Source organism: Abramis brama (assembly GCF_963993115.1).
Source record: "Abramis brama genome assembly, chromosome: 13".
Taxonomy (NCBI): domain Eukaryota; kingdom Metazoa; phylum Chordata; class Actinopteri; order Cypriniformes; family Leuciscidae; genus Abramis; species Abramis brama.
Window position 1 is genome coordinate 21,246,047 of NC_139975.1, and position 144,179 is coordinate 21,390,225.

General features: G+C 37.9%; 1 protein-coding gene across 4 annotated transcripts; it reads right to left on the reverse strand.

The window, feature by feature from the left end:
• Positions 1-5,886: 5,886 nt before the first annotated feature.
• mid2 (midline 2) lies at positions 5,887-117,286 on the reverse strand. 4 transcript variants are annotated; one of them, XM_084134119.1, is made up of 11 exons: positions 117,266-117,286; positions 65,247-65,955; positions 41,258-41,323; positions 39,656-39,751; positions 30,944-31,051; positions 24,923-25,071; positions 22,668-22,795; positions 22,373-22,516; positions 16,903-17,064; positions 9,293-9,500; positions 5,887-6,548 (listed from the first exon to the last, which is right to left on the reverse strand). In XM_084134119.1, exons 2-11 carry the CDS (start codon positions 65,937-65,939, stop codon positions 6,146-6,148), a joined length of 2,157 nt encoding a protein of 718 aa, XP_083990245.1. In that variant the 5' UTR covers positions 65,940-65,955; positions 117,266-117,286; the 3' UTR covers positions 5,887-6,145. The 4 variants fall into 4 exon arrangements, with proteins under 4 accessions (XP_083990245.1, XP_083990243.1, XP_083990244.1 ...); XM_084134117.1 differs by lacking the exon at positions 117,266-117,286 and adding an exon at positions 91,495-91,701; XM_084134118.1 differs by lacking the exon at positions 117,266-117,286 and adding an exon at positions 91,495-91,654 and having other exon boundaries at positions 65,247-65,995.
• Positions 117,287-144,179: the final 26,893 nt, after the last annotated feature.

Consider the following 144,179-nt stretch of genomic DNA (forward strand, 5'->3'; position numbering starts at 1 on the left):
AGACCAAGACATGTGACAGCGGCTGCTGCATTGACAGTGTCAACAGAACTGACAACAGTGTGACTGAATGAACTGAGAGCGACTCAGAGGGAGGGACAGTGCAGTAGTGGACATCTCAGGTTTGTGCTCATACAGGGAACACACTGACAATGATTTGACGTCGCTGTCACACATCTCTCATACTGTTTGCACTTTTAGCAGTGTAGAACTCCATCAGTCTAAAAAGTGTCTCATTATGCTGTCTGTCTATTTATTTATTGCCCGATACCAAGACAAAGTGGATTTAAGAACAAAATGGTCAAGTAGAAATGGGTTTGAGATCTAGAGCCTCATTTATAAAATGTTGCGTAGAAACCGTCATTTGATCTTACGATAATTCCCCCAATGTGTGTACGTGTGATTCAGAGAACGAATGTACGTACAAAAAAACGTGTGTAGGGGAGACTGGGGACAGTTGCAACAAGTCTTATTCCTCCAATCAGAAACATGCTAGAGTGATGACACATGCACAGTTAGACCCTCCCCCCACCAAGAAGACGGAAGACATATTCAACATCTGCTGCTGCATTTATTGTATGAAAGTACATTTTTTCATGAGCTGTATTTTTGTCATACTGTCCTGACCTTTTGTATGAATTAATCAAAATTTACCTAGTTTGAATTATTGTTTTGTCTACTTCTAAGTGACATGGTTAGTATGTGTTAAGGTCAGTGTGTCTAGCTAGCACATAATGTTCTGTCATGGCTGATAGGGTTGGGGACTGTCTCCAAGCTAAGCAGCCATATCAAAACAGACCACACAACAGTATTTTTCAACAAACAAGTCATTGTGGGGTACATAAAAGGATAGTAAGAAGGATAGTTTTATTCTGTTTGTTTTCAGTATGCCAAGAGTGAGGAAGAGGGTTACTGAAAGAGGGGTTCCCCTCAATATTTTGTAACGAGCATCAGATGTAATCAGGGATGAGGGCAGGACAGTCTGGGCAGTGGCCAAGGACTTCGCCATCTGTCACACCACCTTATTCCGATTCAATAAAAAAAGAGAGAAACTTACAGGCGAGGGATCGGATAAGTTACCGAGAGCAGGGTACTGGACCAGCAGAAAAGTGTTCTCAGAGGAGCCTCAGAGAGTATTTAAAAAGGGCAGCTGACTTATACTTTGGGTTAAATCCCAAAGAGGTAAATATGCGAGTAAAACAAATTTTAACAAGAGAATTATGTAGCCTATATAAGAGAGAGAGAGAAAGAGGGAGGAAGAGAGAGAGATAGACAATATTTACTATTTACGTTTTATTTCAGGTTCGGAAGTTTGCCTTTAAACTAGCCTCTTACTACAACTGCAACTTTCCCCCAAAGTGGAATGAAACCAGTATGGCTGGTGTTGACTGATTCACTGGCTTTCTAAAGAGGCACCCCACTCTCTCGATAAGGCGTCCCCAAGCCACGAGCCTTTCGAGGGCAACCTGCCTTAATCGAACGAATGTTAAAAACTTCTTCGACAATTTGAGCAAGGTTTTGGACAAACACAAGTTTGAACCACAAACCACGTGTGGAACAAGGACGAAACAGGGATAAAGACGGTCCAAAATCCCGAAAGGGTTGTGGCAAGACGTGGCGAAAGGCAAGTTGGTGCAGCCACCTCGGCAGAAAGAGGCACACTTGTCACACTAGCCTGTGGAATCAATGCACTTGGGAACATAATACCACTGATGTTCATTTTCCCACGAGTGCACTTTAAACCTCATTTCATCCGGGATGGCCCACCTGGCTGCATTGGGACAGCCAACGCATCAGGGTGGATGCAAGAGGCTGATTTCCTGGTATACTTGAAGCATTTCCAGTTTCATACGAAGAGCTCCTCAGAGTCCAAAGTTCTTTTAATTCTTGACAACCACCCCTCGCACCTGTCTGTGGAAGGCATCAACTTCTACTGCAGCCGTGGCATTGTCCTGCTATCCATTTGGCCACTTAATAGGGAGATATTCCAGGAATGTGAATTTGCACCGTCCCTGGTCACTGACCGTCCTCTTCCCCCTTCCGCTGTGCCTCCTCCGACAGGGCCTCCTCCTGCTGTGCCTATGCCAACAGGGCTACCTCCTAGGTAGGAGGAAGAATTAGAAATAGAAAAAAACAAAACTCTGCAGCAGAAGGCAAAGAAAAGAATCGGAGAAAAGAAAACCACAAAGAAAAGTGTAAAGAAAATCAATACGTAGCCAAAAAAAGAGAGAGAAGATTCTGACTCTGAAGAGGAAGAAAACATCTACATCCTGTGCCTGGAAAGCTACTCGAAATCCAGTGAAGTATGGCTGCAGTGCTGGATGTGCAAGTCCTGGGCACATAAAGATTGCACAGGTGGAGGAGATTTTTACACATGCCACAACTGTGACTTCTGTGATTTCTGAATGACTGAGAGTTGATGGAATGGCTTTCCGGGAGCTGGCAGAATTGTTGGGGGGAGGGGGGTGTTGTTCGTTTACTTACGAATCTTTTAAATCAGTTTTTAAAACAGTTGCAGTTTTGTACAATTAATACATGTTTAATAAAAGTTTGTTGCATTGCAAATTGTTCAATTCTTCTTGTCCGACAATGAAATATGGAGAGATTGAATAGCATCTGTAACACCTGCACACTGAATCTATGTATGTTCTACACATGAACAAACAAAACTCAATAACTGTTATTTGATAAATATGACTAAATAAATAAATAATACAATAATATTATTGTATAAATAAATAATACTATAATATTAAAGTAAAATAGTTCATATTTTCAGAATTCTATGCTCATTGAGACAAAAAGCTAAAAAGTTAATTAGTGAAATTTAAGGTATTTTTAACATGTTGCAACCGTCCCTAATTGTGTTGCAACTGTCCCCTGGGTTGGGGTCAGTTGCAACATCTGGCTTCTTCCATTCAAATAAATTCTGTGAACGATGTCATATGTAATCATCTTTAAATGGTATGGGTAATTAGCACACAGATGCAAGTTTAATACACATTTGGTTGGTCTAGTCCAATAGTAACTGAGAGAAATGCAAAAAGTGTTGCAACCGTCCCCAGTCTCCCCTACGCCTCTCTACCAGAAGTTAAATTCATAAATCGCAAATGATCTTGAAATTGTGCGCAACTGAATGGTTTCCGATCTCCGCTTTGTAAACGGCACCTAATTAATGTCATTAACATATAAAAGAGAACCAGTCAATGTCCAAATCCTTTACTTGAGAACCGCGAGCGACAAGTGCTTAGATTTCCAAATACCTGCAGTTCTCCGACTCTCTGCCACAAGGAAAAGTGTGTACGTCAAAGCACTTTTCCACGTCAAACGTTGGCATGGATTTTAGTGTTCACATAAGTTCAAATCTTAGATATGAGGCCCCTAAAGGCGGGCATACACTGTGCGATGTCTGTGCGATTTCAGCAAGGTTACCTACTCACACTGAACGAGTAGATCGCATGCGATGTAAAGCCAAAGCTCGCGTTTCATGTGCTCACACTATACGGTCCGATCATCGAGCTGCGACTTGATTGCTCACACTATACGCTACGTGTGAAAAATGAGCGATAGGCTACACCCCTGTGCCGTACTTGCATTCAATGTATGTATTAAATTATTATTAGTATTATTGTTTTATTATTAGGGAAGGCCTACTTTTATTATTAAATTTATAGGCTATTATAATTCATTTGCCACGCATTTATAGCGCATCCCCGCAAAACCGACATGCTGTGAAGATTAGATAAAAGCTTAATCCTCCTCATTGAAAATTGTCTAAAAACATTTAGGTTGATTACAATGAATTACAGGCCTATAATTAAAATTCTTAATAATCTATAATATGTCCGAACACTGCAATAATCAGTCATCAATGAAAATTAAAAACAGCTTTATTTCAAAAACAGTTTGTTTAACATGAGCATTGTTTAACAAATTAATAAAAGAGGCACGGTATAGGATACATCGCAGGTGGCTTTGGAAGACGTGGGTAATATGGTTTATCCATTTTGCAACACGAACTGGAGGTATGCAACAGTAATTTGTAGCTAGTTTGATAGTTATAGAACTAAAGATCTCCATCTTTTCGTTTTCTTTCTTGCTGCATTAAAGATGAAATGGTTAAATTCTGTTTTCGCGCAGGCGCAGCCAGGGAAAAACACTGAGTTTAGGGCAATCGGTTCGTAGCTTTGCTTCAACTGTAGTCACGAGGAGCGACCAAAATTTCTGACATGCCAGAAATTCATCCGACCATCCGATTGCAGGTCGGGAGAGGTTAATCGCCTCTCGTTTCCCCCTGTACACTGCTCAAACACTGCACAAAAACGACGCACGACAAAGCTGAAAATTGGCCCGACCCGAAAAAGAGTCGCACAAGTCAGAATCGGACGAAAATCGCACAGTGTATGCCCTATCTCAAGAACTTAATGCAATTGGCCAGAAATCATAATAAATGCTAACAAAAGCCATGCCTGTTCTTTATTGCTCAACTACACCATTAATGCACGATTCAGCCACAGATTAAACTTTGTCTAGTGACTTTACAGATCGATGCTGAGAAGGATGATGCTGGAAAAACATGACGTAAATGCGACCCGATCTCATGAGAAAATGATTTTACAAGGTGGTGATTTCGTTTGAATTCGTACAATGCGATCTGTACGGAAACGTATGATTTTTTTGAAAAAAATAACATAAAATAAAAAATATCACGAAGGTCCACCCCTAACCCCACCTCGAAACATAACCTGCAGTGAGGCGAAAATACGAAAACACGAAATTATACGAATTAGCCACCAATATAGCCAAAATATAAAATAGTTAGGAACTGCTATGAGATTGTTTTGAATAAACATCTGTTTTGTGACCTTATCCAACACAAATAACGATGCTATCAGTGCACGCAACTTGTTCTTAGTGAATCCCCTCTCTATTTTTGTAGAGGATGTTAAGCTCTCAAGATGTACCAGGAGGACCCACATACTTCATGTGCTTTCAAAGTGGATCTGATGGTAATGCTCTGTGCTTTCAATCAGAAAGATAAAAAGAATCAAAGCAATCATGTACATTCAGCAGAGAAAAGAGGAAAACCCTACTGACAAAAAGCAAAACCTGCAGTAGGACAGTAGCGTCAGTAGTACGAATCTGGATATTTACAATGGCCCAAATGCATACAAACCACTTTTTCAGGGAAGTATCTCAAGTTTAGCATGCTATTGCAAAGATCTCTTGCTACACACTTGGATTTTTTTTTCTCCGTTTTTTTGCCTGCACTTGCTCAAGTGATTGTCTTTATCTGAACCCAGAACCGGGTGTCCTTATAAGAGCCCTGAACATGTGGATGATCATGTAAGATTCATCACAGCTATTGAGAAAATAAATCCACTAAACTGTATTTGCTTTGGACGATCATTTGAATCATTACAAATCTTAAACTGATGAAACAAAATGATCTTTCAAATATTTCTGAATGAATGGATGTGTGATATACTATATATGCACTATAGTCATCAGTTCCTGATGGCGTCTGAATGCGTGTCAATGGACAAACACCTCCACGGATGGGATTTTGTGGTACATCATATATCAATTATTAAAGATACATGTTAAAAACACCTGGGGAAACTTGTGCCTCATGCTTTTCACAAAAAAAACAAAACAAAACCCAGAAACTGAGATAGTGAGAACAAATCACAGAGGAAATACATATCATGCCATTATCATCTTTTCTCCCTGAATATGAAAAGAGTGTTATAGACCCATCAGATAATAAATGCAACCCTTAGTAGAAACACCAATCTGTCATCCTAATATAATCCATTATATTCCTGTCCAAAAGGAAGTCCAACCCTGTCGCAAGTTAGTAAGTCTTTTTATACACGGGGCAACAAATTCAACTCTAAAAAGTGCTTTTAGGTATACATTAAAACTGACAAAAAGCAAACTGACGTTTCCTCATCAATAATTTACAATTTAATTTCCCCCATTTCAGCTCTTTAAATCTGAGAGCTCATAATTCACTCACTAGCCGCTCATTTATGTGACTAGAACTATCAGGAACAACTAAAGGTCCAACTTCAACCCAGCTGTGAAAACCAGGAAAAGAAGAGGGGCAAGGAAACCTTCTGGAATAATCAGCTCCCATGATGCCTCAGTGGCAGCTCTTCATTCCAGACACATAGGGCGAATCCTGTTGGCGACAGATGCCCTCCTGCTGCTCGCTGCAGTCCACGAAGTCGGGCACGGGCAGCCCTGACATGATCATCAACGATTTGTTCCAGATCATGAAGGTTGGTGCCACCGGAAGCAGGAAGGAAATGTCAAAGGTGTAAATGTGCTGGGAGTTCATGGCATCGTAGAAGGACAGGGCGTTGTTGTCGTAGTCCAGCAGCACTCCCACCCTGCGAAGCTGTAGCGAAGCCTCCACGATGGACTCCTTGTTGTTGTACCGCACCAGGAAGTTGTTGTTGCAGCGTGAGAAAACCCATGACGATGAGTTTTTACCGCTCCATTCGTTTTTGGGTGCTGACTTGTAGGCCACACCAAGCGCATACCTGAAGGGGAAATAGATGTAGAATGCAGTCATTTGATATACTTTTTTTTAGGGTGATTTGTCCTGGCTCACTTGGTGCCTTAGGAATAAAGAAACAGTTTTTAACAACTGAAGGGGTTTTCACACTGTTTAGGGCGTTTACACACCTAGATCATTTGTTTTGTTCCCGAAACAGGGACTTAATTTGTTACAATGTTGCATTTTCTTCTTGGTTCGGTTCGCTTTCAAAGCGTATCAAAATGTTGTTATGCAAGTCACATGCGAGTACAACTGTCCTCTTATTGGTCAAAGTTTCCTCTGCGTCATCCATCAAGATGATTGACAAGTTCGCTCCATGAGCTCATTGTGGCTTTATTTGTTACGGTCGAGACATGTAGCCGTCATTCCAGGTGTTAAATTATATACTATATTCGTATTATATTCGAATACACTTTTTATTCGTTTTTATTCGAAACAGAGCACAGTTCTCATGGAAAAATTGGTAATATGAAAGCCGTCATTGCGGATGCGGAAGCGCACCGGGGTACAGAACCCGACACTACCTGTAGGAAGTGGTCTGAGTTTTCTTTCTCAACTGTTTACCTTCACTTTAAACATAACTGACTGTGTTTACGTGAATACTCACCAAGACAGGCATTTTGACATTATTTTGTGTGTATTTGACTGTTTTAGCGCAATAAGCAGCAAAAAATAACTCAATTTAGTACTGACATGCGGCTTTATGTGCGCACACTTTGGGTGTGAGCACAAAATCTACAGGAATGAGTAAAATTATGGAAATTCAAGCATTGTAATCAACAATATTCATCGGAGCGAATGAAAGGAGTGAGTGAGGGGAGGCAGGTTTGTGTCAACTCAATGAGAGAGCGAGAAATTGTATTGTGTATCTATTCTGTAAACAATTAGTATTGGAAGCATTTCAAATATTTTAGTATCGATCTGTATCAACAAATCTGTATTTTTAACAACACTACGGTGGACTTAGATTATTATTTCAGATGCCTTTTTAAAAGACTACAATTAAAAAAAATGATATAATACATAAAATTCAAGCCACCGCCAAAGTGGCTAGTAGGAGTGACTATGTTACACGCCACTGCTGAAATCCACCTGCATTTGGCGGGTGTTAATGTCAAGCCCTGACGGCATTAGTTCAAGAAAACCCCTTGGATATGAGCGAGAGTAAGCGTGTAGTGTAATCGTGCAGAGTGAGTTAAGAGGGGCAAATGAATGGCTTGCAATCAGCCTTCTCCTGAAAAGAGTTTGCTTGCAAGAAGCAGAAATCTGCCTTCATGTGCCGCACATACAGTGGATCCAAGTGTCGTTCACTCTGCTGTGCATAACAGCACCAAATAATACAAATAAAAAAACACAAAATGTTTGGACTGCAGCAAACATGTACCCTGGAAATCCAGAATTCTCATGTGAGCACAGTTTGAATTTGCTCAGCGAGTCACTCTGGCATTGAGTAATGATGCTCATTAACTATGCCCTTGTAGCCGAGCTGCACCAATCACATCGGGTTATCTGATATGAGGCGAGCTAAACAGATGATAACAGCGTTGCGACGTCGAAGTCATCAGTAAACATTGCAAGATGGCTATGGATGAACACCAGTTGCTTGAAATGGCTTTGGCTGCTACAATGAACGAGTTAGACTTGTTTTTTTTATCTAAAAGAGGAACAGATGATGGCGCTCGAATCGTTCCTTTGCAAGAAGGATGTTTTTGCTGTTTTGCCGACCGGATACGGCAAGAGTCTGATCTACCAGTTAGCTCCAATGGTAGCTAAGCGTATGGGGCTTAGCGAAAACCCACTGGTGACTCTGGATACGTCACCCCGTGTATTGTTGTGATTGGTCGTAGTGTTATCCAACTGCGTGCAGTGAGATTTTCAAATGCATGCTTGGTGCCGCCCCTCGAGTTGGGCGATTTTCATTACTCAATGCCAGACCCTTAATCTTTCGGATTTGTGTCTGGATTTCCAGGCTAGCAAACATGCACAGTGTGAAAGCTTTCTTAGTAGTACACTTTATATGTGTAAGACTTTTTATTCTATTAATATGTTTTTTTATTTACTTTTGTATAGGGGACAACTTCTGTGTAGGGGACCCAGGTTCCCATATCTTAACTTAATATTTAATTGTTTTTAATACACCAAGTGAAAATTTCACTGAAACTGACAGTCAGTGATTGGTAGGGATGTCTCAAAGACAAATACCTTATTTAGAATACAAAAACAATAATACAAATAATGTTACTGAATGTTCTAACAGAAAAATTATTTGTAAGAACGATTGTAAAACGCAAATCAATTATAACAATTCTTGTGTCAAAATTATAACGCAATGGTGAGTCTGTGAAGTCAGTCTGATTAAAGTGTGAACTTTATGAATAAAAATTAGCTAGGCGTGATTTTTAAGTTCAAATTGGATGGGCACAATGTACTCTTTTTACTGTGCATGTCTCGGTAATCTGAACTTGCCAAGAGGAACATTAAATTAAGATATTATACATATTCCACTTCCCGGTTAATTTTTTTAATGCCTTATATAGTGTGTTTAAGGAGAGGACAGAGTAAGTTTCAGGCTAATAAAACAAAACAAAAAGGTTATATTTTTTATTTGTTTATAGGAAATGATCTATGGAAAGTGTTAATCGACTGGCGGGATACAAGTACAACATAAACTTCCTATAAGTTAATAGTTACATGTGTTACAAGCCTGTAAAATCTGAAATCACTTACCATGTGGAGGCTCCCAGTAAAACCTCCCAGTAATGGCAGCCACTGTCGATGAAGACGTTGCCAGCGGCACCGTAGGATCCGGTTCCACTGAACCGTTCCGGAGTGTGACTCTTCTTTAGGGAGCTTTCATCCTTCTCCATGGTCAGACAGTCATTGGAGAGGCGCAGCTTCTTATGGGCCGTTTTGGGGTCCAGTTTGAAAGGCTGACCTGTGGAGCAGAGAGGATAGAGATGGGTGAGGAGAAACTCTCACTGGTCTGCTGGAATTTCCCAATTCATGAAATTTGTTAAATGTCAGTTTTAGCTCTTCTGGTTAATTAAGAGATGAGCGGTTGTGATAAAAGGCACAGTGTGCGAGAGTGAAAGACAGACTGAATCAAGTATATGATTTGAGTTTTATATTTCTTGAAAAGAAGAGGTGACCCCGCAGACTCGACATTTAACTTTGGCACGTCTAAATCTTCCCATCCCCAGCGTAATGACTTACAATGCTGGAAAACAATCAGCTGCACTGTGTCCCTGCCCACAAACCAATCATTTCAACCCAGAGTGAGGTTTACTGCACCCAGATATGAAATGTTCTGGCAACATGCTGCTGGAAGCCAATTACATTAACACGCTCTTGTCTTTGAACTGCTTATCGCTGTGAGCGCAGCCATTCTCAACACTCATGCAGTCATGCCATTTTACAGCATGTGTTTGAGGGCACTAGGATGCAGATGTGCGCACGCACACACACACACACACACACACACACACACACACACACACACACACACACACACACACACACACACACACACACACACACACACACAGGCTACAAGTGAGAATCCCATGAAATGCTTATTGCCTTCTATATAAAACTGATTACTCTTTTAAGACAAAAAGGAGTAAAATGGCATAATTGTGCAGTGCAGGTGTCTGAACGGGTGTCTTTATTGTATCATTTTTATTTAAAAACGAGTACTAAATCTTAAACTACTAGAAATTATACTGAACTTTGGATTTTGTTTTTGGAATATTCCATGTTCTTTGCAAACCTAAGCCGTGCTGCCATGTTCATTTTTAGAGAGAAGAGAGAAGCAGTGCTGCCTTTTTTTTTCTTCCTGGCAACCCTTCCAAAAAAGCCATACTAGTCCCCTCTGTTTCTTATTTTTTAACGTTAACTGAGGCCTGTAGAGTCTGAGGTGTAGCTCTTGGGTGTTTTGCGATTTCTCTGAGCATTGCACGATCTGACCTTGTGGTGAATTTGCTGGGACGTCCACTCCTAGAAAGATTGGCAACTGTCTTGAATGTTTTACACTTGTGAAAACTTACTGTAGAATAATGTACTTCAAATGGTTTGGAAATGGCCTTGTAACCCTTGCTAGATTGATGGGCAGCAACAATTGCTTCTCTAAGATCATTGCTGATGTCTTTCCTCCTTGGCATTGTGTTAACACACCTGAATGCTCTAGACCAGCAAACTGCCAAAAATTCTGCTTTTATAAAGTTGGTCACCCTCACTGATGACCATATAATCAAAGACATTGACTGCTACTTACCCTCTCAATTCCTATGGAAGCAGTAGATGGTGAACTTAAGTTTATCACACATGGCTTTTCCATTTTAGCCTAGTTTTTGTTAAATAAATAATGACATGGTGTAATATGTTATGTGTTGTTGTTTATCTAAGATTGTATTTACCTAATTTTAAGACCTGCCAAGAACGATGATTTCTTATTATGTCCTTATACGTAAAACCATAGAATTCAAAAGGTGTACTTTCTTTTTCACGACGGTATATATATATATATATATATATATATATATATATGAGCAAAAAGTCTAGTTGAGTGAGAACAACTAGATTTATGACAGCTGCCACCTGTCACATATATTCAAAGGTTTATTTGTAATGTACTAAATGTGACAACAACATAATTTGCAGTGTCAGCTGGGGCCATGACATTAAAGAGTGTACTGCAGCATTTTTCAGAATCTTATAACCATATATATACATACACATTACACACAGTGTGACCTCACTTTTGGCTGTGCTCCTGCTCTTGGGATGTGCTTTCTGCAGGGGAGGGCTGACTGCTGACAGCTTGAGTGATGTCTACGCTGTGCAGGATGAGTAAATATTATTCCGAGATCTTTTAACAACAAATAAACATGGCTGCCCTTGGGGCTGCTTGTCATGTGATATTTCTCATATTGGCTTTATGTACGGTCACCAGCCATGGCAGTTGGCAGAAGAGGCCTCCTATAGGAAAACAGCTGGAGACCCTACACACACATACACGCGCACACACACACAAACACACACACACACACACACACACACACACACACACACACACACACACACACACACACACACACACACACACACACACACACACACGCACACACACACGCACACACACACGCACACACACACACACGCTTATTTAGTGTTTCTGTCATTCAAAATTCTTCCTAAGTGTAAACATGACATTAAAGCTAGTCTTCCGGAAAAATTGAAAAAACTTGAGCTGCCACTTGTTATTTTGCATAATGAAGTTAAAAAAAAAGAAAAAGAAGGGAATGACCAAAATGTTACGTTATGTTTGAAATATCCTGCCTTCCTCAAAGGTTTACTTGTGAGCTACAACTCCTACAATTCCTGTTCGCATGGATTCCAACTGAAATAACTTGATTTCTCCTACGGAAATTCACCAAATAAATAGCAAATGTGGCCACATGTTACATTTCAGTCTTTTATGGATAGAAAGTCACAGTACGTTTGAACACTACATGGAATGGCCATCGAAATGGACCATGATCTGGAATAATGATGTCATTAAGAAAGCAGAAGAGAGACCACAAGAAGAAAGAGGGTCCATTTGAGGAATAAAAAATAGATCAGTGGGAATGTAGAGTGAAAGACCGAGTGTCCAGACTCGAGTTTGTATGCAGACCCCTGCTGCTGCCTGTATCTCAGCAATCCCTTTTGAACATATTATCTCATCCAAAGTTCGGCTGGAAAAAAACTAACTTTTATTTCAACACAACTTGCAAAGAGCCATTTGATGTCTTCCCATTGTTGCTCTGTAAGCCTGCATGGCTGCGCTTCAGGAACAGTCACGTAGACCCTGGTGATGGACTGGGGGATGGAGAAGCAGGAGCAGGGATGGTAAATAAGAGGAAGGATGACCGCAGTGGATGGATTCTATACTATTTATTTCACATGATTTTTCAGGGTTTCTTTTGGTGTACGTCCAAATTCCAAATATTCAAGTAAATAAAATTATATATATATATACACATGCAAAAGTCTTAGCATGTTAGTATTTTTGGAGATCTGATCGCACCATCATCGAGTCCATCTGGGATTACATGAAGAATCAGAGACAGACTAAATCGAGAAGAACTGCAGCAACTTTATTTATCAATTAACTTCAATTAACTAAATCAAATCAATATTTGCCGTGACCACCCTTTGCGTTTAGAACAGCTTTTTCCCCAGGTACACTTGCACATAGTTTTTGAGGTAGCTTTGCAGGAAGCTTTCTTCAAGCGTCTTGGAGACGTTGCCGCATTTCTTCTGGATTTAGTCTGTCTCAGTTTTTTCATGTAATCACAGAAAGACTCGAATGATGGTGAGATCAATTTTGCTTCTATACTTTTTGTAATGTCTATTTGATGCTTTTCTCTTTTAACACAGCCACAATTGATGTGCAATTAATTCGATTAATCGGCAATTCATGTAATTAATCTGATAAAAATTTCAAATGATTGACAGCCCTAATATATAAAAATATATAAAAAATATGTATGATATTTTCATTTATTTAATTTAATGTAGTTACTGGATTATCAGAAATAAACATTACATGGTTTAACATATAAAACATTTTAGATTGCATTTCCAGCTAAATATACTGTATATGTACTGTTACTGTGATAGCCTCTATATTATATAGCAAATCTCAACTTGATTTTTTTTATTTTGTCACAAATTTTAACTATATTATCGGCAAGCTCTTTATATAAAGTTGGATATATAACTATGTCCAAATTTATCAGCATACAATATACACATGTAGGGTGACAAACTATATACAGTATCTCAACTGCATGATTGCTTGTATCATTGCAAAAACTATATTGTTGCCTAGCTCTAATCTGCTAATTGTGAATATAGGGCAAGAAGATATTAAGATATTATAAACATTGTGATTTTCTGTAAAGCTGAAACAATGTGTATTGTGAAAAGCACTATACAAATAAATTTGAACTGACATAACATTACTTATACAAGATATAACCACACAGTCCATTAGCCTAATTAATAAATAATTACATTAAAAATTAAGAATGCTGCATTTTAAGCTAAAGCGATCCTGATTTTTGGCCTTTGTACATATCAGAATCGAGTGGCCCTGTGATACGATCAATTCTACATCATCTCTGCCTTTGCAAATTACAGTCGCCACTTAAAGGCTTCTGAGAAATTAATTGTAGATGATCAAGCTTGAGCAATCTAGGATTCAACTGGGGGTTGAGCACGCTCTCACTCTGAATTCCTGAATCAAACAGGAAGTGATTATGTAAATGTCTTTAAATAGCATTTCTCTTGAGACGGGGGAGGTGTCTGGACTTTCACGGTCGAGTAGGCATGGCAAGCATGCGTGTGCCAGAGAAAACGTGAAACATAGAATTGGCCCAAATACAGTTTCCTTCTTTATATAGGCAGATGGGCAGAAGGCACAGCTGTGGAAAACGACTTTCTTTGATGATGCAAGGGTTAAAATGTCTTCTATGCTGAATACAATAAACAGCAAGCCTTAAATTTCCTACTTTGAATTTGAATGCTACTGTACTACAAAGAGAGAAAGTTATACTTTGGCTAGGCTTCCCAAAGCATTTAGTAGAAAAATAGTGCTTAGTCTCAAACGGCACATTTCCCAATTGCAGCATTATCTAAGAAGCACATACTGTTCAAACGTTTGGGATCAGTAAGACTTTTTAAAGGAATAATAATTTTATTCCACAAGGATGCATTCAAATAAATGCCATTCTTTGAAACTTTCTATTCATCAAAGAAAACTGAAAAAAAGGGATCAAGGTTTCCACAAAAATAATAAGTAGAACTGTTTTCTTGTTTCTTGAGCACCAAATTAGAATATCAGAATGATTTCTGAAGGATCATGGGACACTGAAGACTGGAGTAATGATGCTGAAAATTCAGCTTTGATATCTGATAAATAAAATACATTTTAAAAAGGTATTAAAATAGAAATGTTAAAGCTACACTGTGTAATTTTTTAAGTTGATTCTTAGCAAAAAACACTTTGTTCTTTCAAAATGATATGTGCTCATTAATGTGTAATTACTTCTACCAACTAATCAAGTATTCTCGTAAGCGTAGAATCTGACATTTAGAATACATACGAGCGAGTTGCTCGAATGGCGGCAGCCATGTTGCGCCTCCATCTTGAAAATACATTAGCCAAAGAGGGACATACCTGGAAATTCAAGCTTCGCCTTTCGCGTTTTTACACTCAGTGGCGCCGTGACGAATGCGAGGGGGAGATTACTCGCGACTGCCGGCAGATTTGAAATAATACGGCCACCGTAGGAGTTAAAACACCCTCGGAATGGGAGGGGCTAGAAAGCAATATTCAGTTGGTAGTCATAAACAATTTCACTGCTAGATGGGAGAAAATCCTACACAGTGTAGCTTTAAAATTGTAAGAATATTTCACAATATTACTGTTTCACTGTATTTTTGATCAAATAAAGGCCATCTTGGTCAGCACAAGACACATTCAAAAATATTATCCACACAAAATATTTAATGGTAGTTAAGTTCTACTTAATAATGAGCAATTAATGTGCCAAGTTAGGAAACAGATGATCATAAAATAACACATCTTTAGTTTAGATGATCCTACGATCCTATGCATTATGGGAAAAAGCCTTTCTCTCTTGGAAACTCAAAAACAACACACAAATATTTGAACGGGCTTAGACTTTGAGTCTCAATACCAGTGAACTGTAGAGCAACATATATACTGTCACTTTCCTACATTTTCATAGGACAGGCTTTCACAGCACAATACACTACAGACACTGGAGCATTGTATGTGTCTGGGGGAAAATTACATTTAATGGCACCACTGTCTAAAATAGCATTATTACAGTAACAAAAAAGACTGTTCGTTGGTGAGTGATAGGGGAGAGAGAGAGAGAGAGAGAGAGAGAGAGAGAGAGAGAGAGATACACTGCTGCAGTATTCTCACAGAAGCTTTAAGAACCATGAGAAAGGAGCGGATCAAGAGGTAGAAACAGACAATGAAAATGAGCGAGAGAGGAATGTTTGCTGTTTCCTCTAGACATTCCTGTATTTCTCTCTCAAACTCTTCCACAAGGCTGCTGAGAGTCTCTGATGCAATAACCCATCTGAATGCTGTCACCTGGTGCCCTGTCTCTTGATTGAGTTCTTTGCTGTGAGAAGGCTGGGTGACAGCTTAGGTGAGGGACCTGGGCTTTCCCAGATCTCTCTATCTCTCACACACAGCGGTTCGACACCAAACCAACTGATGGTTCCCATTATTTGCATGCTCGGGTGCTAGTCGCAGATAGAACACCGATAAAGGTATTTAGCGGTTGAGTATGACAGAGCTGCTGCATTTACACTGATGTACCACCACCATATCTACTAGGACTCTGGATATAAGACCTAAGAGGTGTTGAAGGGGTGTGTTAGGCCTGATTTATAGCTCAAATTATCAATAATTTGAGATTATTTGTGTCAGTTCATAACTCTCCCCTACAAATATCCTGTAATAATTGGGGTTCAGAGGGAATATTTCCATTTGCAAATATTTTTTAGCAAATCTTGAGTACATGTGTATAATAATTGTAAATTTTATGTTTGCGTTTTTTTTTTTTAATCGTTTTTTGGTTAAATGCCTGAAATAAGGTCTGTGGTTAAAACAAGCTCATGATGTTTTATTTCATGTTTTATTCTACAACATAAAATACATAAGTAATACCTCACTCATGATTTTTTAAAAGCTTTTATGTAGATTGTACTCAACTCATCTATTCACTAGTCCACTTTTACAGCCTGTTGTGTTTATATTTTTGCTCTTGCAAACTATTCTAACTCAAACTTTCCAACTTGTAGATTTTAAATAAAGACTGAAAGAGTTATCAGAAGCTTGATGGTGGGGATGCTGAAGTCATGTGATAGTGGTGTAGTCTGTTTACAGCCAAACTTTATCTTTTTATTTCTGCTGATTGTATTTAGGCTTCAAAATTCATAGAAGTTGTGTTCATTTTTGCACATTATCATACGTGTAAGAATCATAAACTTCTGTCAGTGACAGAGCTCATTTTCTGCAATAATCCAAAAAAGAATTTGAACAAGGGTGATGATAACTTCCGGGTTGCCTACAAAAATACATCATCCCTGCAGTGCTATATATTTCTGAGTTAATGTTGACTCAATGTTGTGTAAAATAAATGTTAATTTTGTGGATATATAATTCATAATACTTTCTAGATATTGACTGCCATATCGACTGACCACTAGCATGAGGTTTATTGATCCTTGCATCGCACTGGACTTACTGTTGGTTTTGAGACGAGCAGGTTCACTGTTTCTGCTGCCTGCCTGGTTGATAGCCTTGACGAAAAAGATGTAACGGGTGCCACTCTGCAGGCCATGGACTGTGTAGTGATTCTGCTTGATATTGGGCACAATCATCCAGCTATCTACAGAGTTATACAGACCTGCAAGACAAGAGAGAGAGCACAATATTAATGACAGATGCCAGTGCAATAATCACCACGTGCAAATAAATATTTGAACACATTGTGATTCTAAAAAGGGAATGGTACATATGAAGTTCATTATTCGAGGCATGTCTATTTCTGTTTGATGAGAAACAGAAACAGATCCTTCGGATGAGACGTTAAACCGAGGTCCTGACTATCTGAGGTCATTAAAAATCCCAAATTTGCCCTTTGGCCTCTGTCCATCATGGCCTCCTAATCATCCCTATATATACTGATTGGCTTCATCCTTTTCACCAATAAGATGGTGTATGGTGGGCGTTCTGGGGCAATATGGCTGCCGTCGCATCATCCAGGTGGATGCTGCACATTGGTGGTGGTTGAGGAGATTCCTCCTTCCATATGTAAAAGCGCTTTGAGTACCTAGAAAAGCGCTATATAAATGTAATGCATTATTATTATAAAACACATATAGCACACGTTCGGAGAGAGACTCAGGATGTTTGCCTCAGGCAAATAGAGATGCCCCCCAGCCAGTCTCTCATGGTGATCCATTTGCCCAGAATGCCTTTAGGAAACATCAACACTTCCATTAAAACCACTGGCATTGCCACTCAAGGTATGCCAAAGTTATTTTCTTTATGAAATAATTATAATAGTAACAATATTAATACAAAATTATAATGATGATAATCCATCTATCTTATTAATAATAATTATAAAATATATTTAAATCATTAAAATATATTTATATAACTTATAATAACAACAACAATATATTTAGCCACTGGCCAGCCTGCTTTCTAGATCAGTATTAGCAATTTATAAAAATCCATATCGTTCAACCATTAAAGAAAACAGCTTTCAGCCGGTAAAAATATCCCTTTCGCAAAGACATTTACTGCATCATTCAGCTGAATGTAAACCACATGTTGCCTGCTTATAAATGTAATTGCACATTATATCTGTAAGTATGCAAGTAAATGATCACTGGATAAAAAAGAAAACAAAGCTTGTAAAGTATTAACCATTTTCTTCCAGCATCTGCATGTCGCTAATATTTTTTCATGAGCAAAAAAGTCATTTGATCCATGTCCATAACAAAAAGGCGTTTGATGTTGTTTGATGAATCGAATTAGAATAACAGAGTACAATATGCTGCTTACATTGTAAATTCTCTGCTGTTGCTTGACATTCAGAGGGAGAGAGACTTCAAAAGAGGTTCAGATGAAGGTATGTGTCACTGGCTAAAAAAAAGCAGTGTGAATAGGGATCCTAGATTGTACAAGTGAGTGAGTGTGTGTGTGTGTTGGCAGATGAAAGGGAGCCAAAACACAAGACTGGAACGGGGCTGCTCCCAATACTGTCGTCAAATCTAAACTAGACTTTTATGTTTCTATTGTGTGCGTGCATGTGTGTGTTTCCATGACCGTGCATGTGTTTAGATGTCACCAATGCCAATAGGACACATAGATAAGAATTAATCCTAGTGCATTACGAGTATGTATGAGCATGTGATATGATTCCACAAGAACACATTTTCCTGCACCCAGAAAAAACATACGGTCACATTCACTTCAACAATGTCCCACTTCTCATCGGTGGCCACTGTGGACTGTGTCTTCATTTCAAATTCACATTCTTGGGCAGCTCTCCAAAGCCCAGCTTATGAATATCTTAAGGTACAAAGACCTAGGCTTTGGCAGTAACCGCTGTCAAATAATAACTCCCCAAAAAGCAACCGAAACCTTGCAGCAAGATCCACTGTCTTACAATGGCCGACGGCATCAAGCAAACATAATATGACAACTAATCAATGGCTGGCTGACCAGTCCTGTGATTATCTGTGCTTTGAAATTCACTTCAGATATAAGATGAGCAATATCCACCACCAGGGATAAATCATAGAAGTAGGACAGGAATATTGGGAATATTGTGAGAATGTCAGAGAGGTGTGCATCAACCAGAAAGCTGTGTTCAGCTTGAAGCATGATATTTAAGCAACAAGGTAAGATACATCTTCAAGAGTAGATTTACATCCTTTCTAAATCATAAACATTGTGAAAACAGCTGAACGTCATTCCAAAATCTGACAGGGAAGATTTAGTGATGTATAAAACCCTTGCACAAATGGTCTAACTTTTCCTGGACCAACACATTGTGAGGAAGCTAAAACTTGATTCTGTCTACCTTCTATACTCATGCTGGCCTTCTAAACACATTAGTTTGACCTCAAATAAGCAAACAATATTATTACATACAAATTAGAATATATTTTATAGGTCTTTTTCTTGCATGTCAGAGCTGATTGCAGTTTCTTCATCAAAACCAATTCATATGAGCTCCACAATCAACAATACTTACCTCTGAGAATGAATAAGCATATATTTGACAGCTAAAGGTCACAATCTGTCTGCAGCGGCACTAAACCCATTACCAGACCAGAATACAATATAATGAAATATGAAATATGTGCAATCTAGAAATGCAGATAACAGATCAGGACTGGACAAAACCGTTTTGGTGATTATTGACATCCACTGTATATAGACAATATAATATATACATTATTATTGTATATATTAGTGCGGCCAAGCTGATTAATCACATCTAACAAAAAGTGTGTATTTATATAATATATGTTTGTGTTTATATATATGTACTGTATATACTTAAATCTCAAAATATATTCTTTTGTGCTGCACAGAAGTATGCATCCCTTTAATTTCTGATGAACTGATATTACATGCATGCTGTAAAAAATTTAAAATACTATTTCAGTCCTACTTTAAAATGTCATGTTTATTTCAATGTTACTTGCCATAACTTAGTAATTACTTGCTGTTTCTTTTGTGAAATGAGTGAAAACTGTTTCAAAGTAAATCCTACCCATTTTTTTTTCTTCAGTGTAGTAGCTGACTGTTAATACAAGCTCTCTTACGGTCAACACACTCGGACTGCTCTCTGCGTGGGTTTGTCTATACACGTGGGTTTTTCAAGGTTGCAGAGCACATTGAGCATATGCTTTGTGAGGACATGCATAATCAAATGAATGAGTTTTGCAGGAAAACAGACAGAATCAGATGACCGTAAGTCATTTGTTAGACTGGTTTGACCTCATTGCTGTTTGCAACAACTGTCAGCTTTACAGTTGTTCGACCACATGTTTTCTGGCCCTCGTAACATCCACGTCTCTTCCGTTTTCTATAATCTACCCATGAGTCACGGCACGCATCCCTGAGCTAGAGGTGCACATGTCAGATTAGGTGATGTGGCCCGTTTCCTCAGCCAGGACAGCGGCATTTGCATACTGTTTGCCGCAGGTTAGCATGCCAGTCCAGTGGCTTGTCTCACTATCAATCAATGTCACAATGAGAGCGGAGCAAAGAGCATTAGCTCGTGTCAGATCTCATCAGGGCTGATGCCAGGCCAGTGCCCTCACTTTCCCAGGCTTGACGATAAACCTGAGCCACTCTTTCAACAGCACCTTGAACGACTCTCTTCCCAAATGAAAGAGCAAAGAAGTGTTCCTGCTTTTAAATCTATTTTACAGCTAGTTTTGGCAGATGCATATGAATTCTAGGCATGTTTAATTGATCACGAAAAGTTGGCTTTCCAGTCATGGCAGCTGTGCAATTACACATATTGGACTCATGTGCATTGCAGGGGAAAAGTATTGATTTTTACATAGCACATGACTGTTATTTTGTATGTCAAAAGAACGCTGCTGGCATGCATACTGACGGATCACAATAAATGATTGTTATGAAAAAGATCCTCCGTGTTATCCAGCCTGAGCCCTTGAATTTGATGCTTTTACTGAAGGCTTGCGAAATGTAATACACTTTTGCTAAAGGGAACATAAAAGAAGCCATCAATTTCACTGGCCTGCAAACATGAAAAACAATAACAAAACAATATATGATTCCATTAAAAATGCCTTGAAACTACACATGATTGAAGCTCCCCACAGAAGGAAATCCATCTAAAGCTGATAAATCTTGAATGGGGGCCACTTTTTACCACTTTTCCTGATTTGGCCAATGGCTGAGAAAATGCGTGAGCAAAGGCTCACATTTCTTCTCATGGGAGTGAAGAGTACGCATCTAAGAATTGGAGCATTTAGGCATCTGCATTCAAAGACGCAATGCTGTAAAAAGGTCTGGGAAGAAAGCATTGCTCTCCATTTCTGCGTCTGTTTGTCTGTATCCTCTAAGGAGCCTGCGGTAGCACTGTGGATGTTCCTGGGCTTCTAAACTATCAGCGGTTGAAATGAATATACTGTTATTTACCAAAGCGGGCTGAATGGGAACTGAGGAGCAGGTTTGCGAGTGAGAGAGCGAGAGAGGAAAATGCTGTCTCTTTACTTTACTCTTTATGCCTGTCAGAGTGCTTCACTGGCCCTTCAAGCAATTAAACAACTCTTTCACTCCACATATATGTAAAATCTAGACTTCATACTTTTATTTACAAGAGCATAAAAAGATATGGGGGAACATGTATGTGTTAAAAAAATGCTATGATTCCTTTGGAATTTTATGGGTGCATAGCAGTAGTTTTGGCGCTTCAAAATAATGCAAAATGTGGAATAAAATGCTAAATGTAACTAATAATATAAAAATACAATTATAAACACTACTGTTGAAAAGTCTGTAAGATTTTTTTATTTTTTTTTAATTAAAACTTTTATTCAGAAAGAACATTAAATTGATCAAAAGTGACAATCGATTTCAAATAAAATTGTTTTTATTCATCAAAGAATCCTGATATAATTATTATCACGCTTTCCACAAAAATATGTTTTAACATTAATAATAATAAATGTTTCTTGAGCATCAAATCCGCATATTAGAATGATTTTTAAGTAATGTCATTACAGGAATAAATTGTTAAAATACATTTAAATAGAAAAAAAGAAAAGAAAAAGAAATGGTATCTTTTATTGTAATTTTGATCAATGAATGATTGAATAATTTAATAAATGTAGCCTTGGTGAGCATACAGGAATTCTTTAAAAAAAACTAAAAATTCTTACAGAAATCACACTTCTGAAAGGTAATGTATATGTATAAATAAAATAAATTGAAATTAAATAAATAAAATCTATAATATTTAGGCTATAATGTTTTTTCTTTACAAAAGTTGCAAAATGTTCCTATTCAGCCTTTGTAAAGTCACTTGATGATACTAGAAGCTCTAATGTAACGGTTGTGTATAGAAGCAAAAGCAGTTGAAAAGTATAAATGAGGGATTGATGGTAAAAGAGTGAGATCCTGTGCTGAGTAAGGCATGTATTTAGACTCACTGATGAAGTTGGTCTGGCCAGTGTAGATGGTGTACTGAAGCTCATAGGAGGTGACGCTGAATTCATCTTCAGAAGTCCAGTGCACTGTAATGGTGTCATGAGAGGCTGTGCAGAGCTCTTCACGTATAGAGGGAGGGTTGGGTGCTGGAAAAGGAGGCAAGCGTCAAGACAGGACGTATTGATTTGGTTCCGCCAAGGATGGCTGATTTAATTCTGGCCATGTATTCATTAACTTTGCACTAGATACAAGGAAAACACTCGTTGAAGGTGGTTTCAGATTTCTCACTGATTTTACCTGTCAAGTAATCCAGTCCTTCCAGGATTTTCTTTTCTCTGGAGAAATCAAGGGCAAAATTGTCAAAAGCCTGGTTCAGATTGACATCTGGGATGAGGACCTGGGAGGAGGCGGTGGCCATGGCAACTCTGGGTGGAAAGAGGCACTGGCAATTAATTTATAAATGTTTCTATTTACAACAGTCTATTTACAGACAGTATGGCTGGATGTGATTTCACCCAAAGTGACCGAATTATAAACAGCATCTGGCAGCACTCAAATGCAGAGAAATGTGTGCGGCAAATTCAAACCACTGAAATTTTAAGGTTCTTGATTTAAAAAAAAAAAGGATTCTACAGCAAACTGAAAATGCTATACATATATATATATATATATATATATATAAACAGTATATTTAAAGTAAACAGTCAGACAACAACAAAAACATTAAGAGAAGTAAGCTGTTTTTTTTTCTAATTTTTTTTGTCAAAATTGTTGTTTTATTAATATTATTATACGCCCAGCATCAGGTCTATTATGCTGCATTTACACTGTCTAATGCACAGATACACTCACCTAAAGGATTATTAGGAACACCTGTTCAATTTCTCATTAATGCAATTATCTAATCAACCAATCACATGGCAGTTGCTTCAATGCATTTAGGAGTGTGGTCCTGGTCAAGACAATCTCCTGAACTCCAAACTGAATGTCAGAATGGGAAAGAAAGGTGATTTAAGCAATTTTGAGCGTGGCATGGTTGTTGGTGCCAGACGGCCGGTCTGAGTATTTCACAATCTGCTCAGTTACTGGGATTTTCACGCACAACCATTTCTAGGGTTTACAAAGAATGGTGTGAAAAGGGAAAAACATCCAGTATGCGGCAGTCATGTGGGCGAAAATGCCTTGTTGATGCTAATGGTCAGAGGAGAATGGGCCGACTGATTCAAGCTGATAGAAGAGCAACTTTGACTGAAATAACCACTCGTTACAAAAGAGGTATGCAGCAAAGCATTTGTGAAGCCACAACACGCACAACCTTGAGGCGGATGGGCTACAACAGCAGAAGACCACACTGGGTACCACTCATCTCCACTACAAATAGGAAAAAGCTACAATTTGCACGAGCTCACCAAAATTGGACAGTTGAAGACTGGAAAAATGTTGCCTGGTCTGATGAGTCTCAATTTCTGTTGAGACATGTCAGATGGTAGAGTCAGAATTTGGCGTAAACAGAATGAGAACATGGATCCATCATGCCTTGTTACCACTGTGCAGGCTGGTGGTGGTGGTGTAATGGTGTGGGGGATGTTTTCTTGGCACACTTTAGGCCCCTTAGTGCCAATTGGGCATCGTTTAAATGCCACGGCCTACCTGAGCATTGTTTCTGACCATGTCCATCCCTTTATGACCACCAAGTACCCATCCTCTGATGGCTACTTCCAGCAGGATAATGCACCATGTCACAAAGCTCGAATCATTTCAAATTGGTTTCTTGAACATGACAATGAGTTCACTGTACTAAAATGGCCCCCACAGTCACCAGATCTCAACCCAATAGAGCATCTTTGGGATGTGGTGGAACGGGAGCTTCGTGCCCTGGATGTGCATCCCACAAATCTCCATCAACTGCAAGATGCTATCCTATCAATATGGGCCAACATTTCTAAAGAATGCTTTCAGCACCTTGTTGAATCAGTGCCACGTAGAATTAAGGCAGTTCTGAAGGTGAAAGGGGGTCAAACACAGTATTAGTATGGTGTTCCTAATAATCCTTTAGGTGAGTGTATGTCAAACTGTTTACATGCATTGCTCACCAAGACGGTTATTTTTACCAAGAAGTGCATTTGACTGTTCTCACACACTGTTGTATCACCGTAAGGCATGTGCGCTTGAACGCGTGCAAGCATTTGAAAGCTGTCAGTTGAGACTCAATATCCTAACAGTCAGTATTGCAAAAAGCCAGAAAGGCATTTGGAGAGGTGATGATCAGGCTTATAATAGCAAAGGTTTGATAGATGGCAATCAGACAGCACCAAAAAACATTTTTGTAAAAAGCATGACACCACAAAGTCTTTCTCCACACCTGATGCTGCACAAATGTTGTTAAATATTGAGTCCTGAAGGCATATTTTGTATTATTGTGAATATAAGCCACAAGCAACAGAGCTGAAAGGAGGGGGCGGCACCAGGAAATGTGCAGAGTAGCTGAAAGTTGCCTTCACGCTGACAGCGGTAAGAAGTGCTGGTGTGTGTGTGTGTGTGTGCAGTCTCACCTCTCAGCCACATTCCTGGCCGTCTGGAGGAAGCGGGCGTGGTCATTCTCCTTCAGGCTGTGCTCAGCCTGTGTGATGAGGGCACTCGAGCGCTCCAGGCACTGTCTGCAGTTCGCAATCTGCTGAGCCAACTTCCTCAACTTCATCACCTAAACCCAACACACAAGCCTATTACAATCTATTCACAGTGTTATATGAGAGATAAATGTATGGGGCTGTTATCGCAACTTGCTAAGCTATTAATATTACATACGTTTACGTTCTCCAAGATGTTTGAAAAATAATAGACCCTAATGGAGCTTTTTTTTTTTTTAAATCAAAAACTCATTATCACCCCTTGGCTCATCATCAGAGCTAAATGAGCACTTTGCTTTGTTTGCTTTTTTGTGTAATTACAGCAGAGAAACAATAAAGTGATGGAGTCTAATCCTCTAATTCTTAAAAAAACATAGAACACTCTTTAAAGACTGAATTAGCACTGTTAAAAAACGTCTGAAAGGAAAATCTAATGCATATTTCAGGATGTATTGGATGTCTATAAAAATTTGTGAGCCAAATCAATTAGACAAAGTCTCAGAGATGTTATCAAGAAAAGAGTATGGCCAAATTCAGACCGCTGTACAAAGAATCTAATTTAATGTTGAAATAGCTTTAAATGTTTAATATTTCTAGTGTCTAGCTGGATAGCTTTTCAGATTTTCCCTGTCCTTGTATAAAATTCATCTCTCTGCATTAATATAGAATTGAACTAATGTGTGGTCACAGGTCAGCTTATTTCGGCTACTTTACAAGGACTTCAAATGTGGCTTATCCAATTGACCCTTCGCTAAGCCACGCCCAAAAACCGCCACAGGCCAATCGTGGCTTAGCAACCGCAACTAGGCGCGGGAGGTCTGGCAAGCTTTCGAGCGAGGGAAACATGCCGAAGCGTTGTGCGTATGGATTGTGCAAATCTGATACCCGGTATCCTAAAAGTTTGGACGGGGTGGTGGATTTTGTTCCCTTCCCGAAACCTAAAACCCAAGGGGAGAAATGCCAGGCGTCATCTCATATATATAGTGTTTTTAACAATGTAGATTGTTCCAAAGCAGCTTTACATTGATAATAGGAAATTAAAAGTAAAGTGTTTTGGCTTTATAGCAGCTCTAGAATAAAGTTATTGTCCAGCTCGTGGATCAAGCAGTGTGATTAAAGGCAAGACGGAGGCTCACTGACATAACTTAACGTGGTCAGGCTAATGTCTTGCGTTTATTCCACAATACATATGGATAAGCTGTTTGTTTTATAAATATTAGAATATTTTCAAATTTCACTTACCCTGCTGGGCATGCACATAGCTGTTCCTCAAATTTGTGTGTTTCCCATTTGAATGGTCAGCATATGAGGCGGTTGCTGCTTGCGCTGGGACCTAACGTTATGCTTTAACTTCAATTTTGATGAAATTATTCTCTAATCGTTTGCATATTATGTCGTGGATATAGCCCTCGAATGCATACTGCAGTATTGCACTCTCATATTTTCACCTGTTTGCCAAAAATGACTAATTATCTCCTTAGGAATGTCTGAAACCAGTGCATACATACTGTAATAGACGTGCCAGGCGCAAAAGCTTGACAGGCGTAGCAACAGTAACTAAGGAGGGCGGGGCTTAGCGAAGGGTCAATTAGAATTGACTAATATTAGATTCACTGTGTTTCTGAATGTGCTTAGTTTGCACTGATCCAGGCCTACTGTATCATACAGTTTACTACCGTTAACAAATTTGGGGTTGGTAAGATTTTTTTTTAATGTTTCTGAAAATGTCTTGAATATGAAATCATTGCTGGTTTGGTGCTTAAGAAACATTTCTATTATTATCAGTGTTAAAAAAGCAGTTGTGCTACTTAATATTTTTGTGGAAACTGTAATACTTTTTTTCAGGATTCTTTGACGAATATTGTAAGTTGATTATTATTTTTTTTTTTTTTACAAGATTAATGTCTTTACTGTTAATCAATTTAATGCATCTTTACTGTTAATCAATTTAATGCATCCTTGCTGACAAAAAGTATTATTATATATATATATATATATATATATATATATATATATATATATATATATATTTTTTTTTTTAAATGACTGGGCCCAAACTTTTTAATAGTAGTGTATAATTTTGGGTTGTGTCCATCAAGATTAATTATAAAAATAAATTAATCAAATGTAATGTTGTGCATTTGATCTGCAAAGCATTTATAATTCTCTAGATTTTCCGAAAATAGGCATTACTACATCCCATGCTTCATTATGAAACATACTGAGTTGAATTAACAGAAAAAATAAAAGAATTTCCAGCTATATAAAGCAAACGTATATATACCACTGCCATAATATAATATATTCAATAGCATGAAATAAGATTTTGCTCATACCGCCCACATTACCTGACCACAGATTCACTATGAATCAGCTTTTATTCATATAACCGCATGTTTCATGTACGTATACATAATATTTTCTTTTGCGAGAGAATGAGAGACATTAGCTCTGCTTCCTCAATAAGCCAGTTAAATCGGTTAAGCAGGATCTAGCCTATGTCACAGTGTAATTCAATAGAGGAATGAGATGCTTGACAGGAAGGAATCACTGGAAGCATTCAGATAAATCAAGAAATTAGGAGAGAAGAAAACGTTGCTCTGTGCCGCAGTGGATTGCATTAGATCAAATCCGAATCTGACCGCATTTCTTAAAGACAGCTTCAAATGATTCGCTTTGATCAGATGGTTTACTGCCAAAAAGTTTTGGAATTTCAGGACGGCATTAAAGAAATTGGACTGCATCAGAAAAATAAATAGAAAATCATTCAAAAACAAACCAGTAACAAACCAGGCTGAACAGCTAAAGCCTTAGATCAAATCTTAATCTTTGCATCTGGGTTTATGATTCCAAAAGCTCCTTAATACTAGAGTTACAGGCACTTTGTGCTGGAGCTGCATTACTGATGTTTGCAAAAGGCCAGACATAATCTCATGTTGCAGGCTGTGCATGTCAACTGCCGCGCGAGAGTACATCACTGAAGGCCTTACGTAGACACTTCTGATGGAGATTACTGCATTTGTCTGGGACTCTCACATCACACTACCCTAAAACAGAGAAACACAGGCCTGTCTCGTAGCTCAAATCCCTACTTGATAAGAGTGTGAATTCAGGCTGTCAAGATAAAGTGCCTGTGTGCTGCATGCTCACTGTCAAACACAAAACACTACACACAAATGAACTGGAGCACAAAATCAGTATTTTCCTACTGTAAAGTAATATGCTTATGAAATATTTGTTCAAATTTAAGGAAAATAAGTATTTGAACACCCTGCTATTTTGCAAGTTCTCCCACTTGGAAATCATGGAGGGGTCTGAAATTGTCATCGTAGGTGCATGTCCACTGTGAGAGACATAATCTAAAAAAAAAAATCCAGAAATCACAATATATGATTTTTTAACTATTTATTTGTATGATACAGCTGCAAATAAGTATTTGAACACCTGTCTATCAGCTAGAATTCTGACCTTCAAAGACCTGTTAGTCTGCCTTTAAAATGTCCATCTCCACTCCATTTATTATCCTAAATTAGATGCACCTGTTTGAGGTCGTTAGCTGCATAAAGACACCTGTCCACCCCATACAATCAGTAAGAATCCAACTACTAACATGGCCAAGACCAAAGAGCTGTCCAAAGACACTAGAGACAAAATTGTACACCTCCACAAGGCTGGAAAGGGCTACGGGGAAATTGCCAAGCAGCTTGGTGAAAAAAGGTCCACTGTTGGAGCAATCATTAGAAAATGGAAAAAGCTAAACATGACTGTCAATCTCCCTCGGACTGGGGCTCCATGCAAGATCTCACCTCGTGGGGTCTCAATGATCCTAAGAAAGGTGAGAAATCAGCCCAGAACTACACGAGAGGAGCTGGTCAATGACCTGAAAAGAGCTGGGACCACCGTTTCCAAGGTTACTGTTGGTAATACACTAAGACGTCATGGTTTGAAATCATGCATGGCACGGAAGGTTCCCCTGCTTAAACCAATGATGAGTACCATCCCAAGAACACCATCCCTACTGTGAAGCATGGGGGTGGTAGCATCATGTTTTGGGGGTGTTTTTCTGCACATGGGACAGGGCGACTGCACTGTATTAAGGAGAGGATGACCGGGGCCATGTATTGCGAGATTTTGGGGAACAACCTCCTTCCCTCAGTTAGAGCATTGAAGATGGGTCAGGCTGGGTCTTCCAACATGACAATGACCCGAAGCACACAGCCAGGATAACCAAGGAGTGGCTCTGTAAGAAGCATATCAAGGTTCTGGCGTGGCCTAGTCAGTCTCCAGACCTAAACCCAATAGAGAATCTTTGGAGGGAGCTCAAACTCCGTGTTTCTCAGCGACAGCCCAGAAACCTGACTGATCTAGAGAAGATCTGTGTGGAGGAGTGGGCCAAAATCCCTCCTGCAGTGTGTGCAAACCTGGTGAAAAACTACAGGAAACGTTTGACCTCTGTAATTGCAAACAAAGGCTACTGTACCAAATATTAACATTGATTTTCTCAGGTGTTCAAATACTTATTTGCAGCTGTATCATACAAATAAATAGTTAAAAAATCATATATTGTGATTTCTGGATTTTTTTTTTTTGATTATGTCTCTCACAGTGGACATGCACCTACGATGACAATTTCAGACCTCTCCATGATTTCTAAGTGGGAGAACTTGCAAAATAGCATATATATATACACAGTACACAGTAAAACTGTAAAAAATCCCCCTTTCTTCATATACTTAATGCAAATTAACATTCCATTGTTTACATTTATTTTTATTTTGGCCCTTGTAAAGAAAAAAAATCTTTAGTTTAGCATTAGTTATATTCGTAAGTGTCGATTTTTTAGTGTCCTGGAGGAGAACAGTGCTGTCCAGTGTACTGGCCTGCTGTTTATGTTTTTGCTGGTGAAGATTATCGAGGCCCGGTTTCTGTTACACAAGGGAAGCTTCTTAAGTGATGCCACATGGCCAGGGTCCGCTTCAACCGGCCAGGGTCCGCTTCAACCAGCCAAGCTTCCTGTCATAACTTCAACAGTCCTGTTCAAGTAGCATCTTTACATTTCACTGCAACCTCACTCGACGGCCACCTCACTTTGGCCTGTGGACTTTCTGAAAAGATCTCTACAGCCACAACTGATGTCCTCACAACCATATTATTACTCATCTGCACCAGCTTAACCTTCACACACGTTTAAAAAGGGGAGTTTTTAATTCACACAGGGAAAATATGCTGTGATTTCCTCAGCTTTTTCTCCATCTTGTCATCAGACACATCACCAATCTCTCCACACAGCGTAGGGTCCAACAGAGCCTGACAGTCTCTCTCTTGCTATAACAGGGGTAGTGACATGTTCTGGAAGATGTGTTAGAAATGTCAACTCTGTATTTGTGCGCCGTGTGACATACTGTCGAGAATCGAATTCAAATAGGTTTCTCTAAGTGAGTGAAGGCTTGAGCTCTGAAAATCTGTTTCTCTGCCATGTGTGTTTTAAAGGAAACATTCACCAAAAAATGAAGTCTGTCATCATTATTTATCCACTCTCAAGTCATTCCAAACCTGTATGACTTTAGTTCTTCTGTAGAAGATATTTGGAGGAATGTTTCAACTGTTTTTGTCCATACAATGAAAGTCAAAAGGGTACAAAAAAACACTGGGCTCCCACTGACATTCATTATTTGGACAACAAACAAACAAATACAAAATAAAAATAAAAACACAAACATTTTTTAAAATATCTTCTTGAATGAGTGTAATTAAATTATGAAATGTCCATTTTTAGGTGAAAATGAAATAAGCTAAAAAGTTTTAGCTTCCACCTCGATATTTATAAATTGAAAAGCAAATCGAAAACCTTAAATATGACCCAAGTGCGAGATACAAGTCTGACTTAAAATTACAATTCTGGCCGCCCTAATCTGTCTCGGTGGTGCAAATAGAGAGAAACTGTACCTTGGATTCTTTGATCTTGACAGCAATGACCTGTTTCCTCTGGCGAATTATCTCCACCAATTCATCACACTCCTCCACCAGCTTGGCTTCATGCATGGCTGTGTTCACCTGCAGATAAGAGCAAAGAGTTGCATAAAGAAATACAATGGCACTTAATCAGTCCACTGGAATAATTAAGTTTCCCCAGCGTCTCTGCTTCAGTTTATGCAAAATGTCCTGTCTGGAGTGATGTGGACCATGTCATTACGGAAAGGAGACATTTCAGACATTCCTTCCTCAGATCATCCCTGTAAGTAATTACACAAGGTAGTGATATCCCATCAAATCCATCACAGTACTACCCAATCCATACACAAAGATTATTATTCTAGATTGATCCACTTCATTTGTGTTTCACACACACACACACACTTAAATAAACAGATAATAAAACAATTAATTCACACCATTCTTTATTACTGTCATGGCTTCGATCCCATATAAAATGATAATTTTCACAGGACAGCCCATGTGCAGTCAATAAATGCATCAAACATAGTAGGGATGAACCAATATGAACACGGCCAATACCGATAACCGATAATTTCTTTATGTTTGAAAGCCGATAACCGATATATATCGGCCGATAAATCTAAATCCAAATTTTTATGTAATTTCTGAGAGCCTGATTACAAAAACAAAAGTCTCACCATTAAAAGCCATGTCCCAAACACAGAATTATAATGATGGTCTCTAATTTTATGTAGTCTATATGACAGACTTGCTGCACAACTGTATTTTCCTTTTTTGAAGTGATTTCCATCATATTTCAAGCAATTCAAAACCATCATGGTGAACAGTGTGCATCTGAATTGTCTCAGCTGAAGGAAATAATCCATTATTTATCAGCTTTGATATGTTCTTATTAGGCCGATAACAATAACATTAAAAATTAACTGATATCGTCCGATACCGATATGGTGGCTGATATATCGATATATCCCTAAAACATATGCATCATTATAGTCAGAAAAATGCTAACTTTAAGTCAAAATGCCCAATTTAACACCCAGTCAGTCTATCCACAATGAAAGATTGGTATTTTGTACAAAGCTGAGCATTTATTATCTTTTAGATGATTCGCTGTCATCGATCCCACAAAGCCTGGTACAATTCTATCGCTCAGCTGATCTAGAGAATAGAATAGAATAAAAAAAAGCCAGAGGACACATATAGTTAGTCTGAAGCACAGCAACCTTCCCTTCCTATCCACCACTATCTCTGCGCGTTCTGGCTCAGTGGACGAGCACAGTGATGGATGTCTCCTGCTGTTGATGTGTTCCTTATCAGACCTCTTAGCACGCTGTCCTTCCACTGGGGATTAAATACATCCCCATAGCTTTTCTAGGGACTATAAAGGACTCTTCTGAGGTTGGTCGGGAAGTGATGTGTGACCCCACTTTACCGTGGCGCCCTCACCCTACTGGCCTGTTGTAAGTCAGCAAAGACCCTGAAGGCTGACTCGACTCAGACACATGCTGACACCTATAAAGTGTGGTGCTGTGCAGAGACACTTTGTCTACACATTTAGACTGGCCTGGACTGGATTAATGTTTATTGGACACTCAGGAAAGACTGTATCATTGTGGATTGGGGTCTAGTACCAAAAAAAAAAGAGAGTCTGCAATCCCTTACAAACACTTATGCTGAGTCTTAAAGGGAGTTTAACATGGATTTTATTTAAAAACCTAATATGTTGAAAATGTTGTTAAGTTGCAAAATGGTCCCGCTGAAGCAAGCTAGGGTATTCAAAACTACATTAGATTACTACATAAAAGTAAATGCAATGTAATTGTAGTTTCGAATACCCTAGCTTGCTCCATCGGGACCATTTTGCCAACTTAACATAGTGCCTTTGTGACATTGTGCAACATAATAAACTAGACTTGCATATCCTGAAGGAATTTCAGTGCTTGAAATGCTGAAAAAGTTTATGGTGATGAGATTAAAGGTGGTGAGATGTAAAGTAAAACACAATATTGAGGGATAAATAAATGTGAGAAAGAAGACAAATAACAATTCAGTATACAAATATTATCATGATGTAATCTTTTTTGGATAAATTATAAATATGTATCAAGCAGTGTCAATTCAATGTTCAATGCAACAAAAAATGTAGATAAAAAATACATTAAATATCTACAATTATATATATATATATAATGTCAGTGTCAAGCGGAAACCTCGTATCTCCATATTTCGTCCTTTTTTTATTTTTTATAAATGTGACCCTGGATTACAAAACCAGTCACAAGGGAAATTGAGATTTATACATCACCTGACAGCTGAATAAATAAGATTCCATTGATTTATGGTTTGTTAGGATATGACAATATTTGGTCGAGATATGACTATTTGAAAATCTGGAATCTGAGGGCGCAAAAAATCGAAACATTGAAAAAATTGCCTTTAAAGTTGTCCATTTATGTTCGCGATTGTGCTGCATTCACTCACAAAAATAAATGTTTTATGTATTTACGGTAGGAAATTTACAAAATATCTTCATGGAACATGATCTTTAACTTAATATATCATAATGATTTTTGGCATAAAAGAAAAATCGATAATTTTGCCCCATACAATGTTTTGTTGGCTATTGCCACAAAAATACCCGTGCGACATGTGACTGGTCTTGTGATCCAGGGTCACAAATCATTAAAAGTAGTCACCCTTTACGTCTGTCTGTGGGTTTTGCAAATATTTAACCAATAAAATAAAAAGAGCTTGTGACTAAACCTTGTAACCCTATTGGATCCTCATACTGTCATACATACATACAAAAATAAATAATATAAAAAAGTTTTTAAACTATATTGCAGGTATTTGCAGACTTAATCCAGAATATTGTCGCTATTTTAGCAATATCAATATCCTTGCTATACAAAAAAACAAAAACTACTTCATCACTACTTTTAATCTTGTTATCCAGGATTCTTAAACCAAGATACATTTACCTGAGAAGCAAAACTGAGTTATACAATAATAAAACAAGACTTGTCTACTGAGTAAGAAAACTATTTTTGCAGTATTTAACTGCACAGGCTGTGGGTTTTTTTTTTTTTTTGTGCACATTTAACCGTAAAAAGATTCAAGAATGCCTGCACATATTTACTTAAGTTATTTTTGGATTAAGCCCAGATGATAATGTGCACTGCATGTAATGACTGCCGCAAGACTCATTATTGACGAAGCTCATCAATTCCTGACCTTTATCTCTTCATATTGCCACATCCTTAATCTGCTAATCCACAGCGCGGGAAAGACACTGGCTGCTATAAAAAGGTTGTTAATGAGCTCCAGCGGTTCAGTTTGGGTACATAAACAATCTAAAGTGCTGTTGAACAGATGCCACTGAGCAGAGGTCTGTTTTTTGTGGCAGCTCTGATTACTGTGTATCTTTCCCATATGCTGACAGATGGGGCAGGTCTGAGTGCTCTAAGTGCACGGCTGTACAAGGCGCTCCTATGGGGCCTGTCTCATCACCGGAGAGTCCAAGTGGCCCTGTTAAAAATGGATGAGGGAGAGGCATATGCATCACAGCGTGGCGGCCCTCACCACATTGCTGCACACATGTACACTCGGTGGAACAGCAACAAAACAAAGTGTCCCTTTGCACCACAGGGCTAATAACCCACAGTGGCCCAGAGAGAGCACCTGAAATGTCAAGCAAGGGACTGATGGAGTCCAGGCTTCAAATCACCAAAGCTAAAATGGAAATTCCCAATTGAAAGTGCAAAGTTCCCCAGACACCTTCAGTCCCCTGACAGCATCCCTCATGAGTTATTTATACAGGGACTCTCTTAGGACATTTCCTAAAACACTTTGTCTAATGGAATCCATAGAAAACTTTGCCATATATGCTATGTTTCATATAACGCTTACAAAGACGTCACTGCAGATGTTCCTCTCATACAACACAAATGCCGAAGGGTCTATTTGATGTGTGTTTCATCTGGATAACATAATTTGTAGAGAGTTTGCATCTGCAATACATTGCATTCATTCACTGTTTAATGCTACTCAAGCAGACGTTTTTGTGTGAATCTGCTTTGAGATTTTCTGATGTTAGCTAGGGGTGTGACGAGATCTCGTGTTACGAGATCTCGCGAGATTAAAACGCGACGAGATTTCTCGTCGAGGTGAAACTTTGTCTCGTGAGTAAAAAAAAAAAAAAAAAAAAAAAAAACTTTGTCTCGTGAGTTGTTGTGATGTCAGCGTGATGGAGCGTGAGGGTGAAATTTGTATTGAAGATGCCCCTGCCACTTTTAAATCATTTGTGTGCCGGGCCAATCACACACACACTCCGCACACACACACACTCACTGTCCCTCGCTCACTCACTCACTCGCGCGCACACACACACACGCACACTCACTGTAACCGCACTCTCACTCACTCTCGCTCACACTCAACCCGTCGTGGAGGACCGTTAAAATTAAACATGCTAGTCTTTCTGTCGTGAAGCATCACAGACGCGTTGTCGCCCACTATGACACACTATACGAAATGAAACGATCGAATCTTGCGTCCCGACGCCCGTTGTACTTTACGAGTCTCCACGAAACGGATCGTGCCAAAATCGCGCTAAAATAGTGTAATCTGAACCAGGCAGGTAATAAACATTTGACCTATCACGCAAAGAACCTATTAAAGCACTAAGACATGGGAACAGTATAGCTAACATTCACATATCACAAGTCATATCGACATCGCAATATTAAACAATGTTATCGCACATCGCAGCTTTTCCTCATATCGTGCAGCCCTAGTTACTGCCCAAAGGTCTCAACTGCTGCCAGAAATCGTCGACATGCTTATATTCTTGAAAAAGAACATGACCATATCTTAGGCTTATCTTAGTTAATTTATCTCTTTTTCATGCAAAAAAAATGTTTCTGTTTGAACTTGTAGTTTTGAGAGAGCAGTACTTTGATTATGGATACACACTTACTGTTTGCATTTAAAGTGTTATTTCAGTTATTTATATTTATTTTATTTATACTGTTTTATTTTTTTATGTTCGATTTGTGGAAAGGAGTTAGATTTCTCATGTGAAATCGTACAGGGAGAAGTAGAGTTTATAGCAAATCATTTTGCAGTGTTTGCATGTCCTTTACTGCATAGAATTCATTAAAATAGAAGTAAAATAACATTCATTACAAGTTGATTTCAAAATGCACATAAATTGTTTTGCATTTTGTGATTTTCAGTTGAATAAAAGACTATTTTCCATTCATATATTTCATCATTGAGGATTTCTTAAAAATTGTGTAAAAATCTCGTCTTGTCTCGTTCTCGTGAACCCAATCTCGTGTCTCGTCTCGTCTCGTGGAGTAAGCGTCTCGTCACACCCCTAATGTTAGCAGATGTTACCCTTAAAATAGAAAGTGATGCATTCCAGATGATGCCCTTATTGACAGACATCTTAGGGCCATACCCAGCTATATACTCTAGGGGAAAGTTACAGTATTCAAAGTAATGATGTGTGTTCAATACACATTGACTCAAGTAAAAATTTTCTACAAGTTTAAACTAACAACTGAAAACTGCTTATGAGGCTGAATATGCTGCTTAACCTGAATGATCCACAGCAAAAACCAGACAGCTTCCTGCGTCTCTCATATGGGCTGTCCTGTGAAAATGATTGACAGGCAGAAAGCATCTTAAAGTCTTTTGGTTGGCTAAATTGGGGCATATTTTATTATTATTACATAAATAATCTATAGCACATTCACATTACATTAGCAGCATATGTGGCAAAATGTTAATTACCATGGAAGATAATTCTGATTTGTATGCTTTTTGGGTCTCAGTTTGGCCACAGTAATGCGCTTACAATTGAAACTCAACTATAGCAGCATTACAAGGGATTTAAAGAAATAAACAGAAATAAATGGAAATTTTGTCATAATTTGACATTCTTTCTTCTGTGGAACACAAAAGAAGATATTTTGAAGGATGTTTCAAATGTCTTTGTACATTTGATGAAAGTCAATGGGATAAAAAAACAACAACAACAAAAATACAAATTTACCTTACTGATCTCCATTGTAAGGACATAAAACAACATTGAGTTCTCATAATAGTTTCTTTTGAGTTCCACTGAAGAAAAAAAGTCAAAGGTTTGGAGCGACGGTGAGTAAATGATGACAGAATTTTTATTCTAATCAGAAATGTGAAACTTATTTAAAGCAGTTACATAAATCATTTAATAAAAATATTCATAACTTGAGAAGTAAAGGTGTTTAAATGGTCCCTTTTAAGGTATGGATAGAACTGAACTGCATACTATGTACTTTATCATGACTACAAGAGTAAAGAGCAAAATAGCATAATTTAACTGGCTGCTTGAAAAGTAAAATTCTAGATGTTGCATTTTGATGCACATTTTCTGTTCATGCCAGTTCATATATAAATTCAAAGGAAGAACGAAGTTCACAGCTGAGGAATTTTGGGTCAAACCTTCAGCATTTAATCTCCAAGACATTTAATTTGCAGTGCTCCTGAAATCTGCTTTAACATTATCACACCTCATTCAATCCTCAATAATTTACTGTGCCTTTCAAATAAACATGACACAGCAGGCCTGGCCGAATTCTGAAGATTGACAAGATCTAGACTTTAATAATTACGTAGAAAAATCACACGGAAGGCAGTTAAACCTTTTTTTGGATTGGTTTAACGGTTTTAAATCACCTTACATGTAGCTGGGGATTTACTGCAGAAAGCTGTTTTTAAACGCTTCAAACTGTACGCCCTCTTCCATGCTAACTCACTCAGCTGAGTTGTGATCTACATTGTTTGTGTGCTCAAAGCAGCCGGTGCTATGCACAGATTTTTTTATGTGCGGTTCAGCTGAGGTCAGAGACGTGATACGCATGCAGTCCCCCTGGGGCTCAACAAGACGGATTCAGCTAATGAAGTAACAATGCCTTGTCACCTGCTTTCTTTTCTCAAACGGCAAGGACAACCATCCAGACAGAGTCATTAAAAAGGATGCTCACATTTGAATTTCCCTTGTGCCTGATGTCTTAGTGCTGATCTTGAGTCATATTTGGAGTAAGAACAACTTCCTCAGCCGATGTTCAAGGTGACATCAAGCAAAGGCCTAAATATATCCCTGGTGCCTTGTTTGTCTTGCATTTAATAAGCTTTGATTCAAAGATAAATACTAATTGACTTTCAAAAGAACCGTTTATCATGTGTGCTGATGTGTATGCATAAATATGCCACATCACTACCAAACAGCAGCTGCAAATATAGACTTTATGCACCAGAGAACAAGTGCGCAGCCTTTTTGTTGTGTTTGAACTTCCATTTTTGCTGTAGCTCTATATATTTCTATGACATCGCTGTCAAAGAGTAATTAGCTGGTGATGTGTATTTACTTATTGTAGAGTTAACGAAAGTTATCATGAGCATTGTAATGTTTGAAGCGGATGTCATAAGAAATGTCAGTAGACTGAGAAGATTTTAAAACGAGAGGTTGATTCAAAGATATAACCTTCATGCTGTGGAAATGCAAACCGGAAGACAGAACACAACGAGCGCAGTGCTGAAAAGGGGCGGGGCTATATAAAGAGTATAGAGGGAATGCATTGACGTCACTTTCCCGCCGGAACACCCCCCTCAGCTGGACTGATTGGCAAAAGAGCCTGCAGCGTGACTGGATTTAAAAGGGGAAACTGCGAAAACTTGAGTAAAACAAACAATTATCAGTTTAAACTAAAGATTGGGCTCAATATAGTGTTCCTTACAACTTACCAAAGGTCCAGTCTGCCGTGCAAAGGCAAAAGACCGTAACTTAGTTTTTGGTCGAAAATGAGTTATTGATATTTTTGGCACATTCAAGACCTCCTTTATCATGTGGATAAGTATCTTGAGTCAATTCCGTAGTTTTTTTTGAGAAAATAATGGGTTGTCTTAACAGTAACTTCCAAAAGCCCATGATAAACCAAGGCAGAACACCGCAACGCCAGTTACCGCTCTTTGGCTTCGTTTTGAAACGCACAGATTGTTTTACTGTTTGTTTTAATGTTCATTAAAATTGAAATCACGGTGTAGCCTGTGTACTTTGTACAGCTGCCATCAGTCCCTCTAACTTCTGATGTCCTCAGAGCTTTGTCCTGCACAAATATGGTCAGAACATTTAGTATACTACAGTCTTGGAGGCTCTTCTAGCCTTTAGCTCAGCAGTTAAATTGAAAGAAAATGAATGTCAATACAGGACTACAGGACAAGCCATGAAAAAATCTGCTCATACAGGCGACTACTAGACTGTGAATTAAAAAAAAAAAAAACATTCATTGATACATGAAGAAAACCCACATGATCACATAAAACATTCATACAAACACAAAATCATATAACTGCAAAAATCATATCTAAATAACTTAACTATCAAATATACATTAATCTTAATGTATCTTGTTAATCTTAACATTTTGTAACTGCATCCCTGGAATAGCCTTGAATCTGAGAAGCATTTGGGCAAGAAATCAGAACCACGTTGTCACTAAAAATAAAATGTAAACTAATTTGTTTGTATAACGGTCAAAAACACATCTGCAGATGTGGGGAAAATAACTGAAGGTGGAATGAAATGAGTATGATGATGATAATGATGGTGATGTGAAGGATGAAGATTATGATGATACATTTGCCTGGACTCACCTCCACCTGTTGACAAATCTGGATGAGTTTGGCCATCTGGTTCTCCAGCTCACTGTTCCTCTTCACCAGATTGGTTAAGTTATTCTCAAGGGTTTGCTGTTGGAATGGCAGAGACATGGCACTTAGACAGAATGAATCACTCTTTCTGTCTGACACAGACAAGCTTTTTTTCTTTTAATCCCATCAAGATATGATATATACACTACAGTTCAAAAGTCTGGGGTATTTTTTTTTAAAGAAATTAATACTCAGCTTATTCACACATTAAATTGATGAAGTAACAAAAAGGAATGTCCGTGAGCAGCAAATCAACATATTATAATGATTTCTGAAGGATCATGTGACACTGACAATTTAGATTTGCCATCACAGGAATGAATTACATTTTAAAATACATTAAAATAGAAAACAGTTCTTTTAGATTGTAATAATATTTCACAATATCACTGTACAAAGTCTTATAGACCCCACATTTTTGAATGGTATTGTATACAACCTAATTGTAATATAATAATTTTATGCTATTAAAGGGATTATAAAAAAAATGACAGAATGTTCATGAACTATCCCTTTAATATAACATTGAATGCACACTTCCAAAATGCAGTGCTAGAAAACAGGCTTTTACATTTGGAATTGAAAACTGTATCAGATAATATATCTGCTCTCAAAGGATTTAAACTGTGTTTTTTGAGAGCGTCAGATCTGTCTTGTGCGGATGACAATGTTGGTGTAGGTGCGCATAGATAAATCATACAGAGTCCACAGAGATCCCACAAAGACGGATTAGATTCAAAACAAGCAACTAGCAGCAAATTAGTTCCACACCACGACCACTAATCGTCACTAACAAGAAACTGTGCGCGCTGGGCTGAGACTTTACACTGGAGGGGGGTGTAGTGTGTCCTAATTCATGAGCTCTGATATGTACTTTGTAGAAACAGGTTTGTAGCAATTAAAGTTTAATAAGAGGTTTGAGGTCAGAACTTGTGTGTTTGGGTCACTGTGAGATCATGAAAAAGGGATGGTGAAGTACTGGCATGTCAAATATTGCCCAGGAATGGATTTTTACATTACATACGAAAGATTTATGAGGGTGTTGAAAATCATTGGTTCTGAATTGTGACATCACAATGGCGAGAGGTTGAGAACTATGTAATTAGATAAAAGAGTTGCACATGCTTCACTCAAACACAAGTTGGAAAGATAAAGATAAAGAGCGACAACTCGAAGAGAACCACCCCGCCATGCTACACGAGCAGCTGTACGAAGTGATGACCCCCACAGTGGGATAAATGGAGAGAAAGACATGATCACAGCGCTGAGATGAACAGCTGATATTAATGACATGAGAGGAAACAAAAAGAAGCCCAAACGGATTCAAAGGCAGGAGCGATGGGAACAACAACATCGGCAACATTGGCATACAAAAGCGAGAACAGAGCCCTTATGTTCTCTTGTTTTGTGTTGTTTGGCTATTCATGCATATGTGATGCAGCCTGACCCTGTCCACCTGCACGCCCCGCACCCCCCATCTATGGTCTGAAACGCTGTCTTGCACACATCCAGTAAATAGATTGTAAAAGGCAGCCGGTGACTCACCGCGGCGCTTGTCTTTGATGCCTCCATAACCGCTTCAGAAACTCTGGCAGGGCTCACTTGAAAAGCCTATGAACACACACACATACACACAGAGCCTTACTGGTCTGGCCCACTGATGGATGGAAGTATTATTGCCCCTGCTCTGTCCGACGACTGGTTTTCATCCTCTCTCGTGCTTTATTTCTCTTGCTCTGCTAGGTAAATGAGCTGGAAGCACCTCGGAGCAGGCGAGGGTGTCTATGTCAGACTGCCTATTCTCTGTGCGCTGATAGCTTGCTTTACTCAGGGGCTTGTTGCGTCAGGCAGTCGCAGAGGTGCTTGTTTGCTTGGTGTGTCAGCATTTTAAAATTCAAACTCACCCGGCAAGGACAGATGGGGGTCATTAATTAAAGACTGAGGAGTCGAGAATGATTTATACATCAAAACCAAGTATCACCTCCCAGGAGACAGAAGACAAGCTGCCGGGGGTGTATGAGCTTGGAGCCCAAATGGAGCAATAGAGAGAGGGAGAGAGAGTGAGTGAGTGAGTGAAAGCAAGAGGATGGAAAATGAAAGGAAGGATTGAAAGAAAAAAGAAACAAAGAAAGGAAGGATTGAAGAAAGAAAGAAATGAATAAAATAAAAAAACAAGGAGGAAATTAACAAAGGAAGAAAGGAAAGAATAAAAAAAAGAATGCAATGTGAAGGACAGAAGGAAGAAAGGAATAATAGAAGGAAATGAAAGGAAGGACTGAAGGAAGGAAAGAAAGAAAGAAAGAAAGAAAGAAAGAAAGAAAGAAAGAAAGAAAGAAATGAAGGACTAAAAGAAAAAACAAGGAAGAAATGAAAGAAAAAGGAAGAAAGGAACAATAGAAGGAAAGAATAAAAGAAAGAAACAAGGAAGGAATGTTAGAAAGAAAAAGAAAGAAAGAAAAAGGAAGAAATAAAAAAATGAGGAAATTAAAGGAAGGAAGGAAGAAAGAAAGAGAAACAGAAAGAATGAAAGAAAAAAAGAAAAGAAATAACAAAGGAAGGAAGGAATAGAAAGAATAGGAAGAAAGAAAGGAAGGAAGGGAAGAAGTAAGGAAAAGGAAGTAGGAAGGACAAAAATAATTAAAACACCAAAAGAAAAAAAACAGAGAAAGAAAGAAAAAAAGGAAAAAACAGAATGGAAGGGAAGGGAAAGAAAAGGAAAGTAAAAGAGAAAAAAAGACAGAAGGAAAGGAAATTATAGGAAAGGAAGGAAAGAATGAAAGAAGGAAAGAGGGAGAAGAGAAAGAGAGAGAGAGAGAGAGAGAGCGCAGTGGCACTGCCGTGGCCTCAGGACAGCACAGGCCTAGTGTGGTTTGGGCTGAACAAGTCTGGAGAACACTCATTAAAGCAGACACTAGACTTCAAACACACACAGAGCCATGCAAGAGGAACACAGACCAGAGACAGAATCTCACATGAACAAGCGCAGTGCTGCAGTACACAATACACACTGTGGAATAAAGCAATGAGTGCGTCACTTGCCATTATTAATCATAATATAATAATTACTTCTACAATAGACTAATGCTTTGTTTTAGACAGTAAGTGTTTATTTTAATTTCACATTTTTCTTGCTGTGGAGGCTGCTACCAGAAAATTTTGTATAAAAATAAAATAAAAATCGGAACGTTTTACACATGAACCTCTTTTGTCTCTTCTTTTGTCAACAGGTGTGGTAAACTGGAACACATTTTCAGAGGTGCATAGTAGGACCTACAGAACTCCGTATCTAATCTCCTGTTGCATTCAGTGCAATTCTCTCTACAAAGACTGTGAAACCTACAGGGGATGTGGACAGAGGGGAAAACTACAAGGATTAGATTATACTGTTTTTATGTGGCTGGAGGCACTTTCTGAGATCTGATTTTCTATTGGATATAATTCTGCAGCAGTAGCCCAGAACAGACAATATTAGTGCCAGAACATATTAGATTGGGTTTGCATAAACCCTCATTGTGTTGCCTTTCAATTAAAATATTTTGTTATGGGTGTGCTTGTTGTTCATTTGTCTCAAAAGTATCATACGATTTGTTTGTCAGCTGTGCATTTAGCTGCTCATTAGTGCTGTTGATATCAGTCAAATTTTTTAATCATCAGCAAATCAGGCATACATTAATACATCAAAAGATGTTTCAAATTATTTATTTCAAATTTATTTAAAAAAAATAAAAAATAAATAGAAATAAAGCCCAGTTCCAAAAGGATATATTAGTGCTTGCTCCACACTTGAGGTGGGATGAATAATTGATAAAACAATACATTGCAATATGGTTTCTTGCAATACATTATCTATTCTGTACCCTGGCACTAATGCAGATTGCAGCTTGCTTTACTGTATACCAAAACAAGCATTTCGGTTCTTGAAAAGCTAAGAGTCAGTTTAATCAACTATGTAGTATGTTCAGTTTATATTAAACTCGTGCAAGAGCGATTCAAAAGCATACGGAACTGTATGTTCTCTAATCACTCTTGTGGATGTCATACATCGACCGGTCTGTGCAGCACTGCTTTAAGTAAAAAAAAACCTTGAAGGGTCGTAACTTGAAGTCAGCGTAACTTAAATAGTCGTAACTTGAAGGGGCGTAACTTGAAGTGGGCGTAACTTGAAGGGGGTGTAACTTAAATAGTCGTAACTTGAAGGGGCGTAACTTGAAGTGGGCGTAACTTAAATAGTCGAAACTTGAAGGGGCGTAATTTGAAGGGGCGTAACTTGAAGTGGGCGTAACTTAAATAGTCGTAACTTGAAGGGGCGTAACTTGAAGGGGGTGTAACTTAAAGGGGCGTAACTTGAAGGGAGCGTAACTTAAAGGGGCGTAACTTGAAGGGGCGTAACTTAAAGGGGCGTAACTTGAAGGGGCGTAACTTGAAGTGGGCGTAACTTAAAGGGGCGTAACTTGAAGGGGCGTAACTTAAAGGGGCGTAACTTGAAGGGGCGTAACTTGAAGTGGGCGTAACTTGAAGGGGCGTAACTTGAAGTGGGCGTAACTTAAATAGTCGTAACTTGAAGGGGCGTAACTTGAAGGGGGTGTAACTTAAAGGGGCGTAACTTGAAGGGAGCGTAACTTGAAGGGGCGTAACTTAAAGGGGCGTAACTTGAAGGGGCGTAACTTGAAGTGGGCGTAACTTGAAGGGGCGTAACTTGAAGGGGCGTAACTTGAAGGGGCGTAACTTAAAGGGGCGTAACTTGAAGGGGCGTAACTTGAAGGGGCGTAACTTGAAGGGGCGTAACTTAAAGGGGCGTAACTTGAAGGGGCGTAACTTGAAGTGGGCGTAACTTAAATAGTCGTAACTTGAAGGGGCGTAACTTGAAGGGGCGTAACTTGAAGGGGGTGTAACTTAAAGGGGCGTAACTTGAAGGGAGCGTAACTTAAAGGGGCGTAACTTGAAGGGGCGTAACTTGAAGTGGGCGTAACTTAAATAGTCGTAACTTGAAGGGGCGTAACTTGAAGTGGGCGTAACTTGAAGGGGCGTAACTTGAAGGGGGTGTAACTTAAAGGGGCGTAACTTGAAGGGAGCGTAACTTAAAGGGGGGTAACTTGAAGTGGGCGTATCTTGAAGGGGCGTAACTTGAAGGGGGTGTTACTTAAAGGGGTGTAACTTGAAGTGAGCGTAACTTAAAGGGGCGTAACTTGAAGGGGCGTAACTTGAAGTGGGCGTAACTTAAAGGGGCGTAACTTGAAGTGGGCGTAACTTGAAGGGGCGTAACTTGAAGGGGCGTAACTTGAAGGGGGTGTAACTTAAAGGGGCGTAATTTGAAGTGAGCGTAACTTAAAGGGGCGTAACTTGAAGGGGCGTAACTTGAAGTGGGCGTAACTTGAAGGGGTGTAACTTAAAGGGGCGTAACTTGAAGTGGGCGTAACTTGAAGGGGGTGTAACTTAAAGGGGCGTAACTTGAAGGGGCGTAACTTGAAGTGGGCGTAACTTGAAGGGGCGTAACTTGAAGTCTTGCAGGCTGCAGACAGATTCTATTGTACCAAGGACTTACTATCTAGGCTGCATTTTGGGGGGACTTTACTAACATTGACATTGCTGATACTGTAAAGCTCTAGTCCAAATGATTCCCAGTTTGACTAGAACTTGTTTTCAGATAAGAGATGATCCCAGATACAGGGGGAAGTGGAGATGTACAAGATATTTGCAGAGTTGCCGTTTGATGCTCGCACTGTAGGCGTTACACGCTATAACAGGCGTGCGCCGCGTCCATTAAGTTCTGGGTCAGAGCGACAACAACAACAAATCCTGAAACAGAATTACATCCTTAGGCGAGAAAACAAACTTCAAAGTGGGTGTGTTTAATTATTTCGTGATCCTCTCCTCTTTTTTGTTGAGGGAACACAATGCGGAAACACAGCTACGATGCTAACAACGGGCGGTTGAGTGCGTGCATGTGTCAGCAACCAGAGCCTGCTGGGAAATGTCGCTCGCACCGGATAATATTCGGAACCAGCACTCTCTAGAGACTCGCAAACTCGCTCTAATGAGAAGCCACTGCTGTTTCTTCCCAGCCTTCGCTCTTCTAATTAATTAGACAGTCATTTAATTCTGTCTACATTACCCTTGTTTGAGGCTTGTCTGGGGAGTGCCATTAAGCTTTTAACGCAGTCGAATACACCCCCTTTCTCTCCATCAACAACAAAAAAAATCAATCCCGTAATGCCGAGTTTAAAGCTTTGACCTCGTCAAACCATCTAGCATGCCTTTGCTTTGAATCCAAATGAAAATGTACGGTGGAGTTCAGAGAGCTCAGGTGTTTTTTTCATGAGAACATCTCTTCCCTGACCTCACTTTTTCTAATAAGACAAGGGCAGGTGTACATCTACGTATTCCTCCGGGAACAGATCCGCAAGCCCGAAGACCACAGTTTCCCCCACACACTAACCGGCTTGAAGGTTAAAGGGACGAGTGTCAGAGGAATTACTTGCTCTCATGGGGAAGACGGATCCCTTGAGGGAAAATGTGCTTCATGCAAAACAACTTAAGAGGAACTCGTTCCAGTTAATTACACCCACCGAGGACATTAAAAGGAAAGGAATTGCTCAGTTAGACAATAATTAATTTTAATCAAAAAACAGAGCTTCTTTGACCGACGCAGCGGCGCCTCTGCTTGTCAGAGTTTGAGGGTACAGGGACACTTCAGCTTCTACCAAAAGACATTAGTGAGGTTAGTTAATCATATTTTAATTCAAGCAAACAAAATCAAGGCTGTGTGGGATTGAAGAATATATAATATTTAACGTTAAATATGTCATACTGTCTTAAAAGCCCTGCATAATTGTGTGATGAGTGCAGTGTTTACTGTGTGTATTTCCTTTTAGGGGGGAAATATTGAACTTTTCTTTTATAAAATAGACCATTAACAAAATACAGTTATGATGTCATTTTGACTAGACCGAACATTTTTTCCTCCACATAATGTCTCCCCTCAAGAAGACAAGTGTCAGTGAAGAGCACGAGGCAAAATATTAAGATTATTAAGAAAACAAAGAAAAATCAAAGTAAATGTTTACCTGTGAACTAAGTATTTTTAAAAGAATGAAAATATCATTTAATTGTGTTTATTTAGGATACATAAACTGCTAGCTATGAAATTAGTCTCAGAAATTAGGCTAATTAAAAAATAAATACATTTCACTGCTGGACAATATCATTAGATAAATTAAATAATAAATTGAGAGTGTGAAAGTGTACTTTTAAAGGGACACGAAACTCAAAAACACATTTTTTTATTAGATGTTAACATATGTACAAGTTGCACATCAATGAAAACAACATTAGCACTCATTATGTGTATTATTAAGGGGAAAGTGGTATGGAGTCAATATAATGCCACATATATTTGCAAAAGAATAAAGTATTGCAAAAGAAAATAACGTTTTCCGATACTTTATTCTTTTGAAAACATACAGTGGAATTATATTGACTCCATAAAGTGGTTATTTTTTCATTCTTCTGAGCTATTTCGCTCTTCCAGTTTAAAAAGCAAAGTTGAACCAAGATCATGAAAAGTGAGGTATGCGTTAATTCGGAGTGGTGATTGGCTGCCGTGGCTGGAGAATGTGTCTTCACCATCGGTTTCTAAGCTTTTCTACACATTATTAATGAGAATTAACTCTTTTTATCCAATCACTGCGCTGTTGTCTCCCCTCTTCCTACCCTTGTACTTTTCCACAGCTTTACACGCCACTTTCTTGAGTCTTTTTCAAATCTGAGGCGTGAACAACCAGTACTAAAACAGGGGGGTTTCATGACACTTGGTTTACACTTGGTATTAAGATGCGTTTTGGTCGATCGGATCACAAGTAGACGACGGTGACACATTCCTGTTTACATTTCCTGTCTTTTTTGTCCACTAAATAAGCTTGCACATCTTACATACAGAGTGTGTGAACATGAAAAGAGACGATGGAAAACGGAGAGCAGCAGCTTTGTTTCTGCTCTGAAAGCCGCAAGACCACGCTGTGAGTGCGTGTTAGAAAACAGGAATGGTGAGAGAACATTGTGCTTGGTACGTTTTTCATCTTCAAACCAAACTTGGGTCTCCAGCCGACAAGTTTAAATCCCGTCTGGCTACCGCGCTTCCCATAATGTTTATGCATTAAGTCAGTAGGCGTAGAGTAGGTGGTCTTTTGTGGTTGTTTGAATGCATTCGACCACATGAGTCGAACACACCACAAAATCAATCAGATTTACAAGTTGTAGAATATTCCAGCTTTTATTCTCTGATAAGATCATGTTACAGACCACTCACTTATCAAATAAACACCTGAGAGAGAAGGGAGTAAAACATGGGAGACGTAGAGGTGGATGCTTTTTTGGGTGAAGTGTGTTTTTATACTTAAAACGGGCAGAAAGAGAGGCTGACAAGGCCATTATCTCCTCTTACTGAATGTCTGGGAGGCTGATATTGACATCTGCTTGAAAGAGGAACATTGGGGTCACAGCTAATGGCCATTGTGGAGCAGGAACGAACTCTGGGTCATTGCAGTAGAGGTCACAGCATAAAAAAAGACATGCAAAGCTGATGAAACTACATGATAACAATGCACGGCAGAGGCTGTTACACAAAAAGCCTAAGCCCTCGAGAGGATCCAGAGGTCTTAGATGCAAAACAAAGCTTGTGATTTATTTATAGCCACAAAACTTCTGAGACTCTTTTGCTCTTTTGGAAAGATACCATCTCCTCCATTTGACTTTGAACCGTATCCGAACTCAACCCCGCACGCTCCATGTAATCATAAGCTGAAGACAACTTTCAGCCTGACATCCGTCTTTGACAGGCAGCGTAACAAACGGTTTATTCAGAAAAATTAATTTGCAGAAACAAGCCTTGGTTCATCTGCCAATGAGTTAAGTGCTATCAATTTGGACAAGCATGAACACTGACTTACGTGGCATGTCTGCTAAATGGATTTACATTTCATTTATGTAACAATTAACTGCTGTAGATTTTCCCGGGATTCTAATAACATGGTGATTCACTTTCTTTGGAACGCCGTGCTTGCTAGTGACGAATCGAGCAGTCCGATTGGCCTTGAGGTTCAGGTTTGTCTCGTTCTTCAGTTTGAAAAATCACTTGGGTTCTGAAGCCCAAAACATTTGGCTGTAGTTTGGTAAAGCGTACACAAGTGTGCACAGGTGTATGGCTTATATCACCACCCAGGAATGCCGTACACTGCCTCCAGACTCTCATTAGGCTGTGAAAACTGGTGTTATGAATTCAAGGTGAAAGAGGGTGGGTACATAGCAGAGGTGGAGAGAAAGAGAGCACTGTTGTGCATTCGACAACATGAAATTATTCCAGCTGCACTCAGGGAACAACAACAAATCTACAATTGCCGCTTACAATGTACACCCTAGAGATATTGTGAGTGCCGTAAATCATTTGACTGGGCTTCAAATGAAAACTAAATGAGCTAAAGCATTACTGCCATGCAAAGGCAAAAGACCTGCCAAAACTTCGCCGGCCAGGCCAACGCTGGACTAATATATCTATGGAGGTATTTTGTCATGTCTAATGTATTAATAATGCCAATCAGAATGCAACCAAAGCACAGGATAGCAATAAGTAGATGGCTATAAGTAATTGTAAATTATACAAAAATAAATGCCATGATCACTAGATTTTATACAGGTGTCAGGCCTACTATAATGATTTTGTTAATGGTGATCAGCAACCAAATATTGATAATGTGGAAGTTACTGCCTTTTGCCTTGGCATGACTTCTCACTTTTTGCTGACAATACAAAGGCTATTTTTAACACTATTTTTAGTTTTAACTTTAAAATAGTGGTCAAAAGTCAGTTTTTTATGTAGATAATTTTCATTACTAAAACATTTAATTGCCAGGTTTCCAGTGTCCTACCTATAATTAATTTGGCGGGACAACTAAAAATCTTTAAAGTCATTTTTCTCAGTTCCACACTCTAGCGAGTTAAGGTCTTTTGCCTTTGTAGGGCAGATTAGCCACCCATGAATCAATTAAATGTGCTAAATGAGCTGAAATAGTGCTGTGCCTTGAATATTTACATTCTTTACAAAACATGCCTCCTTTCTATGTAAATGAGGCTTGCTATAGTTTTGCACCATTTTTAAAACATTGAAATTGGTCTGGCACCTCTGAATGATGGCTGTGGGAAGCTTAGAACTTGATCAGTCCAGGCAAGTTTGAAATTGTCATATATTACTCCTTTGAACATGAATTATTATATTAATTAATCTTTCTTTCTGACACTTCCCATAATTCCTCTCCCTTGGAGACCTTCATGTTTGTAAGTTCTGCAGAGTAGGACATGTTGAGCAGAAAGTCTCAAAACAAACGTCCTTCTCAGTTGAAAACCCATAAATCCATAGATTAGCAATACCCGGATAAGTGACTCAAATACAAAGCAAGAGAAAACAAGAATTCCCTCTCTTCAGGCAGAGCACATGGGCCGGCATGTGCAGGGACTTGCCATTTGAAACCTTCAATTGTGGATGAAGGGTGAGTCACACTGTCGCCCTGCATCAAGAGGACCTTCTGTCCTCATCTTCCACATGTTGTCCATCTCTCTCTCTACTCTTGATCGCTGAAAAAGAGCAAGGCTGCCAAAGGCCAGAACAAGATTGGGTCAAATTCTAGAAAACTGACCAGTGTCAATTTTACAGTGGATACAACTGTATTGGAATGCCTTATATTTCTTATCATACATTTCTGCTATTACTTTGCATAAAAAGATTCCACTCAAATATTTTGGAGAAAATTCGAAAAATGTGGGTGTGGTATTTTGTTGTTGTTTTTAATAAACTTTTTAACTTCATAAATGTGCACCTAATATAAAACAAATTCAAGTAAGCTTCAGACAACCAAGCAAACATTTAGTGATTACAATGCTTAAAATAAAATGTTAAAAAAGTATTAATAAAATAATAATCATTACTAAAATAAAAATAAATAAATAAATATAGTAAAAACATACATAATATTTAGTTACTGCCACATTTCTCGGTTGAAATTAAGCCATACATTGAAAAAAAAAAAATTATAAATACATTTATTCTTTACATCCCCCCCCCCCCATTTCAGTATTGTTTTGTACTGACGTGATGTCAAAATGCCATATACCAAATTATGACTGTTTTTTATCACACATCCTCTTACAAGCATTGCACAACTTGCAAATCTATGTATAATACAACATTCCAAAATTACCACAGTAAATCAAGGCAGATCTGCGCACGATCATCCATATATCTACATCTGCTTCTGGCAGTCAGTGTGCTCCTGCCTCCCTCAAGAAAAAAACAAACAAACACAATTTCAAAAGGCACAATTGCAGACGAATAGAGCGCTACACATAATATTGCACTGACATCTCTTGATTCATCACAGCAAGAGAAAAAGATTTCACAAGCAGCCATCTCTAACACATTAAAGCTCCGAACTCGGGCAACACTATAATCTTGAGCTGGACTGGAAGGTGACTTTAAATACAGGCGGTCATTGCTGTTGTGGGCTGTAGAGTACCGGACGACTTCACACAGGCAAAACTTCTCTGAAGTGTAAACATGTTTTCAAAGGCGGATAAAAAGGAGTGTTGATGCCAAGAATGACAAGTGCTGCTTTCTTTAAGGGTTCACAGCAAAGACACGGCCTAGTTCTCAAACCGCAGGAGACTGAGATGGGCATTTGAGATGCACAACAGGGACGACTGTAGTCTCACAGCAGCAACAGACACTGAAACTACTGTATCACGCTCCAAACTACAGTTCTCAGTGTCTAATTGGCTACATAAGAGTGAAAAAATCCCTTTGATGGGCCTTTGAAACACTCTGGATGATAGTCTCCGAACCACACAGCACTTTATGAGATATTCTGTCAGAACTGTGTGATCTGGGTTTTTAAAACGCAAGCGAGCTATAATAACAACAGATGCCGAGTCGTGATAGCCTCTGCAGCATATCCAAACCATTAGATATTTGTCTATAATACATACCAATGAGAAATGCTTGAGCCAAATGAGTCACTAATAAACTGCAGCTCAAAACTGTGTGGAAGTATGTCATTTTCTCAACAATCTGTAGGCTGACTTCCTGATATATGATGCACTTTCAAAACATTGTATCTATCAAGGCTTAAAATTTGGTTTATTATGGGTATTACGCACAATTTAAGTCTTGAAAGCAGTGTTATTTTAGCAGTATTTATATACTATTAATTGATATTTTGAATTTGCTTTGAATTTAATATTTTCAGTTTTCATTAAATTTAGTAAGTTCTATTATTTCAACTTAAACTCATTTGATTTAGCAAATTTTCATTTAAGTTTTTTAAGTTTCACATTTCATAATTATATTTTATTTTTATTTCAACATTTTATTATATAAATTACTGACTTCTAATCATTTTAGTTCTGGTTAACAATAAGAACACCGCTTGGAAAATTCCTGCCCCAAATGATTTGCTAAAACAAAGAAGACAAAATTAGTAAATTAATCCACACAAATGAGTGAATTAAATAATTTTGTCTTTCTATTTGACTGTAATTCCAGTCAGTGTCTGAACCTGCATTGGCAGCTCATTGGACTCTTGTTAAGTTTAGTACGAACATGCTGTGACCTGCATTGCGTCAATAAAGAAAATGGCTTCTCAAACATTTGCTGAACGTTGGTTGAAATGTTAAAAAACATTTTGGTTAAAAACATCCCCAGGGCTCATAATGAATAATGAGCTGTTCAATCTACTAAATGTATGGCACTGCACATTTAACAACTAATGGTACAAAACATAAATATTAATTTAACATGCAAATGGACTTCTTACATCTTGTCTATGAAGCAGTGCAGCAAATCTGGATCGCTACCATCATAATCAATGAAGCTGTCAACACACCAAGCATAAGACTTTGCTCGCTTGTAGAGTAACAAAATACACAGCAACAGCATTTTTGATGGCTAATGCTATCAGAGATGCTCTGATGCAGGAGGAAAGAGGCTACTTAAAACAAACTAGCAAGTACTTATACATACACAATGTCTTGGTGTCAAAATCTTTCTCCAGACCAGTAGATTCATTACACTTACACCTTGTCTACACCGGACACGAGCGGCACGATGTGATGCGACCAAAGACAATAGAACTCATTATAATCAGTTATGTTGTCTACACTGGATGCAACACGACAACTTTTTTATCACAACTACTTTTCTTTCGTCAAATCACCTCAGATAATTAAGCTGGTTCAGATAACATAATATTTTGAGTTTCTGTTGAAACTCAATCTGCTTCATTGTATTAATTAAAAATTTGAATTAACTCAAAATTTGAACGCAAACAGATAACTTACTATTAGAAGTTAAACCAACAATATATCTTTTTTTACAGTGTACAGTATAAAGACAAAGAAGGTGACAAAAAACATAAAATAAAAAAACAAGCTGAGACATTTTTCGAAATATCTCCTTTTGTGTTACACAGAATAAAATCCTCCAGGTTTGAAATTACATGAGCGTGAGTAAATAATGACGCAAGTAAATAAGGAACTGTCCCCTTAAGAAAAAAAAAAAAAACAGGTTGGGAAACACTGTGCCAGACAGACATCTTTGGTCGTTGTGGACACTGCCTTATCATATTTTTGCAGAATCTTATTCGAAATGTACCATTTTTTTAAGAGGATGTGTCAAGTTTCTAAATCTTTTAACACGCTGCACAGTGGATCAATGTCAGTTTTAAATCAATAGACCAATCGGATGAACCTGGGGATGTGATGAGCAACTTAAGTGTATTTAGTGTGTAGCAATGGAGTATGAGAGTTAATGTACCTCTAAACGTGCCTTCTGATCAATTCTGTTGCGCTCTGTATCGATTTTGTTTAATGCAAAAACACATTCTGGACCCTGTGAGGGTACCTTTCACGACTATTTGTTTATGACAAACAAAAAGCCTTTTTTAGACCAGATTAGTTTTGTATGGAGAGGTAGGATAATGTAATAATTATCAGACTTTCTCCATTATATTATTCCCGTCTGGTCTGGCCATGTCAGTAGCTGTTCAGTGAATTCTTAAAGATTGTGAATTCTCATGCTGGTAAACAATACAGCATCTTTTATCTACTATAAAATAATAATTAACATATTGGTAAAAAGGCTTTGAATCTACTCTCCACAGCCCATGTCCAGCCTGAATGCAATTTAACTACTGCTGTACATCAATGACTCCAAGTGTCTCAAGTGGATGTTGGTCAATGAACAAATAATTTTTTTTTAATCATTTTTAAGTCTAAATAGTTTTTTAATGCATAACATTTGTTACTTATATAAAGCAGAATTGTTTTGCTTTTCTTTTTATTTATTTGGCATTTAATTTTACAGGATAGAGCATGAGACATGGTACAGATCGGATTCAAACCCACATTCTCCTGAACACAACAGCTTTTATGTGTCACGACACTCAAGGATGTACACTACCCACTGTGCAACGGCCCCAAACTAAGCATTGCGACTGGAGCAGGGAGACGAAGGGAAGTTGCAAGTGTGTATATGTTGTTCAGAGACTGTTGTCTGTTTTTCAAAAATCAGAACAAAAAAAAAGAAAGAAAGGACATACTTGATCTTCAAAAAGTGAACAAATAGCCCTTTTAATGTGCATTGCTGGATTATAGGTTCAGTAATGTGAACAAATCAATGCATTTAGTTTGAAATTCAATTCAACTTCCTAATAATACCAAATATATGCTTATGCTTCATATTTAGAATTTTTTGCATACGATGTTGTGCTAAATGTGTGGCGGCAATGCATATGCATAATGCAAAATGCAGTACACAAATGCATAATGCATAATCCGGAGCATAAATCTATTTCAGTAATTTCTACATGCATCACTTATCTTGTGTGAACTGACGTTCAATATTACGTCAACAGAAACAATTACTTAACAGACATATGTCCCAAAAAACTAATCCCATCCGAATAGGGCTTTAAGACATTTTTACGTGGGATTACAATCCAATGACATTTTCATTTCAAAAAACAAAAAACAACAAAAACATACTAATCTTTGTGTGTGTGTGTGTATATATATGTATATATATATATATATATATATATATATATATATATATATATATATGTATACACAAACATACGCACACACACACCCTTTTGCAGGAAATTCTTCACATTTTTACCCAAGAACTGTAAGTAAATGATCAATTTAAAATAAATTTTATACTTATTTATCACAACAATGAAGCAACCGTTTGATCTAAATTTACAAGCAAAGGATCTTCTCCAATAAGGAAGCTTTCAAACTAATAAACCACAGCTACTAGTTGGTGCCTGGTAGGGGGTAAGTAAGAACTTCCATTTATAATTGACTTGTGCTAAAATTTTCACCGTTTACCTTGCTTTTCCGTACTGACAGGGAGAGAATTTTGGATCGCATTGTGATGCAGAATGTATAATTACGTAGATGGCACACACTATTTTTACCTCCCCGGGTTCTAATCTTCTAGAATAATTAGCATGCATGGCACAAGACTTAACGCTAGAGTCAAGATAAACAGACTGTATGATGGGAAATAAGCTCACTGCTGGAATTCTCTTGTGTGAGGCAGCATGGCAGATTTGTTGGACCCAGGGCTCTTTGACACTTGCACTATGGACAGCTGATAGGTGACATTTTTAACAGTCCATTAAGGATGGCTTTAGCAATAAAGCATGCATGATGTGCCTGCTCTTTAAAGTGGGCTGAATAGGCAAGGAAAAAATCTCAGAAAACCTTAGAATGAAAATTCAGTCTGGGACTCGCAATATATCTCATTTTCCAGACTCCTTTAAACGCATGAAATGAGTAAGACTTGAGAGCAAGGCATGCTCCAAGGACCAACTGTGCCAACTTAATACTTCCTCGCTGGTGAAGATAGAAAGTTCATTTAAGTTTGCTTATAGAGGTCTGTTGAATAGAGAATGTGATATTTAAACACATATCAAAATTTGAATAGTCCCTTACATCTGCTTATATTAAATGTTTAAATAACAATAGTGAGAATTAAATTGCATATCGATTTACCTTAAATTCCCAGTTTGACCCAGACTGATTTAGTCTAAATTCAAAATTCAGCTTTGCCATCACAGGAATAAATTACATTTTAGAATTTATAAAAATATTTTTGGTAAAATAGTGAGCATTAGAGACTTATTTAAGAAACATTAATTTTCCAAAATTACTCCAAAATTTTGAACAGTAGCCTCAGTCTGTTTTTTGTTTAAAAAAATGGACAATACCATTCATATGACCAACATACTGTAAAACAACAACAACAACAAACCCCTGATTTCATGGGGTCATTAAGTTTGTTGTGTCTTGTCCGATGTTCACAGTGACCTTCATTGGTCTGTGATAAGATCCAAGCTTTCTGTCTCCTCAACTCATTGGCAGAGGTAGAGATAAGCCGAAGGGGAAGAATAGGTGGAGGGGGGTCTTGTCATAGTCAATGAGTGTCCCAGGGCAGGAAGAACTGGTTCGGTATTCCTCAGAGGCCGAGAAACAAGGAGAGAGGTCTCAGAATCAATGCAGACGTGCTTGTGGTCTCACACAATCTTGTTCTCTCCTAGAACAGGCAGTGTTCTTGGCTGTTGGACAACATGCTTCAGTCATGCAGGATGAGCTGGAATGACCACAGCCTTTCCTGATGGAGAGAGGCCGCAGGAAATTCCTACCTTGGACTGTCTTCTGACATTCCAACTCTTGGCGGAAAAGCTCCAAGCATCCCTAGCAGAGATAATGGATGACCCATGTCACCTCAGTTTTAAACTGCTGGGATCAGAATAGCTCGGATGGAAGTGGATGCAGAGCAATTAAACAATTTTTGATCTTTGAAAACATGGCCGGAAAAGATGGAAAGACAAAGCATTTTTGTTCACAATCGACCACAACCCACGCAGAACACAGTAAAGAATGTATTAGGAACCGCACTTGATCCTGAAAACTGTTGACTGACAAAGATGGAGGAATGCAGATAAATGCCACCACATCAAAGCTTGAACAAAACCAATTCTGTGTGAAAACCACAGTGAGGTTTGCGGTAGAGAATCAGGGAGAGAAAAAAAAATCAAAAGGCTGAGTGAAAATTCCAAATTTGTATGACTTTCTTCTGTGTGACACAAAAGGAAAAGTTTTGAAGAATGACCTGGTCGATATTTCCAAAAATCGTTATCAAAAAAGTGGTCTATATAACTCTTAACTGTTTTTCAGTAGCATGACAGTAGCTCAGCTGCTTTTAAAACAGAATAGTTTTTACTTTAACAAGCTACTTTTTCCAACATGTAGTGATGTAGTGTAAAAAGAAATGCTACATTGCTATTTTTTTTTTTTTAATCAACTAAACACAACTATAGCTTTATAGTTAAGCTATTTGAGGGAATAATCAAGTGAATCGATTCATTTGGATGGTTCATTTATAAAAATAATAATAAACCACATTTGGTTGTTATTCCAGTTTAATTTTCAAGGACTTTTAGTTTGTCTTCATTATTTCCTGTTTCATTTGTTGTTATGGTTACAAAGTATGTTTTCATTGGTTGTCATGATGACTAATTGGTTCTTTGATTATATCACACCTGTTTTGTATTCAGTTCATTATCTTGTGTAGGCTATATATTGGCCTTTGTTCTTTCAGCTTCTATGTAACATAATATAATAATATTCTCTTTATTGTGAATTGTCTAGTGTTGAGTATGACTTAGCACACTGTTTTGTTTGTTTATCTTGTTGGAAATTGTTCTTTTGTTTTATTTAATAAATGTTTATCCTGCTTAAGATCTGGAGATACACCTTGCCTCATCATCTTCATCATAACGTGACGCATCAACATAAAACATAAATACATGCAGTATATTTAAAGTACTCTTTAGAGCAGGGGTGGGCAAACTTTTTGGCTCAAGGGCCACACTGGGTTTTAAAATTTGACAGAGGGCCGGTGTTGTGCCGAATTTCGACCCCCTGCCAAATTATTACCCCCCTAGTATTGGTAGGTTTAGGATTAGTTGTGGGGGAGGGGTAGGATTAGGGGTGGGGTTAGGATTAGGCAATCAGGTACTGACTTCAAGGAGGGGGGTAATAATTTGGCAGGGGGTCGAAATTCGGCACAACACCTGCCCAGTAGCAGATTATGAAACACGATCTCATGAAAGTGCTGTCTATACCACAAATTTTATTTATCGTGCCATTTATATGCCAAAAATGTTTTTTTTGCGTGCATATCTACGCACTGTAAACCCCTTGGTTAGGATTGGGGTGCGGAGTGCGTGCCTATTACATGCCATAAAGTGCGCATCATATGCAGCGAAAACTGCGTATCATAAGCACTACAAATACAATTCGTAGTATTCGCACTTTCATGAGATCGGGCTGAGCAAACACATTTAGGTTGTGGCAACGTCTGCGCGAAATTGACTGCGCGAATGTGAGAGACGACATTCTGACAATACATTTTTTATGCTAACTTAGATATCGCCCATTTAGCATGTTATGTTTTGAGGTTAATTTTTAATTAGTCAGATGTTAGATAATTATAGCCTATACTTTTTAAATATTGTTTATCCTTATTATTATTTAATGGGCCTAACAGTAAATTAGAAACAAAACACCTACAAGTGTACACTTAGAAGAGTAAAAATGACAGAAGGTTACGTTAATTCAACTTTATTAAAACTGCACATGGCAATCAATTTGCACTTCCAAAAGTCATGCATTTGTGGGAAAAAAACGAAATTAACGAATATATAAATTTATTTTAAGTATAATAAAATAAAACATAAAAAGCAAAGGCAGATCAGAACATTTAATGAACAAAACCGGGTTCTGTAACGTTACATGGCAGACAGGGGAGCATAGCCGAAAGCCGGGCGATAAAGGTCGGTAAACGGAATCAGTCAGGATACATCCACAAATCCAGAGGAGCAAAGAAACTAAATAGCAGACAAGTCAAAGGAAAAACTAAACAGGTGTGCAAGCGGTTACCACACATTTTTTTCTCTGAGTTTCCAAAAAAGGAAAAAACATTAACGTGCAACAAGTCTATGGCTTAAGTCGCGGTCTGTTTGGTTTCCATGGTGACGCGTCACTGCTTGTTACGTGACACACCGCAGCCACAACAGCGCTTAATGAATGATGATCTGCTTTTATGTCATTTTTCCTTTTTTACATTTGTTAGCTATGGCATACAATATCTGATATTCCGATTGTCAAATATATGCAACGCAATATATATATATATATAACGCAAAGTATTGCAAGAAAAAGGCAAAATGAACGCGATCTTAAGACAATTTTTTAAATACTCGACGGGCCGGATTAAACAGCCTAACGGGCCGTATGTGGCCCGCGGGCCGTAGTTTGCCCACCCCTGCTTTAGAGAAACAGATCGACATTGACTGAACTCAAGAACCGGATCAGTCTGATTCGTGAATTAATCATTCAGATCGTTATTGTGAATTGAACCAACTGATTAAATAAAATAAAAATAAAATAATTTGTTCACAAATTGGTCACATTTTTTTTTTCTTCACAAAAAGCTATTGTATAGCTTCAGAAGACTTGTAATACAGTATACTTATTTGATACTCGAGTCCTTTTTTTAGACTGTTCATTGTAATTTCATGTAGTGACCAACAGAGGCATCAAACTTTCTCCTTTTGTTACATGAAGAATGTAAGTCATATAGGTTTAGAAAAACAGTTCATTATGGGGTGAACTAACTCTTTAAATACGGCATTCCAAAGCAAAACAGCTTGCGCAAATAACTTTACAGGACCACGACAGGCCAAATAAGAAATAAAGGTAGAACATGAGTGCAAAAGAATCTACATGAATTACTAATACATAAATCCCATTTCAAAGAGGGGCAAGACTGAGTGGAATAATCTCTTAAAACCAGAGCCAGTACAGCTTTTAATCCCACTCTCTGAGCATTACTGATATTGTCCATCATGTATGCAGCTGGAAGATGATATATGTGGTGCTTTGCACTTCACACCACAGCACAAAGCAAAGAAACACCACATTATCCCCCCCGCACTCAAGAAACTCCTGAACTTGGAGACCAAAGAGGAGAGAGAAGAAGGTGGATCACATTGTAAGGCTGATGACTCCACTTCACTGCTCTTAAAAGCTTTTCAGTTCCTCTCTGCATTAATTGTGTATGGGGAGCGAAAGGTTCAAAGCCTCTATATTCACCTCTGATAACCTGTCACTAGTACATCTCTTCACAGCCTGCACCATGCATTACACACATGTGGTCAATTTTGCACGCAATCATGTGCCAGGTATGTGCAGGCTTATACAGGAGAGAGTAAAAAAGCCCCAAAGAATGTCTAGGAACGCCTACATACAGAAACAACAAGCACTCTTGCTTCACTCTGTTCTCACGCAGCTGCAAAAAACTGGCACGCTTCCATACAGATGGGAGAGTCAAAGACATGATCCAAAAAGCAATAATAGCAGCAAAAACCATAAAAACACATTTTTATTTTAATAGACTATTACCAGAGTTGGGGCATAACTAGCTAAAAGGAGAAATGCTACTGATTTAACTGCTTTTCAGTAGCGTGACCCTAGATTAGCTGCTTTTAAATCAGAACAGCTTTTCCAGTAACAAGTTACTTTATATATATATATATATATATATATATATATATAGTTTTTTTTAATTGAATTTTTTTTAATTGATTGTAATTTTCTAATATAGTACAGAATAACTTTTTAAAACAAATTTCAATATTAGTACTAAAATAATACAATAATAATGCTGCTGTTCATTACTGTTTTTTTTTTAAAAAAAAGGTTTTTTTGGTGGTCTATAATTTCTTTAAAGTATGACTGGCTTGTATCTTAAGCTACCGCTTCAAAATAGGTTGCTACACTGACTATAATATTGAGGGTCACAGTCTGTCCTCTGAATATGGGTGCAAGTCAGAGCACAGCTGTAAGTGCACAGAAAATATGTACCTTTCATTACCCTCAATGAGGAGTATTTCCATAATGCGTAGATTCATGCCATGCCATGCCATGCTATATTTCCTAATGCATTATCTCTACTAAACACCTTGGGCTAAAGGATAGGCAAAACCAGGCTAATGTGGCTGCAGTAGGGAAATCTGGCTGAGGCTGAGGTGGAAGGAAAGCCCAGGCCATATCAAGCACCTTTTCAGCTGACTTGCTCTATTGGCTTTTAAAACTGTCTGTTTTTGAAAATGACCCCAGCGGCCTACTGATGGCTCACTGAATGCAGCAGAATTGGGCGAGCTGGTGTCTGCTGAGCTGGGCTCACATATCTGTGAGAAGATAGACTGCTTCCCTAAGGAGCTTAGAGTAAGAGGCCCAAACGCCAAACCGGGTGGAACTTTAATCAAAGCTGACTGCTGCGACTTGCAACTTTTCCGAAATAGAAATTAAGCCTTTAATCGCCACTTTTTTTTCATATTTTGTGTTTTGGCTCTGTAAAACCTAATCCCTGAGTGTTTGTGAGACTGCTGTCATGCTTTGAAGGCCCCACCGCCCAATGTTACTCATGTTAGTCACGTTCAAACGCAGGAGACGGGTGAGATCAATAGAAGGATGGAAGGCACATGCTGAGTGCAGCGGACAGCGCACGGCCGCACGCCTAAACATAATATTTGCCTTGGCTCATTTCTGCTGCTGTTTAGAAGTGGAGACTGTGTGAAGAGGTGTTGACGAGGTTATAAATGAATGGCAGCTCATTAGCTCCTTGAAGCATTGCACACAAAGTTGAACGCCATGACTGAAGTGCCTGCTCTTCAATCAATTAGCTGCCTGTAACAAAGCATGAGAGGATCAACACTGAAAACCCAATTATCAAACATACTGTATTTTTATACACTACCTTTCAAAAGTTTGGAGTTAAAATATTGTTTAATGTTTTTTTTAAATAAGTCTCTTATGCTCCTCAAGGCTACATTTATATACAGTAAAATACAGTAAAAAGAGAAATATTGTGAATTATTATTATAATTTAAAATAACTGTTTTCTGTTTGAATATATTTTAAAATGCAATTTATTCCTGTGATGGCAAAGCTGAATTTTCAGCATCATTACTCCAGCAGAATTCAGTGAGCTTGCGTTTAGAGAAAGACAGCCTTAATGATTATAAAGGGAGGCTCTTATCTTGCTTTCTGTTTATTTCCCATTCACAATCTGAATACAAGTTTATTTTTTCATGCTGCCAACTACACTGCAAAGTTTCTGGGTTGACAACCGAATTTAAATGCGTGATTGAATCAGAAACTGCGATGACTGACAGTGATCGGCAAGTACTTAATTTAAAGGTTTTAGCTCTGGTGTCGAAATTGGTACGAAGAACTGCTACATTTTTTAATGGTATTGGTACAGACTACTAAAATTTTGGTACCGTGACAACCCTAAAAACAACACGAATCTCCATGATGTTTTTTTTTAATGATATAAAAACTATTTCATTTTCAGGCCTGCATGATTAAAAATTTATTTAATTAATTTAAATAGCTAATAGCCACTCCCCCTAAACACAAGGTGCAGGAGCTCAACTGAAATCACTTAATTTCTTCTAATTAAATAATTAATTATTTACCAAAACCACTTTTGTTACCAAAACCACTTATTATTTTAGAAAAACAGTCAATTTGGAGTACATTTACACAACAATGATATGCTTAAAACGAAGACGTTTTTCCTTTGCGTTTTCTGCGTACAGACGACATCATTGGATCCGCGAAATTGACTAAAAACGCTGTATTCTGCTGCCAGGCCATTAGATGGCGAAGAAACACTATAGACTGAACATGTAAAACATGTGTTACATCATCGTCTTCAGAGATTCGTGTTTTTGTTGTTTACACAGAGACATTTTCATCTTCATTTTTACATTTTCAAAAACTTTTACGTTTGCAGGCACCCAAAACGCCATTGTCGTGTAAATGTACGGGCAAAACGCATAAAAAGTTTTACGTTTTTAGTTGAAAACGGTGTTGTGTAAACAGCCCCTTACTCACAGACAAATTTTTTTTTTTTCAGGGCACGAGCATGTAGCAAATTAGCTCAAAAGGGAAATATAAATAATTAATTATAACTCGCTATAATTAAATAGTAATATTTGGATCAGTTAATAGAATTAACTTGATGTAGCTGAATTAACATTACAATCAATTAATCTGTTCGTCCAGCGAACACTTAGTATTGATCGTCTACCAACTCTTATAAAGGATATTTTCGTGGCCACAGAAAAATAACTCATACTTAGCATGTAGCTGTGATCGCATCGTTAAAGGGACATTGATTTACAAACAGGGACCAGAATCAAAACTCACATGAATGTGCACAAAAGTTTCATTTGACTAAATCACGAACACAATGCGAATGTTGACTAGGAAATGGCAGAGCTCATTTTAACGCGTGAAACTGTTTGAATCAACATCATCATCCACCATGAAGCTTACGTACAAACAAGGATTTCTCATTTTACTTGAGCCGGAAAAAGATTAAAAGTTTGAAGCCCTGAGCCCTGATGGCGTCTTTACTCTCTCTCTCTCTCTCTCTCTTTCTCAGGTTGTGGATTGGAAGTTCAAAGTTAGACAGGTTCAAAGCTTCAGCAGGGGAACATTTGAATAAGCTTCTGCAATGTAGATACAAAACCCAATCCAGACGTTTTGCATTAAAAGTGCATTTTAGACCTGGCATCTTATTTTACACATAGCACAACTTTTTTAAAACGTCAAGACTGTTACAGAGACCGTGCGGAATGTGTACACCTACAGCGCAAGAGGTAATTATGGAGACAACATTCCAATGAGTAATTCAAACTGAGGTAATCCTCTCAGTCCGCCGGGATTCCTAGAGGAAATTAAATGTCGATCTGGATGCTGTAACCTTTGCATACTGCCAGCCTATTTTCTGTTTCCCTGCAAGAAGACCTTGGGACAAAAGAAGAGCAACTTTCTCAGCTATCAACTTTCAGCAACACACAATGAAGTGCATCTACCACAATCGAGGCAGTTTCAGCAGAGCCTCGTTCGTTTTCTTCAAAAACCAGATTGGGCGAGCATGCGTCAATGATCGGAATTTCCTTTGTGTGAGCTGGTGTGAACAAAGAGGTCAACCGGGATATGAGATCACAGGGAGATCACATGTGCCCTCTATGCTTGCTATTATAATGCTGATGCAGAAGTCAATGGCGGCCTATTCATGGGTGCGAGATTATGATGGTGTAAAGGCCTCTATGTGGGCTCATATTAACAAATCCACCCCATGAGAACTCAACAAGCACATAGCACAAGCGACCTTAACCTGCTCTTCTCTTGTAACTCGACCCTCGCAGGGATAATGGAGGTAATGGGAGGCTGATCTAGAGGAAACATATAAAGAACTGCTCTGAAGTTATGATGGCATTGAAAAAAACAAGGCACGGATATAATTCTGACCTTCTGCAGCTGCGAATGATTATACTGACGGGGCGCGACTGTATTCACAGGTTGGGAGCTCTGTGGCTCTGTGTGAGCTTCTGTATTTTAGCCCTGATTCAGCAATCAGGCTCTTTGTAGTAGGTCAGCACTGCGTTTCAGTGTCAAACAGAGAATGGCTTTAGGGACTGCAAACTCATCTAATATGATAATGAGTCCTGCTCAAAGGAACAGCTGGCAGTTCTGGCTGCTACTATGCATGAAGCGCTCCACTATGAAGGCCGACAGATATTGCATAGAATGGGTTAGCTTGATGCTAATGAAATGAAATTAGCTTTCTAAAGAGAAAAACAAAACAATTTTGCATAAATGATGGTACATGATGCAGGACAACAAAGATTTTATAAAAGATATCACCTTGAACTATTTCGCTTAAAATCAGTCAACAAGAACCCTTTCTATTGCTCATTTAGAGGAGTCTTAGTAGCACTTTATTATAGAAACAGCTGCTTAAGGCAAGGCACTTCAGGAAAAAACAATGTTTCTTTTTTTATAAATGTACCTTCGGTTTTTCAATCCGTACTCCCGAATTCATAATCTGTTCGCTATCGCTATCCGTTCCCACAGCTGACACACATGATTCTTATTAAGTCTTTGTCTATTCTGCTTCAAATTATAGCAAAGAATTTAAGCATGCAGTTAAGACAGTTTGATGTATTAAACTTAATTATACACAATAAAACAATATACAAAAAGATTTGATAACAGAACTGTGAGCTTGTTCTGTTCTTGTGACGGTAGACTAAAAATTTCTAGGGATGGGATTGTTAAACCGAGGGAACAATTTAAGAATCTGTGAGTATGGTTTATAAACTATAGGGACGAATTGAAAAACTGTGGCCATGATTTGTGGCTCTTGTTTGTTTTTTTTTTCTCCTACAGGTGACTTCCCGGGCTCCCTATGATCAGCATATTGATATCTATTAGTTACATTTTCTACCCTATTCACCTGGGGTGTCTTGCTTTAAGAATCAAGTTCAGGACTCACCTTAAGCTTGTCGAAGCGATCACTAAGCGAGGTGACCTGATGCTCGCGGTGCCGTCCCACCAGCTTGCAGAGAGCGCAAATCAGCTGGTCGTCCACCACGCAGTACATGTTCACCTTCTCGTTCTCATGCTCCAAGCAGGCCAGCCCACGCAGCTGAGCGTCCGCCACCGGCTCCACCAGACGATGGCTGGTGAAGGGCTTCTTATTGGGGTGGGTGGCCCGCAGGCAGCGGTCGCAGTACGACACCTCGCACGTCACGCACGTCTTGACCGCCTCCCGTGGGGGCTCCTGATCGCAGAACTGGCAGCCGACGCGCTCTAGGGACATGGCGCTGCTAGCGGGGCTGCCCCTCGCGCTCCCGCCGAGCGTGGCGCTGTAGGGCCGAGGCCGGCGACTCTCGTTGGGGGAGTTGGGCCCACTGACGGAGGCCTTCTGGAAGCGGTCGATGATGTTCTGCAGCGTCACATTGCGCTTTAGGCCCTCCAGGCCGCGCTGATTGAGCGTGATGACGTAGCGGCAGGTGGGGCACTGGAAGGCGGAGATGGACTCGAGAGGCTTGGTGCTGGAGCAGTGCGAGACCAGGATGCGGTGGGCGCAGTTGAAGCACAGGCTGTGGGCGCAGGGTAGCAGGAGGGGGTCCTCAAACAATTCCAGGCAGATTGGACACGTCAGCTCGGACTCCAGTGTTTCCATCTTCAATTGAACCGATCTAAAGGTGACATCAAATCCCACAGAAGCTGGTCAGTCACCTGTGCGGCGGATAGCTACGGGTTAGTGGCAAGCAAATTTAGTGTGGCAAAAGCAGCACAAAGAGAAATTCCGCTCAAAAAACAAAAAGGATACAAGGTATAAAATCAGTGACTTGTGTTTATATGGTTTAAAACACTGGCAGCTATAAAGAATACTAAAAATAATATCAAAACCAGTTTTTATAGAAAAAACTAAACATACATATGTGTATATATATGTATATATATGTATATATATATATATATATATATATATATATATACAGTGCAATGCATAAGTGAATACACCCATGCTAAAGTTGACTAAAAAGAGGAATAAAAAATCATATTTTGGAAATTGAACTTAATGCCTTAATTTAAAAAATTAGGAAAAATCCAACCTTTAAGGACACCAATTTTCTTTGTGAATGAATAATGTATCGTAAATAAATAAATGTTCTTCCTTAAAATACATGGTGCATAAGTGAGTACACCCCTATGTTAAATTCCCATAGAGGCAGGCAGATTTTTATTTTTAAGTATTTTTTTAATTTTTTTTTTAGGATACTATGCATCCTGATAAAGTTCCCTTGGCCTTTGGAATTAAAATAGCCCCACATCATCACATAGCCTTCACCATACCTAGAGATTGGCATGGGGTACTTTCCATAAGATCATCTCTCAATGCAAATCAAACTAGCTTTTAGGCTAACTGAAATAAAATCATGCCAATCTCTAGGTATGGTGAAGGCTATGTGATGATGTGGGGCTATTTTAATTCCAAAGGCCAAGGGAACTTTATCAGGATGCATAGTATCCTAATTTTTTTTTTTTAAAAATACTTAAAAATAAAAATCTGCCTGCCTCTATGGGAATTTAACATAGGGGTGTACTCACTTATGCACCATGTATTTTAAGGAAGAACATTTATTTATTTACGATACATTATTCATTCACAAAGAAAATTGGTGTCCTTAAAGGTTGGATTTTTCCTAATTTTTTAAATTAAGGCATTAAGTTCAATTTCCAAAATATGATTTTTTATTCCTCTTTTTAGTCAACTTTAGCATGGGTGTATCCACTTATGCATTGCACTGTATATTCGGTCTTTTGGTCGTATATCGGTTTTTGTTCACTCTTAAAAAATCACTCTTAAAAATAAAGGTTCTTTATTGGCATCTGTGGTTCCAGGAAGAACCTTTAACATCCATGGAAATGTTCCAAACCAAAAGATTCTTTATAGTGAAAAAAGGTTCTATAGATTAGTAAAATGTTCTTCACACTAAGACAAAAATGTTTCTTTTAAAAATTTTGTTTTGGTTCTTTGGGGAACCAAAAATAGCATTCTTTTGGCATCGCTGCAAATGATGGAACCTTTATTTTTAAGAGTAAAAGATAGATTTTTGAGCGGAAAATCACTAGTTGTAAGCAGTTTGGTTAATGATAGCAAGCATACATTGATTTGTTAACAACAAAGTATTATATTTGGCTCAATAGTGGCAGCATGTTTAAGCTAATAGTTTTACATGGAAACATGATCAAGGATTGCCTTCAAGCTGCATTGTCACTGACAGATGAGGATACATGATATTCCATTCACTTCTATTCATACGCATATGCTTTGGAACAGTAAATAACACAGCAACACGCACACACGCACACACACACACACACACACACACACACACACACACACACACACACACACGCACACACACACACACACACACACACACACACACACACACACACACACCTGTTGGGCAAATCAATGTCATCAAGCAACATCTCTGCCCATTGAATAAGACCCGATATGATGCATCACTTCACTTAAGACAGTTTAAAGGAAAGCTAAACCCCCTGAAGTAAAACCACTCCTACACATTTATTTTAAATCATACATTCGTGCCACATCGCTGCTGTTTTAATGGAGGGGCTTTAGCAGATTACAATGTTTCTGCATTGATGAATATGAATGGGCCCAAATCAGCACAGCACATCACTGAGCACGGGCACCTGTGCCTCCAGCCTGCATGTTAAAATGTGTTTGCCTTTTCAGCTAATGAACTGTACTTCATGCAGTGTGATGATACACTGCCTGTTTGGTTAACATATACATTCACACAAAAAGGGAAATTATAAAGAAATTATAGTATATAATGAAATTTTATTACTACCTTTGAAGTAGGGATGTGCAAAATTATACAATTATAAAACTGATTAGTTGTTGGGTTGTCTGAGCGACAAGTCGGTCGTAAAACGTCCTGTTTAATCGCATGTAATTCTAAAATATACTTATGTCAGGCGTGTTTCTGGCACCATGTGTACACCAGACATGAGCAGAAAAGTAAATCACTCTCATTATAATCAATGAAGTTGAAAATAGAAGCATCCACTGTAGGATTTCTGTTATTATAAAATAAATATAATAAATAGATAATAAAACAAAAATAGTGGTGTTTGTAATAATAATACATATTATTATTATTATTAATAAAATAAATAATAAACAAGTAAATAAATAATAAAAAATATTAAATTAAAAGTATATTTATAATAATATTATTTATGTTTAATAATGTGTTTAGTTTGTTTAATAATTGTATTTTTCATTCATTCAGTAATATATTATGATTATTATTATTATTTGAGCTTTAATTTTTTTCTTTAGGCCTGTGTGCAGCCATGTGAATTCATATTGATTGCGCCAGACACCTCGGTAGCTTTTAACGATTTCCATCTCTGATGTTGCATACAAATCAATGCAGGATTCCGAGCACAAGTAAAAGGCTATGATCATATTGCCTTAGTCTATCACATTTCCCTGCACTTTCTGATCTAACAACGACACCGTCCGTCTCCATCCTATCATTCTCACATTAGGCTTCAGCTCCATCCTCTTAAATGGCTATTGAGCGTGTCAGAATCTTTTAGACACACGGCTCTACTGGAGCAGCAAGTTACTGCCATTTCTGACAGGGAACCTGAAGCCTCTGACTGCTACTAAAAAATATCTGACAGCTCCTGTGAGGAGCCAAAATCTCTTGAAGTCAGCAGACATCCTGAGATTTTGTATTAAACCTTTAACTCGACAGGCACTTATGACGGCAGGCCAAGAAAAGCATGTGATTAAAGCAGTAGTGGACCAGTGGGAAACTGGATTAAGTCATTACTGGAAAAAATAAATAACATGCAGATATTATGGTAATAAGAGTTTGTGTCCTTGTGTGATATAGTCACCTTGATGGATAGCAGGAGTGGTGTGCGAGAAAAAGAATAATTGAAAGTTTGCGCTGGGGTGTCACACTATTCCGGTATTGACAATAACCATGATATTTAAAAATCAAAGATTGATATCATGTTAATACTACCCATGATGATGTGGCAATATCGTAATAATCCATTTTTTTGGAACCGAATTTGCTCGCCAATGTGAGACTTTTTGGATCCTGTAAAGGAGTGCCAATCAAAAGTACTTTTTGTATGCTTTTAAACAAATATAGTTATAAACTCTTTCTCTCCACCTCACTACACACATTTTGAGTGTAAATGACTGGCTAAAAAACTTGTGGAGACTGTGAAACAGAACAGAAGCAAATGCTGAAACTCGGGCTGAAACCATTAGCATGAGTGAACAGAACTGCTCTTAACATTTCTATACAAGTTCAAATTGTTTGCCACCGTTAGTTCCATTGACAGTTATCCAAACACACAGGACTTAGATTAGAAAAGAGCAAAAGCTTGCCTGGTAATCTGGCAGTTCTGCTAGAGAAGAAACAGTCAGCATTTGTTTTTAAGGCGGGACTTGAATGTGCAGTAGTAAGTGATTTCTGAGAATCATTGTTGAATTCTGTTGATATATGAAAAATCATCCCAAACAAACACACCCCCCCAAAATGCATGAACAAGCATAGCAGAAGCGAAGTAAATAAATCTTAACGAAAAACAGAGCGAAGATGACAAACGACAAAGAAGAACAAAAATGAACATACAGTACACGAGTATATGCAAGTTAGAGTTCACTGTTAGTCGCCAACAGCACACACTCAAAACCAATGTTACTCACGTATGGAGCAGAAACAACGTAATCTCGGCATCCATTTTCAGGCTTTCCCGCTTCAATCTCTTCAACAATGGAAAGCTTTTCTAATATTACGCGTGACCTAAAGCTCTTCCCTGATCATAACCATTCTTTTTCCAGTGATATTCCTCTGACCTTTTCTCTTTTGTAATGTCTCTCAGCCATCTCTCTTTCTACAGTCTTTCTTCAAATCTCCCTCTTGCTCTCTCTCTCCCCTCCCCCATCATAAGTGTACAACGCCCCCTACTGCTGATTGGCTACAAGTTTGTTGAGATGCTCGGCCCAATCCACTATCAACAGTGTTTCCCAAAAATCGTTTACTGCACCTTTAATGAAGGTCACAATGAGGTGATGAGGTCAGCAGATCTGTCTATACAGATCTGATGTTTTAAATGCAGATATTTGAAAATATACAGAAAGCATCAGGAGGTTTAGCATGTAAATGTCAAGTTTAAGTGTAACAAGCAGAATAAGTGATAGATTGGAGAAGTGGAGAAGCAAACAGTTTACTCCTTTCAAAGAAAGACACCACATCACATAATCTGATTCTGATGAAGTGCTCCATATGGAGGCTGATCAGAGTCTGCTTTTGCTCAAGAACAGCCCTACTCAGGCACAAACACTCATGCACAAGATCTCAGAGCCGAGTCTGGTTTATTTGATCTGTTCTCGGCTTGATTATGGCATTATTTCCCCCTTTGATGTTGAATTGGAATAAAAAAAGACGGAAAGCAGTCTCTATAAGAGATGACTCATATGGTAATGATTTAACAAAGCCACTTAGTGCTCAATCGCAGATGCACACGTATATCAGGTGCCTAACATGTTTGCCTGAACACAAGCCTAGCTGCTGATATATTTGCTAATAATACAAGGTAATACAAATGCCATCTTTCTCAAATAATGTCAAGATAACTCTATAAATTACAAATTCTAAGCAAAGCTAGTTTAAAAGATGGCAGTTGCATTCCAGTCTCAGGCTCTCCTGGGACTCTACTTATTCTGTGTCTGTTAGGAAAAAGAAAAACCAACACCCATGCGTCACTGAGAAGTATGGCATTTCTGGAACAATGACAATTAGCCTTGTCAAAACAATAGGGGCAATTCACTTTTAAAATGTCTTTAAGGACTGCTCTTCCTTGAATTATATGCATACAATGATAATGAAGCAATTATTACTTACAGCTCATATAAAGGTCTATCTATCTATCTATCTATCTATCTATCTATCTATCTATCTATCTATCTATCTATCAAAGTCACTGTCCTTAGTGGAGTAGGTCATATGAGAAATATGTTCATACAATGAAAACACGTCTAAACAACAAACTTCATCTGGGTCAGTAATTCAGGCTAGTATCACATGTATCTTTACATCAGTTTAAGCACTTGTCCATTCCAGATTTTTTCTTCTAAATATAGCCTACAATATACAATCTAGTGGTTGACTGAGATGGATTTTTACGTGTCTGACAACTAAAGAGCAAGGTGGTCGATAAGATGGCAATCCAGTATACCGCATGACATAGTGTAATCCAATTCACGCTGAAATTAAACATTTCCTCAAACTTTGACAAAAATATTAGAATTCGACATGAAGTAAAACTAGAATGACACCGGAAACTTTCATAAACCTGTTATAACACTGACCTACCATCCATATGGTATAATATAGGCCCTCGCAGCCTGGTCACAAGATAACCCACTGTGCTGGCATTCCCTGGCAGGTCCGTCCAGAATTAGGAAGTATGTTGTCTGATGTTTGTAAGTGGCTTACTGTGGTGCTGGGTGGGCCAGTGGGTCAGACTCCACCCTGCGGCCCAGACACACTAATGGAGCCATTTATCTCCTGTCAACCTGCAGCTGGTTACCGGTTCCCCACTGCCTCCTCTGCCGCTTGAATAGTCAGAGTTGGAGTCACGGGCAAAGAGGAAGTCTAGACCGGACACAGCACCACTGGAGCACTACTGCCCCACACCTCACGGACGGATGAAGACACATCGATTAAAAATGAGTGACTGGACTTTGGGGATTCCCAGAGCTCTGCTGTTAGGACAGGTGCCAGGGAAGCCATTCACAGTTTATCACCTCCAAATTTGTTACGACTGACCTGCCGTCAAGCCGAGTGGCGGCTGATGTGAGCAGGAGGGGTGTTTAAGAAAGCCAAGAGTGGCAAATTCTACACCGTGGGATTCTTAAAAAGGAACATTTTGTGCTGGATAGAGTTGCTTTATGATCCTTTGGAGTTTCTAAGTTTTAGATTTTACTTTATAGTCTCTTCAGATCAGTGTATTATTCACTATAATATATTCACATTACTCATATAAAGCACCAGTACATAAAGTTCTTTGAGGAAATACGTTCTCATATAGCGTTGAATATTTGGTCCTTGCTTAGGCTAATAATGTTGCTCATACTCAATGCATCGTTAATACTACAGACATGAACATCTCAGATATTGAGGCTTGTCGAGCAATAATGTCCGCTATTATAAGTGATTTGACTTAATGATATTTCTTCATAACGTTCTCCTGGTGGACAATTAAAAAAGGTGAAATTTTGTCTCAGAACAAAATGAATGTATTTAATTTATCTAAAAAAAATCAAACATATTCAAATTCTAAATTGAATTCAGATATTACAACATTATAATTATACAGTATGAAAAATGGATATTCATTTGGAGATTTGGTAAAAGATTATATTTAACAGTCATTACATTTATTTTAGTTGAGTGTTAGAGCTAAATGTAAACATTACCATGCACATTCAATATGGACCAATACAATTATATTCTCTAATAAATGATCAATAACCAATATAGAACATAAGTACTGTGTGTTCCAAGAAAAAGTCTTCAAGACTTACATTGAAGGCAGGAGCTGAGCCATAAAGTATATAGACTTGGGGCTTCTTCAGAAAAAGTAAAAATCTAGCTATTAAGGAGCCCTGCATTTGATATGCAGGAATAGAAATGTGTATATAATGCCCACAAATGAACAATTTCTTCCCACAACTTACGTTTGACTAATTTGTTCCCTCATATTAAGTAAATCGTGCGCATAATATAATTTGTTCCCTCATTTTACTAAATCGTGGTCCCATTGTAATAATGTTTTCCCAATGTGTTCACTTGTTTTAGTTAAATTAAACTCAGGGAACGAATTTAACAAGTCGAGGGAATGAATTCTTAATTTGTGGCCATGATTTACTAAAATGAGGGAACGAATTAAAAAGTCATGAGAAAGAATTCTTAATTTGTCCCCATAATTTACTAAAACGAGAGAACAAATTCTTAATTCGCGGCCATAATTATATTGATTTTTGTCCATGTCATGTTCCTGGCTCTGTAAATATTTGTTTAAAAATCTAGAAAAAGAAAATGTACACAATGTATTGTGAATTAATACAAATAGGGTTATCACCTGAAAGTCATCAGTTGAAGCTTCATGGTGCAATAATCACCACACAAACTCTTCAACATATGTCAATGCAAAAAAGTCTTTGACCCCCACTGATACATTTATGAAAAGCTCAATCCCACAAGAGCGCTGGAGTGAATAAAAGCATGCAGGTGTGTTTCAACTGAAGTGCCTGGCACAGAATCCACGGCTCTTCACCACTGCATTCCCTTATCCACCCTCGACTGCTAAATCTTGCCATATATAAATACGACACACGTTTTGGAGAGCCCACACTGAGTAATATTCTGTTCACCCACAGCTAACGCTTTGAGCCAAAGAGGTGAGCCATTGTGCGAGTGCAGGCATCGAACGTGTCTTCTGTACAGTAAACCTGTCTACTTAACATGTGACATGCCGATTTTCTGCAGTGATTACCATTAACAAAAGACGTGAGAGAGACAGAACTGAGCTGCAGGAGTTAGTATGCAGTAAGGATTTCTCAAATATCTGATGAGAACAAAAGGTTATGGATGTTAATTACAAATTACAGGATTATTCCACCGATGACTTCATGTGGAACTGAGACATGTCGCTAATTAAATAAGCGTTCTGAAGTACACAGCGATGCTAGAACAGGACCCAAAGGGTGAATACGCCTTTAACAGGTTGAAGTATTGCTTAAACAGGCGGTTTATTTCATCCCCTGTGGGACAGGGTAATAAGGGTATGTGTTAGGCCTGTTTTAGCAGCAGCGCAGTGAGATTTCAGCCCCGATTGGCTTCAGATCAACCTAACCATGTAGCCACACAGGGAGAGTCAACACAAGACTGCCTAGATCTCGAAAGTAAGTGGTCAGTCTCTCAAACCATAAGTGCTACTTTATTTATTTTTAATGTCAAAGCTTGAAATAGAGGGCAGACTTGGATAATTGCAGTGGATGTTTTTTTTTTTAAGGTTACACAATGGCTGTCTGGTCACCAAGGTCATAGATGGCCATTTACATCATGTGTTTTCTCCACTTTTGAAAGGGCTACACTGTTCAAAAGTTTGAGGTCGGTAAGATTTTTTTTATATACTCACAAAGGCTGATCAAAAATACAGTAATATTGTGAAACAGTATTACAATTTAAAATAAGTGATTTCTTTTGTAATATATTTTAAAATGTAATTTGTTCCTGTGATGGCAAAGCTGAATTTTCAGTGTTGCATGATCGTTCAGAAATCATTCTAATATGCTGATTTGCCGCTCAAGATACATTTCTTCTTATTATCAATGTTGAAAACATGATGATACATTTATTTCAGGATTCTTTGATGAAAAGAAAGTTAATAAAAAGAACATTTATTTTAAACAAATCTTTTATCTAGAAGATATTATAAATGTCTTTACTGACAATATAATGAATCATTGCTGAATAACAGTATTCATTTCCTTCAAAAAATAAATAAATATAAATACCATTTAGGAACAGAGAGCCGGTTCTTATTCAGAACCAGTTCAACATTTAAAAAAAATATATCAGTACAGCGTGACCAGATAGCACAACCAGTGTAGACCAATTACATAACGAATTATTCTATTGATTTGGTTCTTTTTAGTGAATCAAAAACATACAGTGTGCAACCAGTAGTCTGATTCCCAAACGACTGATCAAATGAGCCATTTCTTTTTAGTTACTGTATATTATTTTATATGTAAATGTGTAGCTAAAGATACACACTATGAGCTTTCTCAGTAATATTTTATAAAAAATGAATATGTTTAGTACAGTTGTTTAATTTATAATTATAGTTAATTATTAGACTGCATTTATTCCAGCTCTAAAAAGACTGTGAAAAGTCATTAAAAAAAGTGTGTAAACACACCTTTAGCAATAATTGTTTTAATTGATTGATTATTGAAATGATTCGTTGGGAATGGAACTGCATTTCTTTTCCCAAACATTTTTTTTTCCTTACAAGTAATAAAAGAATGGAGTAACCAGAATCGTTGAGTCATTAAATTCTTTACGAATCCTGTTTCCATCACAAGTAACAATTCCCAGAGGTGTGCTGTGTTTTTTTTTTTTTTTCAGACCATACAGCACTTCAAATGTGTCATATAAAAAAGTAGTGAGAGTTTTTCACACCAAGAGATTACAGTAGCTTCTACTTCACTGCGACCCTTGTGGGTGCTGTCCTCCACATCCTCTCTCTGACACTGGGCTAGCTTAATCAAACATGTGGTTCTATTCATAGAATGTAAACAGTGCCGTGGTGGCTTAGTTTTGTGGAGATCAGAGCAATGGCCGCTGACTAGAGGTTCAACGCTCGGCATCTGCAAAAACACGGATGGGTAACCTTCACAATCGAAGACCACGTATCCAGGTCAGAGCCCATCTGGTGCCCTACTACCACTCGGGAATAACAGGGTTGTGAAATGATGGAAAAGGCTTCCTTTGTCCCAGATATGGAAGTGGCAGGATCTTGATGTAGGAGGGAGGAGCACACACCAGTGGAAATGTGTCTTGTGTTTCACAACATACTGTAGTCACAAATAAAATGTAAAAAGTGTTCGGAGACTTTTTTTCTTCCTGAAACACTGTGGTTCTGTGGTGCTTTTTCTGACACACAATGGCGGATAGGGCAATATTACAAGCATTTTGGAAATAATCTTTGTGTGATTGTGTGTGTTTTTCTGTTTGGTGCTGCTAGTGGCACAAATACTCACATCGCCTTTAACAAAGCAGCACCTCAAACATCTAAAATAAATAAATAAATGGAAAAAAGAAAAATATATATTAAAAAAAAAATATATACATATAGTTTGGAAACAGTAAGATTTTTTAATTTTTTAATTATTTAATTATTAATGAACTATTTAATATTTATTTTAATTTAATTAAAACTTTTATTCAGAAAGCATTTAATTGGTCAAAAGTGACACTTTTTTTTTTTTTTTTTTACAAAGAATTTATATAAATGATGTTCTTTTGAACTTTCTATTCATCAAATAATCCTGAAAAAATAAACATTGATGATAATAAGAAATGGATCTTGAGCAGCAAATCCGCCTATTAGAATGATTTCACACACACACACACACACACACACACACACACACACACACACACACACACACACACACACACACACACACACACACACACAGTCTGGTGCACTATCTTTGTGAGGACTCTCCATAGACGTAATGGTTTTTATACTGTACAAACTGTATATTCTATCCCCTTACACTGCCCCTATCCCTAAACCTACCCATCACAGGAGACATTCTGCATTTTTACATTTTCAAAAAAACTAATTCCGTATGATTTATAAGCTTTTGTACCCATGGGGACCTCAATTTAGGTCCCCACGGTGACACGAGTCCCCATGAGTCTGTGTGCATTCAGGTTTAAGTCCCCACCGGTGTAGAAAAACATGTCCACACACACACACACACACACACACACACACACACACACACACACACACACACACACACACACACACACACACACACACACACAATTAAGGTCTTAAGTAAATTGCATGCACTGGATAGTCCAAATACAATGAGAGTTTACTATGGATAAATTACAGCAACCATCAATGTGACATGAAAAATAAGACATCTTTTTTATAGGAAGCTTATGACTAGCTTATTTCCCTGAACAAACTTCAGCCCAGAATTGGGGTCAACACCTTAGTTTCACTACAACGACAGTTTCAGTTTGTAAAATTAATTATTTACCTCCTGTAGATGGAACTGACGCCAAATAGACCAAACGCAATTGAGGTAATACTCTAGAAAGACTTGCCATTGTCCTAATGCTCTTAGCTGAAGAGTTGTCAAACACTAACAGAATACCTTCACGCTTTCTCTCTCTGCTACCCCAAAGCACGTCCATTATTAATGTGCATTTGCTCTGGTGAGAACAAAAACGGGATAAAAATGCAGCACAAAATCTCATGAAACATTAAGCGCAGATTATGGAGAAACAGGCTAAATAAAAAAGAGCTGTCGAGAGTTGGTTACATTTATTGCCTTAGTGTTCCCGATTCGGACTACTGACTCTATGTCTTCACCTCCAGTTCATTCAGGGAAGAGACAGGGGTGAGAATTTGAAGGTGCTTATGCTGCTGTGCCCAATGTTGAAGTGAATCCTCGCAGGAAGACACAGAAAAAACAGGTACGAGAACAAACTGTCCCACTGGAGCTAACAGAAGAGCATCAGAAGCTTTTAGGCTGTGGTTCAGCATCGTGGGCACAGGCATCAGACCACAGAAAGACCCTTTGATTTCTCCATTTTACATGTCAAGAAATCGATTCACAAATATTAAAGATAACTGCGAGTTTCTCTGATGTTTCCAGCCTGTGATATTTTCTTACATATTCTTTGATATTCCCTCTATTTCATGCATTTTGGAGAACAAGATGCATTGAATCTCTAAACATTAGTAGGTCTGGTTCAGCATTGCGGTGGATGTCCCTGCTGACATGCATTAAGAATTTGATCAATAGGAGTGTAAACATGCAAAAGCTGCAGCAAATCCTTTCGTTATGCCGCACCATAAACACAATTTCACAAAAATTCATTTTCAATCTTCTTTCATTTCCAGTTTGCTGACACAAAATATGCGAGGAACTGACTACCAAACTAATGGCGTACCTTTTCGCTAAATTTCCCATAAATATGCTAATTTGCCATAGCCTGAATGAAATGCAGCCTGTGCCGCACATAAATGGCAATCTGATGGGTTGCTGTGTAGAGTCTCAAACATAATCTGCATCCCCATCTGACAAATAATGAACACCAGAATCTGCTACAGTATCATGGGTATCACTGATCCTATCCAAATATTTAAAACAAGTGCCTCCGCATTTTAAAAGTCACCACACCTGGAACTAACTGATTGTGGTCACTAGCAAGAGTACCATGTTTTTGTTTTGTTTTTTGGTACCATGATAACACCATGTTTTTTGTCTTGTCTTTAAAGGGGTCATGACATGAGAAATTCGAGCTTTTGACATATAAGACGTCTTGTTTTAAGTTATATAGCTTAAAACATCCTCCTCATATAAACAAAGCATTTATTTAATCAAGCTCCAAAAACAGCTCATTTGGATATTGTGGGATCTATGACGTTACATAGGCAAATACATTTGCATATGACTGCCTCCAGAACAAGACATTGACGAAATGATGTATAACATCATTGTAGCATAGGCCCCGCCCACTATTGTTCAGTCGCTTAATGGCACCTGTCAACACCGGATGTGAGCGTCACGTCAAAAGCAAATAGATTATAATCACTGACATGATCTACACTGGATACAGTATACAGATAAGTGTTCAATGTCTGACGTACTCCACATGTTTGAGTCTGCCTACAACAGGATAAATGGAAGACTGAAAGAATGTCTGCTTTGATGCGTTCAGTTTAAACAGCTTGTTTGCCTCTCTGTACAGATTTCAGAAGGATCCCAGCGTCAGGAACAAGTGTTTGGTTCATTTTTAATGGTGCACAAAATCACATCGGAGGATTATATGTTTGTTCGGAGAATTTGACTGCGGATTAAACAATTTCAAAATGCTCTGTAAATTACGTTTTTATATGGATAATGTGTTCAAAACACTTACTCGCGTGCAATAGCGACGGGCGTCGTTTCCTATGCAATGACGTTAGCCAATCATAACAGTGGCCATTTGCTGACAAGTCCTAAAGGAGCCGCCCCTTAAAAACAGATCATTTTCAAGGTTTAGTTCACCCCAAAAATGAAAATTCTGTCCACATTTTCTCACCCTCATGTCGTTCCAAACCCATAAGACTTCCGCTCAAATTCGGAACACAAATGAAGATCTTTTCAGAGAGCTTTCTGTCCTTCTGTCGACAGCTATGCAACTACCACTTTGACGCAAAAAGTTCATTAAGAGATCGTAAAACGAATCCATATGAATTGAACGATTTAGTCCAAATTTTCTGAGGAGACATGATCACTTAATATGATGAACAAATTGAATTTAGGCTTTTATTCACATATAAACATTGATCAGTGAACATAAACAGAAGCTCAACCGAACATGCTTGACGCTCGAGAACAAACCTCACTGGTTCTTGAGGCTCAAACGTGCTGCGTAACACACGAGAATGAACCTCATTGGTTCTCGCACGTCAAGCGAACATGCTTGAGCTTCCGTTTACCACAACTGATGTGTGAGTTAATGAATGTTTATGTGAATAAAAGCCTTAATTCAATCTATTTATCATATAAAGTGACCGGATCTCTTCAGATTTTTTTTTGGGACTAAACCGCTCAGATTTCATCAACATGACCTTCATTTGTGTTCCGAAGATTAACATTTTAGGTTTTATAGAACCTTGCAGCCTGAACGCTTATGTAACCTCTTACAAAACCAATCAAGTGTTTCATCAAGGTACTAAACTAAAATGATTTTTGAGATTGCATGCTGGCCTTTCTCATTCAGAAACGTATAATAGAGAGAGGTCACCTTTTTTTAAAAAACCTAGTCAATGAACCCCATCTGGTGAAATTCCTAAAATAAACAACTCTACTGAAAATGTAAATTTCATACCTACTCTTTCCCTGAGTCTATAATGGATAATCCACTGAGGCCTTTGATTAGAGTAGAGCTAAAGCGATCAAGAGAATCCATCTTTTAAACCCTGGATCATTGGCAAGAAAGAGAAGCAAAGCACAGTGTTTAATAGGAGAAATATTACTTAAGAAAGATTTGGGATTGTCATCTCCCTCAGTTTCATCATTAAGCCACATAGGCCAGCAGTGAACATGAACCAACTGTACCAACAGATATCTCCTCTGGGTAAGAGGAAATGAGAAGATTAATAGCTTGAATCAATATCTGGCTGTTTCTTTAACTAAAGGCATGTGTGGCCCTGTGGACCCTGTGGGAATAATTAATATATTAAAATGCAATTTACACTCTCTCTCTAATTTATTAAATTTGCACACTAAAATGTCAAACAAGAGAACTCTGCCACATCTCAACTGATTTATTTTGAACTGTCATAGAAATTATGGCTATGGAAATTACATTTCAGAATTTTTTTTTAATAAAATGACCGACTCCTTTGTCTTGCTAAGAGTAATTTCACAGTTGGTATTTTACATATTCTAAATACCCTACACATATTTTCACACATTTAGCATAATTTGACCAAATTACAGATTGATTAGAAATGATGCACAATTAAAATATTCTGCTCACAAGTGTTATTTCCTCAATAAAACAAGTAGACATGTATAGAACATTTTACATATAAAAAAATTGCTTAAATGATTATAATTTATGATTATTTATTTAAATATTGAAATGCTTAATGATTACTTTACCTTTTGTTTAGATTAATACCACTGGAGCCAGTATGATTTTTATTTTAAAGAAAATAAAAATAAAATCAGTAGTGTATATACAAATATAAACAACTGAAAAGTAGCAGGAAAAAAAGATGAAAGACATGGAAACCCTAGTAGCTTAAATCCGAAAAAAAGAAAAAGAAAAAAAGATTCTGAAAAAAAAGAAAGAAAAATAAATAGTTTTTCATGACAAATAACTAACTTCTGGAACATAAATGCCGCAAGTTAAAGAAACACCCAAAGAATGTACAGTAGTTCTGGTTCTTGCACTAATGCCTTATATCTATATTGTTAAGTCACTCGGGTCAATGTCCATATACACACTCCCCCCACTGAAGCACCCATATGAAAACACTCTCCGCACAAGTGCAGCTCCTTATTAATAAATAAACGGCTGTTTGTGAGGTGTTACAAGGTTGCTAACCCATGCAGAAGGAGGGCAGATAGCGAGGAAATAAAGAGTGCAAGGGAAGTGCAAGACAGACGTGCCGGAGATGTTGGCGTGTTTCCAAAGCCCCCCAGAGAAGCAGAACCCCTCCTGTACTCGGCAGTAGGAGATGCTATTTATACGCTGCTGTAATGTTTGGTATTTCCTCTGGGGATGGGGTAGGGAGAAGGCATTGTTTTCCTTGGCTGACTTTGATTGTTTTGCTGATTCTTTTTGTTGAAATGTCAAAGTCTTGCTGTTCCGTTTATGCATTTCCATTTGTGTTGAGTTGAGAAGGCCATTATTTCCCCCCACCCCCCTCACAGTCAAGCTGTTTTTGTTTTCTTTCATAGACTCGGGCTTCGCTGTGTACAGTAGCACAACGGGTTTAACTATTATATTTTATGTTCATTCAACACCCTAGGCCTCACATTTAACACTGTGGATTCACCATTGACTAAACTGAGATCAAAAGCCAGAGCACTTCTATGAGCCTGTTCAGTTTTTTGCCTGGATATTGGCTTCGTGAAGCAACTTAGCAACTCAATTAATGCAAAAATTAAAGGTGCATGACTTTATTGCTATTCTGAGTTAGTAAGTACACAGCTGTTCAAAAGTTTGGTATCAGTTAATGTTTTTGAAAGAAGTCTCTTATGCTCACCAAGGCGGCATTTATTTAAACTAAATTATTAAACTTACTACAGTAAAAACAGTAATATTATAAAATATTATTACAAATTAAAATAAAAGCTGAATTTTCAGCATCATTACTTCAGTCTTCAGTGTCACATAATCCTCCAGAAATCATTCTAATATACTGATGATGCTCAAGAAACATTTCTTATTATTCTCAATGTTGAAAACAGTTGTGCTGCTTAATATTTTTCTGGAAACCATGTTACATTTTTTTTTTTTTCAGGATTCTTTGATGAATAGAATGTTCAGAAGAACAGCATTTATTTGAAATAGAATATTTTGCATTACTGTCACTTTCTCAAAAAAAATAAAAAAAATAAAAAAAAATAAAAAATCCTATACTCCAAACTTTTGACTGGTAGTGTACAAGGTAGTCATTTTCAAAATTGAAGGTTCCCCACCCAAAGCATGGAAATGAAGCTTCAAAATGGGCCAATCAGAAATGGTCATGGTTATAATGTCATAAGCAAAAGTACATTAGCATATGTCCACTGAAGTTTACATATCAACACCTATTCAGTACAACTCTGAACTTCTAAAGAGCATCAGTGCATGCCAAAGTTAGCCAATCAAAATGTCATTTACATATAGAAATCTTAAAGGTACGGTAGCAAAATTCAGCAGGTTAGAATATTTTTTAAAATATGACTTATTTTACACAAAAGTTTCTATATTAGTAGTGATGCATTTCCACCTGAAACAGTATTCAGGGCAGTTCGATTTCTATGATTATTCAACACTGAATGAGATAATCAATCTTCAAACAGACAGCTAGGGAAAAAATATGCTTCAACACAATGAGCTAAAGATAGCATTCCTCAGCTAGAAACACAAACAAATGACTCGTTTGTTTTCATAATACATGGATTATGCATCGCATACATTGCAGGGAGCTTTTCAGTCATGCACCGTAATCCTGCTCTGCCTTAAGTTGGTCTGTTACTGAGCTGACGGATAGCGTAGGAGTCCCCGTTCTCTCCGCTCACACAATGGCAAAGTGAGTAAGAGTGAGTGAGCAGCCCTTCATCCCTTCTCTTCCTCCTACCTGCTTTCTGAGCCTCTGCCTGTATTCCTAACAAAGGGCCATAAATCCATGGAGCTCAGCTTAAATGTGCAGAGCTCCTTCTGCTGAGAGTCCTAAAGTAAACACGCAAGAGGTGAGAAGGAGTTATGCACATGAATTTATTTTGAGGTTTTATATGGTCATAAATGAGTCAAGAACAGATGACGTGTGTGCTGAAATATGGATTGCTGACGCTACTAAGGTCACTGGCAGTGCATGTACAGCATTTGGGTGTTACTAATTCTAAAGTCACTAAAGTCAATATGAAATCAACATTAACCTTCTCAACCAATAACAGAGTAGAGCATCATTTCTCACCAACTCACATGCCATTCAAGTCCCATGACTGTATTTTCCACCAAATATTTTGCTTAAAATTATAGAAGTTAATATACTGCGAACAGCATTTCATGTTGACATTAAGGTTGAAAATTGAAAATACTGTATACCATTCAAAAGTTTGGGGTCAGGAAGACTTTTTAATGTTTCTGAAAAAAAGTCTCTAATGGTCACCAAGACTGCATTTACCTAATAAACCCAGAAAAACAGTAATACTGTGAAATACTATTACAATTAACAATACCTGTTGTTTTTAATATATTTTAAAATGTAATTTGTGTGGCAATACTGAATTTTCAGCATCATTACTCCAGTGTCACATGATCCTTCAGAAATCATTCTAATATGATGATTTGGTGATCAGGAAACATTTCTTATCATCATCAATGTTGAAAACAGTTTTTGTGGAAACCATTATACTTTTTTTTTTTTGAGGATTCTTTGTTGAATAGAAAAGAACAATTTCTTGTTCTTTTTTGCCTTTTTAGATTTTTTTTTTGTAACAATTTAAGTCTTTATTGCCACTTTGTAGTGACAGAGATACTTGAAAGCAATTACTTGTGAGTTTGTGAATATTTTGACTGATTCATTCAATGAACCAGCTTAAAAAAAAAAAAAAGTCAATACTTTGTGTAGTTTGATTTTGCATGCAGCCAATGGAGACAGCTCAACAAAAGATGTGTTGCCTATTTATTTTCTTTGCACTATTTCATGGTAGAAACTTTTTTATCCCATTCGGTCCAGAGACAACAAACTCACGATTGCCAAAATATCTCTTTGCTGTGCTGTAGATTCAGCAGCGGTGCAGGAAACACTGCATATATTCTTACAGGATCAAGGTAATACTGTAAGTGTCTGTGACAACAATAATATTAATACAGTGTAAAAGGTGCACTTGTGTTTTTTAGAGTTGAAAAGCACACTTTGTGTGCGTCTATAATCATAACGTTAAGCCGCACTCCACCCTGTCTGTGCTTTACCAGCCCTTGAGGACGAGGTTCTGGGATGAGGGTGGATGACGCCACTGCCTGACCACCATGCCAGGTGAGATCACAGAATGCACGCAGACACACGCATACATGCCTGCCTCAACAGCAGCACAGCCAATTACTCCCATATGCTCACCTCTGCCTCCTCCGGCCCAGAGTCGGAGCAGATGCGGGCCTTGTGTGGTCAGAGCGGTGTACACTATACGGCTGGGCGGTATATATTGTGTCGATGACATAAACCGCCTATCGTTCTAGATTTTTTTTATATTGTTAATATTGCGGTATATAAATATATCTAATACTTCTTAAAGTTATTGACATGTTAGAGTGATAAAGAAACATGTATGAATGAGAAAATAAATAGCGGTATATGCATAATGTTACAATTTACAAAGTTTTATTAAGCAGAATAAGCTGTGAAAAAAGGGCGGGCTCTCTCAGACAGCATGCAATCCCCAATTCAGTTCTCTTTTGCAGCTTATTGCACTTGAATGGTCAAATACACACACTATTAGTGGTACAACGGATCACAAAACAAGAAATGAATCCGCGAATCACAAGGGTGGCGAACGGATACCTGGTCTGTATGGAGCATTGATCAACTACGATCCATTACACCCTTACACACAGTTGTCAAAATGCAAAAACAGTCGGTTATGTCTTAAGTTTAAATGCACAGGATGTGTCAGTATTCGCTCTTAAAGGGGACATATCATGCCAAATGCACTTTTTTAGCCCTTAAATGCATTTTGTTGTATATTTGGAGTGTTTAGAAGTACAGAAAATATGAAATTATTCTCTTCAGGTGCTTCGTTGATATCTTTATATTCTGTTTTGGGCATATTTTTCAACCTGTTCCGATTTTTCTGTTCTCTATGACGTTTTTTGAACTATTACGTCACAGTATTTGCAGCAGAACTGCCAAATAAGGACATTGACTTCCGGCCCAACACTTCGAGCAATCCGCCATTTTTATTTCTCGCTGCAATTTTGTAGTCCAAGCTAAAGGATGCAGAAGTTACGAGAGGGTAAGTTAAAATGTTCGGTTGTTGGATGTAGTAACCTAATGTAGATGAACTGCCGCGCTTGTTACAGGACGCATGTTTAACTGAAAGAACGAGCAGAGAGAGAGAGACCCGGTCGCGCGCGCGCTCACTCTCTCTCTTCAGAGCCAGGCGAAAGTGTAAACAAGACATCACCGTCTCCAAACTAGACGCTGTCTTGCTCTCTCTCCCTCGCACATATTAATCAAAATAAATCGACACGGTGGCAAAAGGTCGGAAGACCAAAGTTTCATGTGTAAATACAGTAACACACCATTGCGATACATCCATATGAAGACGTTGTTCTACAGGTTCGTCGTCTTCATTTTCATCTCGCTCCTGCTCCGACTCTGGCTCGAACATGTAAGGCTGGCTGGACAAGTCTTCCGTTGTTGACATTTTGTTAATAACGTGTGAATAAAAAGTTTCTGTGCCGCTAGATAATCGTATCTCTGCTATCAAACTACAAAAATGGCCGAACGGGGTGGAGTTGAACCGAGTGTGGGCGGGGTATGAAGTGTCTCAATTGTATTTAAAGAGACCGCACCAAAACGAGTTGCTCTCAGACGCACATCAGAAAAGGGGTAGAAAAGGGGCCTGTGGAGCTATAATAATGAGGAATTCAGACCCAAGCATTGCAGTTCCGCTTTATATAGACTACAAATGTATGATTTATATGTAAAAAGGAACAATTTAAAAGCATGATATGTCTCCTTTAAAGTGACAGTAGCCTAATACACCTGCTTCTGTCTGTGTCATTAATGTTAATCAAACAAAACAAAAAAAGACAGAAAATCACCCAATGCTCTTCACTGAGTAACTTTTGTAGCTTTAATAAGAATATATATTTAAATCATACACTGAAAACTATGCAGTGTTTGGTTATTCAATTTCAGTATTTCCTACTACGTTAAATAAACTTACTGTACCTGTACTGTGTTTGTCTTATTGTTTGTAATAAAATATAACTATATTGTGATATATATCATTATCGTGAAATAGCACTTCTCCTTTTGTGAAATAAGATTTTGGTCATATCGACCACCACTAATGCCAAGGTGTCAAACAACAAAGAACAACATCTGATCAACTGAAGATCTAATCGTTTATGTTGACGTAGCATCAAATTTGTAATCTGACAGCATAAATGATGAATAGCCTCCAAGGGCAAAACTTAAATGGATCTCAGAGGGTTCCCTCCAAATCAGCACTGAAAATGTGAAAAAGTCCAAAGATTCTCCCTGTCACTACTAATTATAACAGCTTATCGAATGGTCTAAACATTCCCAGAGCACTTACAATCCCATAATTTGAAATGGATGTGCTAGTGGTTTGGGTCTCTATGGAGACTTCTCTGGCACCGAACACACCAGAGCCCATTTCCTGCTGAGCTGCTGTTTGCTGGAGGAAGTGGCAGAGCTGCAGTGAAACAGCCGGTACATGAGCACCCAGCCTCAGGGTCAGCAGTCCTGTGAGAGTCAACCGTCCATCTCACCTCCAGCGTCTCACAGCTCAGCACTCTCTTTGGGAGCGGCAGGATGGAGATCAACATAGGCAGAAAATCCAATTAAGCCTCATTATTTTGGTCAGAATACACTCAGAAATGTGACATACACAAACTGTAAGTTAGAAGCGGTACGGGAATAGCCCCAGGACCGAAAGCAGAGTGAAAGCATCCAGTGTGGTTCAGAGGTGGAAGTACTGCATCTCATGATTTCACAGGAAGATTTGATCGAAGGGTTGTTTCGGTTGACCATGTCTCTAATTGGAACTATATAACAAAAATATGTGCTGTTATCGTGAAAATTCCAGAACGGGAACGGTTTGTAATCGTGCCGTGCCATGACGTACCAGGCTCAAGGGGAAACATAACTGGAACCGTTCCTTGCCGTTCTTAGAACGGTTCGGCTCTGAATACACACTCAGTATGGCACTGTGGAATAACCAAGGAGTTGAACAGGATCATCACGCCCTGCATAAAACATTTAAAAAGGGAGCATGTGATCAATATGCAACAACTTCATTAGGCACACAATGACCTTACCCTACAAAGCACTGAGATTTACGCCTCCCTTCTGTGAGCAGCAAGAGCGACCTGATCAGTGCAACGCCTGTGCAAAATGTACCCTTCACGCTTCTCTCAGAGCCAGTGCAATCCAGACGCGGTCTCCAGCCGGCCCCTCTAGAGGCTCTCAACAGAGCTCTATGTGAGCTGAATTTAAGGGCCATATGATGTCCTACCGCTGCTGATGAATCCCCCTAATATTTCAATTCAACTCTCAATTTCACTTTTATTGGAATTTCTTCCAAAAATTGTCTTGCATCTCACAGCATTCACTGTCTCAGATAAATACACTTCAGTACCACATCAATACAATACATTACAAAACAATGAACACCATTAATTCTAATAACAATACATAAATACTAGGGCTATCGATTTAACGCGTTAGTTATGGAAAAAATAACACGTTAAAATGATTAACGCATTTAACGCACCAGCGAGTAAATGATGACAGATTTTTCATTTTGGGGTAAACTATGCCCTTAATACCTATTTAAAATGAAACTCATGTCTTATGGCATTATTTATGCAAATGTAATTGCAGTATAAATGCCACCTCTGAGCTGAAATAAACGATCTATAAATATATTTAAATACCAATTCAGATGCCTGCTGATGGCCGTTGCAGCCTAAAAGTTTGTGTGTTTGCTTTTCTCATTTAACACAATAATGACTTTAAATGATCTTTTAGGGTTAATTTCTCAGTCAAATTTGATGTGCGATTAATGTGCGATTAATTATATTATTTAATCAGCACATCATGGAATTAAATATACATATATATATGTGACCCTGGACCACAAAACCAGTCACATGGGTCAATTTTTTTAAATTGAGATTTATACATCATCTGAAAGCTGAATAAAATAAAGCGTTTTATTGATGTATGGTTTGATAGGAAATGACAATATTTGGCCGAGATATTTGAGGGTGCAAAAAAATCGAAAACACTGAGAAACACACTCCATTTATGTTCGCGATTGTGCTGCATTCACTCACAAAAATAAATGTTTTATATATTTACAGTAGGAAACTTACAAATTATCTTTACTTAATAGCCTAATGATTTTTGGCATAAAAGAAAAATCGATCATTTTGATTCAATACAATGTATTGTTGGCTATTGCCATAAATATACCCATGCGACTTATGACTGGTTTTGTGGTCCAGGGTCACATATACATATATATATATATATATATATATATATATATATATATATATATATATATATATGTTTGTGTACATATATGTATATACAGTATATAAATACACACACACAAAGATTTAGAAGGGTCTCATAAATTAAATAATTTCATATATCAACCTACACTACTTGCACTGTATGTTTGTTTTTGAATGCATTCAGCATCCAGGCAATTTTTGTGCAAACTCATTTTTATCTCCTCGCAATTCAATTCAACCTGCAAGCAAAGCAGGTGAAATATGATTTCTTTTGCCATGTAGAATCAGCAGCAGCTGAATTGCGCCACAAGCTCTGTGTAACTGGCCACAATGGATGCAACAGATCATTTCACCATCAGTGACAAATAATGGAGTGAAAGATGGAGCACATCTGCAGTACTGGACAGAAAGTTTGCGTGTACAGTAGACTAAAAATATCCCTCTAACTGTTAACGACAGGAAGGGTGCAAGCTCTGAACGCTGTGAAAAAGTTATTGTTTCTGTTTACTGTGGTTATAACAGAATTGCTCATGGAATGCTGACAACAATGCAAACTCATAAAATCCAGCCACACCTCCCTGCTGCCAATGAAGGGAGGTTAAACTGCCTAAAAACTCATGATTTAGGAATTGCAATGCATCTTAAACATAGTAATGCACAACGTATCATTTAGGCTACTCAGACTATGATTATGATTAGGGATGGGCAATATATGTCTATATATAAATTAATTTTATTCAGCAAGGAAGAAGAATTTTATACAGAAGATTTCTATTTCAAATAGAGGCCATTCTCTTGAACTTTCTATTCATCAAAGGATAATGTAAAAAAAATAATAATAATAATATGATTTTAGGGTTTAAAGTGAAGATTTTTTTCCCCCAGCAGGCGCAATTACAATTATACAATTAAATGACAAAATGTCAATTTGTGGTTGCCTTTTGAACACACAATAGTCCATCATACCTCTGTTCATGTCCTAGACGCAAAAACAATGGCGAGGCACAAAAGAAGCACAGTTCAACCCATTTAGCCTTCTGTTACCCAGAACCTCATATCATCTCATTACGCTCTTATTCATGTGTAATTCAGCTGAGAGGACGTGTCATGTCACGAGTCACAGGAGCGTAAAAATTAGGTGCTTTCAAAACAAGTGTATGCTCACGCTTTCTGTTTGTTTTGCTCAGAGAGTCGCAGTGGAATAAAAGTCATTTAAGGGCTAACGGTCCATATTTTAGCTGGCAGTAATCTAAGTCTGTACAAAAGAACATGAAGGGACTGACAGCCATGGTGTACATGACACTAAATATCACTTTTATGTATTCTGGTCATAAATGTTAAATGGTTTAGCACTATGAGCTATGTAAGCCAACAGTGTTGCTCTTTCATCAAAGACGCAAATCAGATCAATCTGCCACAAAATATTTAAAAAATGACAGCTGCTAAATGACATTTTAATGACCTTCAACTCGGGGTCTGCCTACAGGGTGTTCTGCATGCCAGAGGAACAAACAAACCCCCATAATACCTGCTTTCTGTTAAAGGACTTTGACAGCCTTTGATAAAAGCTCAACAAAAGAACCACGCTTATTATATTGTACAAAGAAGTGTAAACAATCACTTACAAATCAAAAACAGCTGAGGTATGAAAACAATTGAGCTGAGGTCCTGTGATATAAACGGATCCAGACCGCCGTTTATGGATTTATGCTCTGATTTGGAAAAGTAGCACGAGTTTCCAACAATCAAAAACCAGTGAGTAATGCTAATATTAAAAAATAAATAATAATAAAAAACTACAACCGACATTTTTATAGTGATAACACATTTTCAAGCAGGTAGGCTTGTTAAATGCATTTCAATTTCATATAAATTATGTTTATAAATGTACTATAAATGGATAAACACTGAAAGGTACAGACTCATATAACAATGTAGCTGATCACAAGTAGCATATGTCCCTTAAACGCAAAAATAAATAAAATAAAGTTGTTTTATATACTAATCGTTAGTAACAAAAGCACATTACATGGCACTTGTTTATGAAGGTGCAGTATTTTTTTTTATTATAATGTAATTTATTTTAATTATTTTACAAGGCTACATGTTGTGGCCCCCTTTAAATGTTCTAGTGGGCCCCGGATCCCAGGTTAAAACCACATCTTTGAAAAAAATAAAATAAAATAAAAGTTTCCAAAGGTGCTGGAAAAAAAAAAGAAAAGAAATAGCCTAATAAAAATAAAATAATAAAAATATAAAATTTAAATCTAAACATAATCTATACGTTAAAGACACTATTACTTAAAAGCCACAGTATTGTTGTCTTTTCTCTTATTATGAAGTCTATACTAAAAGAAACGCTGAGTTTCTCTGCGATGTTTTGACGCAATGGTAACGATATGCGCAAATCCTCCAAATGTTCACATAATGACATTAATCATCCCTTTATTTCTGTCTACAGGAGAACATCACTGCTGATCGCTACAATACAATGTTAGTCAGCATCACAAAACAGACGTTTATCTAGACAACGTCGAAATAAAGCGCAACAGCGAACTGGCAGGTTAAGAAGTAAAACACACCGACTGTAGTGCGTTGTTCTCAATATCTAGCGAGTCCACTACATAGACAGCATTTCGAAGCGCCTACGATGCCACAAAACACCGTCTAGGTAAGCAGCTCAGTAGGTTTTGCAACACAGCCCTGGTTCAAAGGATTATTAAAACTTCTCCGCTATTAGTTTACTTCAGGATGCATTAAACTATCCTCCGTCTGACAGAGTTTAAATCCTGTCCAAAGCGCAACTAACTACAGCACAGCGAGACATACGACCACATACTCACATACCAGCTTTAAATGTCGAACATTCTTTTCTTCTGTCATCTTGAAAGAAACCAAAAGGAGACACAAAAGAAATATTGATATCAGAAACAAGTGTTACTGTCTCGACGTGCAGTCCTCTGCGACGCAGTATGTCTCGAGAACGCAACTTTAGAGAAATGAGTGCAGAGGGAGAGCAGACAGACAGGCAGACAATCGCAGGAAACCGGACTCCTCCCACCGGCTACACACGCGCAAAGAGTCTCCCGAATGATGGCTATGAGCGGCTACGGGCTCCTTCCAGTCAGGCTCCTTATTGACAGGGTCATTCATCACCAGAAGGCACTCCTGCGTCTCTATACGGTTAGCAATATCAACCATAAAAGGAATTATGTATGTTATGGTCGGCTGTGGTGAACCGGCAAGGAGCTGCCATGACCCATTTGTTACACCTCGCGTATGTGCCTAAACCCGTTGAGAGATGATATAATATAGCATATTATTAACGAGAATCCCACAGAGATGAATGGTAAACAGAATTACTCATGGACAGCTATGAGAACAAATGATGATAAAGAGGGTCATTTGCTTGTCTCAGTTAGGGGTTTACAACAAACGGGAGACTGAGGCTATAGTTGGCATGGCACTTTTTTCCCCCTCCGGTGAATTATATTATTTCTATATAAGCACATAAGTCTTGACTTCAAAAAAGCTATTGTACAGTGATATGAAAAAAGGTAAATGAACACACATTTATATTTAGACTTTTATTTTATTATTTTTTCCTATAGAAGTCAACGGTGACTGTCAACTGTGGTTACTAACATCCTTCAAAATAAAATATCTTCTTTTGTGTTCAACATAAGAAAGAAACTCATACGGTTTGGAACAACTTAAGGGTGAGTAAATGATGACAATTTTCATTTTTGGGTGAACTAACGTTATCCCTTTAAGCAGTCAAACAGATATGAAACATAAAAAATGTAAAAGATAACAATATCAAACCATTGTTTAGCCAACAAAAACTAATACTAATCAATACATTCTAACTTTATATAAATTACACTGTAACTTACTTAACTTTAAAGGTCCCGTTCTTCGTGATCCCATGTTTCAAATTTTAGTTAGTGTGTAATGTTGTTGTTAGAGTATAAATAATATCTGTAAAATGATAAAGCTCAAAGTTCAATGCCAAGCGAGATATTTTATTTAACAGAAGTCGCCTACATCGAACGGCTCGTTTGGACTACATCCCTCTACTTCCTTCTTTAATGAAGTCACTAGAACAGTTTCTTGACTAACCTCCGCCCACAGGAATGCTCCCTCAACTCTACCGAAATTCGTTTATGTACTTGCGCACTTCTTATAACTTAGGCTACTGTGTTTACTCAGCTCTTACGGTGATTTTCTGAAGTAAAACTGACGCTTCATCTTTTGTGTGATGTACAATAAACTTTATTAAACTCATCAGTATATGTTTGATCATCATTCGGACCTGGTCCGAAACAGACTTGTAGGCTATTAATAAATACCGTATTTTCCGCACTATAAGGCGCACTTAAAAGCCTTTAATTTTTTCAAAAAACGACAGTGCGCCTTATAATCCGGAGCGCCTTATATATGGATCTGGCGCCTTATATTAAAGTCTGTAAAACAACCGCTGACTTAAACTTTGTTTATACTTTCGCCTGGCACCGGAGCGCGAGCCTCCGCTGACTGCGCGCGCACCTCCCCAAACAGACGAGGCATTTATACTTGACGCAACTGTTTTGTTTTAGACTGAACACCAGACCATACAACTGATTTAGACGCGCAAACTGGGTGCCGGTGTGGTGAGATGTACTAATATCCGTCTGCTCGGGCAAAGTCGTGCATCTTCGGATGCGGAGGCGCGCGCGCTGTTACAATGACGTCTTTTTTGCCGCGCGCGCCTCCGCATCCGAAGATGCACGACTTTGAGCCTAATCTGCCCGAGCAGACGGATATTAGTTTTTTTATTACCTTCGCGCTCATGCGGACGTGTCGAGTAACAAGGTTTTACAGCTCAGCCACTTGTTTTTTCATAATTTTTTGCAAGTGGTAGATCTTGGTTTACAATTGGACTTTGGATGTGATCTTAGGCTTGAAAAGGTTGGTGACCACTGCACAACGCAAACCCAGTCAAACGTTTGACTGCAGTATCTTCTATTCTATGCGCCTTATAATCCGGTGCGCCCTATATATGAAAACAGTTCTAAAATAGGCCATTCATTGAAGGTGCGCCTTATAATCCGGTGCGCCTTATAGTGCGGAAAATACGGTAATGGATACATACAAGTAGATGACAAATACGTTATAATAACCGTAATTAAACTACTAAACTATACCTGTTTCATCTCTATACAGCACTCTGACTCTGTAGGCATTATTGTCCGACTCGAAATGAACACCTTTACTGAGAGTTTCTGATATTATCATCTTTCCGTGAGATGAAATTGTCCTGAGAGACTGAGCAGCAGCAGCTTATTTGCATTTAAAGGGCACACACTAAAACAGGGCGTTTTTCTGAGCCCCAAAAAATGACAATTTAAACATGCTGTAAAAAATGATCTGTTGGGTATTTTGAGCTGAAACTTCACATACACACTCTGGGGACATCAGAGACTTATTTTACATCTTGTGAAAAGGGGCATAATACGGGACCTTTAAATAAATAAAATAACTATTAAACATGTATGACAACTTGCCCCAAGCTATAGCAAAAACATTATCATACTGTACAAGTTCTGGGCTGCATTTCCCAAATGCATCGCAATCCTAAGTTGATCGGTGAACAATTGCCACCAATGGTCTCTACAATCAACTTAGGCTTACAATGCTTTTGGGAAAAGCAGCCCTGGTTCTGGTTCTCAAATTTGATTGGCAGAGCTCCTCAAGACGGACTACCTGATTACACTTTAAAAAGCTATAAAATCCCAAACAAATTACTTCAATGCATAACAAGAATGTACCATATTAAATACACAACCTGCAGTTGGAGTTTATTAGCAACATCCTGATTTTCAGCTAAGCAATGTGAACCTAATTTCCTGTTTTTTTTTTTGTTTTGTTTTTTGGGAAAGACCTTGCAAATTGAAGTAGACACATGGTATTAGCTTTTAAAATATGAGCACCCCCCCCCTGTTGAGAGCATCCCACTGAGATAAGGCCATGCTGTCCTACCACTTGGCTCTCAATTCATGTCTGAAGTGTTATGTGCAACCACTCAAAACAACGAAAAATTCAAAACAAACAATTGCTAATTGCTTCCTGGGTTGTTAGTCCAGAAATATACAGTCTCACGGCACTGCTGACAAAACAATTTACACTTGCACTTACAACAGAGTTCAGAAATCAAGGGCACTTGCTTCTAACTGGCAAGTATGATTGACCCTGCAGCAGAGGTTCAACAAGAGCCATAGGTGCAGCGTACCCACGGTCAACTGAGTAAACAAGACTTCTAAATACTGTATAAAGAGATTTCATTGAATGATATTAGTAAAAAAAAAAGAAAAAAAAGAAAAAAAGGTAGCTAAATAAATAAATGTGCTATGAACTATACTGAGACATTTTCCATTGATTTCTTATTTGCAGCTGCTAAAAAAAAAGTCTTTATGGCAGGGGTGCCCAATACTGTTCCTGCAGATCTGCCTTCCTGCAAAGTTCAGCTCCAACCCTAATCAAATACACTTGAACCAGCTAATTAAAGTCTAACTGAAATCAAAATTGACCCTATTTACTTTGTTAGCGCATATTACTAGTCTTGTGGTGAAAAATTAATCAGTGCAAGTTAATACACAGAAAAAAATTGTTTGCCGTCGTAATCTTTAAAGGAGCTGTATGTAAGAAATGTATTTCAATTAATCATAAAATGGCCCTGATATGTCACTAGACATTAAGAAATCATGTTTATTTCAAATACTTATATCACTGACAACAGTAGTACGGCCAGGATATTGTCATTTAAAAAGTGAAGTTGCAGCCCTCAACTGATGTTGATGTTGTCATCTTGTGTTTTGGCCTGAAGCGCCACCCTCCACCTATCTACCAATCACAAAGTCAGTAGTGTTTCGGCATCCGGGTTGCCAGCTCTGCTCTAGTTACCACAGCTACGTAGCAGCCTACGTTGCTGCTGGATCCTGCAGCCTATCTGGCAACCTCGAGTCAGGGGGAAGGGGGAGGGGATACACCGCTCTACAGTAATTTGAAAGTGATTGCAGTACCAGTTTTGGCCACAATCTTACATACGGCTCCTTTAATCAAAGTCTGAACAGTTACTTCCGGTCTGGAATGGCGTTCCTTCTCTGATGATGTAGGTTTGCAACTTGGGTTGGGAAACGCTTAACCACTCCCCTCAAACCGTTAGTCTGTTATGAGCAGAGATGGAGAGGAGGAGCGCTAGAGTAAAACCCTGCCCTCTGTTCAATATTCCGTTTCACTTGGAAATACTTCACAACACTGGAGAAAAGTCGTTTGCAACTTCCGGTTCATGGGGACTTTAAGATCCTTAAAGGGATGGTTCAGAGTAAAATCAACCTAGGGTCCTTTGCACCATGACCTCGAGCCAAACACCCCACCAGAAGCCTTTTTTCCCTTGGTTGAACATTATTAAAGTTAGAGCTTATTTAGAGCTTTAGATTTCACTTGGTCAATGGCCTTTTGTTGAAATCTTGCCAGCTTGGAACAACTGGCCAATTGTCGCGAAGTATGCAAATACTGACAGTATAAAATGCACGGACGCAACAATTGCATCAGAATCACGACTGAACGCTTACACAGTTGATCAAACAGTGAACACAGTGGCTAACGCAATGTCTCTTTCCCGCCTCTCAGGGAACCGAGGTTACGATAGTAACGGGAGACGTTCCCTTTCGAGAGTGGTAACTCTACATTGCGTAGCAACGCTGCGGGAACTTTATTAAATCCCGCTGTGAGGGTAGTGAAGATAAGCCCTGAGAAATGGGGTCAAGCTACACCAGCCACGGAAGAGACAGCCAATAGCCGCGCCACTGTGAGTGCTCGCATCTGATAGGCGAGACTAGACCAATGAGACATCAGCTCCGACCCCATCCAAATTTGCATATCCAAACGCAATGAAAGCAAAGGCTGCACTGATCCAGGGCAAACCAATCGGCAACCTCCCTGTCTCTCTCTTGAAACCAACACGGAAGTGAATTAAACGGAAATTCATCAACTGGCTGCTTGAGGCTGGCTGCGAAAGTGAGTCAAATCTGCATCTCCCCCATGTTGAAATGGCCTTGAAACTTTACAGCAGAAAAAAACATGTTTACAGCCTGAAGCAAAAAGTGGCTTTGGTCTATACTGCTAATTTTGCCCTTCATGACAACTGTGAGGGGATGCGAGGATGACGACTCAGCAGATAAAGCGGGCAGGGAAACAACCTGTGCTTTGAACGGTGTAGAGAGTGACTTTGGCACGTAACCCTGTCTCGGCCGGAGAGTGACGCTGCAGTCGCCGGGTCCGAAACGGATACAATCATTGTTCACAGAGAACGCGTGTAAGTCTCCTATGCGTTTCGTAGAGGCGAGAGCAAGGAGTAAAGCCATTTTAAGGGAGAGCTCCTTAACCACAATTGAAGCTAGGGGCTTGAACGGCGGTAGAGAGAGAGCCCTCAAAACTAGTGCTAGATCCCACGGCAGCACAGATGGCAGCCATGAAGGACACAATCTCTTTGCTCCCCTGAGAAATCTGGTCACCAGAGTGTGCTCACCGATTGATTGCCCATCAACCGGAGAATGAAACGAAGCAATAGCAGCCACATGCACCTTCAGCGTGGATGGCAAACTCCCGCTATCCAGTCTGTGCTGTAGGAAGCGCAAAACATCCGACACGGAACAGATCACCGATGTTGATGTCCTGACACCATTTTGCAAAAACTCCCCATTTTAGAGCGTAAAGGCACCTTGTAGAAGGCGCGTGCGTCCACACACTTGTAAAAAGTGTGGGGGGCTAGGGCCAACCCGAACGGAAGCACTGAATACTGGTATGCCATGTCTTCAAAAGCAAATCTCAGGAAGTGCCTGTGGCGCGTCGCTATTTGAATATGGAAGTACGCGTCCTTTAAATCCACTGAAGCAAACCAGTCCCAAGGACGGATCTGTGCCAGGATCTGCTTCAGTGTTGTCATCCTGAACGCACGCTTATGAAGTGCTCGGTGGATGGGTCTCAGGTCCAGAATCGGACGGAGTCCTCCATCCTTCTTTGGCACCACGAAATAGCGGCTGTAAAATCAGCTCTCCTGCTCGCTCAGAGGGACACACTCTATCACTGCTTTCTCGAGCAGACTGAGAACTTCCTGTCTCAGAAAGGGGGCGTTGCCATTGGCAACGTGTTTTGATTGGAGCCCCGCCCCAGCGAGGCTAGGAGCACTGGTGGGGAAACGGCTCGTAGCGGGGTAATATTGGCACTCTCGCGCTCTCGAGAGGCCATTATAGTTATGGGCTGCGACTCACCGCTGCTCTGGGGCAGGGCGAGTGACACAGTGTTGGGTTTAAGAGGAGGAAAAAGCTCTTTTTGTGAAGGGATACATGTTTTTATTTTGAAACTCACACAAACAGACACAGCATTTACACAAACACTGCATTTGTCACCTGCAGGAACACAGGGGACACAATGCAGAACACGGCGCTTGAGGCCGGGGCCTCCAGCGAACTCTGAAGGCTTGGTAGCAAAGGATGGAGCGCTGACTTTCTCGCGGCGCGGGCTTCTCCTCTGACCCTGACGCTTCCTCCCAGGCCCTGTCCACTGCTTGCGGCAAACATCCAGTTCGGGGCGGGGCACCGTGGCGGGCTCTCTAGCCGGTCCCTGAGCAGAGCAAGGCACAGAGGAAGAGCGATCTCAACGACGCTGGAGGGAGCGACGGGGCGTCACGTGGCTCATCGTTTTCGCGCGCTCCTGTGTCTTGGAGAAACGCTCTGTGACTGACTCCACGGCGTCACCAAAGAGGCCGGAGGGAGTGACTGGAGCGTTAAGGAGCGTCTTGCAGTCCGCGTCTGTCAGGTCAGCTAGGGTTAACCACAGGTGCCTGTTAACCCTCTGGGGACTAAGCCCTTTTTGGTCCGTTTTCTCTATTTTTACATTTGGGCTTATAAACCATATGTAATGGAGATGGAACACCATGTGTTTGGTATCTATGGATTCAGAAGACCCTAAGCTAACATAAGAATGCATGTATTGTGTTTATAAAGGAAGTATGAGTAAAAAATTTACAATAAACTAGAGAATTTCAAAAACGAAAATTTTATTTTAGTCATTTATTACTGAAAATCACACCTCACACAACAATAGTGAACAGTTTTTGAACAAAAAATATATTTTTCAAACCCTTTGCTAGACATGTTTGTAATTGTTCAATCAAAAGTGTAAAGAACAATGAAATAATTAACTTTATATATAGCGTTTTTTCAAAAAGCTGTCAGCTTCGGATTTCTCCACGTCACTTTCCAGTAATTGTTCCAGAGCTTGTTCTGAGGTAAATATTTTACTGCTTGCCATCATACAAGTGCTAAAACAATAAAATAATAATGCTATAATTGCTAATATGCTATAAATATTAAAGGGACACCAGGCAAGTCTGAGTGTTTTTTCTCTACGTAGCTCCCCCTAGTGTCTGGTAGTAAATGCTTTCAAACACTCTGTCGTAAAAAACGAACTGTTGTCCCTCCTCCCCTCGCCACTAGCAACCCAGCTGATCAGCTGTCAACCCAGCTGAGCAGAGGAACAGGCTATTTCAAAACCAGTTAGGTCTACCGAGGCAAGTAAAGCAATATTTTCTTTCCAACTGATGCTGATTTTTAAAAAAAAATTTTTTTTTGTGTTGTCATGCATACTATTATTTTTACCGGGAACGAATGATATGAACGAGGCGAACTACTGCTTTGGTGTTTGTTTTTGGGAGAATGGGCATGAGCATAAATATATATATATATATATATATATATATATATATATATATATATATATATATATTTGTCTAAAGTTATATTAGTAAGGTCTATAAGTTAATCTGGTAGAATGACGGTTTACCTTTGCTTGTCTAAGAAAACATCAGAACGTTTTTTCTAGCTCGATCATGATATGTGCAACATGTTCATTGCCTATTATCAGACGCGTTGACTTAGTGTGTTAATAAGTGTGAGGTCTGTTGCCGCACGCAGATCCTTGATGACGCCAGCGTCCTCGACGCCGCCATCCAGGGACTGTAGAAGTGGCCTGGAACACCTGCAGTATGACCATGGAGTGAAGCGCAGATGCGTAGGCCTTGTCAGCCTGGTGGGCCGTGAATCTGCATGGCTTGGGCGGCAGGCTAAGATCCGTGCTCCGAGAAGAAGAGGACGGGCACAGGTGCGCGGCGAAAGCTCGCATCCACGAAGAGGACAGGTGAGCGTGGCTCCAGGCCCCATCGTCATCTTCGCTGATGGCAGTGGGCCTCGTCCGTTATAGCATGAACCATTTCCCTCCTGGTTCTTAGGGCGCGCACCGGCAGCTCGCCGCAGTGGGAGTCCGTGAAGGCCGCCTTGGCGTGGGCGAGGTCACGCAGAACTCATGTTCGTCGGGCGGGTCGATGTGGCCCATACAAATCTGGCAAGTTGAAGCCATCGGATGCTTAGAGAAAAATATCACTAGTCCTCCTGGTGCAGCTTCCACGATGGAAGCGTGAAGAAAGAGATTCTGACGCAATTGTCGCGTCCGTGCATTTTATACTGCCCGCGAGCCTGTCAGTATTTGCATACTTTGCGACAATTGGCCAGCTGTTCCAAACTGGCATTAGCCCATATGATTTCAACAAAAGTGGAGAAGGGAGGAGTTCCCGTAGCGTTGCTACGCAATGTAGAGTTACCGCTCTCGAAAGGGAAGAGCTTATAAATCTAAGTGATGTTTTTTGAAATGTAAAAATGCAATGAAAGTTTTCTGTGATGCGTAGGTTTAGGGGTAGGATTAGTGTTAGGGGACAGAGTGTACAGTTTGTACAGTATAAAAATCATTATGTCTATGGAAGGTCCCCATAAAACATGAAAACACAACATGAGGTAGTACAGTTTGTTTTTGCCACCTAATATGAGTGTTTTCCTAAAGCAGCCAATATGCAAACTGACTGTGGTTTAGTCAACAGAGAGGCCCAGTGAGGCCTGATATAAAATGCTTGTGGTCATGTAGATGAAGAAAAACACTGTGTTTTCCGAATGCCTGCTGCCACATGACACACCCATTGCAAGAGGAAAACCTGTCAGACTTGTAAAGTTTATTCCACTCTGAGGAGAGATGATATGTCCGAAGACATTACAGCAACATAAAAAGCAGTGTCTGCGGTCATCTGACGTAACAAAGACAATTTCTGCAAGAGCTTCCTCGAGAAGCTTTCAAGTCCAGATGGGGGAAAATGATTATGATGTGGAGAATAAATCAATTTGTATTTTGCTGGAGTGTGGTAATTTTTGAGAGGGAGCGCTCTCAGAAACTGTCCTTTTCATTTCATGATGAATTCATTCATTCTAGTCAAAGAGTCTAGTGCCGCCTGCATGCCTTGAATGCTTCTGAGACATTCCTGACATTCTTTTCTCTTTTTTAAAATTTTATTTCAGAGGATGAAATATTGCAAGCTGCTGATCAATGGTTTGAGAAGCCTGGGTGAAAGAATGAGGGTAAAACTCTAGCTGACAGGAAGCACAATGACATGAAGGCTGCTTACATAACAGCACTGTAAAAAATGGCTGTGAAATCTACAGTTATTTACTGTAGATTTCACAGTAACATTACTGTATAAGATTTTTACAGTAGAATATTGTAAAGTTTACAGTAAGACCGTAAAAATCACAGTAGTCCAAGCATTACAGTTGAAATCACAGTAGTCAAATCATTACTGTAAAAAAATCACAATTTAGCCACTATAGTACTGTCAATAGTAAAGTAAACTACTGTAATTTTCCTTTTTTTTATCATATCTTTCTTTGTACCCATTTCACATGGACGGCCCCCAGATTATTGTTGTTCAGAATTCATTACCGGAATATGATATAAATACTCGATGGTGAGCTTTAAGTAAAAGTGTTATATTAATAAATTAAAATGTGTCATGTAACTTGTACTCTGATGCACCTGCTGCAGGAGCTTTCTATTCCATACAATATTTTTTTTTTTAAGAATTCACATAAGATTCCAATAATATTTTTTGTTTGTTTGTTTTGTGACTGTAAATGGGTGTTTGTGTGTAAATGGGTGTTAACAGGGCAATAAAATATTTGATAAGCCTTATCTTAAACTTCTCCAAAGTCTCCCCTGACATGGTCTAACAATATAGGCTTCATAAACATAATTTTTTGAGATGTCATCCTCAGATTTGAAATGAAGCATGACCATTGGTTATAAGTTGCAATAGTATATTCACATAATTATGTATATTAATATTAAAATATTAATATTTTTATACATTTAATAAATATATTCTTAATATTTGTTGTTTTTATTTTTGAGCTTATATATCTCAATATTAATAACATATGATTAATTTTGAGTTTTGAACTTGAGCCAAAACTCTCAAGCTTTCTAAGGTTGTGTCTATTCAGAATGACTTTTATTTTGGGTAGGCTATGTCATGTGCATTACTTGCCAAAATTGGGGATGTCTGGTTAACTCATAAATACGTACCATGGGATTTTTATTTTACAAAAATCAGTGTTATATATTTTTTCTTCAGAAGCAGGAGAGATAAACGTGCATGTTTCCAGAGCTGTTTCTGAGGTGCAGGGCGAAATCATAGGGCGAAATCAAAGCGCCGGCAGAGTGGGCGGGGTTTACCCAGTCTAGAAAGTTCTAGAATCTGTTGGAAAAAAGCGCGAAAGAAGCAGCACTTGAATTTATGACTCGTCGTCAGTGACAGAAAAGCTCCGTTAATTCTCAAATTTACGTTTCTTTACACACGGCTTTGTCTTGTGGCTATATTTATTTTGTTTTCGTCTTTGTGTTGATTTCTTTCACTTTTTGCCTGAGAGGAATTCAGCGAAAACGTTTCAGTAAGAGCTCCGACGGAGACGTTTTCACAGCCGTTAATAACAGACTATTTTTTAAATTTACGTTTCTTTATACATGGCTTTGTCTTGTGGTTGTAGCTGCTATTTGTTTTGTTTTCGTCTTTGTGTTGATATCTTTCACTTTTTGCCTGAGAGGAATTCAGCGAAAACGTTTCCGTGAGAGCTCCGACGGAGACGTTTTCACAGCCTTTAACGTTAATGTATTTTTCCCACCCGTGGCCTCTACCGGAGTTTCCATCTTGGAATCGCGGATCCTTCACCAACTGCTTATCGGGACTTCCAGAAAATTAGTAAGTACATTTACCATCACTACTAGGAGTAAAAGTTAAGTTAAAATAAATAAAAAATAATTCAGTACCACACCCTTGTCAGGCTGTGGAAAGCTATAACGTTAAACCAGGACTTAAAAGGAAAATTGATGGAGTTGATTTGGCTTGCTCTGTTGAAGGTTGTAACTAACGTTATGTGTCAGCAAATTTTCCAAGCTTACATGAACATCTTCATTGGCATAAGTTATTAAAGATGGCACAAAAGTGTCATGCCCTTATATTAATTGTTTAAAACATTTCCGTGTCCGTTCAACCTTTGCCTCGCACTTGAATCGGAAATACGTATATCTAGTTCTCCACGTATTAGCCAAAGTTCTACCAGTACTAGTACTAACATCACCTGTGCCTTCATGTCATCAGACAGTGAACTACTAGATCACACTTTTGAGACAACCTTTGACGATGATAATGACAACACAAAGGTTTATAGAATGTATTGCTATGAAATATAATTTTTGTGATGACTATTGTCTTTACTAAGGAGAGACAATCCTGACTGCAAAAAAAATGGATGCTGTCGATCGAGGGGAGGGTCGTAATCCCACTTGCTCACATGGCGGACATCAACACTGCCTTGGCCGCTCTCTTCGCCTGTTACTATGTATTCAACCTAGAGTATCAGGTGGAAGCCAGCACATCACTGGAGTTTGTTCAGAGGTATTTTTTATCTTAAATAGTTTTATTGCAGTGTAAAAGCAAATTGACAATTGAAAAGCTGTTCAAAATCATCTTCTCCCTTTAAAATTAGGGGTGTGAACCGACACTGGTCTCACGGTTCGGTTCGATTACGATTATGTCATCGATTCAGTTCAATTCGATATCACAATGCATCGCGATGCACTGCATTCTCAATTTTAATTTTTTCTTCAAAAGTGATGTGTGTGCTTGCCTGTTCAAACAGTGACATTACAGTTGGGAGTAAAGCTTGTTTATGCCATTAAGAAAAGGAAAGTCTGTCATATAAATTTTGTTTTAAAGAAATGTTAATTTAAAATCAGCGCTCATTAATCAGTGTATTATGTTACCATTAAAGATGCGCGCATCAACCGTCGCCGAATCTGCTGTTGAAGGTTACGATCATCCATTTATTATCACGCATAACAACACAGAATAATTGTAATTTGACCATCGGGTGCGGATACTTAAGTCAGAGAATATTGTCGTCCAGTTGTGTAAATGGGGTCCATTGAATCCCATTGCGCCTGTTGTCAGTGGCTTGACGCATGATCTAGTCGGCCGCATGATCTAGTCGACCTTCGAAGAGGAATGGTAATCGAGAAAGTAGACAGCCTTCACTAACTCCTGTTGAGATGTGAAATGCCTCTGTCAGCTGGCCTTTATGTATGATTCTACATTGCTCACTGCACTTACAGTTTTTCATTAATGTGTACATATTGTCCCATCCCCTAACTCCTATACTCATGTTCATAGGTTTTTAGTCAGGATTAATCCTGACTCCAACAAGTGCACTGCCAAGGAGTAGATGAGCAAGACGACTGGGAGAGTGGTGAAGCGGAAGACTTCATATATGAACCTCCATGTATTTGCTAACTGACTAGATACAGGTGAGGTTCTGATAATAGCTTTAATAATAATTATAATATAATTAATAATATAGGTATATGTGGGTATAATATAATTAATCATAATTTGATAATAATAATAATTATTAGGGATGCACCAATACCGGTATCGATAGGGCTGGCTATTGTTCAAAATCTTTCGATCCGGTGCCATTTTCGATACCTCAGTTTCGATACCGGTTCCTAACGATACTTTTTTCGATACCAATTTTATGAAATCCATTTTAACAAGATTACATAACACATACCTCAGACAGATGTAAATGGCAAAGAAAGTCAAACAAGACATAATGTAGCTTATCAACGTTAACTGACGAGAGAGAGAGAGAGACTTGTTGATTGCTCTTGATTGACTAAATCATATATGCAAGTAAAACATAAACTGTTACCTTATTTATTAGGGCTGGGTAAAAAAATATAGATTTTTTTTATTTTAACCCTTTCATGCATAGTGGTCACTACAGTGGACAGCTATTAAAAAAGCATTTTCTTGAATTTGCACGGGTTTTTATGGCAAAGTTGCACATCAATCTCTTCATTGGACCCTGGTGCATCATCCTATAAATTGCAACCAAGTGGCAAGCCTTTGTGTTTCGATTTTTTCCCCCTCCAAACCAAGATGGCCAAGGGTCAGTCAGACATGCCAAGTTGCTCCAGAATATCCACCCATTCCTTCTATCCTAGGAGACTCTTGTAGGTAAAAAAAATATTGCAGCATAAAGCAATATCTAATGAGTCATATCACAGTAAAATTTTCCAAGTTTTGATTTTAGATTGAGAGAAAACTTGGATTAATCACGTCCACTGTAGTGGACGTCATGCATGCAATGGCTATATTTCAGCTACAATTCATAATTATAATGTGAATATTGTTTTTGAAATTTAAAACTTAAAAACTTAATATGCATTGACTTTTTCTACTGTAAATAAATGTATTTGTATTATTAGAATGTAATTTTCATTGACATCAAAAGTCATGTGATTACATAATGTATGACACTTGTAATGCATTACTTGTTAGATCAAAAAGTAATCTGATTTTATAATGCATGTTATTGTAATGCGTTTTTTTACTACTAACATCAAAAAGTAATCTGATTACGTAATGCATGTTACTTTTAATGCGTTTCTTTACTCATAACATCAAAAAGTAATCTGATTATGTAATGTGCGTTATTGTAATGCGTTTTTTTACTCATAACATCAAAAAATAATCTGATTACGTAATGCATGTTACTTGTAATGCGTTTCTTTACTTGTTACATCAAAAAGTGATCTGATTAGGTAATGCACATTACTTGTAGTTAATTAATTGTTAGATCAAAAAGTAATCTGATTAGGTAATGCATGTTACTTGTAACACATTACTTTACTTGTAACATCAAAAAGTAATCTGAATGTGTTATGCATGTTACTTGTAATGCATTACATCCAACACTGATCATTTCAGATGAGATTGAAAAAACGTATCGCTAGGTTTTCTCAGAGGAGGGCTATGATAGAAATGTGCATGTCCATCTTGAACATAATCAGAGTTATCAGCTAATAAGGGTAAATCTCCATACTCTGGTGCACTGGAGGGAGCATCTGAGTGGTTTCCACAGTTGTAGCTTGACAGGCTGTAGAAAATTCTGATGGAATCACGTCCTCATGTTCTGATATCAAAGATACGCGAAGTGCAACTTGAATGAAGTTGTATGAAGCCATTGCAATATTTTGCATTTATATTTTTTGTATATATTTTATAGTTTTCACATTATTTGATATAATTGCATTGATTAGTTTGTTAAATTCACATACTTTATCTGTTTGATTATTGTCTTATATTTAATACAGTATATCTTCAGTTTAAACCAACCGCATGCTGTCCACTCAAGTGGACATCTGAAGATCTCTTTGAAAAATTTGTAAAAAAATAAAATAAAAATCAATTCTTGTTTTTCATGCCCTAAGAGCAATAAAAACACATAGGAAAAAAATCCTGACTGAGGTTATCATAATTCATGCATGGATTCTCATTTTTACAAAACTGATATTGATTCTTAAACATTTTCATCGAGACATCAGTAGCTATATTACTAATATCAGTGATACACACCTTCATTCATAAAAATATATTCCATTAACATGTAGGGATAGGTACCGAAAGCCGGTATTAAAGGGGCCCCGGGGCTGAATTTTGAAAGACCGCTGTATCGATAAGCTCGGACGTTATCGGTTCTGCTGTCGGTACTTGGAAAAATACACATAATGTTATTATTGCTATAAAGACGTTTTATCTCGCCAGCCATTTATATATACCATAATATTAAAACATTTCGACAGCCATAATGAGTGACGACGGAGGACAGAACTAAACATTCAAACATAGCCTGGTTACACTTCAGATTTGTGATTAGGCTGATTTTATTTTAGATTTGGCTTCCAAAGATTATAATAATAATATATTTGAGGTAAAACCATTAAAAACTATAGCTGCATTCCCTTCGCAGCAGTAGGCTACGCTCTCATTTTTCCATAAAACTCAAACGTAACGACAGAATCAGATTCAGCATTCAGTGATTGTTGTAAAATGCAGTCTAGCTACTGTTGCTAAATTGTGGGATGCGTTTAATAATAAAAAGAGCTATTAATAGCACAAAAATATGCTCATGAGATGCTGTTCCTAAGGTGGCGCGCGTGCTCCGAAACACACCGCAACGAGATGAGCAAATTATACTTTCGGTTTCATGTGCGCGTCTTAACGATCAAATGTACACAAAAATATGTCTAAAATGGACGTAGTTATGGAAATAGTTGGGAGAAAATATAGTGCATCAGTCGCCTATTAGATCTGCACTCGGTCTTAAAGAGGCAGTGTCTAATAAACATGCTGACGATTGAGCCATTACTGCGAATTAAACAAAAGGCAAAGACGAAATCACTCACAGCTCTTGAATGAACAACTTCAGCTTTAATAAGCATTAATCTATCTATGATAAACTATGCAGCGTTATTTTACATTTGATTACTTTAATAGAATTCTGTTTAGACCATAGCCTACCTGAACATTAGTAGACCTTCCTGAAATTGAAGCACTGTGTAGACCTATATAGTGTGTATCTTTTTTAATTGTTTATCTTTATATATATATATATATATATATATATATATCAAAAAGTACCGACAAGAATACCGTTAAAGTACCGGATCGATAAGCAGTATCGGTAAGAGTAGTAATACAATTAAAACCTTAACGATTCAGATGTTCCAATTCGATTTCGATTCGCAAGCTTTCGATTCTCGATTTTAAATTAATAAAAAGAAATTAAGAGCCACAAACCTGTATATTAAACTCTTTTTATTTTAGGTACACTTGGGTACATTAAAACAGAACCCAACTCTATATTTCAAATGAATAGACAGGATTGTTATGCAAGTCAGAACAGTCGCTTGCCTTGATCAAACATGATCAGGTTATTTTATGTTTAAGATTAAACATACATAAAATCTCACAGCATTAGCTGTGGAGGCTGCAAGCCTATGAACAGTGTAGGAAAACTAATACCGGCTTTTGGGTGAATATCAGGGCCTGAATTTCTGTGATTTTTTTTTTTTTTTGATTTTTTTTTTTTGTTGATTTTAAAATGACTGATTTGGTTTTAGAATCTGTGGATTAATATACTCAACCTACAGGCTAAAGTGAATCAATGTTGCAGGAATTTACCGCATTATAAGTGGGAGACCAACGGGAATGATTAAAATGCGCAAAATACCACGCCGAAATTAGAGCCCTGAATATGGAAAAAAATCGATTCGTGGTCCCTAAGAATCGATTTTGAATCGACCACATTTTAAAAAACGATTAATCGAAAAATCTAATTTTTTTGCCCAGCCCTATTAACATACAGCCGTAAAACTTGAAAATCAGTGTTTAGCTGATCTAATGTGTTTTCTTCTTTAATTTCAGGGCTCCAACTAGGATTCTAGGTCTCCAAGGTCAGGGCATGCAAGAGGTCATAGACCTTTGTCAAGTGGCAGGGGAAGTTTATTTTCCTTTCTGTTTTAAATGTTCATACAAATGTTAAATATTTTATTGTTTAATGTTTTATTTTATTTCAATATTGCCATAGTGTTATTTATTGCTCTTTAGAATGTGGTAATATTCAGTTATTTGCACGGCTTAAAAGTAGTTAAATTTTTTGACCGTATTGTATCAATTTGCATTATTGTTCCGTCATAGCAACCAGTCATGCGGAACTAGTGAATGAACTAGTAACAGTTTGCTCTGTAACTTTACAAAACTTGTAATGAAATAGCCTCGTTTTGTAAAATCTTCTTCAATTGTAAAGTAAATTTAGCAACAGTAGAATAAGCGTGATAATAGACTTATCGCCATTAGACTATCCAAAGTTAACACACTCCGCTGGGCGTTGTAGCTGCATTACAAACATAGAATGTGCGTTAACTTTGGATGGTATAATGGCATGTTGTCCAATGTCCATTATCCCTTTATGTTGTACCTGTTTTGTCATTCCTGTTCACCAAATGTTTTTAAATAAATAACTATTAACAATTTTCTTATTGTCTGCAGTTGATTGCAATGTTTTAGAATATGGGTGATTCTTTTAATGATGGCTAATATTAAATCCGAGTGATACAGTATTTAAATTGTACTGTGAGAAACTGAATTTACAGTGATTAACTGTTATCTACTGTTTATAGTACTGTATTGCATACAATACATAAAAAACAGTGCTTAACTGTTTTTTTGTATGTAAATGCAATTGAAATCAGTATTTAGTAATTTTTTCTACAGTAAAACAATCAATACTGTAAATACAACTAAAATCACAGTGTTTAATTGTTTTTTATTTTACAGTGAATACACAAAATACTGTAAATGGAAGTACAGTACCCTTACTGTAAAACGTATTCACAGTAACTTACTGGCAACAATTAGCCAGTAAGTTACTGTAAATACAACTAAAATCACAGTATTTAACTGTTTTTGATTTCACAGTGTATACATAAAATACTGTAAATAGAAGTACAGTACCCTTACTGTAAAAAGTATTCACAGTAACTTACTGGCTAATCGTTGCCAGTAAGTTACTGTAAATTTTACGGTCAATTTTTTACAGTGAGATCATCATCAACACATCAGCATGAAGATCCAGGGGAAACGCATCACCGCCCCTTTTTTACTCCGTCTGTTGACTATCTGAGGTGGGCGACAAGCTGCCTCCACACGCCCTCATGCGTCGGAAACACAGGAGATGGATCAGATCGGCTTTCAAGTTAGATATGTTAATGAAACTTTCAAACACATTCAACGGATGGATGCTCCAAAATATTTAAATTGGAGGCAGGGTTAGGTGACAATGAGCCAATCAAGCCTCTGAGAAGATACAACAACAATAACAACAAAAGAAACAATAAAAAGTGTGAAAAAAAGAAAAACGTTTGATTGCAGCAGAAATAGCAAGTGGTTGAAGTTCACAGGAAGCTGTGGAGCTAAAGACAGATGGGCTGTACAGTTCTGGTTGGTTTATAAAACCTCCACTGACTTTCATCTGAGTTTGGGCTGAACCACAACGTGCACAAAACCACAAACAGAACTTTCCCACTGTTCTTAAAGCATGTCTGTTCCTGTTTTAGAACAGTTTGACCATGTCCTGATTAGCACTGTGTAGCTATACACAAGATGGTTTCTTGAACAACCAGTGGGTGCTGCCATGATCACCCCCTATTTCCGTTGGCCAGTTTTCTGTGTCTGTTCATTGCACAGGTTACACACCACTGGAGCCATTTGAAAGCTATGGAAGCTTGTTTCCGACACAGAATAAAAAAGAAAAAATGTAATTGTGACTTTTAATCTCACAATTCTGACTTTTTTTCTCACAATTGCGAGTTTATATCTCGTCACAATTGTGAGTTATAAAGTCAGAATTGTGAGATATAAACTCGCAATTCTGAGGAAAAAAGTATTGTTTTTCCTTAATTGGACTTTATAACTCGCAATTGTGAGTTTATCTTGTAATTCTGACTTTATAACACACAATTGCAACTTTATACCATGCAATTCTGAATTTATATATTTATATGTTAACACACAGTTGTGAGATAAAAAGTCGCAATTATCTTTTAAAACGTTTTATTCTGTGGCGGGAACAAGCTTCCATAGAAAGGTCCAGTGTGTAAAATTAAAATGCATAGAAATTAAACTCAGCAAAAAAAGAAATGTACCTGATGTCTCTGATCACATGAGTGAACATGCCATAGTCCTGCTTTATGCATATGATTATAGACCAGGCTTAACATATAGCCTAGGTATTTCTGTATTTTATAATACAGAAAGTTGTGGTAAAGGCCTCTGATTTGTAAATAATACAAAACTCCAGTTTTGCTAAAACTCTTGACCTAACAGCTATGGGATAAAATGCCTGTTTACCATGGACTATAATTTCTGTTCCACTGCAACATTCTGTTATGTCAAGGACTATATCTTCTAGCAGAAGTATGACATTTTCTGTAATGCATTTGCTTAAATAAAAAAAAAAAAAAAAATGCATAATGAATTATGCTAATATTTTTTTTTTTTTATATGTAGTAAATTATTGAGTTAAATAAAATCAACATGCACAATATGGCACACATCTAGTACTCTATATGTTATTTTAAGTATTTTCAATAAATTAAGGACAAATCATTTCTGCATAGTTTTGTATTTACAAGTATAGTGTGTACTATACTTGACACAATGTTAAGTGCTTGTCTTGTAAAAAATGGTTATATTTTCTGCACCGCAGCTTCGTCAGACTTTATTTCACTGTAACTCCCACACTACCGTAGAGAGATGGCAATAGATCCACTTTGATTTTTCTTCTAAGCAAGCACTTCATTTAGATGTGTATGCAATTTTTGCATTACACAACCTTTAACTAATGGAATATCACATTGTGAATGTAAAATACTCTAGAAAATGACAACATCCTTGCAAAAAAAAAAAGAAAATAGTTAAGCATATAGAAATAGTTAAGCAAATGAAGCACAGTATATTTTTATATTCTATATGTTGTTGTGTGTCTTGGTTATTAAACAATGGCTGAGCTGTTGTCTTGGCCAGGCTGCAGAACTACAGCAGGCGGGCTATATTATCACTGTTGTTTTTGTTGCTACTTTCAGTTGAACAGAGACATATTGTTTCTGACAGAAATGTGGAGCTCTAATATGCAGACCCCATCACTATCATACTCAGATGCTTTCACACTGACTAACCGAATTAAACTGCCACAAATGTCAGTTATACCCTCCCCCCGTCCCTAGAGGGATTCTTCAGCCTGCATAACCTCATTCACATACTTGTGACTCACACCCTATAACTTTAACATTTGCACTGTCTTCATTTATTCAACATTCTTAGGAAACAAACCAAATGATCAATAAATCAGAAGCAACCATGCAACTATTCATTACATGACAATGTTTAAAATCGATTGAGTCAGATTCAGGTGATGCAAAAGATTACAGAATGCAGAATGTGGCTATAATGCATCACAGGAACGTAGGAGTTTATTTGGTGTTTATAGCTGAATGGCTATCTAAAGTTAATTTCCTATCTTTCTCTTAAAATAAATTAGCAAATAGCAATAGAGCCACAAATGTCAGAATGTGTAAGATGTTAAAGTGTGAGTAGACCCCCTGTTGTGGATCCCACTGAGATAAAGGCCATGCTGTCCTACCACTGGGCTCTCAACTCATGTCTGGAGTGTTATATCGTAATACTCAAAAAAACAACAACAAAAAAATGATCGGCATACTGCTTCCATATATCTACTTATATCATATATCTATATCACATATAGGCCTATATCTACTATATCTATATCTACTACTTTCAATGAATTTAAGGTCTGGATTCAGATGTGCTAATTCATGTGTGAAAATGATTCTTCATGCCCCCTTCCCAACCATTCTTTCACAGTTTGAGCATGATGAATCTTGACATTGTCATCCTGGAATATGGCGTCCTGGAATACGTGACATCCTGGAATATGGCGTCTTCCTATGGTTGTTTGAGAAATGAAAAGCTACACACTCTATCAATTAGGGTTAGAAGAACTGTTGCCAAACATATAACATGCTAGAAACATAATACATTTATATATATATATATATATATATATATATATATATATATATATATATATATATATATATATACACAGTGAGGAAAATAAGTATTTGAACACCCTGCTATTTTGCAAGGTCTCCCACTTAGAAATCATGGAGGGGTCTGAAATTGTCATCATAGGTGCATGTCCACTGTGAGAGACATAATCTAAAAAAAAAAATCCAGAAATCACAATGTATGATTTTTTAACTATTTATTTGTATGATACAGCTGCAAATAAGTATTTGAACACCTGAGAAAATCAATGTTAATATTTGGTACAGTAGCCTTTGTTTGCAATTACAGAGGTCAAACGTTTCATGTAGTTTATCACCAGGTTTGCACACACTGCAGGAGGGATTTTGGCCCACTCCTCTACACAGATCTTCTCTAGATCAGTCAGGTTTCTGGGCTGTCGCTGAGAAACACAGAGTTTGAGCTCCCTCCAAAGATTCTCTATTGGGTTTAGGTCTGGAGACTGGCTAGGCCACGCCAGAACCTTGATATGCTTCTTACAGAGCCACTCCTTGGTTATCCTGGCTGTGTGCTTCGGGTCATTGTCATGTTGGAAGACCCAGCCTTGACCCATCTTCAATCCTCTAACTGAGGGAAGGAGGTTGTTCCCCAAAATCTCGCAATACATGGCCCCGGTCATCCTCTCCTTAATACAGTGCAGTCGCCCTGTCCCATGTGCAGAAAAACACCCCCAAAGCATGATGCTACCACCCCCATGCTTCACAGTAGGGATGGTGTTCTTGGGATGGTACTCATCATTCTTCTTCCTCCAAACACGTTTAGTGGAATTATGACCAAAAAGTTCTATTTTGGTCTCATCTGACCACATGACTTTCTCCCATGACTCCTCTGGATCATCCAAATGGTCATTGGCAAACTTAAGACGGGCCTTGACATGTGCTGGTTTAAGCAGGGGAACCTTCCGTGCCATGCATGATTTCAAACCATGACGTCTTAGTGTATTACCAACAGTAACCTTGGAAACGGTGGTCCCAGCTCTTTTCAGGTCATTGACCAGCTCCTCCCGTGTAGTTCTGGGCTGATTTCTCACCTTTCTTAGGATCATTGAGACCCCACGAGGTGAGATCTTGCATGGAGCCCCAGTCCGAGGGAGATTGACAGTCATGTTTAGCTTCTTCCATTTTCTAATGATTGCTCCAACAGTGGACCTTTTTTCACCAAGCTGCTTGGCAATTTCCCCGTAGCCCTTTCCAGCCTTGTGGAGGTGTACAATTTTGTCTCTAGTGTCTTTGGACAGCTCTTTGGTCTTGGCCATGTTAGTAGTTGGATTCTTACTGATTGTATGGGGTGGACAGGTGTCTTTATGCAGCTAACGACCTCAAACAGGTGCATCTAATTTAGGATAATAAATAGAGTGGAGGTGGACATTTTAAAGGCAGACTAACAGGTCTTTGAGGGTCAGAATAATAGCTGATAGACAGGTGTTCAAATACTTATTTGCAGCTGTATCATACAAATAAATAGTTAAAAAAATCATACATTGTGATTTCTGGATTTTTTTATTTAGATTATGTCTCTCACAGTGGACATGCACCTACGATGACAATTCCAGACCCCTCCATGATTTCCAAGTGGGAGAACTTGCAAAATAGCAGGGTGTTCAAATACTTATTTTCCTCACTATATATATAATATATTTTATATAAATAAACCCCTTCAGGCTGATGCAAGACTCCTCTGCTTCACGTCAGGGTCCTGATCACCCTGTCGGGATTGATTCTGAGATAACAACCGGCTGAATGTACATTATCCCTTACACATAATACAATAAGCTTCAATGAAGCGACTCAACGTTCCTTCGTTACTAGTTCTAAAATAACGTTTTAGAATTAGTAACGAGGGCTTGGACTCAACTGTTAAACTGTCAACTTAAGATTTGAATCTGTGGCAGAAGGAAGTAGTTCTGCACAAAAGAGGGGTTTTAATGACATTCTGTTGTTGTTTATAATTCATTTACTCACTTGTGCCGTTGTACTGGTGTATAAACGCAATATCACACTCATAGCCATGCGATTTGGCTGTATATCAGCACGCTGTGATTCCCTGCGGCCTCGTGCCTACGGCCGAATTACAGCTGTTCTGATATACAGCCATACCGTACTGCTACCCGTGTGATAATGCTCATATGTAAGATTTTTTAAAGAAATTAATACTCATAAAATAATTCTTAATTCAGTTCTTAATAATACTTCCAAGACTATGTACCTTTACCTGGGTTATATATTCAAGAGCTGAATTCGCAAGAGAAATGTTCAATATATTACAGGAGACCATGTGGCCCTCCTTATTGCTCTGTACAGCCCTCTATAAACTCATATCAAGTTCTCAGTACAATGAGATTGGAGGCATAGCATTTCCTGAATCCGCAATACAGATGACAAGAGGACCTTAATTAAAAGTGGGTAATAGCACTATTGCCTTTAAAAGTAATTTACAGAATAGCAGTAAAACAAATAATCCAGCCAATAAAGCAGCAGGAACACTACTATTGATTTTAAAATAAAATAATTAGGTATATAGAGCTTGTGTCTGTCACTAGTGCCTTCATGATTACTAAGGGGGTGAATTGATCTGAAGACTTGCTAGGCTTCCGTTTAATTTAGACGTACACCATTAATGCATTTACGAAAAAGAAATCACAGTCAAAGACAAAACGCAGGGCCAGTAAAAGACTATATCTTTTAGAGCCCAGTGAAACGCTCTGCTTGAGCGACCAGCTCCACATGTGGTCTCGAACTAAGTGTCTGTCGTTAGCTGTCAGAAAGAATAGGATCACTATAGCGACTTTAAATTGCGCAACAAGTTGTGCTAAGGGCTATCTCAGTGCTGGCTTTTAGAGAGCAGATGATTGCAGAAAGCAACGATTTGTTTTATGGGGATGGAAAAGCTTGCTTGATTTCATGGCCTGTACAGCCCTGTGGAAAGCAATAGGAAGTAAAATGTGATTCAAGTTGTAAAATAAGTAATGAATGGTCCACCGCACTTAACCATGTGTTACATTCCTCTCACACACAAATCCAGGTAATCTCAGAGCCTGTAAAAACAAGTTGGCAGTGTGTGCCTCATGACAGCCTTTGTGTTGCAATCATGTTGGCTGCATCCAAAAGATGAAAAATGCTGCCTCAGCAGCCATGATATGGACAGTACCAAGGCAAATCTGAATCCAAAGGTCACATCCTTTCTACTGAGATACCTTTATCTGATCAATTTTTTAATGTAGCATAGATGCATCCTTTCACTATTCTGTGCCAGTTGATGTAAAAAATAAAATGGTGACTGAAATATGCGGTTGGTGGTCAGTTTGTGTATAGATGATGGGTAAGGTTTTATAATAAGTATACAGTAATAAGGTACTTACAAATCATTTGCAAACTATTAGTTAACAGTTAATTCATAGTTTATATATTATAGTCTCTGCATTGTTAGGCTATATACAAAGTGAGTTCTTCATACATTGCCACTGTAATTAACAACAATAGTATGTAACACTTTAGTTTAGAGTCCAATTCTCACTATTAACTAGATGCATATTACTTGGCCTGTTACTTACCTGTTATTACCGGTTAGGATATTGGCTGTTTATTAGTACTTATAACATTATTATGTGGTTTTGTTAAATAAAGAGCATTAATACTGTTGTTTTAACAGCACAATTAAAGGGTTTTCCAGAGTACACATTGTGCTATGACAGGAAGTGTAATTCTGAAAGTTTACTGAGAAAATTTCTTTGTTTTCATGGAAAGTTATCAGAACAAAATACTGGTTACCGGTTTTTAACCTAATTTAAATAACAATGTATTTTTGTAAAATCGTCTATTTTGTTATGCAAAATATTCCAGTTGTTTTTGTTCCTTGAACCGTTTCTAATCCCTGAACTGGAAACATCACCAGCTGGCTTTATATGCAATGATCATACAGTTTGATATAACAAAGAGCAATCCACTCACACATATGATATCCGTGGAGAAACAAAAAAAGCATTTACTTCAGACAGAAGGTCCACAACAGCTGAAATGATCATGAATTTATGATTGCATAATCAGCATTCACATCAGACATTAGAAATGTTAGCAAGGTCAGTCTGCTTATAATGTGATTTAGAAGTGTTTTGTTTAGTCTGAATACGTTTATGAATCTCTAATCAATTATAAACAAAGCACCTGCTTTTAGAAACTATTACCATTAAAAATGAATAGTCGAGCCTTGGTTATTTAGGATTAAACTCTCTTTAAACATGTTAGTGTATCTTATCTTCTTAAGGCAAAATCAATACAGAACTAATCTCAGGCAACTCTGCTTTCATTGTAAACCGCCAGACCTCACACAAGTCATTAGGAGGCATAATGCGGTCTCACCATGCTGTCAATGGAAATAGCCAGTGAGGGAATTGCTGCTGGTGAGGCATGTGAGATGAATTCTCACGCGTGGACCATTTAAAATGACAGATCATTAACAGAGCAAACCAGAGCGGCTTCAAAGTAATTCGGCAGGCAGCCCCTTGGCCTACTGATGACCTCGACACACAAATCAGCAGCCCTCGCAGGCATACATCAGTCTGGGTGAATCTGGGTGGGTTACATGGTAATTCTGGAATTATTGCTTAACAGTAAGTGGGGTGTTTAAACTTACTTGCGTTTGTAATTCAGTCAAGACAGCAGGGCCTGATATGAATCAAAACTGGTAAACGAGGTTCATACTAATCTCATTACGTACTCCTCCTACAAAATCAGAGATAAACAGAGGATAAGGTTAAAACAAATCGAATTGTGCAGCACAAGTATCATGTATACACACTACCCTTCCAAAAGAATGGCGTCAGTATGATTTTCTGGTAAAATTTTAAAATAAGGCAATGTCAGTTAATGCATATTAGTTGACATGAACTATTTATCTTAATTATGTGTAAAAACACTGGCTCTGATTGGCTACCATGAAACACATGACTCTGCCTTAGCCAATCATAATCGCTTACCTCGTTATTAACCCACCTCCTCACTAGCTGTGCGAGCCAGGGGTGCGTTCGGATTACACAGTTTATTCAATCAATGCATAGTAATGCACCGCATTTAACGTCCAGTAATGTTAACGGCGTTGTAACGACGGGAAAAGTAATTAGTTAGATTACCCCGTTACTGCATTTGATACCATTGACCACAACATTCTTCTTGAACGGCTAGAATGTATGGTAGGTGTCAAGGGCACTGTATTAAAGTGGTTTGCTTCCTACCTCGGAAAGAGGACTTTTTCTGTAAATTTAGGAAATTGTTCCTCGTCATCTGCGCCTGTTTTGTTTGGTGTGCCCCAGGGATCTATTTTGGGACCTCTATTGTTTTCCCTTTATATGCTCCCCTTGGCCCTCATTTTTCAGAAGTACAACATTTCATATCACTGTTATGCAGATGATTCTCAGCTTTACCTTCCAGTAAGGCTTGACACCACTGCTCCATTTGATGTGTTATTGGAATGTGTAGATGATATCAAAAGGTGGATGACAAATAATTTTCTGCAGCTAAATGAGGATAAAACAGAGGTTTTAATTTTAGGTTGTCCGGCAGATTCCTCTCCTGCTCTGAAAGCCCAGTTAGGTCCTCTCTCAACAAATGTATGCAAACAAATCAAAAACCTTGGAGTGATCTTTGACTCTTCACTATTTTTTGATAAACAAATTAGTGCTGTTATTAGAGGAAGCTTTTTCCATTTAAGATCTATTGCAAAGTTGAAGAACATTCTTTCAAGCAAAGATTTAGAAGTTGCAATTCATGCATTTGTAACATCACGATTAGACTATTGCAACTCGCTTTATTGTGGTCTTCCTCAATCTTCACTATCTCGTTTACAAATTGTTCAAAATGCAGCTGCAAGACTTTTGACTGGGTCTAGGAAGAGGGATCATATTTCTCCTGTTTTGGCATCCCTTCACTGGCTTCCTATTAAGTTTCGAGTTGATTTTAAGATCCTTATGTTTGTTTATAAGGCATTGTCTGGCTGTGCACCAAGATATATTTGTGATCTTATTGTGCCATACTGTCCTGCTAGGGCACTTAGATCTTCAAATCACTTGCTTTTAAATGTGTCACGAAGTCGCTACAAATTAAAGGGTGATCGGGCCTTTTCTGTGGCTGGGCCCAAGCTTTGGAATGCTCTCCCTTATCATGTGAGGTCTGCTCCTTCATTGGACATTTTTAAATCTACTCTGAAAACACATTTTTATTCTTTAGCTTTTGGAAACTTGTAATTGTTGTTATTTATAGTGTAGTCCTGTTATGCACTATGTACAGCACTTTGGATCAATTTGTATTGTGTTAAAAGTGCTTTATAAATAAAGGTTGTTGTTGTTGTTGTTGAAAATATAACGTCGTTACCTAACACTGATTATGAGCAATGTATAGTATGTCATTGAATAAAAATACAAATGTTAATTGTTTGTTTATGTTAGTTCACAGTGCATATACTGTTAACAGATACAACTTTTGATTTTAAAAATGTATTAGTAAATGTAGAAATTAGCATTAACTAAGATTAATAGGCTAAATGCTTTAAAAGTATTGTTCATTCTAGTTCATGTAAACTAATGTAGTTATCTAATTTTAACAAATGAAACCTTAAAGTAAAGTGTTACTGATTTTTTAAAAGTTTTTAAAGCAGTTTCTTATGCTCACCAAGCCAGCATTTATTTGATCAAAATACAGTAAAAGCAGTAATATAATGTAATAGAGCTGCACAACTCTGGATAAATTGAGATCACTATTAAAATAGAGATCACTATTCTCCCACGATTATGAATTGACAACTAAACAAAATAATTTACTATATGTTCTGACAAAATGTTAATTGTTGCAGTCTGTTTAAAAAAAAAAAAAAAATCAATCTATTTCTATATAAATTTTATTTTGCCACTCTAGCGGTTAATAAAAAAAACTGCATGCGTCTTGTGGAAGAACATTGTAGCCGGAGCTACTTCTCTCTGTTTATGTATAAGATGAGTCACACTGGGATACTCCACTGTGTTTGCCAGAATATAAACGATTATTATAGGTGTACCGTAGTTATAAGACAAAAGAAAAGATGGATTCATGATGTACTTGCTCAATCTATAATTTTGTAAATTTTGAAGAAAAAAAAGGTTACATAGTGTACCTTTAAAAAAAAAATCTGTTTGAATGAATGATTCAATAACTCACTCATAACGTTTTTGAACGAATCTCTTGAATTAATGAATCCATGACAAATACATTTTTTAACAGTCACTTTTTGCGATCTACTGGTGTAACAATGTAATACAATATTACTTTCAAAAGGTGATTTAGGGGGTTTTCACACTTGGCAAGTTGGCTGTGGTCCAAATCTGAGTGTGATTGTTCCCGGTACCCCTGTGTTGGTCTGTTTTCACACACTTAAAGCAGGGCTATGCAGTTTCGGGAATTTCTTCGCTGTGTTCTCGCTTTTTGCTCGCAGGTTTCTCTATACAGCTCCCCCTACAGCTTCGGAATAGATATTTGACAACACTGTTGAAAAACTCGTTGGCGACTCTCAGATACCAGAGGCTATAGATCAACGACATCAAAGCAGATGGGACATTCTTTAAAACGTCTTCTTCATTCGGGTTCGAACAGCGTGAGGAAGCGCAATAATGACAGAATTTTTTGGCCGTAAAGCAATTCGTTACATCGCGAGACCTGATATCACGCGATACTTCCTGACGCTGAGGCGGCCCGCCGGCCCAAAGTTGCAAGGGTGGTTTTTCGGCTCACAGGCGCTTGGGGGGTGCGAGACGACCACCATTCAACCCGAAAAAAGTCATATAACTATTCCAATGACTCCGAAGCTGTTCGGTTAAGGTAAAAAAGTTACTTAGTTCACCTTTAATTCTATCGAAACTTCACAAACGTGAACGCAACATGATAGAAGACAGAAGGCGGGTCAATATATGGTGTTTCTTTTTTTTTAATTAATTTGGTGCTGTCATGTGTAGCAGAGTGATGCGACGGCACTTGCATCTACTGTATGTGTCACATAAACGTGGCTTTCTGCTGCTTGCAAATTAACTCTTTTAAGGAGACAGTGTGAGAGAGTACCCTAACTCTATTTTGATCGCCACCGTAGACATCAGTGTTTACAGTATATATCCAAACTATAGGCTTTTATCCCAGTACTTCTGTGATCATTTGAATTATTGTAACACAGAAATAATGATACTGTGTGATTGAAAGTTTTTGAAGCTGTTTGATACCTATACATGACAACTGCTCTCTCTGGCTGAGCGACAGCACAAATGCAGATTTGAATCACTGTGATCGTACTTGTCAAGGGTTTAATAGACAGCAAGCAGAATCGCTGTCATATAGGAATATGATTGCGTGGGTGTTTGAATCGAGGTCTCAATCTTTTAAAGATTGATTGTGCAGCTCTACGAAATATTACAATTTAAAATGACTGTTTTTTATTTTAGTATATTTCAAAATGTAATAATTGATAAATTTTTCATGAAGGAAGGAAGGAAGAAGGGAAGGAAGAGTTATGTATGTCAATGCAATCATTGTTTTCTTGTTTCTACAGCAATACAGTTCATGCCAAAGGGGTACTAAACAATCCTACATGTGTCCGAAAGTATGAATTGATCCAGAAGGTCAAAGATAAACACGTAAAGAGGGTAAGAACGAGCAAAAAGGGCAGGGGTCAAGTTTTTTCTTTGTTTGTAGAAACAAACATTTATGTACATCTTAAGGGCAGTAAATCACAAAAGGAATAAGTGAGGTTTCTGAATTCACCTTTCTTCTATTGAAATCAACTCAATCAATACTGAGCAATTGCTTCAAAAAGATAAAAGTGTGATCATTGCCATTGAAACAATGCTGGCTAGAGGCTTTTATAAAGACATCAGGTGCGTCTCAATCAGCTCCCTATTTCAGTAGTCAGGGCACTGATCAGGGATTCGGCCATTTTAATCTCAATCACAAAATCCTACCAGTGCACTGAGATGTTCGTTCCCTAAAAAGTCCCACATTACACCCATGAAAACCAGGGAGCATCGATGCTCACTGTTCCCTTAACAGAAGTTCTGAAGCATGAAACATAAATCAAGTGAGCCAACTCACCACACATATTGACACGCATTTTTTATTTCAGCATAAACACACAACGCTAGAAATGTAATGAACATAATCTAGCTAACATTTATAATTTATTAATGGCTGAAATGTTGCATGTAAAATGTTGCACGTTAAAAAACAACAACAGAAAGATATCAGCTCCTCTGTTTTTCATAAATACCAGTAGTGATGTTGTACAATGAGGATGTTGTCATGTCAACAGAAATGGAGTCATCAATGTCCCAATGTGTAGTGAGCCAGGGCCCTTACTGTCCTTGCCTGTGCCCGAATTCATACACAATATACTGATTCACGACCTAGAAGATAGGGAGCTGATTGAGACGCACCCTTCGCTTATTTATGCTAACCTCTGGGAGGCCATATGGCATATTTAAAAGCTCATAATTCATTTTTGTTTACAAAACAGGTATGTTATCATTTATACGTTAATGTGTGTGGGGGGGAGGGATCAATTATAGGCTACACATAATTCTATGCGGTAAAATCACACCCAGAATAGTCTCATGTTCAGCAGGTCAAAGAACGCCCACAAGCTGGTAGGTTTGCTGACCATTTGATGCATAGATTGCTTCATTATTTAAATGATTTTTTTACACCAATCTATCTAAAACAAACATCATATAAAAACTGGCTGGTCGCTGTATATGTCAGTTCTCTCCCTGTTTAAGTGTGCAGTTCATGGCCAGAATAAGCTGCAATGTGTGACTGCACCCGGGACTGCTTTAGCTTTTTATATTACTGATCTTTTGGACATACATGAATTCAGTACATTGGAAACTCCAACAGATTTGTATATATCATAACAGTTTATGTCATTCATATGATTACGGAGGCCAGTAGCAATGGGTCACACTCGGACCGCCCATTCCTTAACTGATGAGACCGGAGATCGAAATTCTAAAAACGCAACAGACAACTGGAGGCATTTGTTTCTCCAGGGGAAAACAAGAAACTAAATCGGAGTGAGTGGAGCATGAAAGCAGCACATGTACTTGGAACAAAACAGCAGAATAAACAGACAGAGGAAGTGTGCTGGCCATGTGCTGTGAAAGCAGAAGCAATGGAAAGAACAAGTCCTCCAAACACTCTGAGTCAATCATAAAACCAGCCACTGCTGGTACAGTGACATCATTACTCATGAGGCTGCACTTTAAGGCAATAGCATTAACAGACACTGCACACCATTTAACCGCAGCATTAGTCAGACTTATCTGATTTTCACAAGGCTGGCTCAAACTCTTCTGCTTGACTGGTGTTTGGGTTCCTCACTTATGTGAAATACAAGTGCTTCAGACTGAGCTCTAAATCTCTTTTACATGTGTGATTCAGCCTCACCTAAAGCATCTTTACACTTCTGAATTAAAGGGATCATTTACCTGAAAATAAAAATTATTCACTATTTACTCACCCTCATGATATTCCAAGCAAGCAGGTACTTTTTCCAAGGAACATAAAACAAGAAATTGAAGAATCATCAGATCTTTTCAATACACGGGTATTAAAATAATAATAATAATAATAATACATTTAAAAATTACAGTATCATGTCATTGTTTTTTATTTCAATTCATTCTTAAATAAAAAAAGGAATAATCTTCAGGGTTTTTTTTTCTTTATACAATGACATACAAATAAAATATTGTACCATGTCATTGGTTTTATTTCAATTCCTTCTTAAAATAAAGAAATGGAAGAATCTTCAGATCTGTTCTATACAACATTAAAATAAATACAAATAAAATAAAATAATAAAATAAAAATATGGTGCCTTGGCATACTGATTACAATTAATTTATACATTTAAATTCAAGATTCAATCATTTTTGCATTCCATTTAAAAAAGACCAGCATGAGGGTGGGGACATAATGAATCATTTTTGGGTGAACTATTCCTTCAAAATGCGAAAATGCATACATTTTGGAAAGAAAATCGGTGCCACATTAGCAGCCTCTAGACAGTTTACAGGAACCCAAACTGAAACCACTCATTCCTAGCCAGAACAGCCGTCTCCTCTCATGTGAAACTGCAGACGACAGATACTGTATTAAGCTTATTTAATGATTAGTCAAATGATGAAATAATACAGCATGGAAGAATGAGCATTGTTCTGGGGCTAAATTTAATTACAGCCAATGATGTTCAGACTAATGAGCAATGCCCTCCTTTACCTCCTGACTGGGTAAAGCAACAGTGGCCACTGGGCATGTTCTCTGGGGATGAGTCAAGAGATGATTAAGTAAAAGTCAGAGTACACAAAGAAAATCTTTCTTGAGCTTTCACAAGGAAGAACCAAGACTTATTTCAGACGCCTGTTTCTAATGTAAACAGAAACCAGCACAAATCCTAACTTGTTAAATCATTCTCTAACCACTAAGGGTGTAAGAATGATCTGAAAAGTGTGGAGGGACACATTATAAACCTTATCAGCCTGGCTCATGAATATGAATTAAATCAATCGCCCTGTAGTCATATAACTAAATTGCTGAAAAACAAGGAAGTCTTAAAGGGGTCAGGAACTGCATTATTTTAGTATTTTATGTTTCCTGGGGTGCACCTATAATGTTAGTATGAGTTTTACGTTAAAAATGGTAATAATTTAGAAATATTTCCTACCGTGATTTTAGCCTCTGATTTAAACGCTCTGTTTGAAGGGGTGTGTCTGCTGTGAGACTTCAGCACTTCTGTGATTGGCTTACGTCTTTGCATATGAAATAGCTAAGTATTACATATTTAACTCTCTCGAAACGTTTAGCATGTTTTTACTATTACAGCTCTCAAGGTTAACTAATCGTGAAAAGTGTTGATTATAGTATTATATTTAGATCTATGGCATTATATTTAGATCGTGGCATGAAAGGTTGCAGTGATGAGAATTGTAGCCGATAAATAAAAGCTGTTTTTGGACTAACAAGGACGTTTTCAGTTCTGAAACTTACAGGATATTCTTATAGTATGATCACCTCTTATATGTCAAAAGCTCAAGGAAAATTAGATTTCTCAATTCATGGTCCATTTAAAGGGGTAGTTTACCCATCATTTACTCACCCTCAAGTTGTTCCAAACCAGCGTGAAGTGATTTCTTCTGCTGAAAAAAGAAGAAGATAATTTTAAGAATATGGGTAACCAAACAGTTGATGGGCTTCATTGACTTCCATAGTATGGAAAAAAATACCATGGAAGTCAATGAGGCCCACCAACTGTTCGGTTACCGACCAAACATGGTCAAATGCAAATGGATACCGATTTTAATTCTTCAAAATATCTTCTTTTGTGTCAAGCCGAAGAAATTTTTTTTTTTTTTTTTTGTGAATTATGCCTTTTACCGCTTATCCAGTTTGTTAGACTGTTGATGTTTTTGTTTGGACTTAAAATCCATTTTTTTCATGGCTGGCAATGTTTTATTTTTATTTATTTGTTTTTCTTGGCTAAGCAAAACAAAGTTCTTAAAATACGATGATTATTGGCCAACATAAAAATGGCAAAAAATGTCTATCCATACAATTTAATTTGACCCCACTGAATTTCACTGAATGATAATAATAATAAAATAAATAAATAAAAACAGATTAAAGATTAAACAGATTGACAGATTAAAAAATATATATTTTGTGATCCTAATGAAATTATATAATAAACTCAAACTCAAAGTCCAACAACAACAAACTAAACTAAAACCACTCTATTAACTGTGCAAGTAAATACACAAAAACTGACACTTCCTTATCTCTCTTCTAGGTCCGGAAGACCCAGACAGATAAACATGGTCATTGTATACACATATACAAAAATGAACATCACAGAAATTCATGTTACTCCATGTCTGTGAGGCATCCTCTGTTTGCAAGCTGTGAATTATGAGATATCGTGGCCATGTGCATTGGAACAGAGATGATATTGATAGTCTGGAGGAGTGCCATTAGACACAGAAAGCCCGCATTTGTGCTGCAAAAACCCAGTCTCATTTCAATTCGGTGAAGCAATGATGTCTCACTATTTATTGTGCATTAGAAAAAAGAGCATGCTGTCACATTCTCATAAAGAAATACATACAAGGAATTTTCACTGCCTCGTGGTATTATCATTCAGCTAATTAAAAGAGAAAATAACAGCCAAGCTTCAGACGTTCTGTGTAGGATGAAAAGCAGAAGAATAGATAAAAGTATTGCTTTGGCTGACTGAAGAAAACAGACCAAAATGTGAGATGTTATGATTAAACACAGTTACACAACAAACCCCCAAACAAATGCTGTTTTTGATAAATCAATATCCATCCAGTATATCTGCAGAACATTCTTTAAAAAAATACAACTCTTGACCGACAGCTCTGACATGCTCAAAATTAACACTTCTTTTGGCTGCTGACAGCTGAAAATATGCGAGGTTTAACAACATGGGTCGATAATGAGACTATTAGCCAGCAAATAATATGGATCAGTGTGTCAATTCTGAGATTTTAATTCATTTCAGAAGCTCCAGCATCAGAATGGCAGGCTGATTGCAATTGAGCCCTTAGGATGGGCTGCAGCAATCCATCATTTTGACATTTTGGGGGCAAAGTATAAAAGTTTAATGATGGTTGGAGTCACTCTTTTGACATACTGTGTTGGTACAAATGTGAATTTATTGCATCCAGATTTCCAAACTCAGCACTAGCACCGTGGCACTGACAAAGTGTGACAAAGTGATAGTTTGGCCCAATGTCCAATGGGTCAGAAAGTCATCAACATGACAAAACTATCAAAAGTAGGACCGGAGAGATTACACCCCGGGCCAAACAAGCTTTTCAGCCCAAGCGCTTTAATGAAATTTAACATTGTGTTCCACTTCTGCAAACTTGCTTTGGAGAAGACAGGACTTCTTTCACGCTTTTAGGGACAGCTTTTCAAAGAGCCCTGAGAGCCCCACATCGAGCCCTTTGAAGGCTGGAACTCTCATACCCACTTTCATCTGTCTCAACCCAGGCAAGCGTCAGGTTTCTCACGGCACACATCATAGAGAGAGGAAAGGTACATCTCATTCCTGCAGCCTCTTACTGTGCATATTTCAGCTCGTGTTTTTCAGGTTTCTGTTGAGAAGAATGAGTCAGAATGGAAATATTATTCTTCATAGCCTTAATCTCATTAAAGGGCTCATGAGCGGCATTGTTTTATTGTTTTATAACGTATCCTAGGGTGCATTTATAATGTTAGCATGATTTTTACATTAAAAATTGTCAGAATTTAGAATTAAAAGGCATTTTTCTACCCTGATTTTAGCCTCTGATTTGAACGCTCTGTCTGAAGGGTTGTGTCTACTGTGAGACTTCAGTGTAAACGCCCACTGCTGTGATTGGCTAACATATTTACATATGAAATTGCTAAGTATTACACATTTAATTCTCTCGAAAACTTTTACCATGTTTTTTACTATTACAGCTCTCAAGGTTAACTAATCGTGAAAAGTGTTGATAATAGCATTATATTTAGATTGTGGCATGAAAGGTTGCAGTGATGAGAACACAGACATGTTGAACGCATGAATGCAGCGATCGTCTCATCATTGTAACTCGATTTCTGCACGCTAACGAATGATTTCATCATAACTAACAGTGCAAACACAATGTAAATATAAGATTTGTTGATTATAAGGGGGGTTTTGGCGAGAGTCCAGAACTCAGTCACTGATAAACTTGTGCCGTTTGATTTTCTATATAATTTAATCACAGTTTAAATAACAGATTGTGAAGTTAATCGTTTAGTCACTGGTTTGATTTACTGACACATTAACAGCAATTAACGACTTTGAGACAAATAACCTCTCTGACTGTACATGAATCATTACATATCACAAATCACTGGCCACAGATCAGGCATTAGTATTAACACCGTTACTGTATATCATATAGTATATTGTAAAAGTCTGTTTGCAAAGCCTGTGCTGAAATTGCGACCAATGAATCCACAGTGAAATGTACCAAATACAAATAAATAATGCTCAACTGAGACATTCATGTTGTTGAAAATAAATAACCACATTCCAAGAATTAGGATCCTTTGGAAGGTAATGTTATTTTTAGTCCAGTGATCCTGTATCACTCTTCTCTCCTCGTCATCTAACTAACATGCAGGCGGGGTCAAAGTTGTGATGATGAAGTAGCCGTTGATTTTCTTCTGCAGAGGCGGTCTTTCACCTATCTAGACACATTCCACAATGAGTCGTTCTCTGGGCTTGGTTATAATAAAAGCTGTTTTTGGACTAACAAGGAAGTTTTCAGTTCTGAAACTTACAGGATATTCTTATAGTATGAAGGCCTCTTACATGTCAAATGCTAAAGGAAAAAATGATTTCTTAGTTCATGACCCCTTTAAAAACTCACACCTGTCATTTCAGTGAAGTTCAATATATTGTAAGTAAAAGTCATGACTGGAATTTGGCTGGTGTCCACCAATAAGACCAGATTGGTTACTAAGGCATGAAGACTTAAGATGAATTCAAAGAAGCTGCATGCCAACTGCTTGTCGATAGGGCAAGGACATGTACTGTACCTGTGCCACAATGTTAAGATCTATATCATCTAGCACTAACTTAAAGTGATTCATTATGGTAAAAAGTAAACACCTAAGTCAGTGTGAAGTGTGAATTATCCATATTTTACATTAGACCATGGAACTGGTCAACATTAGCTTATGAACAATGATTTATCATTTGGCTTTCTATTGTGCCACCTGTATTATTGTGGTGTTATTGGTACATTTTAAGGTTAAAAGATAGTTAAAGTAGGTATTAAGTAAGTAAACTGGAAACATTGTCACAATATTTTTTTTTTACTGTGAATTTCTGGCAACCACAGCTGCCAGTTTTTCTCTGTAAATTTAACAGCAATTTTTTTTTACAGTGTACATATTCATATTCTGGAGAGGGGAAACACAAGCATTTACATACGCATTTTCAAATCATATAACAGTTTTATGCTGAACTCCGGCTTGCAAATTTGCAAGAGGATCTAAAAATTACAGATTGCGTGGCTCGGGAAAGTGAAGTAGACTGTAAATTTTTGAATTGATATTATTTGTGCATGCACATTCCCAGCCTAGTATAACTGCACTATAAGACAGAAGGCATTGTGAAGTGTTGGTTTGCCATATTCCCCACAGAGAATCCTGAATGCAGACTGCAGTGTCTGATGAGCCAGGATGAGAAAAGCAGCGTCACTACAATGATCAGCAGAATGCTGAGAGGACAAGATGTACGGTACCCATTCCGTACAGCGAGCACCCATTCTTTGCTCACATTCACAATACATCACAAAGAGCTTACTGACAGCACCCAGCCACTCACAATTGGCCTGTAGAAAAAAAATGTAACGGATGCTTCTGGTTACTCTGAGTATTCTCAGCAAATCGGACCGGGAGGAGTGTTTTCCCTGAATCCCTGACAGCTATTGAGGTGCCAGGGAAAAACACTCCTGCAAAGGGATCATTAGGCAGGAGAGGAAGGTATCTGCACAGCAGGGATGACAAATGTCTGTAAGGGAAGAGCAGAGGGAACCATCTGAGACAGCGTTTATCAGCCGAGTTAGCCTGAGAATCCTTAATGCACTTTCAAATCATTGGCTCTTGACTGCAATTTGCCACAGAAAGAGAATCATTACTTTCCAATATAAAGTAAAGTTTACTACAGGATTGGAAGAGAGGATATTTCGTGAAAAGCAACTATTCTCACCACTTATTTGTTAGTGAAAGGCCCAAGATCAATGGTATGTTATCAAATGTAGCAAACATGGAATCTCCTCTGCTCATTAGGATTCAGTGGGACTGCGCAGGGACTCCCTGAATGACCTATGCGTTGAATGATAACATCGGTTTTAGCCCATTGCATGTGGTCACATTTAAATTGAAAATAACTCACAAAAAATATTTGGGTCAATGACATGAAGTGCATATTTTTGTGTCCAAGTGCATCAATTCCTTTTACAATAATTTGATACATTCATGACATGTATCACTTGATACTATAAAACCTATTTAGTTTGAATTAATTTCCAGTACATTCAAATAATAAATATTATTTTATGTTTTGGTATCTTAAACCAACAAAATGTCAGGTGGCACAACCGTCCGCACAAATGAACAGACTAAGAAAACTATTTAAAATTATGTTTTTATAATAAGAAATTCAAAATAAAACACTATGGCATTGTTTTATGTTTGAATCTTTTTATATAAACAAATTGTATACATATTAGTATAGTTTTAAAGATGTTGAGATAATTGAAAAACTTTCTGTCAGGGTGGCACAACCGCAAACATGTTCATGTTGTACTTGTTCATGTTGTTTTGCAAAACACTTGTGCTGCTATTGAGGTGGATATGGGTTGGGACACGTTTAGTGGTATGGGTAGGTTTAAGGGTGGGTTAAGGGATTAAAGGGATAGTTCACCCAAAAATGAAAATTATCCCATGATTTACTCACCCTCAAGCCATCCGTGAATACGATGATCTGGTTTCAGACAAAAACAATCGGAGATAGGCTATATTTAAAAATATCCTGCTCTTCCAAGCTTTATAATGGGAGTGAAGGGGGGGGGGGGGGGGGGATAGTTTACTTCAATAGAGACTGCCGACTTTTATTTGTATTTTATTTTTATATGCAATAAAAAAAAAAAAAAAATATCCAGTATCAGTGGCACAACTGATATTCACCAGGTGCAACCATGTAAATTCTTGATTTAAACCAACAAATAATAGGTCAAAGTGAACAAATGTCTGAAAACTAGATTGTGTATAGTTATTGTATTGAAGTGCATTTACTGGTATACTTGTATGATTAATGTCTTTAAAAGTAAAATAAATGTACAAATATCTGGTTGTTCCACCTGACCAAAAAAACAACAACAAAAAACAACAACATTGAACTTATGTATGTTCGGCAACACAATTTAAGGGAAAAGAAAGGGGACTTTTTCCATTGCACTGATATGTCAATGATAACTGCATACGATTTCCATTCACTCCTTTACAGTCTCTCTCAATAAAGTTGCAAAAGCCTGTTTTAAAAATCTGTTATTGATGAATCACACCAAATGCCAAATGTTCATCTGTGACTAAGATGAATCAAAAAGCTGTACAACTCTGAAATGTAACAGAACATCCATTGGCTCAAACCAAGTCTAAATACCACAGAGAGCCATTCAAATGTAAGATCACTGCATTGATCCCTGAAGGAAAATTCAGGTAAACTAATATAGCTTAGACAAGCAACAAACAGCAGCTGTCTTTGCCTAGATACAACACCTCTTTGCCATTCATCATGATAAAGAAGGGCATATATTTGCTCTTGGATATTAGGCCTAATAGAGCCATCTGCGGTACGAAATGTTGCCTTATGCAGCTTGTAAAATGTGGATGTACGCCTTAGTGATTCATGGGGCTCTCAAGCATAATGAGAAGCATCAGTTGCGTTATAAAGAAGCGAGGCTGTTACAGTCTCAAACATACACGTTCACGCATAGTAAGAAAGGGAGATGATCTAAGCGGCTGTCAGGAGCCAGAGGGAGGCCCTGCTCTGAGAGCCCAGCAGTGTTATCTCTCACTCTTTGGGAGGTCTGACTTCATGCCATAGTACAGAGCAAAAGAGACACACTCAGCAGTAATGTGCTCTGAGACCTGACCAGACCCGAAGCTAGAGCTAAGATTCGTATACAGGCGAGTTGCTGTGTGTATTGTTTAAATCCGAACGGCGGTATCTGGATGCGCGGTCTCTTTTTGCTGCCCCCGCTGTGGATGAAAGAGCAGGTAAAAATAGCACAGAGAGCAAGCGTGCACCTGTGGGCCAGAGCCTACTTAGTACTGTTCAACAGAGCCGGGGACAGAGCTGGAGCTCGAGGAAGAGACAGGATGAATAGGAAGAGAGGGAGGGAGCGTAATTAGAGTGGAGGCCCCGCTGAGGCGCAGAGAGCGAATCAGACCGTAGATGTGGAGCGCTCAGCTGAGTCTCACACCTGCGCTACAGGACTTTCCAGCATGGCTGCTGCCAGAGCGCTCGCCTAATGAACAGCTAATGTAAATCCCCATCAACCTCGGCAGCCGATCCCATGACCCCGACCAATCAGATGGGCCTGAGAACAGGAAGAAAATAACGCTCATTCCACCATGGTACAGGCTATAAACACCCATCTCATTAACTCTTTCCCCACCATTGATGGAATTTTCCATCATTCATGACTCAATGCTTCCCCACCATTGGCGGCAATCCATGTTTTCACTGTTATACGGTAGAGGGCGCTATTATGAATCTTCTGAAAAGTACAGAATCTTAAGACCAAACCCATAGACTGTAAAAAAAGATGGACGACGCACTTTCGCTCTCTTCCATTGTAGAAAAGTAAAGCCGCATATGTCTCAATATGGTATCACGGTATCACGGCCACGCCATCACTCCCACAGAAATGGTTAGTACAGTTTATGCAGAACAAATCATGTCAGTGTGAAACAGTTTTGGAAATGTAGAAATTAAAGTAGAAGTTCCAATCTCCTCCCGAAAATCCCCCCAAAAAGTCTGTTGGTGCCTCAGTGACTACTTCGCTCAGAGAAGCTGTCAATCATGATGTCACACTACCGTTTTTATAGCATCAAATAACTAGGACCAAACTTAAAACGAACACTTAAACTTACATCAGCGTGATAAAAACTACCTAAAATGACAGAAAATTTTTTTTTTTGAAGTGTAATGTTTAGTTTGTATCACGTTTATTACATTACATGGAGAGGGCGGGGTCAAAACACTGGAGAAGAAGCAGCAAAAACAACAAGCGATAGAAGAATTGCTTATGCAAATGTAAAATAACGCGATCATCAAATATTAAACAGCATATAAATCAAAACTACCTGAAAAAAAAAGTGAAAGTGACACGTGACGGCCAAGTATGGTAACCCATACTTGGAATTTGACCTCTGCATTTAACCCATCCAAGTTAATACACACACATTAGGAGCAGAGCAGTGAGTAGTTAACACACACACACTGCAAACGTGGATACACACACCCAGAGCAGCGGGCAGCCTTTGTGTGGGGAGCGATTAGGTGCCTTGCTCAAGGGCACCTCAGTCATTTCCCACCGGTTCTGGAATCGAACCAGCAACCTTTGGGTTACCAGTCCAACTCCCTAACCACTAGGCCATGACTGCCCCCAACGTACCGAATGAAATGTTGACTGAGGACTGTGAAGCTTTGGGGGTGTTGATGGACTCGATCTACTCCATCTATGTTTCGATCATCATTCTGAATCCCATCCAGACGTAGTCTTTCACAAAAACGTTATTTTCTCAGATTTTGTTCAAAATTTTGCTTTTTATATGAATCTTGCCCACATTTAAGTGTTGATAAAAAAGAATGCATGAAGCTAGAATAAAATGTTGTTGTTTTTAACAGAGGCTCTGTTCTTTCTTTTGACATATTGCATGTTCAGATATTCATACAGTACAACAAAATATTCTGAGGGTCACTAAATTAAAATTCTAAACTATTTTGTCTTAAAATTAAAACTGAAAATATAAAAATAAAAGCTGATTCAAAATGAATACTTTAATATATAAAATAGTAAAGTAACAGAATAACCCACGCACATACACACAGTAAACAAATAGGATATTAGATTTACTCTGGCTGGATTCTGCAAAGCACTAAAAAGGGTACAAATAAACAGCTACAGGAAAATCAGCACTTCGAACAACACTGGCTACCCAATCAAATATCTTTGGAAACTGGGTCATTATAGGAGGATGTTCAACTAAAATCTATATTAAAGCAATGGCTAACTTAACAATCTTTATAAATAATGACAACCCACAGCACTGTTTGCATTGTTAGGCTGGCTATTTCTGCATAACACATTACAGCCAATCCCTTTGAGCAGGCTTATTAACAGAAAAAAAATACAAACTGTCTAGCTCAGCCGTAACTAACGACAATGAAGTCCGCTTTGTGCATTACATACATTTGCAAATAGCTGACCGTGTGCGCAGGACAACAAATTAAGCTTTTATCAGAGGGGGAAAAAAAGAGAGCCAGGCACCTTTTTGTTAGAGCAAGAAAAGAACCAAGCCAACAACAGACTTACACTGACAGTATTTTATGTCCACACAGTTGATTCTACAAGATTTTTGTGATGTGTAATGAAAAAAGCACAGAATATTAGCTGACTGTTAGAGAGAGCTGCAAATGGACAATGTCCACAGGGAGGGACTCATGATCGAAATAATGTACCGCGGCTATAGATGATTCATCATACAGAAAGAGTATCACACAGGAAATTATTACACTAAGGATGGTTTCTGCAGAGAGCAATTTTTTTTAAATTGAGGTATCATTAAACTTTAATTACTTTTCCCTTTGTTTTGCATTGGTCTGTAATACAGACATGAGTCAGAAAAAAAACATCACGCTTCAAACAAGTAGATGAATATTCGGAGATGATGGGGACATTTTCATTTCTGAGCTAATAATGAACAGGAAAATGTCTCTTTTATGTTTATTCACCCCATCTAGACTATAAAATGGCATCTGATAACGAAACTGGTTGCACGATGAATACAGTCCAGTGTGCTGTTTAATGATGCAGAGCAGAGCTCAGGATGTAGAGCTTATATAATGAAGGACAAGAGATGGCCTCGTCTGTGGGGACACGGCTCGTCCACCCAGCCTTCATTTATCACTTTGGGTGAGAGGTCAGCTTCACCCTGGTTTCACAGCCTTTCAATAGGACTTTTATTACCACGGACTGCTCTCGAAAGCGTGGCCCGCATAACCAATAGCACATCACCAAGCAATCTGCAGATGGAAAGCTGGTGGGAGTCGCTTGGATTCGGGTCTGTGTTTACAAGAACGTTTTCTTTCTAAAGCTCCAGCCAGGAAAAAAATCTTAGGGGGAAGATCAATGCCTGAGGAAAACAACAGGCGCATTTGGACATTCTGATGTCCGCCCGCTGTTTCAGATTAGAGAAGGAATCGAGTTATCTCTATTTGTATCTGCTCAATCTCTCCCTGCATTGGAGATCACACGGAGGACAGATGGAGCAGGTATTTCAGCACCTTAATGACTTCATACAGACAGAAAGAGCTGTTTCCTGATGTTTTATATCCCTTCCCCATGCAGGATTAATGATTCTGCAACAGATACTGAAGGCCTATACTTAAAAAAAAAAAAAATAGTAGCAAACTTATTCCAACATTGCAGTAGCAAACTTATTCCTTAAAAAAAACTAAAGAGTGCTCAACCAGTTCTAGTTTACTTCCAGTTCTATTAAAAATAAATAAATAAATAGTGGTATGGAATAATTTTCATGATATTCAGCCTGTACATGGTCAAAGACATGTCATGATTAAAGACAATGTTGCATAAAAGCTGTATTAAAGTAAAAAAAAAAGAAAAACAATAAAATAAATATAGAAATAATTACATTATTAATTTTACAGCCCGTTCTCATCCTAGGGCGTCATATATTGACACTTTTGACATTTCGTCTACATCGAACGCACATGGCACCCTTTAGCGTCAATATGAGACGCAGATAGAAATGGGCCAGAAGGCGCCTCCTAGCGGTCTAACCCTAACCCTACACCACACCTAAACCTACCCATAACCGAACAAAGCTCTGTGCGTGTCATATTGACGCTAAAGGGTGCCATGTGCTTTCGATGTAGACGAAATGTCAAAAGCGTCAGTATTATGACGCCCAAGGATGAGAATGCGTTGCAATTTTAATATAATAATACAAATAATTCATGCTTTAATTTAAAGACAACTTGGATAAAGGCTGTACTAAAATTTTAAAAAATAAAATAAAAATAATAATGATTTAATATAAGTAACCAGGGACCTTGCAATCAGAATTAAATATGATGAGAGAGAAATAAAACTAATATCAAAAAAGATAAAAGATGAAACAAAGATAATAAATAGGAAAGACACACCATAGCTGCATCCCAGTTTATGTACTTACTGTATGCTTCTATGCCGTTTTGTAGTATAAATCGGGCAAGTAGTGTTCATGTAACAGGTACCGATTCTTAGCGAGAGACGTACACATGCATGCCCAAACCAGCTCCATTCACACTGAAAATTCCAAAAGGAAAAAGTACACAATAAATACCCGGATGATGCAATTAATTAAAGGTAGGGTAAGCAATTTTTAGAGTGGTTAGCAATAGTGAGCTAGCTTTGAAAGCATAAGATCCCACCCTCCCTTCAGAGCGTCTCTAAATCCACGCCTCCTTCAATACACATGAACGCACTAAAGTGTCACGAGAGACGGCATTAAACTACCTATTTGTCTCAAAGCGCATAACATTACAATAATAATGAACATAAACAACTTAAAGGTAGGGTATGGGATTTGCAAAATGGCCGGCAGATTTTGAAAATACACAACTCAAATGGTCCTACCTTCTTTCCTCCAATGACTCCACCCATTCGAAGAACATGGACGGGGGTAGGGGGATGGGGGGAGGGGTGTATGGTACGACCGTTTGATTGACGAACTTACTGTCCAATGATTCTAGGTGGTCTTGGAAATGATTGGCTGGAGTTTTTCGAGTCCTGCCCGTTCCACAGATGATTAAATTGCTTAATTTTCATTTCAGTGCTTCTAACTCAGTGGCTGTAAGTGGGTTAGGAATAGGATTTCAAGTGATTTTGAAAAAATGGACAAAAAAGAGAATCACATACCCCACCTTTAAAGAGCACTGACCTTTACCACCTGACTGTATAACGTCACGGGTTTCCATCTCCTCCATCCAAATTACAGTAGTTATGGCGTGAACGCAGGATGAGTTCGTTGTTCTGGTTCAGGAGGAACTGTAAAAGGCGGCTGCTGTTTCGGTTGCGGTGCTCGGTGACTGACGTCTGTCTAACTCATAGCATGAAACACACAGTGTGATGTCTGCGCGAGCAGGTGTGCAGAGGTATGAAAATACATACGCTGACAGGCCGGTAGGACAATGCAATGACTGGACGAACATTTTATGGCCCTACACCTTCCACAGGTGAGATATATACATATAAATACATGTAGACCACTTAACTTAGTGATTGCTATCAGGCAACACAAATTGCCTACCTTGCCTTGTTGGATCTTTAATTACGTAGCGAATGGGCTATCAGACCTTGACGTTGATGACAAAATAACTTTATAAAAATTCATAGTTTCATACACTACACGGTTGAGTACATAGTGCATAAGTACATAGTGTATAGTGCGTATAGAATTCAAATCATAACAACAATTCCTTGTGATGCTCGTCTTTACATTACACTGGAAGCAGTTGACATGCCAGTGTAAAGCAATGCAGCAATACTACACAAATATTGCTCAGTTTTCAAGCAGGAATTCTTTGATTTCTAAAGGTGGATACAAGTTTCCATGTGCTTTTCAAATACACCATTATTAACAGAGCTTGCAAACTTGGTAATGCAAGGTCGGTGGCTGCAAAAAAATTTTATAATCTGCAAACAAAAAAGACCACGTTCAACCTGAAGGTTTTTCTGGCAAAATGATAAAGCAGCATAGGAAAATCCTTGATATCATGGCCACAAAACATTTTCCACTTCCAGTCATGAATATCTTATTAGCTTTCAATGACACATTCACACAACAGCCACTTCAAAGGGTGATGGTTTCCATAATCCAGGTATCAAATGACTTGTGAAATATCTTTGCCTCTTGTTGCCAGATAAAAACACCAAAGAAAGTGTTGCCCTTTTGATGATGAAATCATGGGAAACACCAACAAAGACATATCTGTAAACCGCCACGAATCAAAGCGAAAGCTTGAAGAAATGACTGGTTCAAATAAACACAACACTCGTTCTTCTGCGTACGCTCCCGCTTAATCACATTACTGAAACTTCATTCACACGCCGACATACTTCTTCATTAGCATTTATGTTTCATGTGATTATGACTGTGACAGATGGTTCTGACCCGATTCAACACTCTCTCCATTTCAGACAAAAGAGAAATATAAAGGGGAAAATCAAGCAAGGATGACATTCTCTGATGTACCTACATGTTAATGGAAACAGGAGACTATAAATACAGGCAGGTGTGGTGAAGTAAAGGGTCAGCACTTTGGGGAACCTGTGACGCAAGGGCTCTCTGCTGATTAGGAAGTGAAGCATGACGCCGAGAGTGAATCTGTCAGCAGCTCAAAAGTTATAGCTTCCCCCATCATCCCACTCGCTTTATGTGAAACCGTAATCACTCTGCAACTGAGTCCTGATAATACCGCAAAGAATGAGAGTCATTTCCTGTGATATTTTAGGAGGGAACACCCAATGCCTTTAACTCTTCATTCTGATATGCTGTGTGCATATTTATGGGAGTAGATGTAAAGATTCTCCTCCATGAAGATGGATCTAGGTGCACATATTTTTGCAATATTTGTTCAGTGCATTTGTTTGAGGTTTGTCCAAATTAATATATACCTGGTCCTCAAGCCTCTCAAATTTCCATGCAAACCCAACAAGAGCTGCCCTTTTCCAGCGGTATAATGAAGGCCAAGGAGAATGGAGGTCATTGAGCTTTTTATGTAGTCCTAAAACCCAGAGGAGAATTTGAATTTTGAGTCATGGGTTTCCTCAGGATATTTTATGCCTTTTTACATTTTTGATTTATGAATAAAATAAGGTCTGTGGTTAATATTACTTGAGGATAATCTTACGTTTTGTTCTAGATAATCCATGAATGTGAAATTCCAAGTTTTCCAATTCATCAAGCATTTAAACTCACATACTTGTAGTGGTTGTTGTCCTTATATAGCAACTTGTCAGCAACTAAAATCTAAAAACAAATGAAATTCCTGAGGAAACCCATGACAAATTCAACAAAAAAATGTGAGAGAGTACACTACCGTTCAAACGTTTGGGGTCATATTGGGGGCTGCATTCGATCAAAAATACAGTAAAAACAGTAATATCGTGAAAATTTTAAATATTTTCATATAGTTTATTCATGTTATGGCAAAGCAAAGATTTCAGCAGACATTACTCCAGTCTTCAGTGTCACATGTTCCTTCAAGATCAATCTAATATGCTGATTTGGAAACATTTCTTATTTTTTATCAATGTTGAACACAATTGTGCTGCTTAACATTTTTTGTGGGAACAGAATTCTGTGGATTATTTGATGAATAGAAAGTTTAAAAGAACAGCATTTATTTGAAATAGAAATCTTGATGTATCAGTGTAAAATATTTTGTAACTTTTGATCTATTTAATGCAATCCTCGCTTAATAAAAGAATTAATTTCTTAAAAACTTACTGACCCCAAACTTTTGAACGGTGTATATAAAGTGAAATTTATAAAAACAAACCAACAAACAGACTCCAACAAACTCTGAATATAAAGTTTGATTAATTTGTTAGCTGATGTGCAGAAACCGAAGAATTTACATGATATTTATTTATTTTTCTAAATTGTGGCCGCTTCTGCTTCACAATGCTCAGAATTACCCCAGGAGGCGGCCAAATGAAAGTTGCATAGAGACAAATGGCAGTTGTAAAGTAATGAACTATGAACGTTGCTGACACTAGTTTGTGTGTATAGGGGACGTGAAGGCACAGGACTGATAAATACCCCGTGTGCGATTAAACTGCCCACTTTGATTTTACTGCTAACACTCATCAAACATCCTGCAGGCCAAGCTGTATTTCCCAGACACAGAGGAAAGAAATTAAGTGTCACCATATCCCTGCGTCGAATAAATGAAATGTTGCCTTCAATAATATCCAGGGCTTATATTTGGCAGAAGGCTCATTTTCATGTTTATGACTTTAGTCAAGAGCTCCATTTCATTTGCAATTGCAATTCCAGTGCAAAGAAAGTCAATGTATTTATTTATTTCAGAATCTTCTTTTGGAAAAATTTCCTTCATAATAAAGCAACCCTCTAACAATGTGAGTAAATCACGCGCATATGCAACAGTTTTTTGTAATAGCCTATTAAAAGAGAGAGGCTTACACATGCCACGTAAAGAGAATTGATGTGCTAGATCTAAATGCAGGGCTTGAAAATAAGCAGTGCCCGATGGCCAAGAGTTGACGGTACTGTGACTGTCCTGATCGGGCCAGTGCTGCATGCTGCATAAGCCATGCCAATTTAAACACTCAAGTGCAAGAAGACATGAAAGAGAACTCAATTCGGTACTCTGACGACAAGCGAATGCTGAATTGAGTTTTCTTTCACGTCTTCTTGTGCTTGAACGCTTGAACAATTTCTGTACCTAGTCTAACTAATCTGTACCTAAATACTGTTAGATTTAACTGAAAAGCACTGTTTATTTCATTTGTATCTTTGTTCTATTGTGTTTATTTGTGCTATTGCTTGTAGTTTGATGATTTTTTTCTTATTATATTACATGCTGTTTACTTGTTTTTACTAATGTTTGAAATTGATATTTTATATTTATAATTTATATATATATATATATTTTTCATTTGCATTGCTCTTGCATTCCATGTAAAAAGTATGGCGAGTTGAGTACAATAAAATATGTACTAGCCAATGGTGACTCATGCTTCAATGTGATATTTTAGGCTATTGTAAAACATTATTAAATTGTTTGTTTTAAGAAAGTCAATGAAACTGTCACATCTGCTCTAAGTTTTGCTTAGGTTTTCATGTCTTTTATTTTAAAGTTTCTTATAGTCATGTTTCCTGTTTTGTAGTACCCTCCAGCATATGAAATCACATACTGTCTGAGTAGGTACTACATTTGAATTTGAACTTACTTTGCGACCGTTAAAAAGGTACATTCTATTTAGTATGAATTTGGGAAGTATGAATGAAATTCAGATGTTAATCACAATATGTACAGTAGGTGCCATTATTACTTGCTAGTATGTTGTTGTCATACCAATATCAGTGCTCGTATTGACCCACGTTTTCTAACATTTTTGATAAAACATCAATAATGATCAATAAAAATGCAGATTCAAATGCAGTGAATCAGAGATATGTTGACATGCGTATATTTTGTAATATGTATAAAGTATATATAAAAGAAACTGTTTTATAAATAAAACTGAGAAGTAAAACTGAAATTGTTACCCCAAACAACTGTAACAACTTGAAGCAGTAATAAAGAACACAGAAATAACTTTTCGCTTGCATATTCAGCTAAGGTCATTTTCCCCTTAAGCAGTTCAGAGAAAAAGGAACTGTGGGAAAATGGCAGGTCCAATGGGACAGAGTGGAGAGTGTTAATCAGAACTCCGGAATTATCTCACCCCACATTATCTGCCGGTCTCCACTCAACACACCGTGTGTTTTTATCAAACTGTGGGAACTTTTACTTCTATGACCTCACTGACCACAGCAGTGTGTTGAGTACTGATAGTAGTTTCCTGCAGATGTTTCAAGCATCACCTTGATGAAGAAAGCTGTTAGTAAATTATTAAGGGGATACAACTTTTTATTATTAATATTAACTAACTTTAAACTATCTTTAAAAACAAACTTTGGGCCATAAGGACAAAGGCAGGTCATTAAACTTTGAGCACATTTCAGGCATTCTCAATACTTCTAAGGCGTCCAGTTTCCTATTAAGGTTGACATGTCCTGTCAAGTTGGTCACTACATCTGGGTAATTGTGTGTGAAGAGCAAGCTAATTGAACTTTGTGATGCTGGGCTATGACAGCATTAACACCTCCGAGTATTACACCTTAATAAGGTTCAGAGAGCTCCATTCTGGGTCCAGTGCACTTTTAATTACGTGCACCTCAGTCGGCGCTAAAACACCCAAGAGATGACACGGTTCCGTTCAGAAAACCTTGGGGCACTTGGAGGAGATGAGCAAGCATTTTGAACTGAACTAGCAACTCAGGCATTACACAGCTTTTCTTCAAAGTGAACTTTACATAAACAGCTTATATATGTATATATATATATATATATATATATATATATATATATATATATATATATATATATATATATGGTATATATATATATATATACGGTATATATATATATATATATATATATATATATATATATATATATATATATATATATATATATATATATATACGGTATATATATATATATATATATATATATATATATATATACACATTACTGAAATAATGGCTGCTGATTATATATATATATCAGCAGCCATTACTTCAGTCTTCAGTGCCTAAGATAATTTCTTACTATTATCAATGTTGAAAATTCAATGCTGCCATTCAAAAGTTTGGAGTAATTAAGATTTTTTTTTTTTTTTTTTAAAAAAGAAAGAAATTAATACTTTTATTTAGCAAAGGCACATTAAATTGATCAAAAAAACAGTAAAGATATTAATAAATATTAAAAATATGAAATATTACAAAAAAGTTATATTTATAATAAATGCTGTTCTTTTGAACTTTCTATTCATCAAAGAATCCTGAATAATAATAAAAAAAATCACAGTTTCCACAAAAATATTAAGCAGCACAACTGTGTTTAACATTAATAATAAGAAGAAATGTTTCTTTAGCACCAAATTAGCATATTATAATGATTTCTAAAGTCATGTGAGTGTAAATCTGAACATAGTTTTATAGGTCAAGTATTCAGAGCTATAACTGTATATATTCAGATTTAAATCTATATATTCACAATTTACCTTTATATATTTAATCTAATAAGCTGATTTGGAAACATTTCTTTTTATCAATGTTGAACACATTTGTGCTGCTTAATTCTATTTGTGGGAACAGAATTGTGTGGATTATTTGATGAATAGAAAGTTGAGGTTTGTAGGTTTGCAGGTTTGTATCTATCTATATATTTAGACCTATATATGAAGAGTTCAGATGCAAAAGCCTCTAAGTGCCATCTGAAATTTTCTTCTAGAATGATCATTTTTATCAAGCTTGTACATTTAAGTTCAGTAATTCCACTTAAATGGCAATGCAAATTACCTATTAATTGTCATTTATGTGAAATAACTGAACTTAAATATACGAGCTTGATAAAAATGATCATTCTAGAAGAAAATTTCAGATGGCACTTAGAGGCTTTTGCATCTGAACTCTTCATATATTCTAGGGTTAGGGTTAAGGTTAGGGGTTAGGGTTAGGGTTAGGGGTTAATTTACATTTATCCATTCAAAATGATTTACTTTATATTCAGGAATCATAAATGTATATTCAGATTTCATATATATTCAAATTTGCAGTAAGAGTGACAGTGTCACAGGAATAAATTGTTGGTCACTTCATTTTTAGACATTTACAGCAGTCTGAATAAGAAAGAAATAATCAATGAAAGAACTGCAGATATACTTTGTACTGACCGTAGAGCGATTCTAGTCATGGCTGTAGCTACTGAAGATGAAAGCCATGCCCAACTAGAAATTTGTTAAACAGTAAAGTTGTACATTATTCATGTGTTTATTATTTGTTGAGAAGATTGAAAACATTGAAATGGCTCTGCTCTGTTTGATATGCTAAAAAGATTTTTGTTAGTTTTGTCCATGTCTCCATAAACAGACTTCAGACAGAAAGCAAAACGCAAAGCAAAGCAGACGCAACCATTCCAAACTTGATGAACAACGGACATTCGCCTTTATTCATGAATGTTGTGTTCCTCTGCACATATAGTACAGGAAGTGCCTCAACCCTGCTCTGCCAGTTATGCACTGTCTGTTGGAGGTCTTCTGTTAACACAAACATTGACAGCGAGAGCTAAATTATTCAGGAGGTGAATATTTCATGATCAGAATGCACTCCGGGGGGGATCACAGATGCCTTTGATATGTCTATTAGCTAATTCATTAATATAAATAAAATGTTATTATAGACCTCTTCCTTATCCACTGACAGCAGGTAAATACACACTTATCACCTTTAACTATACCTCCCAGTTGGGCTGCAGCATTAAGTCAAAGCCACTGAAAATAATTCTTATTAGTCATAACACTACTGAATACATGCCAACACACACAAACACAAACACACACACACACACACACACACACACACCTCAAAAGACAAACGTATTATTGGATAGTAACAAGTAGTAACCGTCATCAGAGAAGAGAATAGATGTCAGTGCAAGAGGAAGGGGAAGCTATTTAGATTAAAGAATGAGGGCACATGAAAAAAAAGAAAAGAAAGATGTGCACAGATAAATCAGTTAAATCAGACAAATACTGCAATATTCCATAAAAACAAGAATTTTCCATTTTAATTTCATAGTGACTTTAATATTAACCAGTAACAAATTGTTCAAATAAATATTTCTTTCTATGTATTTTAAGTTTTTTGTTATACCTATATAAAATGTGATTATATCATACAGCCACAAGTTGGCTGGCTCACCATGAGTATTCACTGACTTAACTCACTTTACTTAAAGGAGCCGTATGTAAGATTGTGGCCAAAACTGGTACTGCAATCACTTTCAA

Excerpts from the sequence above, each read along its gene's own strand:
- mid2 (XM_084134119.1), bottom strand. The coding sequence starts at position 65,939 with ATGGAAACACTGGAGTCCGAGCTGACGTGTCCAATCTGCCTGGAATTG. Across the intron at positions 39,752-41,257 it reads CATCAAAGACAAGCGCCGCG|CAAACCCTTGAGAATAACTT; the intron begins GTGAGTCACCGG and ends CCATTCCAACAG. Across the intron at positions 22,796-24,922 it reads GCCAGGAATGTGGCTGAGAG|AGTTGCCATGGCCACCGCCT; the intron begins GTGAGACTGCAC and ends CTTTCCACCCAG.